Raw genomic sequence first — 144,179 nt, 5'->3', positions numbered from 1 at the left:
TTTCAGTGATTTTTAGTAATGCTCATGTAGTCATATACACCATGATATTACTTACCCTAGTGACACTTAAGTAATTGTTGAGTTTCATTTCTGTAGAGTTTGTGTCTGCTGGATCAAGAGTTACATCCTGTACCAGGCCCAGTAGCTATGCTAAGTAGGTAAAAATGGGAGGCAGTAGTGGTAAACTCTACAAATGTCTTCCTCTAGACACCACCATTAAGTTGAGTCTAGACGTAGCGTTTCATCCTGTACTAAATTCTTAGTTTGCATTGAGCTAACACATGGTGTTGGAGGCTTGGACAGGATCAGATTATCACAAGAACTAGAGAGGTGCTTACCTCAGAAGAAGGCTGAAGTGGGTACCTTAACTTTGGTTTTATTTCCGTATGGGTTACAAACAGCTTCATCAGGCTTGAGACAGTAGGAGAAATTTGGAACTAGGAGCAAGGACTTAGCTTTGGAACTTGAAATCTAAACATCTCTTCCTCACCTCATCAATATATTCTCAAAGCAAGATTAAGGCTTCCACATCTCTCAGTTATTCTCCAAACTGGGCAGATTTCCCCAAACTGTGAAAAATGTAAATAATAAGAACAATACAGTGTGTTTTCCCTAAATCTAACTTCTTCAATTTAAAATATTTTTTCCTGAATCTACTTTTTTTCTTTTATGTGTGCATGTTAAAATATATTTTCTTTAGAAAATGATCATGATAATAAATTGGAGGTAAGTTTTTGCTTTTGCTTTTAATTTATTTGGATAAATAAAGGGTTGGCATGGTGGATTAAAGATGGTCAGAAATTCTTTGACACCTTTCATATTGAGAAGTCAGATTTTTTTTACCTTCCTGTTAAATCTGGACTGGCCTGCAACTCCTTGACCAATGGAGTATCACAGAAGTGATGCTACGCCAGTTTGGGGCCTAGCCTTCTAAGAAGACTATAAGCTTCCATTCTGGTCTCTTGGAGACCTGAACCATCATGTAAGAAGTCCACCCATTCTTCTAGTTCATGTGGAAAGGCCCTGAGAATGCAGGGATAGGGAGAGACCCCAGCTGAGCCCAGCCTTCCAGCCATCCTTGTCAAGGTGACAAGCTTCATGGATCCTCAAAATGAGTCCATTTTTCAGGTGAAAAATGAAAATCACTGCATGGTGCTAGTCAACACCATGTCAACAATAGAGTTGGCCAACTGAGCCCTTCCCGAATTTCTGACCCACAAAATCACGAGATAAGATAGAATGGTACTTATTGTAAGCCACTACAATTTGGGATAATTTGCTACATAGTAATTTACTTGTGCATGAAATTGAAAATTCTTAGAAGTTCATAATGATGATGACCAACCTCTATAGGAAACAGATGCTATTCTAAGCATAGGAAGTTTGTCAAAAACTATATAATACTTAGATAAAAACTTAACAAAAAAAGCAGGAGACCTAAATGGAGAAAGTGATAAAATCTTATTGAAGGACATAAACAAGATCTGATCACTTGGAAAGAAATTCTGTGTTCTTGCATGGGATGGTTTAATAATTCTTAAAATAAATATTTTTATAAAATAAATGAATTAGATGAAATTTAATTAGAATACCTATGGATTTTTAGTTTGTTGGAATTAGATAACAGTACCTTGAAAATAATTTGGGAGGTTAAAAATGTCCAATTAGCCAAGAAATGTATGAAGAAGAATGGTAAGGCAATGCTTGCTTTATTTACTATCCAAATATTTGATTAAATATCAAATATTCAAACATTCTATAAATTCATGGAATCAAAACATTATGGTAATGGCATAGATATAGACGAGTAGATCATTAACACAGGATACAGAGCCTAGATATAGATCCTTGTATACTTGAGAATTGGATTCATAACAATATCTACTAAAATTAAAAACACAAACATTCAACAACACCAGTCTTGGGAATAAAAACAGGAATATATGTAAGGATATGTGTGCATTATTATTTAGTGTTGCATTTTTTTGTAATGGTCAACAAAATTGGAAACAGAATAAACATCCATCAGTAGGAGAAGAAGCAAAATTTGGTAATCCATATGGGGGAATATTATGCAACCACTAAAGGGAATGAAATAGATCTTTAACAGTCAACTTGAAGATATTTTCAAGATATATCATTAAATAAGAAAAATAAGGAAAGGAAAATATATGTATAATATGATCCGATTTTCATGAAACAACAAAAAAATGCCACTCCTCATTACCACCACATTATTTAATGATTTTAGGAGCAGGGAGAAATTTGTGGAAGAATATATACAGATTGTTGATCTTGTTGGTAGGGAACATGACAGTATGTTTGGAAGTGGGAACTTAAACAAATGGTAGCATTTCAGGAAATTTCCGTTGTCTGTACTATTTGACCTCTTTAAATTAAATTTTTTTTTTTAGTATCAGTATATGCATGTAATCTAAAAACAAAAAACCAGAAAAGTTATTTTAATTGTTGGAAACAAAAAGTAATTTGAGAAATAGACTAATTCACTCCAGAGGAATTAAGTGAATCATTTTTTTAAATTATTGAGATCGATATATCTTCTTAAATATCACTATTTGTCCCCAATGTAAACCAATCCCAAAAGTTCATCAGTTAAAACGTGAAATAGCGACTAAGATTTTTAAAAACTAGTTGTTTCACCTTAGTGTCAAATGGACAATTTTGTGAGTGGACATCCTCTAGGGTTGTGCAGTGCACAATCCACATATCCATCTATAGCAACCCTGACTACAGGAATCCACACATCATTACAAGTTTATAAATAATCTGATACTAGAACATCTCAAATGGAAATCCGTATCTGCATATTAAAAGTGAAAGAAATAAAAGGAAATACTTGAACAAGTTTTTATAAATGTATGGCAGGAAAAAAATACCAATATGAAATTAATTGGTGGGCTAATGAGTATATCCTAGCCCATAAGCCTCAGCCGCATATGAATCCCACCTTAAAGATTTGCTTGCTAACCTGTGATCCCAGAGCAGCCAAACAATTCACCTTTGGCTGGAAGGAAGAAGAGAAGGCTCAGGTGTACAAACTGTCACAAAGATGCTCTCGTTAAATGTGATTGATTGATAGACTGACCCACTCATTTCACAAACTTTAATTGAGGGACTCCTGGTACTAAGTGATGTACTGGACTTTGGGAGGATAGGGTAAAGATAAAGATGACATGGCTTCATCGCATTGAAAATGTGTATGAAGTTATACACAAGAATATTACAATTATAATAATTACTATAACCCAAATAAATAACATTTTTTTCTCTGAGAAGATGAATTCTGACATACTGCTAATATCCTATAGGATGACTTGAACATATCTCATCTTAACCATACACACTTGACCAATAATTAAATCAGTTTTATTTCCAGAGTGGGGTTTTATTAGAGTCCATCAATTTGCCAATTTCTATTACCTCCCAATAGGTGTTCAGTGATTTAAAGAAATGAATTGACAAGCTTCAGGCCATTTCTAAGAGCACCAACTGCCAAGCCTTACCAAGCTGCAGCAGGAGTTTCACAGAGGAAAGACAGTGAAAGGAGAATTATATCCTGGAACGTTCTATTCTTGCAACTCAGGGCATGTTTAGGAGTAGGAAGTTATCCACTTTTTTTCATTAAAGGCACAGGAAGAAGGAAGCCTTCCGATCCCCAGGCTTTCTGATCAATCTTTTATAAGAAGCCAAGTTCTTCAGAGCAGGGTCAAAACTGACCTTCAATTTATATCCATTTCTATTTATTGTAGCATATTCAGTAATTTTTAAAAATGCACTCTTATTTTTTTCCTGTCCTTGTTCATCATTTTTGGCCATCTGTGTTAGTCTGCTAGGGCTGCCATAACAAAACGCCACAAACTGGCTTAAACAACAGAAATTTATTTTCTCACAGTTCTGGAGGCTGGAAAGTCCAAGATCAAGGTGCCATCAGGGTTGGTTTCTTCTGATGCCTCTCATCGTGGCTTGTGGATGGCCAACTTGTTGCTGTGTTCTCATAGCCTTTCCTCGGTGTGAGCACATCACTGGTGTCTCTCTTCCTATAAGGACACTGGTCATATTGGATTAGGGCCCCACTCTTATGGCCTCATTTAACCTTATTACCTCCTTAAAAGCCCCATCTAAAATACAGTCACACTTGGGGTGAGGGCTTCAACACAAGAATTTGAGGGTGGGGGAGACACAATTCAATCCATAACACCGTCTGTCTCTGCTTCTCTTTTTCTGTCCTGCCCTACTTCACCTTTTAATTGTTGCTTCCGTTAATTCTAAATTCTTTGGGAGTAGATTCACAAATATTTCCTCAGAGCCAGAAATAAGTATGTCTATTGCCCGTACTTGAGTGCTTCAGATTAGTACTATGCGTTAAGAAGGAAAGTTAACTGAGCCCAAGGGACAGCATGCAGGTCCCAGCTGGGGGTGTTCAAAAGGTGCCTTTTCTTTTTAACCCTTCCTTTTATTGGTGAAGGGAAATTACGTTTTGACTTAAAGAGCTTTTGCAGACCATGTGATTTACAAACAAAAATTGCTGACAAAATGCCTCTTATTTGGCTTTTAGTTAGTGTTAATTCCTTTTGCTTTACTTTCATAGTATCTCCTAAGGCAGAAATGGGTGTCATAGTTGTCAGTGATGAGCCAAGTACATTTCTAAACATTCTCAGTTTTATCATGGATGCCACTGTCCTAACAATTTCTGAGACATAGACAGAGCAAACGGATCTCTTAGTATTGCAGAAAGCTAGTGTTTGCTTCCACCAGGATTATATGAACCTATGATGATTCCATGTGCTTTTTTTCCCACATTTCTCAAGGGTCACATAAATATTTGCTCAATTATATCTTATTAGACTCATTGACATCTTTCCTTTTTTCTTCTGATCTGCAGGTGTGTAGTTATATAGCAACCCAACATTTCTCCTTTTTTTACTCACTGTTCCTCTTCCATTATCACCAGCAGGAATTCAGAGATATAAAAAAACTGGATGTGTGCAGCTTTGTACCAACAGCGCCTTCCCCCTAGAGCCATCAGTTCAGCTGCCCATAGTTCCCTAGGAGTTTCATAGTTTTCAGAGTAAATTAGCTTGTTTGTATGTTTTGTTTTGTTTTAAACATAGAAATTTGGTTCACAGCTAGCTGGTTTTGCTAGACTGAGAAATTACCCTCAGGAAGACTGGAGGAGACATAGGAAATTTATCTATTGACTGAACTTTTTAAGTAGCTGTCCACGAGGGTAATTTACATTAAAGAAAAAGCAGCATGGAGCTGCCCTGGGATTTACAGGCACTTTTGTTAGGAGGGAAAATTTCATACATCCGACCAAAGTGGATTGCATGGTTCAGTGCACACAGTGTTCTTTTCATCAGTAAACAGTTTGAAAAATCCAGCAAGTGAGAAATGAAACTCTGATTTGGTTTAAAGTTGAAACCTCTCAGATAAATTTAATACTTATCTCAAGTATCAAAGATTTTTGTGTTCAAAATATACAGCTTTGAGCTAGAGTAACAGGGAGCGCACTGTAGCACAGACCTGGTTCGCTGACATATCTGTGCTTATGAAGTTTATAATTCAGTGGAAATGGGCAAAGAAATATTTGGAGTACAATAACTTAGCATTTATAAAGAACACATGTCTTTGTAGACACTTATTCCTCTTCAGGTAAGGCATGTTGGGGGTCACGTAGCAGAGTGGAGGCTGTGTTTCCTGGTACTTGATACTCACAAAACCCTAGGGATAAGTGTGTCTGTTGAGCTCTTGAAACTAAGAGTGAACATTAGGAGGGAAAGTTAAGTGGAACAGAGTGGGCAGTAGGTTGGTAATAGCGAGGTTGTGTTTAAAAGTTGCTTTAGGGCTGGCCCCATGGCTTAGCGGTTAAGTGCACGTGCTCCGCTACTGGCGGCCCGGGTTCAGATCCCAGGCGTGCACCAATGCACTGCTTCTCCGGCCATGCTGAGGCGGCGTCCCACATACAGCAACTAGAAAGCTGTGCAACTATGACATACAACTATCTACTGGGGCTTTGGGGGAAAAAAAAAAAAGGAGGAGGATTGGCAATAGATGTTAGCTCAGAGCTGGTCTTCCTCAGCAAAAAGAGGAGGATTAGCATGGATGTTAACCCAGGGCTGATCTTCCTCACAAAAAAAAAAAAAAAAGTTGCTTTAAAAAATTTTGATTTGTTTGTGGGGCAGTTAGTAGGCTTTATAACTCCAGAGCCTTTGTCAACTATGATGATTTACAAACAGCATTTGTTAGCAATTGCCTGACTCTTAGTAGGCTTTTATTTTAATACATGTTAATTTTCTTCCCCACTTCCCTTCACCTTAGAGGTCTTGATTTTAGAGAAGCCAGCAGAGAAGCAACATAAATTAACTGAGTTAACTTGCATTTTGACTAGTAGATCTTTTCTATTTCCCATATATTTTTAATATGTGTGTAATCACTTATTTTATACACAGTGTAATCACTTATTTTATACACACACACACATTGCATTGTATGTATGTGTATATGTGTGTATGTATGTGTTGATATGTTAATGTGGAGTTTTGGTAATCTATATTTTTAATTGAAATCAGAGAAATTAAGATTTTTAAATAATAAATTCTAAATTTTCTAGGTGTGGGACATAAAGTATAGGATTAGCACAAGGGATTATAGAATCACAGAATGTCATTCTGAAAGGAGACCTAGAGATCATCTGTCTATCTAATTCCTCCTCATCATTTTTCAGATGAAGGAACAAGGACTAATAAGGTGAATGGATTTTCCTTAACTTGTCCATGTCAGTGGTGGCGTAGGGGAGGAAGACAATTCCTCTACCCTCTAGGTCCTTCAGGCTGGTCTATGAATTAAATTGACATGCGACAGAATAACAGGAGAAAATCAAACAAAGCTTTAAAGTGTATACATGGGAGAAACCCGGGAAAACTGAGCAGCTCGCCAGAATGGCCAAAGCCTCCACCTTAAATATCATCTTTAGCTAAAGACAAAGGAGGATGTTGGGGGTAGTGGTTTGGGACTTCAAAGGGGAGGAAGGCAATTCACTTGGAAATAGAAAAGCAAATGTTTGGTAGACAGAGCTTTGATAAGAATGGGCTTAGAAAGGACCCTCAGGGTCTACTGATACTCAGAGTTATCTACAGTGATGGCAGGACAGGCATTTTATCTTAAATTCTTTTAGGCAGGAAGGGGGAAGGTCAAAGTTTCTTTCAGAGTCTCTTGTCCTTAACCAAAGAGACACGTTTTGGGGTGGCCAATTCTGATCCCCCACAGTGGCAGATGGTTACTGGAAACAATGAAGTCGTTTGGAGCAAGTTCTGCTGGAAGTATCATTGATCAAGTTAGATAATAGTCTTGAGGCAAAAATTTTCATGAAGCTCAAACCAGCCACTGAGATAATTCCCTGTCCTGCCTTTTCTCCCTGCCCCAACCATCCAATTCTAGAAGAAGAGAATAGCAAAAACCTTTAAAATAATAACTATATTGCTAGAAGAAAATGTTCGGCTTTCTAGGTTTATTTTGAAAGATGACTCTCATTTGCATGTGTAAGTTCCAGTGTGTATGTGTGTTTATTACTTGCTTGCTTCAGTTAGGGACATTATTTGAGTTTCATCTTGTGTAGCAGAATGGCCTTGGATGTTGGGCAAATACCCCTGTCATCACTGATTTCTGTAGCTTGGCGATTGTGCAACCAAGAACTCATAGCTTAAAACAAACAAAACCCTTTTCTTCTTTTGTAAAATAGTAAAGAAAAAAAATATTTTTCTCTTCGATAATTTCAAACAATTTTAACAATATTCTTAGTAAGCAATTCTGGGTTAGAGATCTAAAGAAATGTTCAAACAATTTGCTTGGCTTATTTACAATAATTAGCTTTGAGAGTCTTCTTTAGTATGCAATTTTCTAATTGTCTGCAAATCAAAACCTATTTATATATAATTCAGGGAATGTGTAATACTTTACTTCTATTCATCTGATAAGTCAGTTACATTTCTGCCTATAAAAATCAGTTCCATGGGTCTGTTATAGTAAATGCATTTTGTCATTTATTCAGCTAAATTTACCATTTCTAACTGAGAGATAGCTAATTGCTTACCCAATATCCATTTTCCCCTTCTTCCTGAGCACTGTGCCCAGCTGGGGAAAACAACAAGAACAGCAACGCTATTTCTTCACTTTGGCCAATGAAATATAAGCTCAAGATTTCTGGAAAAATGTCTTCAAAGGCTCCTGTCCTTTTGCTCTTACCCTTTTCTTCCTAGCAACTGCCTAGAATGTAGTCATGATAACTGGAGTTCCAGCAGTTGTCTTGAAACATGAGATAACTTAAGGATAGACACCAGTGCTAAGTATGGTAGATCAGAGAGAGAGATGGAACTTGGGTCGCTGGTGATAGCCCTGGAGTGCCCACCTTCATGTTCTTTCACATGAGAGAAAAATAAACTCATATGTCTCTAAGCCACCATTGCTTTGGACCTTCTGTTCTATGCAGTGGAATGTAATCTCTTCTTATATGCATGCTAAACTCAATTTCACCAGGTTTTTTTTGCCAGTTCAAGAAAATCTTACAGCTACCTGTTGCTTGTTATAAAAATATAATCATTTAACCACTATCTAACCCAATCTCTTCTACTATAATTTTGGCCTGTTGCTGCAGCTGTGCTAATCTGCTTACTCCTACCTCCTCCACAACTTGTTAGCAATCTATTTGCAATTTACTCTTACAAAAGATGTTTTAATTCTGTGTTCGACATATGAAAATTTAGGTATAAAGGTTGCAAAAACTTGATTTCAAAAGAGAGGAAATACAACGCCAGTTTCTTATTCCAAATTTTGCTCACTGCAGAGTATGTTGAAGCCAGTGCAGCTGTGCCTGTATTTTTGCATGTTCGTAGTTTGTTATTTGCGTATGTAAAAATATAGTTAAAATTTTAAAAATAAATGAATCTAAAATGGAAATAGGAATGGAAAGAGAAATTTAGGAAGATCTTAAAAATTCCACTGTTTAGGAGAGTTAAATCATTTTGATAAAAGAGGAGATAATGAGCATTGAAAAAACAATAGAGTGAATGAATCTCCGAGAGAACGATTCATGACAGTGGCAATTCAGTTTTCACGAGTGCTTAGTGCATTCCAATGAGTTACAAGAATTATGAAATATCACCATAAGGCTGTGGAGAACTTGGAAATGAGGACTTAAATAAAGGTAAATGGAGGGAGGGGACGACAGGGAGGAGGATGGTCTTCTCTCTAAGAGATGTTTCCACTACTTAAAAACATTTCCACTATTTAAAAAATAATTACATGTTACATACATTTCTTGTTTTATGCATTTTCAGTACATACAGCAATTGTCAGGAATGTAATTCATGCTTTCAATTAGAGTCATCTTTCCTATGTCTTTGTTTTTGATCAGAAATATACTCTTTCTTATAAGAGAAGTCCCCAAATCTTGGTCTCACCAGCCTGTGACTACAAAGAAGGCAATATTTCATTTAATACCCACATTATAATGATTCAGAGAACTTATGTGCCAATTTAGCTGAGAGTCCAGAATCTTTTTCCCAGTTTCCTTTCCATTTTCTAAGGACCCCTAGAGTAATTTTGTCACTGAACCACGTGGGTTTGCTTCCTGGTGAGTTAAATAAGACTCTATACCAGTGGAGTTGTCTCACAGAGTAAGTATATTTGCAGCAAATAGGAGGCCATGGAATCATTTCCAAAGTCATGGTATTCCTGAACAAAGGGAAGCAGGGACCTTGTTTTTCGAATGGGGGATGAATATTCCAAAGGGAGAGGTGAGTATTCGCTTGTGCAGGCTCCGTTGGAAAACATGCTTCCTCATACACTGCAGGTTACGGTAATGAGGCCTAAGCTCCTCCTGGAGTGATCTTCGCATTAAAAATAAGGCTAAGGTCATGGGTGTAGCTCTTGTGGTGAGGCTTGGTCTGTTTCATGGTGGTTGGTGGTGCATCTCCTTAACATAACAAAAGGGAAAAAAACAACTTGGAAAAACAGTTAAATGCTTCCAAAACCCCTCTTGAGTTCCTCAGGGCAACTAGTTGGTGACTATTTGTGTATCAATACTTGTTGCATGCTAAGGGTTCTGGTCACCAATTTTGATGTGAGGAGTGGTGGAGGTTGATGGGGTTCAGGGCACGCTGCCCCAAGATGTGCCACTCTGGTATGCGGATTATTTTGAGCTGAAGACGATAAAGCCTCAAAAGACTGAGAAAGAAACTTTGACCTTCCCCCCCACTAACTGCCTAAAAGGATTTAAGATAGAAGGCCTGTCCTGGGGACAGGCCATCACCATAGATAACTCTGGGTATTGATAGCCTGGGACAGTCCTTGGTAAACCCATTCTTATCAAAGTTCTGTCTCCCAAACTTTTACATTTGTAAGTGAAATCTCCATTTGTAAAGGTATCTCCCTCTCCATACCGGGAAGAAACTTATCAATACAGAAAGCGAGGCTGCATAATAATCTTACTGTGCTTTTCTGGTAATCTCCCATAACTGACTCCCCCCACCCCCAACATCCTCCTTTGTCTTTACCTAAATCCTCCGCCATTTTGTCGAGTTACCCAATGGGTCTCTCCCATTTATACTTGTTACAAAGCTTTGTTTGATTTTCTCTTGCTACTTGGTCTCATGTCAATTTAATTTGTAGCCCAGCCAGAAAGGACCCAGAGTGGGTAGAGGATAGTCTTCCTCCCATTCAAGGTTCCTACACCAAGCAATTCTCCAACACCAGCTGGATGTCCTACAGTTCAACTCAATTCTGACATTATCTACCTGGAGATAGCATCAGATCCCACAGTTTAAGAGCTCAATCCTACAAGACTACCCACCCCCACCACTTCAAATGCTAGTCACAAGCTCAGATTGTCACCTGTGCTTCTGACCAACTGGCTATAGATCAGAGGTTCCAAAGACCCCCCCTCCCTGAGTTCAATTACTTTGCTGGAGAGGCTCACAGAACTCAGAGAAACATTTTACTTGCTAGATTACTGATTTATTATAAAAGGATATAACTCAGGAACAAGCAGCTGGAAGAGATGCATAGAGCAAGGTATGGGAAAAGGGCATAGAGCTTCCATGCCCTCTCCAGGGCACTACTCTCCCCCAATCTGCATGTGTTCACCAACCCGGAAGCTCTCTCAATGATGTCCTTTTGGGTTTTTATGGAGGCTTCATTACAGAGGCATGATTGATTAAATCATTGGCCTTTGGTGATTGATTTGACCTCTACCCCCTCTCCCCTCCCTGGAGGTCAGCATGGTGGGACCGAAAGTTCCAACCCTCTAATCACATGGTTGGTGCTTCTGGCAACAAGCCCCCATCCTTAGGTGTGGTCCAAAAGTCACTTCATTAACATAGTAAGAGACACTTTATTGTTTTCATTACTTAGGAAATTCTGAGGGTTTTAGGAGCTCTGTGCCAGGAACAGTGGAAGAAGACCAAATATATATTTCTTATTATAAATCACAATACCACACATGCCTTCTGCCTTTGCTGGGTATGAGAACTCAGACCAGCCATTTGAGGTCAAACTCTGAAACCCTTGAAACTCTGGACAACATCCCTTTGCTGGTTAGTCCTTGTGGCAGAGGTTAGTGTTTCTGACAGCCACACTGAATTCAGGTGGGTCTCTGAAAGCCTGGCTGGGCTTCCCATCTTGCTGGCCAGTGGGGAAAAGCTGAGGCTTGATTATATCACTATCTCAAAGTCTGGCCTGCCCCCCACTTCTGCTGTGGCTGGTGATCTGCTGTCTTTCCACACAGCTGCAGGTATCTGACAGTGTGTTCAGCCTCAGGGACTTCTCAGATCTGAGAGTAGTTGCTGCTTCTTTAGGTGTTCTGCTCAATCAAGGTATCCTACAGCAAAACCATGTTGAATAATAATTCCAAGGGGTACAGTTTTCTGGAATACAGTGGGAATAGTGCTGACTGGAGGAATGCAAGAGAGTGTCTCAGTATGGGCCTCAAATCTTATAGCTATCAGTGTCATACTGATATTTAATTCACACACAGAGTATACCCAGAATGGTATATTATTATTTCTTGGATGTTAAATATAAAACTATCTATTGTGTAATTACATGTAAAGTAAGATGCTTAAAGAAAAGGTGAAAGAAAAGGAAGTAATGAGTGCTTAGATGAAGATACGGTAAACAAAAGAAAAAACCCAAGGCAAAACTCAATATGGAAGCCAAGGAGGAGCTCTGTAGCTTAACCAGTTTGGGCTGAGTCAAGAAATAGGTCCTAGGGACTCAGTCACTCTACCTGCCTTCTGGGAACCCTGCTTTATTAAGTTGAGGAGGAGAAATAGGGCAGAACCTAAAGTGATTACAAACTTTTGACAACCAGGTTGAGAAATGTCCAGACAAGAATGGGCCCAACTTCAATCACTGAGCAAAAGTTTCTAGAAATCAGAAAGTTTTGAGTAAGTCGTAACTCTGCAACGGCGTTAGTAGATTATTGCTTTATTTCTGATTGCCCATTCGACTGTATATTCTTTGAGCAAGTAGTTATCGAACGCTTCCAATTGTCGGTACTGCGAATACAATGGTAACCATTCACATGAGAGTCTTGCTCTCACGGAGTTGTCTATTCTGGTGCATGAGGAAAGAAAATAAACAAGTAAGCCAATAAATAATTTTAGATCGTGGTAAATTTTGAAATAAACAAAACTAGGAGCATGAGCTTGACTAGAAGGAGGTCTACTTTATGTGATGTGTTTAGGGAAAACCTCCCTGAGGGGAGGTGTTATTCAAGATGAGAGCTAAATGATGCGCATGAAGCAGCCATTCAGAGATTTAGCAGAGTAGCATTCCAGGTAGGAGGAGCAGCTAGTGCAAAGGCCCTGAGTCAGAATAAGCTTGGTATGTTTGAAGGACAGCAAGGAGAGCAGTGTGTGACTAGATTATCATGAAGGAGGGAGGGAGTTTTAGGAGAAGAAGTTGGGGAGGCAGGCAGGGGCCAGGGTTTCTAGGTCTTTGTAGGGAGGCCACGAGTTTGGATTTTATTCAAATAAGAAGCCACTTATGCAGGAAAGTGATTTATATTTCCAAATAATAACCCTTGCTACTATGTGAGGCATGAACTATAAGAGAGGAAGTATGGAAGCAAGGAGATGAGTTTGGAGGCTGTTGTGTTAGCCCAGGTGAGAGAACACGGTGATTTGGAGTAGTGCTGCATCCGTAGAAATGTAAATCCTACTGGAATATGCCCAGTGCGAGTAAAATAAAGCTATTCAAAAATGAACTTTAACCATGTGAAGGGGAGGAAAACTGTCCTCTACCCACTCTGTGTCCTTTCTGGCTGGGCTATCGATTAAATTGACATGAGACCTAATAGCATGAGAAAATCAAACAAAGCTTTATAACATGTATAAATGGGAGAGACCCACTGCATAACTGAGTATCTCAACAAAATGGCCAAGGCTTTCACCTTAAATAGCATATTCAGGTAGACAAAGGAGGATGTTGGGGGTGGGAGGAGTCAGCTGTAGGAGATTACCAGAAAAGCACAGTAAACAAGAGTAAGGTTATTAGACAGATTTAAGGCCTCGTCTTCCGCATTGACAAGTTTCTAGAGGTCATCCTCCCCTCTTCCTAGTACAGAGAGAGAGATACCTGTACAAATGGAGATTTCACTTACAAATGTCAATGTTTGGTAAACAGAACTTTGATAAGAATGGGCTTAGCGAGGACCCTCCCAGTCTATCAATACCCAGAGTTATCTGTGGTGATGGCCTGTCTTGGGGACAGGCCTCTTATCTTAAATTCTTTTAGGCAGTTTGGGGGAAGGTCAGATGTCCTTCATGATTCTTCTGAGCTTTTATTGTCTTCAGCTTGAAATAATCCATATACCAGAGTGGCACACCTTGGGGTGGCCTGCCCTGAACCTCATCACATGCTAAGTGTGGTTCTTAGGTGATGTTTACTACTGACACAGTATATGTAAAATATAAGGATATTAAAATAGAACTCCAGGGCTATAGCTTTCAAGGAGATACCAGACCTAGGAATAGTGACATGGATGTGGCAATGAAGACCGAGAGCCTAGCATTTTGTCACCCAATTAATGTTTATAGAAAAAAGCAAGTTTTTGTGTTTTTTTCTCAGTCATAACAGTCATAACAACTTGGTTAGAGCTAAAGGGGATTTCCCATTAATTTGCAAAGGACTGGAAAAGAAAAACAGCAAGTAATTAAGCTGATTTTCACTTAAGGTTGAGCTGGAAGAGTAATTTGGTGTAGAGGGATTATTAAAGACTCACACATCCAGAAGATATGATCTGTGTCAACCTGGTTATAAACTTTTGTCTGAGATTTTTTTCTGGCTGACTTTACAGATCCTGTGCCACTTGTCAAATGGAAGTGGATTTGTGCTGTATCTTCTAATCTGAGTTCAGATAAACTGGTGTATGTAAAGGGAATAACATTGTAAACTTTCCCCAGATTTCTGTAGGGAAAGGAAGGTTCCCTAACACATTTAGCAGCAGTCTCTTCCTGGTATTTCTCAGCGTGTAAAGAGAAAGCTGAATTCTAATGCAGACTGTGTATTAGAAATGCAGATTAAGTATTTTTTGGACTAAAGTCATGTGTTGTTCTAAAACAGCATTTAGTTCCACTGACCCATCAATCCATCAATCTGTACATTTTTTGAGTAATCCATTTATTCAGTCCATTTATTTAAGAAACCACATGTTCCTTATTATATTTCCTTCCAAAGATTTTTAGGCTGGTAGCTACCAAGGAAAAGAAGCCAATATAGGCATGGTTTATGCTCCAAATCCTCAAATATTTATATTCTTTTTTGGGGGGAAAAACTGGGATATCAAGTGTTTTGTTTTCCTTAACTTCTAAATGCAGAAAATCTTGATAGTTATTTTCTCTCCAGTACAGTTGCATTTTACAATTAATTCAATTAATCAAATTAATTAGACAGAAAACAAACTAACATTTGTTGAATTCCTCCTTTGTGCTAGGTATGCTTATATATATCTTTTTGAAAATATGTTTTAACTTTCCACTTTAAAATAATTTCAAGCCTAAAGAAAAGTTACAAGAATAGTATAAACTCATAAATACCCTTCACCCAGATTCACCTAATTTACCAAATTTGCTTTATAATTTTCTCTCTTTCACTCTCAAATTTTTTTAATGAACCAGTTGAAAGTGGGTCACATGCCTAATAGTCCTTTAGCCTTCAGTAGTTTAATCTTCAATAGTTAACTTTCAATGTGTCTTTCCTAAAAACAATGATATTCTCATATATCCACAGTATAGTTATCATATTCAGGGAATTTGACATTGATACAATATTTTAATGGAATCTACAGTCCATATTCCCGTTTTTATCAATGGTCCAAATAATGTCTTTTCTAGCATCTTTGTTCTGTCAGCCCAGGCTGTCTCTTCCATCTCCTTTATTAGGAACAGTTCTTTAGGATTGTTTTTTGTCTTTCATGACTTTGACATATTTTAAGAATATAGGTCAGTTATTTTATAGAATATTCCTCAGTTTGGGTTTTGGTTTTTGTTTATTTTTTAATATTTCCTCCTGATTAGGTTTAGCTCTATATCCCTGGTCAAAATACCACAAAAGTACATGTATCCTTATTAGGCTATCACATCTGAATGCATAGTATGTTCATCTGTCCCTCCTTGGAGATGCTCATTTTGATCACCCAGCTAAAATATTGCTTGTTTTTTTCCGTTGTAAAATTAATATTTTCCTCCTTGGAAATAATAAGCAATCTCTAGGGATATACTTAAGATTACGTAAATATGACAATCTTCATCAAACTCCACTTCCACCTCCCCCCAATAGATTTAGCTTCCATTGATGATTCTCACCTGAAGCAATCTTGACTCATATGGTTGGAAAATAGTGAGTTTCCAAATTGGGCCCTCTCTCCACACTTGTCTGTTGTCATTCTACTGCAAGGAAGAGCCCTGCCTTTGCCACAAGAATATTTATATATTATCAATATGGACTCATGGATTCCTATTTTATTCGATGGGCCATGATCCATTGCTAGCCTTAATTTTTATCCTCAAATTTTTCTATCTTTGGCCAGTGGGAGGCTCTTCAAGCTAGCTCCTGTGGTTTATGTGTTTTGTTTTTTTGAGGTATATTTTTTTAACTTTTACTTTTAGAATAATTTTACAGAAAAGACGCAAAGGTAACACAAAGAATTCCTGCATATACCTCACCCATTTTCCCCTGTTGTTAACATCTTATATTACTATGGTTTATTTGTAACAACTAAGGAACCAACATTGGTACATTACTATTAACCAAACTCCACACTTTATTCAAAGTTCATTAGTTTTTTCCTAATGTCCTTTTTCTGTTCCAGAATCCCATGCAGGATACCTTATACATTTAGTTGTGTTGTCTCCTTAGCCTCTTCTGCTCTGTGACAGTTTCTCAGACTTTGCTTGTTTTTGATAAACTTGACAGTTTGGAAGAATATTGTCCTGTGTCCTTTTGACATGCTCAATTGTTTATTTTATGGAGTATTTCCTTACTTTTTGCCACAAGATGTTTCAGGTTCATTTTGTTAATTCCCCACCCTCGTGCTGGAATTTGCCATTTCCCCAAAAAGCCCTTGTTCCTTTTAATAGAGATGGCATTTAGAACTAATGCGTGGGCACTAAATGTATTGATACTGGGGTGTCATTGATTCCAGGCCCTTTCCTCAGAGAGAGTTAGGAGATATAGATTACATATAGATTCATATAGCTACCTACAGCTTCAATCCAACCCCCCAGGGCTCTGCCTTGCCTTCCTCCATTCCATTTTGTATCCTCCTCCTTCTACAGATATAACCTGGCACTTTCAACATCAGCAACACTTTCTCAATTGTTTGTTCATCTTTTGCTCAATTCCACAATACACATAAATTAGTTTCAGAATTTCTGCACCAATATCACCACAAAACACAAACCTACATAAAGAGTTCAAGATCTGTTTGCAATGTTTTTTTCTCTCTAGGCTGCAGGTATACAGTCGTATTATTAAGTTCAATAGGTACTTTCATTGATTCTTTTTTCTTCTTTGCAGTGTGGATATGTTAGTCATTTGAAATACAGCTGGGTTCTTTTGGAGCTGTTTGCATTCAGTTTTAATGTTTTCCTCCCTATCTCTGTGGATTTAATTTAATTTATTTATTTGTACTTTTTTAGAACAGGGGTCAGCAAACTTTTTCTGTAAAAGGCCAGATAGTAAATATTTTAGGCTTTGTGGATCATACAGTCTGTTGCAACTACTCAAATCTGCTGGTTTAGCACAAAAGCACCATATATAAACAATGGGCATGGCTGAGTTCCAATAAAACTTTATTTACAAAAACAGGCAGCAGACTGGATATGGCCTGTGGGCTGTTGTTTGCCAACCCTGTTCTGTAACACTAAAATGCTTTCCAAAGTTAAACTATTTTAAAAAAGTCAGAGAAATGTCACTCCTTCTCCTATCTCTTCTACTCAGTGGCTTCTTGTATTTTCCGAAGATGGTCACAACAGTATCTTCCATCTCACGTGCTCTTCTGCAGTGTCACTTTGCTACTCATTCATCAAGAGGTTTAATATACTCTCTATCCCCTCAAATCTAGCTTGGCCCTGTGACTGCTTTGACCAAAATAGTATGGTGGAAGTGATGCTTCTACTTCCTGCTTCTTGGAATGCTCATTCTGGGGGAATCCAGCACATGAAATGTGTAGCTTGAGACACCCTCTTGTGAGGATGCTCAAGCTAGCCACACAAAGAGAAAACAATGCTTCCAATCCCCAGTTACCCAGTCATCCCCTCCTAGGTGCCAGATATGTAAGTGAAGAAGCCTTCTTGGATACTCCAACTTCAGCAGATGCCACTGGAAGAACAATCCAGATATATTGTCTCAGTTAAGTTGTCCCAGCCTTTCAGCTATTCAAGCCACCCCAGCTGAGGCCACAGATACCGTGGGCTCTTGCCCACTATTCCCTGTAGGAATTCTTGACTCGTCAAATCAAATAGTTGTTGCTTTACTCCACTAATTTGGGGATTGTTTGTTAGAAGTAATAACAAACACACCCTGTCCTCCCTACCACCACCACCACCATCACTGTACTACTTTTCTAGGGCTGCTGTGATAAAGTACCACAAACTGGGTGGCTTAAACCACAAACTTATTTTCTCACAGTTCTGGAGGCTAGAAATCCAAAATCAAGGTGTAGGCAGGGTTAGTTCCTTCTGAGGGCTGTGAAAGAAGGATCTGTTCCAGGCCTCTCTTCTCGGCTTGTACATGGTCATGTTCTCTGCATGTCTCTTCACACTGTCTTCCCTCTATCTGCGTCTCTGTGTCTAAATTCTCCTTCTTATAAGAATACCAGTTATACTGGATTAGGGCCCATCATAATGATCTCATTTCAACTTGATTACCTCTGTAAAGACCTTATCTGCAAGTAAAGTCACATTCTGAGGTAATGGGGTTTAGGACTCAAACATATGAATTTTGAGGGAACACAATTCAACTCATAACAATTACCCCTGTGGGTAACCAATTTTATGTATTTCTGTTTAATCTTCCTGTGTTGCTTTGTGCAAAAACCAAACATATTTCTAAACTTTTCCTCCTTTAAGATTTTTTTCCACTTTGATTTTTTCACGTAATAATATAGCCTGGAAAACACTCCATAACAATATGTAGATATTTTCCTCATTCTTTTTATACAGCTGCATAGTTTATCAATGTGTATATATATCATCATTTATTTAACCCATCTCCTGTTTGGAAATTTAGGTACTTGCCAGTATTTTGCAATTACAAATAATGTTGCAATGAATAATCACGTGCATATGTATTTTCATACTGTTTGAGGTATACCTTCAGAGTAAATTCCAAGAAGTACGATTTCTGGGCCAAAAGGTAAATGCATATGTAGTTTTGTAGATATTGAAATTCTGTCCATAGGAATTGTGCCGTTTGTCATTTCTACCAACAATGCATGAAAATGCTTGTTATCCACAGCCTCTCCAATATTTTTAATTTTTGCCAATCTGGTGGGTGAGAAATGGTATCTAAGTATAGTTTGAATTTGAATTTCTCTTATTATGAGTGGAAATGAATATCTTTTCATATGTTTAAAGCCATTTTATTGTCTGTATATGTCTTTTGTTCATATTTATATCATTTTTGGTCTTTTTCCCCTTAATTTTTATATATTTGTAGTATCATTTTTTATGATGTATATTTCAAACATTTTCTCTAAATTTGTCACTTTACTGTTGACTTTGCTTGTAGTTTTTTTTTTTTTTTTGCCACGTATTAAAAGAATTATGCAGTTGAATTTGTCAATCTTTTATTACACTTGCATTTTGAGTCATAGTTAGAAAGGCTTTTCCTGCACCAAAATTATAGAGAAATCTTCCTATGTTTTCTTCTATTATAAGAGTGGTTTTTTTGTTTGTTTTGTTTTTACATTTAGATCTTTTGTCGATTTGGATTCTGGTCTTGCGTGTGATGTGAGGAATGGATCTAATTTTAAATTTTATCTTTTTCAAATGGCTACCCTATTGTCCCAACACCATTTTTTAAAAGTCTATGTTTTCCTTAGTGATGTTAACTGTCACCTTTATCACACACTAGATTTTCATGCAATGTTGAGTCTATTTCTAGACTTTCTTTTCTATTCCATTAATCTGGTCATCTCTCCATGTACCATTACATTGTTTTAATTATAGTGGCTTTATAACATTTTAATATCTGGTAGGGCTAGTCCTCTCTCATAGCTCTTCTTTTTCAGAGTTTTCCTAGTTATATTCTTGCATGTTTATTTTTCTTTTTTTTTTAATTTCATATTTTAATTTTATAGATTAGTTAAGACATACTTTGATGGCCTCCCAATGCATTTCCTTCTCTCTTGGTAATTCTTTTTTTTATTGCAGTAATATTGGTTTATAACATTGTATAAATTTCAGGTGTACATCATTATACCTCTATTTCTGCGTAGATTTACATCATGTTCACCACCCAAAGACTAATTACAATCCATCATCACACACATGTGCCTAATCATGCCTTTCACCCTCCTCCCTCCCCACTTCCTGTCTGGTAACCACCAATCCAATCTCTGTCTCTATGTGTTTTGTTGTTGTTGTTTTTATCTTCTACTTATGAGTGAGACCATATGGTATTTGACTTTCTCCCTCTGACTTATTTTGCTTAGCATAATACCCTCAATGTGCATCCATATTGTCACAAATGGCTGGATTCCATAATTTCTTATACATTTTTATTTTTCAGTGTGAACTTAATTATCAAGTTGTTCAGTGCTGGAAAAATGCTTCTTGGTATTTTAACTCAGAGAGAACCGATATCTTGTTGATGTTGAGGTATCCAAAAGAGAACAAGGTGGGAAGAAGGATGTTTTATGGTTTGCCTTACATCAATATTGAACATTATTTGTTAGGTTTATTTGTAAGTTTTTTGTGGTTTATCTTTTAAGTTCATTTTGTTGCTACTGTAGATTGAGTGTCTCTTCTGTTAGTTCTTCTATCTAGATTTTATTTGTATGTGTGAGCTATTAATTTTTTCATGTTAATTTTATATATTGCTTTTATTGTTGGAATTCGTTTTATCATTGACTCTAGGGTTTTCCAGGTATATTATCATGCCATTTGCAAATATAGATAATTTATTTTCTGTCATAGCTCTAATTGTTTTCTCTTGTCTAGTTGCATTGACTAATAACTCTAATATCATGTTAAACAGTCATGGAGTTAGTGTGCATTCTTGCCTTATCTCTGACCTTACAGGAATGCTTCTGTTGTTTTCCTATCAAGTAACATCCTTGATTTAGGATATCTATGCATGTATGTAGTGGATGGATAGATAGATAGATATAGGTATATGTGTGTGTGTGTATATGTATATATAATTAATTATTTTAGATCTGAGTTTGTTGTTTGTCTTTAGGATGTTAGATTTTCTTCAGTTGCTTCTTGGAGCACTTACTTCTCTCTCAGGCCTCAGTGACTATATTTACTGCTTTAGCCTGTTGCTATGACTGCGTCATAGCAGTCTGTTGAATGTTTAATATAAATTGGCAAAGGTGTGAAGGGGGAAAATTGGTTAACTTTTTTGAGTGTACATCCCCAGGTATTTACCCTATTTATTGCGGATTTTCTCTACTTTCTTATCTCCATTTATTTCAGATTTGGATCATCCCCAAACCTCTCTTACCCTCACATGTTTTTTCCTTCTAAGCTATTGTAAAGCATTTTAAGCCATTTCTGTTTATCTTTATATCTAATCTTGGCTATCTTTCAGGAGTTCCTTACTCTTCCTCTTTTTTTGTTTTCCTGAGCAGTTATAGATTTATTCTGTCACTTTAAAATATACTTTTTTGTCATTTCATGGGATTTAGGTGAGGAGGAAGGATCCACCTGTCATCTTGATTTAATGTCCTGTTTAAACATTTGATGTGGGCTAATTAATTTATCCGTGTTTGCCCAGGACTTTTCTGGGTATAGCACTGAAAGTCCTTTGTCTCAGAAAACCCCTCCGTCCCTGGAAAATAGGAACAGTTGGCCCCCTATTTCCGTGAGACCATGGGAAAATTACTTTACTCTAACTTACTTTCTATAACTAACTGACAGCTTCAATAGTATCTTCTCCCATACACTCATGAAAGGACAGTTCAGATAACCAATGTGCTAAGAGTCGTAAAAAGGTTTTGGGTTTTGGTTGGGGGAAGAGAAATGGAAAAATTTAGAAAGAGTATAGATATCCAAGAAGGATAATATATTGTGAGTTTCAAAGCAGCTATGATAGAATTATTGATATTGGACAATCAAAGTAGAAGGACATCTTCTGTTTCCTTTCTCTTGAAACTACTGAGAAAAAACATACAGTTTACCATTGCCCCCACCCCACTCCCACATCTATCATACTCTCTACTTGAGTGTTTTACTAGTTGGCTCTGGGTCCACAATGTTGCCATACATATCTTTTACTGATATCATATCAAGAGTCGTAAAACATTTTTGCACATATGAAACCTATAGCACCCAGAGAAGACTCTCATACAGATAATCATTTTTGCATCTTTAACCCATTAAAACTATGGAAAAGTTGTACTTACTCTAGGCAACATAGAGTAATTCACATAATTGTGGATCAAAGTAGACAAAAGAAAGGAGAAGGTTGCCACCAACGTGCAAATCAGGAATTAATTCTTTCCCATCCAGTGTTTATTTTCTCTACAGAATTTCGTTAATGGTCTAAATGTATGGCCACCCAATCTTTCTAGACCAATCATGATTTAAATATTCTGTCCTACTGTCTACATGATTTCATTGGCCTGCTCCATGTTTTGGGTTTGAAAATATAGATACTGTGCCTAACTGAAATGCCAAAGTAGCACCTATGGGTCGTAAAATTGTGAAGCATACAAAGTGTGTTGGGAGCGGGTTCCTACTTTTTGGAACATGTTCTCCCTGTTGACTCTTATGTCTTCCTTCCCACTTGCCTAGCCTGTGTCACAGTCATCCCTTTTTTCCTTTCCTCTACGACTTCTTGTTGATGCAAGCTAATGTCACTGTCAGATGGTAAGATTTAAAACCACCCTGCAGTTCTTGCAGGTAATAATGGCTCTAAAAGTAAAAAACAAACAAACAAAACAAATATCAATATTTCTGGGTTCCACCAGAAAAGACAAGAATTGTGTGGCTGTTGCACTACAGACACTGCATTCAGGGCTGCCGTACAAGCTTGTAGCTTGTACACTATGAGGTAAATTTTGTCTTTGTAGGATCTGTAGTAGCTGGACCATTCTGATCAGCTGGATCAATTTGGAGTTGTTGGGGAAGTATTTCCAGGCTTAGGAACCTGAAATGTGGTCAAGAAGAAAGAGTACATCAAATCAGAGGGTGGTGCCAGGAGGCTCAAGAACTGGCCTGGGTAAGGTGCAAACACAGGTTGGAGGGTGGCTCAGAGTTTAGTATACGTAGGATGTGTGTGAGGGTGAAGTATGCTGAGCAATAATGCTGTGGAATGCAGGTAGTCAGATGGATACTTCTAGGCTAGGGTCACAGCTCAAATTACAATTTGTTAGCTTTTCTCATAATAGTGGTACTGAAATTAACGAGTTTATGTGCCTTTTTCCATGTGCCTCTTAATATAAAGGAAAGATTTGGTCCTGTGGAAATCTGAGCCTAATAATGAAAAGGTTACTTGGAATTCTTATTCCAGCTCCCTATTTTGATTCATCATGTACTTTGGGGTAAGCTGCATACGCTATTTTCAATTTCTCCAATTGATAATACTACCTTTTCTACTTTTCTCACCAAAATATAAAAGTGATCATTGAAATGATAAGTTATAATCAAAATTTTACAGTGACTACTATAACAATAAATGACAATGGAAACTGTTAAGTGCTTAGGGTACCAGCAAGTTAACAATTGAATTTATGTTTACAGATCAGTCCCTAAAGATATGATAAGGTTGATAAGAAGTGAAAATATATCCAAAAAGACATGTAAGATGAAATTATATTTATCAGTGAAAAGATAATAATAACAAACACATAAAGAACTTGCCATGTGCCAGGCACTGTTCTAAGCACTGTATATACATTGACAGGTTTTAAAAATTTCATTTAGTGCAAGATTAAACATTCTATTCAAATAATGATGGATAATGTAATCAAATTATTCAATAAAGCAAGGCTACATAACTAAGAAAGGAGAATCTTAGAGCACAACTACATGTTGTGAAACTGGATGTGTCCTGGAATATTTATGGAGCACCTTCTATGTAGAGAGTGAAATAGGCAAATAATTCAATACAATGTGATCAATGCTGTGACAGACTGTATCAGAGGACAAAACAGAGGAAGTGACTAATTCCACACATGGTGGAGGTAGGGAAAGCCTTACAGAGGAAATGACATCTGAGAGAACAGTGAATAAACGGGGCTTTTTTAGCCCCCTTGAATTTTGTATAAAGAGACTAAAGAAATGGAATCTCCTGGGGGCATTCCTTTGAAACAGAAGTATTTTGAAACCAATTTCCCCTGAACCACAATTTCCAATTCAATAACGTTCTCCATTATCTATTTACATAAGACCTGCTGACCAGTGTCCATTCAATGCTGAGGGTTCATAACTATTTAGGTAATCTCTGGGAACCTGCACTTCCACACCCACCAGTTAAGTCACATGCCTATCAAAGTCAGTTCACTTTGTTCTTAAACTTCCTATGGCTTTTGTACTTAGCAAATGATATAATTTGATTAAATATTTTTGCCAATTGTATTTATGTAATTAGGACTTTAATTAAATATTAAATAAATCAATGAAATGTAAGTTAAAAAAAAAGAAAAGTTATTATTCCTTTTAAAACACAGTTGAATGCTTTGGAAAAATTCCATAAAGACCAGTCACAAAATAAAAATATTCTGATGAATTATGTGTGGACAACAGCTATAAAAATTTGAGGAGGGGATTATAAAACTGGAAGGATTCTGAACTCAGACTGTGCCAAAATTGCATGTAAGCATCCTTAAGTATTTTCATTGATGTGACTTGCATCACTTTAAAGAAATTGATGCAAAAGAGTAAGTAGTAGATTGGAAATAGGAGATTATGCCTCATGGGTATGATTTATAGAAGAAAGATCTAGAACTCCAATCAGAGTTCCCATACTCAAAGGAAATACCATGACCCTATATCAAATGATTTCTAATGAATGTAGATTTATATACTTTAAGTTCAAAGTAAGAAGTTTGTAGTATTTATGTATTTTTTATCATTTCCAATTTAAAACTCTTCTTTATTACCCAACTAACAACTTCTCCCAACGGTACTTGAAAAGAGACCTCATGTGGTACCATGAAAACCGCTATTTCTCCTCTTTAGCCACAAATGGCACTTTTGAGTGAATCATGGTAGATGTGAATAACTGGGATGGGAAGTTATGTGTATGTTTGTGTCTGCAAGTGAAAATTTATGATTAAGAAATCTGCTGAAAATCATAATTCTGTTTCTGCTGTTATTGTATTCAAGTCTTACTCTTTTAACATCAACTTTTTAAAAGTTACTTTTGATTGACCAATAATGTTGCTAGAGTTCATGAGAGTAGGGCCAGCTTCATGGGTGGGTGGCCTGTGCAGTCTCACAAGGCTCCATACTCAGAAGGGCCCTGAATTTGGTTTAAAGCTTTGCTATCACCGTCTTGAAATTCTTAATAATTTCATTTTTGAACTTGTTTTCTGTGAGTGAAGTCTGATGGGTCAATGGAGCACACAGGTGAGGAGACAAGACATGTGCAACATGTAGTTCCACAGTTCCTAGCTGACCCATTCACGTATAATGTCTACAATGCCCCATGAGCACAGAATTGCAGTGGACCCATGATGCATGGGAGTTCAGCAAGACTAAAAGTGAGTACAAGGTAAATGTGTTACATCTATGGCTAAGTGGGAACGTGGACAGCCCCAAGAGGCCGCTCTTTGCTTTCCATTGGAACCAGAACTTGTTTTGAATGTAGAAAGAAGGCAATGGTATTCTAGAAACAAGAGCCACCAAGGAATCCTGTGGTAGGTAGAATGTTGCCTCTTGCACCCCAAAGATGTCCACATTCTAATTCCTGTAAACTTGAATATATTAGGTTACATGGCAAAGGGAGAATTAAGGTTGCAGATAGAATTAAGGATGCAAATCAGACCCTGGGCTGGCGGGTTTCAGGGAGAGCTCCAGTGGCGTCTGTGTCAGCGCGCTCACACCGGGCCACGGCAGTGGCCGCCGCCAGTGTCCCGGTCCCTGGAGGGGTCTCGCCCCTCACCGAGATGCACTCAGGGCCTATTAGGTTTAAGCAACATCTATCACACTAATGCTCATACAGAGGAAGAGCCCTGAGAACATCTACTCAACACTGCGATTGCCTCAGAAGTGTAGGAGTCAGGTTGTTGGATCTGATTTTGTTCTTACGGCACATCTTGCCTTTCAAAGGCTCCTCTGTCCCACCCCACACATGCACACAGACACACAATGAGGAGAGGAGTCACACTGTCATTGTGCCACCTTCTCTAGCTCATCGACTCTTTGCAAACAAATGTCAAGATTTTAAATAGCGTTCTACTTAACGTCATTTTAAATGGGGAAATGCCATTCTTAATCAATCCACTATCTGTTTAAATGTTTTATGTCATGATGATTTGGTACAGTTGGCAACATGTAACCAGATGGGGTCTGTTCTTTACCTCAAAACTAGTTTTCTTCAGGGGCCCAATATGATGGAGTGTTCTGTGCATAATATGCTTACTTGATGAGCACAGTTGTTTTTTGACTAAAACATATCTGCAAGCTTAGGCCATTTATCACATTGTTAAATAAGTAAATGCCTAATAAATAAATATTTAAAAATCTGAAAAAAAAAAAAAAAGGATGCAAATCAGCTGACCTTGAGATGGGGAGATTATCCTGGATTATCTGACTGCACCCAATGTAATCACAAGAGTTCTTATGAGTGAAAGAAGAAGAGAAAGAAGCTGATAGATAGCAGTATGAGAAGGACTTGGCCCAACCTTGCTGACTTTGAAAATGGAAGGAGCCACAAGCCAAGGAATGAGGGTGGCCTCTAAAAGCTAGAAAAGGCAAAGGAACAGATTCTTCCCTAGAGCCTCCAGAAGGAACACAAGCCTGCTGACATCTTGATTTTAACCTAATGAGACCCATTTCAAAATTCTGACCTCCAGAACTATAAGATAATAAGTTTGTGTTCTTTTAAGTCAATAAGTTACATTGTTACAGGAGACATAAAATATGAATAAAATCCTATAATAGCTTAACTTACTCATATTATTTTCCTGCATTAGTCAACTATTTGTGCTAAAAATGATGACACAGAAGGAAAGAGAAAGGTCAGACAACCCATAGTTCCTCTCATTTCAGTCCTTCCTTACTCATCAATGAGCTGAATGTGGAGAGTGGTGGTAGAATGTGAGCATATCAAGAAGTAAAATAAAAATAGTCAAATTACTTTTGTGAAGCATTTCCGCTGTTCTGGTAAGAATGAAATACATATGCATGTATGAGCTAAAGAATACAAATTGTGTAATTTCTGTGATTTTGCATATGAGTTAAATGCTCTTGTGTCTGCATTTAAAACAGGAATTGCAAAATACAAAGACAAATAGCAAAATTCATGCTAAAACTTGAAATTTTTAATATTTCTTTTCTTAGAACACATTAAATATCAAAATTAAAGACACCATAGAAGTTGAGAGACCATAAAGAAAGGAAAAGTGCCATGTTTTAGTACCATGGGCAGCACTTTTTCCTGCTTTTTGAATAAGGGTCTCCACATTCTCATTTTGAAGGGGCCCTCCAATGTATGTAACTGGCCTTGACCCCAGCACCAGGTGCAGTGCCTGGCACTCCATAGATACTCTACAAATAGTTTATAAAGAAAAAAACAATGAGAGGAATAATGTCAGCATCATGGCAGAGTGAGCTCTTCCCTTAGTGGCTCCCCTCTGAGATACAATGAAAAGGATATTCATAAACCAACAGAGGACATTCACAAAACACAGTAGACATCTGAGAGATCCATGCAGCCATACGTCTGAAGGTAGGGGTGCTGCACACCCCGGGAGGCAGTGGAAGGAGGTAAACAGATCTCCTCTCCCTTCCAAGCAACAGCGATTTAGGGTGTGGGACCTCACAAGGCAGCTGGCACGTGACTCTGAGAGGAGAAGGGGGAAAAGGCAGCCCTCTGCAGAAATGCTTTTGCTCTCGGAGTTGCCTCACAGCCCGTGGGAACGCTCCAAACCAAGGTGGCTAAGCAGTTACAGGGGTGCTCCAAGCGGAGCAGCCAAGGTGGGCAGACAGTGAGTGCAGAGCAGGAGCATGTGGGATCACGCACATGAAAGAACTGCCAAGGATCACAGCGGGCTCAGAATACACAGCTCCTGCCTCCCCAGGTGGGGGCAGGGGGAATCTGCCACCAGATAAATAAAAACTTTCTCAGACCAAAAAAAAAACCTGAGGAAATTTAGCAGCAGCAGACCTGCCCTGCAGTAAATGTTAAAAGAAGCTCTTCAGGGAGAAGGAAAATGATAACTTGGATCTACATGCAAGAAAGGCAGAGAAGGAATAAATGAAGATAAAATAAAACTTTTATTTTTCTTATTCTCAATTGACCTAATAATAATAATGATGATAATGTATTGGGTGATTGTAGTACATGGATAAGTGAAGTAAAAAACAGCAATGTTATACGGAATAGGAGGGAGGAATTGAGACTTTGTTGTAAGGTACCTACACGACCTAAAAAGTGGTATAGAGTTATATGAAAGTGGATTTAGCTTAGTTGTAAATGAATATTACAAACTCTAGGGTGACCATGAAAATATTTTTTAAAGACGAATAATTGATATCCTAAGAGAAGAGAGAAAATGGGATCATATAAAATACTTGTTTAAAACCAGAAAAGGCAGAGAAAGAGGGGAAGAAAAAAAGAATAGGTATATAAATAGTAAACAGTTACAGACATGGTAGGTATTAATTCAACTATATAAAAAAATCACTAAATGTAAATGGTCTAAATTCACCAATTAAAAGACAGAGACTATCACAGTGAGTTAAAAAAACAAGATCCAATTGTATGTTGTCTATAAAACACTCACTTTAAATTTAAAGATATAGATATATTAAAGGTAGAAGTTTGGAGAAAAATGTACCATGCTAACACTAACCAAAAGAAAACAGGAGTAACTATATTTAATTTCAAAGTAGACTTCAGGACAAGGAAAATTATCAGGGATAAAGAGGGGCATTACATAACAATAAAGGGTCAGTGCTCCAAGAAGAGACACAACTCTCAACATGTCTACATCTAACAACAGAGTATCAAAATATGTGAGGCAAAAACTGGTAAACTGCAAGGAGAAATAGATGAACCCATTGTTATTATTGGAGACTTCAACAATTTCCTCTGTCAGAAATGGACAGATTCACCAGGCAGGAAACCAGTATGGATATAGTTGACCTGAACAGCACCATCAGTCAACTTGATCTAATTGACATTTATAGAATACTTCATCCAACAACAGAATACACATTCTTCTCAAGCTCACATGGAAAATGCACCAAGATAGAGCACATTTTGGGCCATAAAACAAACCTTAACAAATATAAAATAGAAATCCTACCAAGTATGTTTTCAGACCATAATGGAGTTAATATGGAAATCAATCACAGAAAGATTACTGGAAATCTCAAGATGTTTGGAGATTAAACAACATAGTACTAACTCACGGGTCAAGGAAGAAGTCTCAAGAGAAATATTTTAAGCTAAATGAACATTAAAACACAACATCAAAATTTGTGAGATGCAGCAAAAGTAGTACTTAGAGGGAAATTAATAGCATTGAATGCATCTATATGAAAAGAAAGATCTAATATCTCTGAGGGACTTTGGTTTACTTACCTGATTGATGTCTCTCTGTTTCCAAAATATTGGGAAACATGGATTCTTCTTTAGGTAGCACAGTGACAGAAGAAGGAGCTCTATCCCACATGGGAAGGCAAGGATGGGAATAACTGGGAAATGGAGCTGGAGCTCAGCCATGGTGCAGTAAGGCTCCTCAGACAAAGAAGATGGTCCATGTCATCAGAAGTGCATTGCTGCCTCAGGCAGCTGGGCATTAAGAGTGTACATTCTAGAGTTCCAGGCCCACATCACAGAGCTTTAGCACAGACATCAAAGGTTCTTGTGGAGGGAGGTGGCCAACACAGGAGAGATGAACCTACAGCTCTTCCTTCACCATCTAGCCCAGCAGATCTCTCCATTCCTCCAGGGCCCTTTAGATACCTCCAACCTACCTTCCAACTCCACCTATTCACCATACCATATATTTATTTACTTTGGTGAAATTTTCTATTTATTCCACCTGTTGTCCAGATATTACCTGAGACCCTTTTACTGCTTGGTTATCTCCCTTTGGACCCCACATCATCTTTGAAAGTCTGCTCTGGCCATGGGTTTGCACCCCCAAGGTCTACTCTGCCCTCAACTACAGCTTCCCCTCATACATAATGTGTTTTTAAGTGTATGAAACCAGAAATATACTCAGCAGCAGCCCCACCCCCCATATCTCCTCAAAAGAATCCACTTTCACCAGAAAGCATGAGAGAGCAGAGTAGCCTGTACCAACAAACAGAAAGCATGAGAAAGAGGGAGACAAGGGCATGGCACGCCCATGGACCCATGGCAAATAACTTAAAAATCTTAAGTAATTCTTTTTTTCCCAGAATCCCTCTTAGGCTCTTCAGCCCCTAAGGGTTCTCAAATTAGTCCCCTCCACCCATACAGTGTCTCACCCTTCTGCTCCCTCTTTCTTCTCTCTGCCAAATCCCCTCTCTCCCCACAACATTTTTAATTTTTCCATTATTTTACAAAGCAGTTGTGCTGGACCACAACCCACAGGACCAAACTCATCTTGATTTAGGGAGTGGGCTTCTCTTTAGCATAACTTCTAATGAGCATAATTGTAATTATACTTAGCAATACCTTTTGTTGTTTTGGGTTTTTTTTAATCACACCTATGATTGCTGCCTCCATTAAAGGTTTTATGATTTTTTTTCCCTTCTACGTTCTATCTTTTCACCAAAATTCCCATTGGCATCTCTGTACCTTTTTAAACAATAATGCCATATTTGGTGATGGTGTCTATGTGTTTATTTCATCTCTCATGCTGGCAGTCATTTAATAGTTATAACCCTTACAGCTTCATTATTTAGTGATAAACTGCTGAAATGAAGCCCTGTGTCATTTCCTCCCTTTGCCTGCCTGCATTCCCTCACTGAGTCTGATGAAGCAGTCTGGGCCGCAGACACCCGGTCCTTTCCCTCCCATGTGAGAGGGTTTACTGGTAATGACAGCTCCTTTCTTTCCCTGTCTTCTCTTGCATCCACAGCTTCACCGTCATCTCCCCCCAAAAGGAAGGGACACTTCAAGCCCCCCCCCATGCCCTCCCTCAACCACAGGCAAATGGTCTCTGTTCAGAAAAATCCCTCCACAAATCTTTGCATCTCTGGCATTGATTTTTGTAGCAAGTCTGGTCCTGAATGTCCCTAAGGTCCCTATGACTCACAATTGTAAAAACATCCTTTAAAGTCTGAGCAAGATAAGCTCCACCAAAAAAATTTGCAGGTGAGGGGGTTATAAGAATGGCACATGGAACATATTCTTCAAAAATGGCTTTGTCATAAAAAAGAAAGACTGAGAAACTGATCCAGATTGAAGGAGACTAAAAACACATGACAACTAAATGCGGTATTGTGATTCTAGACTGAATCCTGTAAAGGAAGCTTAAGAAAAAGGCACAAAGGACATTAATCAATAAATTGACAAAAATAGAACATGAATGGGAGATGGGTTAAAAATTTTATGCCAATGTTAAGTTTACTGAAGGGGATAAGTGTACTGTATGTAAGAGAATATTCTTTTTCTCAGGAAACACAATGAAATATTCAAGGAGAAAATGCATGATGCATGAAATGTATTCTCAAATATTCAGGAATGTATGCATATTTTTCGTGTCTGTGTGTGTTCATGTAGAGAGAAAGGGGAGGGAGGGAGGGAAGGAGACAGAAACAGAGAGACAGAGGAGAGAGATCACAAATGGGTCAAAATATTAGCAGGTAAATCTGGATAGAGTATGTGATTTTTTACCATCCATACAACTTTTCTGCAAGTTTATTTTCAAATAAGTACTTTTTTTTTTAAATTTTTTGTTTATTGCAGTAACATCGGTTTATAACATTGTATAAATTTCAGGTGTCCATCATTATACTTCTATTTGTGCATAGATTACATCATGTTCACCACCCAAATACTAATTACAACCCATCACCACACACATGTGCTGAATTATCCCTTTCGCCCTCCTCCCTCCCCCCTTCCCCTCTGGTAACCACCAATCCAATCTCTGTCTCTATGTGTTTGTTTATTGTTGTTATCTACTACTTAATGAAGGAAATCATACGATATTTGACCTTCTCCCTCTGACTTATTTCACTTTGCATAATACCCTCAATGTCCATCCATGTTGTCACAAATGGCTGGATTTCATCGTTTCTTATGGCTGAGTAGTATTCCATTGTGTGTATATACCACATCTTCTTTATCCATTCGTCCCCTGATGGGCACTTAGGTTGCTTCCAAGTCTTGGCTATTGTGGATAATGCTGCAATGAACACAGGGGTGCACATATCTTGATGCATTGGTGTTTTCAAGTTCTTTGGATAAATACCCAGCAGTGGAATAGCTGGATCATATGGTAGTTCTATCCTTGACTTTTTGAGGAATCTCCATACTGTTTTCCATAGTGGCTACACCAGTTTGCACTCCCACCAGCAGTGTATGAGAGTTCCCTTCTCTCCACATCCTCTCCAACACATGTGGTTTCCTGTCTTGTTAATTATAGGCATTCTGACGGGCGTGAGGTGATATCTCATTGTAGTTTTGATTTGCGTTTCCCTGATAGTTAATGATGTTGAACATCTTTTCATGTTCCTGTTGGCAATCTGTATATCTTCTTTGGAGAAATGTCTGTTCAGGTGTTTTGCCCATTTTTTAATTGGGTTGTTAGTTTTTTTGTTGTTGAGATGCATCAGTTCTTTGTATATTTTGGAGATTAAGCCCTTATCAGATGTATGGTTTGCAAATATTTTCTCCCAATTGTTAGGTTGTCTTTTCATTTTGTTGATGGTTTCCTTTCCTGGGCAGAAGCTTTTTAGTTTGATGTAGTCCCATTTGTTTATTTTTTCTATTGTTTCTTTTGCTCAGGGGGCAAGGGAGTTAAATAGGAGTGGTGACAGTGGGCATCCTTGTCTGGTTCCTGTTCTTAGAGGGATAGCTTTCAGTTTTTCACCATTGAGGATGATATTAGCTGTGGGTTTCTCATATATGGTCTTTATTATGTTGAGGTACTTTCCTTCTATACCCATTTTATTCAGAGTTTTTATCATAAATGGATGCTGTATCTTGTCAAATGCTTTCTCTGCATCTATTGAGATGATCATGTGATTTTTATTCTTCATTTTATTAATGTGGTGTATCACGTTGATTGATTTGCGAATGTTAAACCATCCCTGCATACCTGGAATAAATCCCACTTGATCATGGTGTATAATCTTTTTAACGTATTGTTGTATGTGATTTGCTAGTATTTTGTTGAGGATTTTTGCATCGATGTTCATCAGTGATCTTGACCTGTAGTTTTCTTTTTTTGTGTTGTCCTTATCTGGTTTTGGTATCAGGGTAATGTTGGCTTCATAGAATGAGTTAGGGAGCATCCCCCCTCCTCAATTTTTTGGAAGAGTTGGAGAAGGATAGATATTAAGTCTTCTTTGAATGTTTGGTAGAATTCACCAGGGAAGCCATCTGGTCCTGGACTTTTATTTTTGGGGAGGTTTTTGATTACTGTTTCAATCTCCTTACTGGTGATTGGTCTATTCAAATTCTCTACTTCTTCTTGATCCAGTTTTGGAAGGTTGTATGATTCTAAGAATTTATCCATTTCTTTCAGGTTGTCGAATTGGTTGGCATATAGCTTTTCATAGTATTCTCTTATAATCTTTTGTATTTCTGAGGTGTCTGTTGTAATTTCTCCTCTTTCATTTCTGATTTTACTTATTTGTGCCTTCTCTCTTTTTTGCTGGGTGAGTCTAGCTAAAGGTTTGTCAATTTTGTTGATCTTTTCAAAGAACCAGCTCTTGGTTTTATTAATTTTTTCTATTTTTTTGGTCTCTATTTCATTTATTTTTGCTCTGATTTTTATGATTTCCCTTCTTCTACTGATTTTGGGCTTTGTTTGTTCTTCTTTTTCCATTTCCTTTAGGTGCATGTTAGATTGTTTATTTGAGATTTTTCTTGTTTGTTGAGATAGGCCTGTATTGCTATAAACTTCCCTCTTAGAACCGCTTTTGCTGTATCCCATAAATTCTGGCATGTCGTATTTTAATTTTCATTTGTCTCCAGGTATTTTTTGATTTCTTCATTGACCCAGTCGTTGTTCAGTAGCATTTTGTTTAATCTCCATGTATTTGTGGCTTTTCTGATTTTCTTCCTATAGTTGATTTCTAGTTTCATACTGTTGTGGTCAGAAAAGATGCTTGGTATTATTTTAATCTTCTTAAATTTATGGAGACTTGTTTTGTGGCCTAATATGTGATCAATCCTGGAGAATGTTCCATGTGCATTTGAAAAGAACGTGTATTCTTCTGTTTTTGGATGGAATGCTCTGTATATATCTACTAGGTCCATCTGTTCTAGTGTATCATTTAAGGCCAATGTTTCCGTATTGATCTTCTGTTTGGATGATCTATCCATTGGTGTAAGTGGAGTGTTAAAGTCCCCTACTATTATTGTGTTACTGTCTATTTCTGTTTTTATGTCTGTTAATAATTGCTTTATATATTTAGGTGCACCTACATTGGGTGCGTAGATATTTACAAGTGTTATATCCTCTTGTTGGATTGTTCCCTTGATCATTATGTAATGCCCTTGTCTCTTTTTACAGTTTTTGTTTTAAAGTCTATTTTGTCTGATATGAGTACTGCTACCCCAGCTTTCTTTTCATTGCCATTTGCATGGAGTATCTTTTTCCATCCCTTCACTTTCAGTTTGTGAGTGTCTTTAGGTCTGAAGTGTGTCTCTTGTATGCAGCATATATATGGGTCTTGTCTTTTTATCCAATCAGCCACCCTATGCCTTTTAATTGGAGCATTTAGTCCATTGATGTTTAAAGTAGCTATTGATAAGTATGTACTTACTGCCGTTTTTTAACTTTTTTTTTTCTCAGTGTTTTAGTAGTTCTTCTCTGTTCCTTCCTTCTTCTATACAGAATTGATGGTCTCTTTAGTTTGACCTCTGTCTGAAAGCTCTACTCTTTAACTCCCCTCCTCCCTCCTTTTATGTTTTTGATATCATATCTAACCTCTTTTTTGTGCATTTGTATCCATTACCCTCTTATCATGGAAATAGATAATTTTTCCTATTTGTGGTCTTCTCTTTTCCCCTTAAATCAGTCCCTTTAACATTTCTTGTAGCACTGGTTTCTCGGTGACAAACTCCTTTAATTTTTGCTTGTCTGGGAAATTTTTGATCTCTCCTTCCATTTTGAATGATAACCTTGCTGGGTAGAGTATTCTTGGCTGTAAATTTTTTCCTTTTAGCACTTTAAATATATAATGCCATTCTCTTCTAGCCTGTAAGGTTTCTGCTGAGAAGTCAGCTGATAGCCTTATGGGGTTTCCTTTGTATGTAACTTGACTTTCTCTTGCAGCTTTTAGGATTGTCTCTTTATCTTTAATTCTGGACATTTTGATTATGATGTGTCTTGGTGTGGGCCTCTTTGGGTTTATCTTGTTTGGGGCTCTCTGTGCTTCCTGTACCTGGATGTCTGTTTCCTTCCTTAGGTTAGGGAAGTTTTCATCTATTATTTCTTGAAATAGATTCTCTGCCCCTTTGTCTCACTCTTCTCCTTCCAGGACACCTATAACACAGATGTTAGTGTGCTTGATGTTGTCCCAGAGGTCCCTTAGACTGTCCTCACTCTTTTTAATTCTTTTCTCTTTTACCTGTTCAGCTTGGGTAGTTTCTTCTAGTCTTTCGTCCAGCTCACAGATCCGTTCTTCTGTATCCTCTACTCTGCTTTTGAGTCCCTCTAGTGAATTTTTCATTTCCAGTATTGTATTCTTCGTTTCTGATTGGTTCTTTTTTATATCTTCCATTTCTTTGTTGACATTCTCATTGAGTTCATCTTTTCTTCTCCCCAGATCAGTGAGCATCCTTAACACTGTTAGTTTGAACTCTCTGTCGGGTAGGTTGCTCATTTCTGTTTCACTTAGTTCCTTTTCTGGGGTTTTGTCCTGTTCCCTTACTTGGAATGTATTCCTTTGCCTCCTCATTTTGCCTCTTTCCCTGTGCTTGTGACTACGTATTAGGTAGGTCAGCTACGTCTTCTGCTCTTGGATAGGTGACCTTATGTAAGTGATGGCTTAGGAGGCCTGCCCTGTGCTTCCCTCAGTTCTCAATGTTCCAGGGGTGACCCCTATGTGGGCTACGTGTGTCCTTCTGTTGTGGCCTGTTTGCTCTCCCTCTAGGTGCCCAGGGATGCCGAGTTATACTCCTGGCCAGCTGTTGTAATGCTCAGCTGCTTGTAGTTGTTGTGGGCCCTTCAGTCTCTTTATCAGGTGTGGGGAGCCCCAGCACAGTTGGCTGCAAGTTCTAATACCACATTTGTGTTGCAGTATTTCTTTTAAGTGAGTAGGCCCCCAGCATGGCAGGTTGTTAGGCTCAGAGCCTTACAATTGCTATAAGCCTCCAGCCTTTAAGTCTCTTGTCAGCTCTCTCAGGATTGCAGGTGGGTGGGTCTGGCCTCAGGCACGGGAGCACCCAATTGTTTCAGGCTTTGGAAGGTGGAGCAAACCCCCTATGTGGGTCTTTGAGAAGCATAAGTCTTCTGCAGCTGACAAGCCCTGCCGCCCACAGGTCCACATACACAGTCAACACATTCCTGCCCCGTGTGCGCACCCTGACCTCCCGAAGCAGACCCAGTCTCTCCACGGCGGGAGCCCCACACTCTCCACCCGCTCCTTGTGCATGCCCTGCCCCACTGACGTGGGCTCAGTTGCCAGGCTGCAGAGAATCCAGTCACCAATCTATGCAGGCCCACAAGTTGCCTGAGGGCTTGTTGTTGGGTGGGGCCAGTCTCTAGGGTGGGCTGCCTGCCCTGGCTGAGCTGGATTAAATCGGTGCTCTAGTGGGTGGGGCAGACCTGGGCTAGCAGGCCCAGGGAGAACTCCAATGGTGTCTGTGTCAGCACGCCCACACCAGGCCACAACAATGGCCGCCGCCAATGTCCCAGTCCCTGGAGAGGTGTCACCTCTCACCGAGATGCACACAGGGCCTATTAGGTGAGTCTCTTTTCACCAAAGCACTGTGTACCTTTCTTTCTGGTGATTTTAGGTTGCTTTCTGAAACGGGTGAGTTTGCGCATGGGCTCTTTAAGAGCCGAGTTTAATGTCTTTGTGAACCGGGTTTTCTGGGGGTATTCCCCAATGTTTTAGTAGCAGGCAAAGTCAGATATTATGCCACTCGCCTCGATTGTGCTGGGTCCACAAAATGCCTACAGCGGGGGCGCTCCCCCGCTCAGGGCCCCGCGCCTCCAGGGAGGCTGCGTACCTGTGTGCTGCTCCCGGGCAGCCGTGAGGCACTGTGGCTTGTGAAGGCGGCGTTTTTCCTCTCCAGAAGGGAGTTTCTGCCTCTTCCACCTCAGTTAGGATTGTCCGTTGTTGTAGAAGTTCCTCTTATCCAGTTTTCAGTTCTGTCTCAGGGGTAATTTTTCCACGAGTAGTTGTAAATTGGCTGTGTCTGCGGGAGGAGGTGAGTTCCGAGTCTGCCTACGCCGCCATCTTGACTTCTCCCTCTAAGTACATTTTTAAAATGTACCATTGGCTGCTGTCCTGAATTCTACTTAACTTTTGAGATTTCTGGCTTTGATTCCTGCAGCTGCCACCACCACCATGCCCAGACCCCAGAACTGTGCAGTGCCAACTTTAAAACAGTTGTCGCAGGTTCTGTCCCAGGCAAGAAACCCGGGATCCTCTTTGCACATTTGAAGCATGCTAACATTTTAAGAGGGTCTTGCAAAATACTGGAAGAGAGCACTGCCCCCCCCATTTTTTTTTTAATTATACACAATATAAAACAAAAACCAAAGAAAAGAACAAAAAATTCAACATGTTTACAGCATGGAACCCTTGATTTCTTTCTTATCTAGTGCGGCCAGGTCGTGTGTCTTCTGGAGTTTTCAGGTGTGAATTGATTTGCCGGCACTTTGTCTGCTGTGCTAGTCAGTTACCAGTCCTCCACCAGATTTCCATCTTCCAAAAATGTGATAACATCCTTTGTCATATCCTTTCCCCTTCTTGTCATCCTCAAGTGCCTTATTCTTTTTAAATCCTTTACTTGTTTTAACAGCTTTATTGAAATATAGTTTGAATACCATACAATTCACCCATTTAAAGTGTATAATTCCATGATTTTTAGCATACTCACAGACATGTGTAACCGTCACCACAGTCAATTTTAAAACATTTTCATGACTTCACAAAGAAGCCCCAGGGGCTGGCCCCGTAGCTTAGCGGTTAAGTGCGCGCGCTCCACTACTGGCAGCCCGGGTTCAGATCCTGGGCACGCACTGACGCACCGCTCCTCCGGCCATGCTGAGGCCGAATCCCACATACAGCAACTAGAAGGATGTGCAACCATGACATACAACTATCTACTGGGGCTTTGGGGAAAAAAAGGAGGAGGATTGGCAATAGATGTTAGCTCAGAGCCGGTCTTCCTAAGCAAAAAGAGGAGGATTAGCATGGATGTTAGCTCAGGGCTGACCTTCCTCACAAAAAAATAAATAAAATAAAATAAAATAAAATAAAAAATTAAAAAAAAAAAGAAGCCCCATAACCTTTAGCTGTCATCCCCCCTCCCCCCATCCCCCCAGCCCTAAGCAACCACTAGTCTACTTTTTGTCTCTCCCTGTTCTGGATATTTCGTATGAATGGAATCATATGAGGTTATTTGTGACTGGCCTCTTTGACTTAGCATAATGTTCTCAAGGTTTATCCGTGTGGTAGCATGGATCAGTACTTTTTATTGCCAAAAATTATTACATTGTGTGGATATACCATATTTTAGGTACTCATCGATCAGTTGATGGACGTTTAGGTTGTTTCCACCCTTTGACTATTATAAATAATACTGCCGTGGACATTTGTGTACAAGTTTTTGTGTGGGCATATGTTTTCATTTCTCCTGAGTATATACCTAGAAGTGGAATTGCTAGGTCATATGGTAACTCTATGTTTAACTTTTGAGGAACTGCCAGACTGTTTTCCAAAACTGCTGCAGCGTTTTTCATTCCAACCAGCGGTGTATGAGGGTTCCAATTTCTCGACGTTCTCACCAACACTCTTTATTATCTGACTTTTTGATTCTAGCCCTCCCTGTGTGTGTGAAGCGCTATCTCATAGTGGTTTTGGTTTGCATTTCCTGATGACTAATGATGTTGAGCATCTTTTCATCTAATTTGTTGATGGCATTTGGGGAAGGAGAGGAAATAAAGTGTCTTTAATCTACTGTGTTGAACTCGAAACACAATAGCTCATTTTAAATGTATGACAGAAAAAAATTGTGTTCTAAATATTTGAAAACACATAATGATGTGAAGTCCGTATCAACATGTACAGTTTTCTACTTCTGTATTTGTTGCGTGCTGTAGTTAGTGTGTGATTAAGGGACTGCAACACTGTGCACTGAATTTGCTTAGTGGGATTACTTTCTGTGTGGGGTTGAGGGAGGAATCCACTCAGATGATTCCTCAGGCTTGACTACAGGGTAGAGCAGAACTGATGGCCAAAGCCTCTAAGGCTTTTCGTCGCCGATGCTGTGTCCATCTGCTGTGGATCAGTGTGCTCCACAGGTAGTAAATATCAAAGAAGTGTGAGAGCTGTGACATGGGCACAAAGCATACGTCTGAGAGACGGATGGCAGGATGTCACAATGGGCTTTTGCCCTTTAACTGTGGTGTAGGAGAGGGACGTATCACAGGTGCCAGATGATAACTGAAAGCTGGGTGAGGGGTACTGGGAAGTTACACGGTTCTTGTGCATGTTTAAACATTTCTGTAATAGAAAGCTTAAAAAAATGAAAAAGTTCCGTGCCTATAAGGAGAGGGAAGGGACGAGAGGATACCTGGCAAGGGGGCTTAGTCCATCAAGACGAGGGTTTAGCTCTCTCTCAATAAGGACACTTCAGGAAGTACAATTCCTTTGAGGTTAGGAGGAAACCTCTTTTCGTATAACAGGAAAGGAGGAGGAAAGGAGGAACGGGAAAGTGTTTTTGTGAAAGTTTTTTGATGGAAAGTTCCCGTCTCATGGCTTCTAGCTCCTCTGTGAATGGTGGTCCAGCACATGTGCTGAGCAGTGGGGACGACCTAAGTTTGAGGAAAGTGAAGGAGATTTGAAATAAATTTAGTAGCATTGGAGAGAGAATGGACTAAGAAAACAGTGACCTAAGCTCTGTGTGTTTTGTTGTTCACATGTTAGTAAGCATGGGGTAATTAATTGTCGAATAAGTGAATGATTTCCTTGTAGTGCTGGGGCCGAATTTCTCGTGGCACCAGTAGACTCGATGGTGAGATTTAGCCCAGTATTGATCAGTTACTTATAGGAAGTCATTCCTGGAAAAGGCAGAGAGATGGGATTTTGACAGACAGGAAGGATTAAAGGGGATTAGATGGGGCCCATTTGTGGTGAAGCTTTTAAAATGTTGTTTACCTAATAGACCATCAAGTCTGCCTTGGAGAGGGAGGAAATGAAGACAAGAGCTTGGTGGATAGACGAGGAGTAAGTGGGAAAATGAATGGCTTGGAGTTGAAAAATTAACAAGGGGCATATGAACTGGGGGATGAGGCCAAAGGGTGGAATGTCAGACCGTATTAATCCAGATGGCAGAAGCGATCCTGGTGATAAGCTCTGGAGTGTGGCAGTAACTGCACTGGAGTGGAAGTAGAGGACCCTAAGATGAGATGATGTAGAAACTGAGAGGCTGGGCTAGTGGCTGGTCCACCCACGTGGATGTTAGAGCCTCCACGGCCTCCTCACCTCCTCAGGTTCCCTGCCCTGGGCCCCATCCCACCTATTGTCCCTCCCAGGGCCTCCACAGCATCTGCATTCTTTCTTTGACCCCAAGCTTCAGACATTGTAGGGTCATTGGCATAACTCTGGACAAGAAGATATTGTAGGGTCAATGGCATAACTCTGGGCAAGAAGATAAAGTGTGGGAGTGAGAGAGGGCTGTGGGGGACATCGGTTTTGTTTTTGTTTTCTGTTTTAATACCCAGCATTCACAAGTCTTTCTAGAAAAACGACCTCAAGTGCTCTCTAGGATACTCACCCCATATGTGAGTCCCATTCTGTACATGTGGAGTTGCCTTCCCTCCAGACCCCTATTGTAAAGGTGGGTATGTGTGCAGTCCATGGGGAGCCCCCCAAATATCTGTAACTTGGTGCATAGTCTAGGACTCACCTCTGGTTCACGAGCTGCAGGTGTTCTGGGGGAGACCCACCGTGGCTCTGCTGAGGCCGTGAGTATCAAAGGTGGCACCTCCATCCTGATAGGTGAACTGTACACACTAAGGGCAAGATCTTGTATATTTACATCCAGCATGGATGGAAGGAAAGCACCAAGATCACCTTTCCCTAAGAGGGGGATGCCATGCCTGATGACATCCCTGCAGATATTGTTTTAGTACCCAAAGAACAGCCCTGTGCCTTTTGGTATAAGGCATCGATGTGCTGTGCGTGCTCAGATCAGCCTCAAGGAGTGGAGCCTGGATCAGATTGAGGAAGCCGGGGAGCAGGACAGGCTCACGATATGGATGACGTGGCATAAACCTTTGTTCCACCAGCAGGGTCATTCTTTCCCCTCTTCATTTTTTCTTCCCTCCCCACTCCCTCTAAGGCATCTTTTCCTTACTCTCAGCTTTATTTTCCCCTGGGAGGTAGGTGGCTGCCTAGTCAACATTGCTACCACTGGCAGCTGAGTGATGCTTTTGCTCTGCAACAAAATGTCATCAGTCGGCAGCCTGCAGAAATACCCAGGGAGGGGAACCACTTCCCCCAGCTGCCTTTCCAGCAGGGAAACCTCAGTGCCAAGTCTCAAGTGTGCTTCCCCAACACATTGCCATGACCCACGTGACAGATTCTTAAGCAGCATCTGTGCTGTTCCTAGCCCCTGCCCCACCAGCCCAGGATCCACTGCAGCAATACCCACCCTTGCCAAACACTCCCATCCAGGGTTCACCCACCTTTGGGGTCCTCTGGTCACCGACCTCTAAATCATGATGAAGCCACTGTTTCTTCTTTTTTTTTTTTTTAAAGATTTTATTTATTTACTTTTCCCCCCCAAAGCCCCAGTAGATAGTTGTGTGTCACAGCTGCACATCCTTCTAGTTGCTGTATGTGGGACGCGGCCTCAGCATGGCCGGAGAAGCAGCGCGTCGGTGCGAGCCCGGGATCCGAACCCGGGTCGCCAGCAGTGGAGCGCGCTCACCCAACCACCAAGCCACGGGGCCGGCCCCACTGTTTCTTCTTCATGTTATTTTCTGAAAAATCTACCTGTCCTTGACCCTCTTCAGATATAGAAGACCTGTCTTCCCTACTGCTCTGAGGATAGAAGACACTCAGTGAAGGGAAGGTGTGGGCTGCTCTACAATTTTTTTTTTTTTGAGGAAGATTGGCCCTGAGCTAACATCTGTTACCAATCTTCTTCCTTTTTTTTTTCCTCCCTGAAACCCCCAGTACATAGTTGTATATCCTAGTTGTAGGTCCTTCTAGTTCTTCTATGTGGGACACTGCCTCAGCATGGCTTGATGAGCTGTGAATAGGTCTGTGCCCAGGATCCAAACGGGCGATCCCTGGGCCACCGAAGCGAAATGCGCAGACTTAACCGCTGCGCCACTGGTTCGGGCCCTACATTTTTGTTAAGGCTAAGCTAAGATGCAGGAGACAGAGCCCATCTCAGACTTCCTCAGGGAGGAAATGGGCTTTTGGGGGCACATGATATCTATTTCTCCACAACAGCTCCAGGAGACTGGTCACCTTTTAGAAGCCAAAGGAAGCAATTAGTAAGAGCTGAACTAACTCTTTCCTTTCCCTAAGCGTGAGCCCTGAGCTACCCAAAACCCATGCCCCCAACACAATACTCAGAGAAGACTTAACTATTATTAGAGGATCATTTATTGGGGAGAATGAGTATTCTCCCCAAGGAAGGAATTATTTTGGGGTGGGAAATTTTCCTGTCTGGAAATGCTGGAGAAGCATTTTCTGTTGAAATAGCAGAGACAGATCTCTGAACACAGTGCCTTCATCAGAGGTGAGAGCGGCCCGAGTCCCCTGGCCAGCTTGATGCCTGCAGGTGGGGTTTGGGTGGGGCATAGGCTCCCCGGGGGGGCACGGATGAGGGAGGTTTCTGACCCCATTGCGGATCTTTCACAGCTTTCCGGGGGTGTCTGTCCTCGTCTCTGCTCCGTCTAACGCTTATAGGATAACTCTGGCTGCCAGTGAGAGCTTCCTGGTGGCAGGACTTGGTGTTTGTCGCTTTGCAGGAGGGAACCCTGTAATTGGAAGGATGCCCCTGGATGGGCTCTGCCCTGACCTGCCCTTCTGCCTTCTGCTGAGTTTTCCCAGACTTCCTCGGGGAGGGAAGGGGCCCTTGAGGGCTGGTGGTATCTATCACATGCCTACGCCCCAGTTTCTCCTCTGGGAACTTCCCAGCGTCTGTCATGGTCTTCTGAGCTGTGGTTGTCCCAGTAATAGCAGCTCTCCTTGTGACTAGGCCTCTGCTCTGTGCAGATGATATGGGGCTGCCCTTTCCCTGGGAATTTTCTTGCCTTTTGCCTTTTATCCCGGGATGAAGCCATTGCAACAAGTGGTTCATTTTTTTTCTGAAGAGGCTCTCAGGAGGAGACTGTCCCTTCTGTGATGCGCTCTGGGAAGACTTGCTCCCAAGCGTCTCCTCTAGTGGCATGTCCTGAGTAGGCAAACTCTTCCTTCTAGGTTGGGATGTCCCCAACCCTGCATCCCCTCCACCACGCTCTTCTGCTTTGGGGCCTGTAGGGCTCACTCTCTCTACAGCTGGTGGGAAATTCTCATCGTGGCACCTCCTTAAGACATATTTAGGGACCCAGCACTCCTGCCGCTGCTCCATGCTGATTCCTCTGTCCTCCAGATGGACATGCAGCACCTGGGAAGCGCACGTGTCCCCACTGGAGACACCCTGGGCATGAGTCAGTGAGGCCTTGTCAGTCAAGCTCTCTGAGGCAAGGGGCCTGTCAGTGGGTTGGCCTTGGGCCTGGCTCTGCTCCCTCTTCTCCAGTTTAGACTTTAATTCTCTCAACAGCTGTTCTTTAAGGTCTGATGATGTAGGATCTCGGGGAACTGATGTTTTTGGCAAGGGGCTTTCAGTGGTCACAGTAATTTCTACTTCCTTCTCATTTGCATTTATCATTTGGGAGCTTCCTGGCTTGCTGGTTGTCAGGACGTTACCAGTTTTCGATTGAAGAGCATTGAGCTCCTTGGCCCTGAATATCTCCCTGGACACGGTGGGCTCGGAGAGAGGTCCTGACTTCTTCTCCATCTTTTTGCCCTGTCGCATTTCTGCTCTATCACTGGAACTCACTCTGTTACCCTTTGGCACATGTCCAACCTTGGCTTGCCTTGCGGGCAGCTTTGGGGGGTGTCTGTCACACAGTCGAGTCTGTCTCTGACTTGCTTTGCCTGTGATGCCACGCGTGACAGGCAGAAGGGTCTGTCTGGCACCGTTACTTCTCCGAATGTCTTCTGTAAGCTCTTGGTTGATACCAGAAGGTGATTGTCCCAGGGTCCCCGGTCCTTCCCTGCCCACAGGTGAGGTGGCAGGGAGAGGACGACCCAGGACCGGGGCTGAAATTGTTGTTCCCACTTTTTCTCCACGAAGAGATTTAGAGCTTCCACTAAGGGGCTTGAAACCCCCAGATTTGGAGTCCACCTCAGAAATCAGGTTGGTTGAGGAGGGAAAGTGAGAACGGGACAGGGACTGGGATGCGGCATCTTTCAGTTTAAAGATCTCTATGGATTCAAGGACCCTGCGGGGAAGGCCCCACAGCATCCTCATACGAAACCTTTCAATATGGGCTTCCAGCATCTGTTGTACACCGGAATCAATGAAGGAAAGCTCCTGGAAGGTATTCAGGGAGTGGTCCCTACCCAATGATGGTGGCAGACTTCTCTGTTTTATTTGGGTATGGGATTTGTCAGAAAGCAGCAATGTCTGCTTGATAGCATGCCATGAACTATGCACAGTTCCAGGGAGCCGACCCTCACTGATTTCCTCAAACTTCTTACTCAAATGTACTTTCAGGACATTTTGAAGTTGTTTCTGATCTAGATTCCCCCCTGAGGCCCTTGAGTTTTTCCCTGACAGACTCTCCCTGTGACTACTTCGGTCTTTCTCAGAGGCGTAGCCCAGATCCTTACGGGAAGAGGTCTCTGGGTCGCTCAATAGATGATCTTTGGGGCCATTCTCTGGGCTGTGCTGCTGATCCTTCCCCACATCCTTCTCTAGCTGAGGCAGTTCTGAGCCCCTCTCATGGAAGCTTTCGGGTTGGCTCAATCCAACATTTAGCTTTTTGTTCACAGAGATCCGTGAGAGTCTGTGACTGCTCTCTGACTCAGATGTCTCTGCAAAATTGGTCGGAGGCATCATCAATGACAGAGACTGATGGATCCTGCGGGGTAGGCCCCACCGGTGTTGGATGAGCCTCTTTCGAAGGTGATGGTCTAGTTTCTTCCGCAGCTCATCACTGAGAGGAAACTCTGCAGGAAGGATGGAGATGGAGACGTGGGCCTGGGAGGCCTGACAGTTAGGAAAGTTGGGAGCTGAGGGACAAAAGTCTTCCTGAGATCTTTGGAGCACAGATGGTAAACCCCACAAACTTTCCTGTTGCTTCTGCAACACGTTCCATTCCAGGTGTTGAATTTCAGATGTGATGAGAGACTCTGGTTCATTCTGGGGTCTATGGAAACACACTCCACAGATCCTAATCTGGGATTGAGGACCAGATGGTAGGATTGGGAGTGGGCATTGAAGGTGGGCCTGGGGCTGGACCTGACTGAGAGGTAGGGGCTGGGATTGGGGCAGGGGTTGAGGCAAGGGTTGAGGCTGTATCTCAGGCAAGGACAGAGGTAGGGGATGGGGAGGTACTGGGGGTTCATGGTCTGTGGAGGCATTCGAGATGGTATTAAAACTGGAGATTGAGGCAGAGTCACCCAAAACATGGACAGCAGAGGGCAAGGACTCGCTGTGCAGAGATGGGAGACCCCAGAAGAGCTGGATACGTTTTTGCTCTAAGTCCTCCAAGGTTTTAGGGTATGATGGCTGCTGGTGCACGTGCAGCTCCTTTGGTTTGCCTTTGCCGCTCCAAAAAGGAAGGGAGACGGCTGAGTCATGCTTATCAGCAATTGACTCTAACATTTTCCCCGAAGAATTTAGCTGGTCGTCTGGCCTAAGTTCTTTTGGAAAAGAACCGTTTTCCTTGTCCCTTTCCTTCCACATCAGGAAGTCACTCCTCTTTTGGACTTGTCTCTCTAGGAGTGCCCGGATATCAGGGCTGAGAAACGAGAGGTTACCAGGCTCTATAAGGTTGGCTGCAGGGTCTCTCTCAAAAGAGGCCTCTGAAGAATGGAGGGCAAGAAACTCCTGATGAAAATCACATGGTGGCAAGGTGGAAGGGAACAGGTCTTTGGCATGAGCTTGCCACCGGGAGAATTCTGAAATTGACAGGCTTGAATGGTCAGTGCCTTTGATTGTTGGGCCACAAGTGGACAACCAACCAGGGCTATTTGGAGATGAGCTCTCTGGAATAGGCTTCAATAAGATGGAAACCGATTTAGATTGAGTCACGGTTAAAGCACAGTCTGGTGGTGGTGAGACAGACAGGGTCGGTGGTACGTGATGAGAAGCCAATGAATCAGTGGGATTCATTGTCTGGGACAAATTTGGTAAGGGGTTGATATCTTGGGAAAGGGTGGGGTCAAGAGAGAAGATGGTATGCAGAGACAAAGTGGCCTCTGGTTGGAGAACGGGATCTGTCATCTGAGTGTCTTGTGGTGGGAGAGAGGGAAAGGCAAGGGGTTGGGGTGGGGAATGGCTTGCTGGGAATTTGGAATCCAAGGGAGGAAAAGGCTCTGGTGGCAGATGGTGACCCGGTGGTGAGGGTGAAAGACAGTCAGCTAAGGAGGGGGGCCGTGGGGAAGGCTCAGGCGGAGGGGCTGGTATGAGGTCTCCTAGAGGGACTTCTGAGAAGGCAGAGGACACAGTGAACGATGACTCAGTCACAGAAGCTGTGGAAGCCATGGAGGACACAAAGGGAGTATCGTCTTCCAGGTCCTCCAGGAACAGCAGCCGATTGACCTCAGCAGTTGCGTTATTACACACCTCACAGAAGGGGTCTGGACATAAGAGTTGACGAACGCGGATGGTGTTGTGATGCTGGCCCAAGGGGCTGCAGGAGACAGGAGGTACAGAGCTGCAGCCAGGACCAGAACAAGGAAAGGAGGACCTGCTGGCCTGGCAGGGGAGGGGCCACCTGAAGCCTGCTGCCCCTTCACATCCCCCCACATCCGTGACTTCACAATACACTCAGTAGCCCTCACCCCAAGGCCTTCATTCCGAAAGCCGTTCCTATGGCTACCCGCTCCCATGACTACTGCAGGCTGCACCAAATCACTGGAGTTACATAGAACATGCTAAAGGGGCTCAGGAAGGAAGGGGAAAGACTAATCACCTTTTCAGAATAGAAATCAGCTTCCTTTTCTCTTCTATTTCCCTCTGGCAGTAGCTCCAACCTGGGAAATCAGCAGAGTGGGTTAAAAATGGAGTGAGTAGAAGTATAGGTGTTATACAGGAGTCCCTTTATGGGAGACCCTTGGGATATTAGACTCTGAAAGCCCCAGGAATCAGCAGATGGGGTCAAATGGTTAGTGGTAATAGTAACAAGGTTCACATGTGTATGTTGCTTCATTTATAAAGTACTTTCACATACAGTACCCTATGTGATGTTCCACACCACCCTGTGAGGAGTGTAGGTCAGTGGTTACCTCAAAGAGGAGTCTGATCATCCAGGAAGTCAAAGTACTTGCACAAGGTCAGGAGACAGAAGTTCTGACTCTCAACATCTCCCATGGCCACCTACTGGGCAACACGCATTGTCCAGGTCCATCACTGCTTCACGCCCAGGGGTGGGCCAAGCAGGGAATCTGAGAAGTGTCTCAGGTTCTGACTGCCTTCCTGTGAGCCTCTCCCCTGAGGGCTCTGTTTTCTGAGAGGGACTGGGTCTAGCGACTAACATCCTCAGAGATCATGGAGCTGAGAGCTCATGGAAAGGACAGGAACAGTCACCCTTGGAGAGCTCCCGTGGAGTAGGCAGAACCTTACCTCTCGATGTTCCCCCTTTCCTTCTCCTCTTGGCTCTGCCCTGACGCTGAGAACAAACAGAAAAGAATGAGGGGCTGGGCCTCATTTCTCTCGCTCCTCTCTCTAGGAAACTCAGGTATCCATTATTTGAGAATAATATGACTCTCTATTTTAATTACTAGAACTTTGTGTTCTTTCCTTTTATCAATTTTTAAAGGTGATAAAATACTTTCAATTTTTCCTTGTTTGAAAAACTTGAAGAAGGATTTTTGTCTATGAGGTCCACACTTGATATTCTTTTTTTTTTACTATTTTTTTTATTGTGGTAACATTGGTTTATAAAATTATATAAATTTCAGGTGTACACCATTATATTTCTGTTTCTGCATAGTGTACATCATGTTCACCACCCACAGACTAATTACAATCCATCCCCACACAGATGCATCTAATCATCCCTTTCACCCTCCTCCCTCCCCACTTCCCCTCTGGTAACCACCAATCCAATCTCTGTCTCTATGTGTTTGTTTTTTGTTGTTTTTATCTTCTACTACACACTTGATATTCTCAGTCAGAAGTTCTCTGCTCAAGGAGGGCGTAGAATCTGAGGCCAACAGTCACATCTATGCTTCCTCAGATAGAGCCCTGTATACTGGAAGAGAGCTCAGGCTCCGGTCTCTGCTCAGAGGTTCAGCCCTGCTCTCCTGATCTGCCCAATACAAAGGAAGCCTTGGTCGAGTGACGCCTGACACCGGGATATGACTCATGATCAAGTGCTGGGAACAGTGTTTCCCTGCACAGATCCCAAACTCTCTAAATAACCCAGTGCAGGGCCACAAAATCACTGTTTTGGGATTTTATCCAGGAATCCTCCACCACACCCAGATGGTCTGTGAGCTTCGAATAGAAACAGTCTCAGCTGAACCCCTAGCCCTGCCCAGCCTGTTTCTCTAGAAGGATAATGTTCTATCCTCTACTCAGACTTCCCATCTTGGGTGTCTCTCTGAGCCAACCAAACTCATTTTGTGGGACTAGAAATGGAAACAACAATAAGGGATCTCTGTTGGGGGCTTGCCCAGGGATCTTTACCTTTTGGAAGACTTTGGTTTCCCAGCAGGTTGGTGCAGATGGAATCCCCACCAGCAAGCACAGGAACAGAAGGAGCAACCACAACCCACACACAATGGTGAGGTTGGGGTCAGTATCTAAGAATGTTGAGCAGACGCTCGGACACACCTCAATAAGGCTATTCAGAAATGAGAGAACATTGCATTGACTGAACTCCATTGTCTGAATCGCAAGGCTGCCTGAGGCAACTGAGCTCTGAGTGTTCAGGGGCTGGACTATAGTCCCAGGCCTGCATCACAGAGCATTGAAGAGTCACAAAGGGTTTCAGAGGGTGGGGGAGGGGACAGCACGAAGAGGGTGTTCCCTGAGCCCCTCCCCCACCCACCAGACTAGCAGATCTCTCTACCTCTCCTGGGCCCTCTAGGTCCCTCTGCCCTGCTGTTACTGCACAAAATTGGGGTTCTCTTGCCTGATATACAAAAACAGCCAATTAATTACGGCATCAGCCTTTGGGAAAAGAGATCAGCTTTATTCTGCAAGATTGATCAGCAGGGAGAATAGGGGGCACGTGCCCTCAGATCTGTCTCCTCTGTTCAGGATTTGGGGTGAAATTTAAGAGTTCAGGGAGAATAGGCTGGCATGTGGAAATGCTGATGGGACAGGTTTTGATTTGTGGGCTTCAAGCATTTATGGTAAGGTTTTAAACATTTATGACAGGGTTTTAAACATTTATGATGAGGTTCTAAGCTTTTATGATAGGGTTCTAAACATTTTTGATGAGGTGAGGAAGGAATTTTAACACCTAATCTTCTTGAATGAGGGACCCCTTGCTTCTGATAAGAGTCGGACTTTCAAGTTCTGGCCGTGTCCCAGTCTTTGGGTTCTGTGGGAAGGAGGATCCTTCGTTCCAAATCATTTCAGGTCAAGATTTCTTCTTTTGTGCATGCTCTGGCTATGTGACTTTGCAGATTTTCTGAAAGACAGTTCTTATTCACTCTGTTGGTAAGGGATAGGGTCAGTTGAACTAGTCGTGGAGGGCACGCGGTTACACTGCCTGTCATCCTATTTTCCAACTCCACCTTTTCATCATATCATATATTTACTTAATGAAATTTTCTGCTTGTTCTATCTGTACCCTAGATATTACCTGGGTCCCCATTTACTCTTTGGAGAACTTGACTTGGGTCTCACCAATTCTGCTGCCTTGAAAATCTGAAATACTGCCTGGAATTTTTTGCTTGTACCCAGACATTTACACTCAGGATTGTATTCATGCTCAAATCCATCTTTTTTATAGAATGTTTTTGCCTTACATGAACCCAGATACAGAACTTAAAGATCATCTACATTTATTTAGTTTTGTGACTACTGAATAGCAAGTTTTAGTTTTTGTTTCAGTCAGCCTTTAGCATCTTCAGAGAGGCTAACTCAAATAATTAAATGAATAATTCATTATTCAACATTCACAAAACTAGATAAATAAAATATATTTAGAAAATAAATGTGAATAATTAAACCTTCAAATGATCTGGGAAGTGAGTCTGTAGCACTTACTTTTCTGAAGTTAGTGAGGCTCAAACTGTATAAAGACTTTCAGGACATGCTATACACACACACCCACTCACACATCCTTTGACAAACCAAATGACAGGCGATTTTCACATTGAGGTATATGGGATAACTATTTGGGTTCAAAATTGGTTTGAATTGAACTCAAGAAGCATGACTTATAGTCCCTAAAACATACATTGTACATCTGCTTTAACCATTAAAGAATGCACTCTCTTAAGATAAGAATGCACACTTCCCCTCCTATGCCCTATTGGTAACACCCGTATTAGTACTCCTAAAATAAATTCCCTTTCCTGACATCAGGAAAGGGTCATGTTGACCTGCTAATTTGCAAATGAATACCTCTTTGAAACTTGGATGAAAATGTATCCTGAGTGTGTTTAATGTATGTTCCTTGTTCTAAAAAGATATAAGACTGTACTGAAAACCATGCTTCTGCAGAACACTTTCTTCCTTTCTGGAGAAGGCCTTCCAGGGTTATAATCCTCACTCAGGCTCAAGTAAAACTCACCTTATTTCTCTTATTTATAGAATAGTTATTGGTTATTTTGCATCGAACAATCTAGTATTTTCAAATCCAAGAATAAAGTGTTTTCTCCTTTTATTTCAATCTTTCATTTCTTATTTTGACCCTGCTTTTTCTTACTTTACCTAAAATACGGACAGTCCCTGCCTGTTTAGGACCAACTTGTTTAGGACCAGAAGAAATAAAAACCAGGAACAAGCCTTGAGGCCAGTGGCCCACAACTTTCTAGAAATTGAAAGGAAAAAGTTAACTCTTCATCCTTCTGGAGTCCCCTCTGAGGGGAGTCGGGACAGCAATTAATAGCTTGGTAAATTATCCTGTGACAAATGTAAATTATCTAAAGCAGGTTGAGATAAATCAGAAATACCTACAGAGAGAAACAACTGCCGTCTATCACTGTCAGCCTAAACTCCATCCCACACTGAAGAATGGCCATGCCCCCTAAACTTCATGATAATCAGCACCACCCCAAGCCTCTCCAACAGAAGGAATGAACAGATCCTGATGCTCAGGGGAGGGGTGGGGAGGCAGCTGCCACAAGTCCCTCAACTTCCCTTGGCTTCCCTAAAGAAACCCAAACTCATTCCTGTGGTCTCAAGAAAATAACAGGCGTATTGTAGCTCAGGCTTCCAGGGCTAATGGAATTTATAGATGAAAATTCTCAAAGGTCACATTACCCGGTAGAAGTGAAGGGATCCTGGATTGTGATGGGTATGCAAAGCCCCTCTCACCCTCCCTCCACACACCTGGCCATGCTTTAGAAGTCAGAGCAGGCATTCAGGTAAAGTGGAAGCTGACCCTTCCTTCTCAAAGCCCAAGCTCCAGGGATAACCCAGACTTCAACCCAAATCAACACACAGACTGAAGACACCACTTTCCTATTAGGTGAAACAAATGTAACTGAGAAGGATAAACATCATTGATGACAAAAAGCAGAGACTATCCTCGTTAGAGAGTTAATGGACTTGCTAAAACTGGAGGGAAATATTTCTTTGAGCAAAATTTTCTTCTCAGAAGGGATTGGAGAACTTTCTGATTGACAATGAAACACACATCCCCAAAGATGAAGATGGCATCCTGAGGTTCCTGGCAAGGTTCCCTGGAGGCCAACATAGAGCGAGCAGCAAGCCACAACACGGCTCAGCACAGAGGCCTGTCACTGATGGATGTGCCCAACCTCTTGCCACATGGACTCTTGGGCATCATCCAGTTGCTTCTGATCTAGGTTCTACCTCTGCTCCTTGAGAATTCATTCCCTGAGTCTTCCTTGAGTGACTCACCCTGTCACTTGTTTCCCTCTCAGGGGCAGCCCCTGGGCCCTTCACTGGGTAATATTGAACCTCTTATTATGTTATTTTTGGGGCTCTTCTCTAGGCTGTGCCTGAGACCCTTCCCCATGTCTCTTCTTAGATGAAACTTTGCTGGGCCCCTCACAAGGAAGCTTCCTGAGTGACAATTCAATCTCCCCGAGATCTTTGCTGCTCTGGCCTTTAATCTTAGATGGCTGTGGGGGCCATGTGTGCCCTTTGGCTGGATGTCCCTGGTAATTCACGCTGAGGGTGCGCCAGGGCCAGAGATGCTCGAGTTCTGTGGTCCAGGCCCCACTGCTGTGGGATGAGCCTTTTTCAAAGGTGGTGCTCTAGGTGCTTCCCAACCCTACTAGTTGTAAAATGTCCAGTAGGATGGAAACTGGCAAACAGGTCTGGGAGGCAAGGTGGGAGTGGGGAAGCTTGGGAATGGGAGGACTCAAGAATCCTGAGATTTTTATAAAGAGAGTAAACTCTATGAACTTTGCATCTTCTTTTGCAACAAGAACCATTTAAGATGTTCAATTTTGGTGGGAGTGGTAGACATACCTCATTCAGTGCTCTAGAGAAGGGAACTCCACAGGCCCTAATCTGTGATGGAGAAGAAGTTAGGACAAGTGAGAATGAGGGTTGAAGCTGGGCCCAGGGCCATACCTCGGCCAGATGTGGGGTGGTAACTAGCAGGGTGCCACTGGAGCTGTGGTATGGCTTTGAGGTAGGGCAGGCTCTGGGCAGGGGAAGGAGTGGGGATCCCTTAGCCTGCATTAGGACTGAGGGGCCATGAGATGTCCCCCTGAGTAAGACTGAGGGGACTCTAGTGGGGAAGAATCACCAGAGATAAGGACAGTTGCCACCCAGGCTCGCTGTGCAGACAAAGATACCCTAGAAGAGCTGGCTGTGTGTCTGCTGCACCCAGTGCCCATGGGTGGGATGCGGGGCTGCCATGGCCTGTGCATCTGCTCTCGTTTGCCTTCCTTGCTCACAAAGGGTTTGACAACTGTGGTGTCTTGCTTGTCCACAAGTGACTATAAGGTATTCTCAGACTTGACCTGGTAGCCTGATCTCAGGAGTTTTAGAAATGGTCCCCCCCTTCTCATTCTCCCAAATTTGGAAGTCCTCTCCAAATTGATGACTGGTGTTTCCAGGTGCTCCTGGACATGAAGGAGGAGGAAAGAGTCTAGCAGCCTCCACGTGCTGCTTGCAGGGCCTCCCCTGAGAGAGGCCTCTGGTGAATGGAGAGAAATGAGCTCCCGCAGGAGGAGGCAGCAGGAGAAGGAGATGGACCACGTCCAAGGGAGATACCGCCTCCAGGGGAAGCCTGAGTGATCTGTGCCTGAGATTGCAGGGGCAGAAGAGGCCAGCCACCTGGGCCTATCTGCAGAGGAGCGCCCAGGACAGGGCTCAGTAGGATTGGAATCGAGTCCAAGTCAAAGTGGACTCTGTCTGAGCTAGAGCCTAGAGGGTGGGGGTGCCGGTGACAGCTGGGTGGATTGGTGATTCATGGGGTGGGTCAAGTTAGGTAAGAGATCGACATCCTGACAGAGTGGGGTCAGATACGGAGATCAGGTCAGGGACCAAGTGAGGTTTGGTTAGGTAGTAGTCTCAATGTGCTTTGGGTCTAGAAAGAGAATGTCGATTATTTCCTGGTCCATATTATGTACCGATCACAATGCAAACATACAAGAGACACTTAATAAGGAATGTCTGAACAAACCAGTGAAGGGATAAATCCTTGAACTCATAAAAATGATCTAGGACAGCAAATGAATAGTGGCTTAAGATACTTTTTGGGGGAACGTTACATTACTTGAGAATAAATACTAGTTCCGTATATACATTTGTTTTCTGAACAGTGCTATTAAAATTTTTTTTGAGAGGCTATCTTGATAGCGTAGTGGTTAAGCTCACATGCTCTGCTTTGGTGGCCTGGAGTTTGCGGATTCAGATCCCAGGCGCGGACCTACACACCACTCATCAAGCCATACTGTGGCAGCGTCCCACATACAAAGTAGAGGAAGATTGATGCGGACGTTAGCTCAGGGACAATCTTCCTCAAGCAAAAAAAGAAAGATTGGCAACAAATGTTAGCTCAGGGCCAATCTTCCTCACACACACACACACAAAATTTCTTTTGAACACTAATCCGTTTATATTGTTCTGCTTCCCACCTCTGTCCTTCATCTATTCAATTCTTCCCCCAGTAATAATTTTTTAATTTAGATTCTTAAGTATTTTCCAGAGTTTTTAATGCAAAGGTAAGCAAATTCAAGTATATTTTCTCATCCTCCTTTCCTTTTAGAGAAAGAATGTCATACATTTATTGTTTTGCATGCTGCTTTTTCCACTTGATAATAGGTATTAGAAATCTTTCCTTATTATTTGTGTCCTCATTCTTTTTTACCAAGCTGCGTAGTACTGATGGACATTTGTTTATATTTCCCCATCTTATGTATTATAAACAATGCCACAGTGAATAACTTTGCATATACTGTCCTGCGCTGCATAATGATATTTTGGTCAACAATGGACTGCTATATGACAGTGGTCCCATAAGATTAGTACCATATAGCCTAGGTGTGTAGTAGGCTATATCACCTAGGTTTGTGTGAGTACACTCTATGATGTTCACACAACTATGAAATCACCTAACAACAAATTTCTCAGAACATATCCCTGTTGTTAAGTGACACCTGACTATACATCATGTCATAAGGGTACACGTTTCTTTGTAGAATAAATTCCCATAAATGGAATTACTGACTGAATGGGTACATAAATTTATAATTTTTTTGGTTATTGCCAAAAATCCTCCATATGGGTTGTACAAATGTATACTCACACCAGAAATATATAAAGGCCTGCTTCCCCACAATCTTGCCCACACAGCCTGTCATCAAACATTTTAGATTTTTGCCAATCCAAGAGGTAAAAAATTATATATGGATTTATGTAATTGCTTATATATCAGTGTCATACTCCTCCTCTCCCCCGAATTCCATACCTTGGTCACTAAAGATTTCTGTTAAGTGAATAAGTGAACAAAGTTACCAGCCCAAGAGTGTAGTGTCTTGCTCCTTCAAGGGAAAAGAAAAATCTAATTGTCTGAAGCCTACTCTTTGGAGACAGGGGGATAAATGACTTGATCCACTTAGACCTAAGCATTTTGTCCTCAAATCCAGGAAGAAATAATACACCCATCTGGTGGTGGGACCTACTGGAAAGTACCAGGTTATAAATTGCTGAGAAAGAGCCATCTCCGGTACTCAATTCTGCAGCACCATCCAGCTGCTTTGATGATAAATGTCCGACGTGAATCTGTTTCTGTCAGCAAAGCCATATGTGATAAGGTGAGGTTAACCAATGTCATTGAGAAAGGCCACACATTATGGTGATTTGAGGAGAGAGACGCAGTGCAATAAGACAAACCAGAACGGATTGGTGCCTTTTTAGACTGTGAGCATAATTTGCATCTGTAATTTTATTCAGCAACTCCCAGATGGAGTATAAAGAGATTTCCATTTTTGTTTATCTTGTCATAGATCATGCTTTTGGTTAAATTAGCCTTGCAAAAAGTTTTCTTGACTATTTTGATCCATCAACACTTTCTTTGGTTTACAAATGTGTAAGAAACTAGTGACATTTTACAAATGACACCTCCATTTAGTTATCCTCCACTTCCTACTGCATCCCACCGCTCTAAATGAAGGAGCATTCATAATTTAAAATGAAATTAATCAGCTTCCTGCAGTACCTTAGTCCCAAGTTCCCAAAGATATTCAAGCTCTATTGAAATTATAATAATAATTAACCTGTATTGAGCAGTTACTGTCAGGCTATTTACTTGCATAACATTATTAATCCTCGTAGTAATTTTATGAGATAGGTATGGTTATCATTTCAATTTTAAGATAGGAAACTGAGGACCCAATAGGTCAAATTCCTCACCCAATATCTCTTCCTAGATGGGTAGAGTCTGGTTTGGAATGCAGATAGTCTTGCTCCAGAAGCTGGAAAGTTAAAAAGAGAGAGAGAGAGCATATTTCTTTAAGTCAAGTAACTGCTTGAGTTCATCCAGGGTTCATTTAACTAACTCAAATCTCTCCCCTCAACCCCCCAAAATTTAATAATTTAAAAGCACTAAAATAAATACAATGTTGAAAATTTTACCTTTAATCCAACCACCATAAAACATTTATCACTTTTCTATGTCTTCTTTTAGTCTTTGAACACATACATATTTTATGTAGTTTTAATTATAGCAATCATAGTAACTTTATATTCTACTTTATCAATTAATAGTATATCATAAATATTTTCCATGCTGTTACATAGTATTCATAATTATTTTTAATGACTTTACAATATTCTATGCAGTTAACCTACTAAATTGATTTAACTGTTCTCCTATTGTTGGATTCACAAGTTCATTTAAATTCTTCTATGGTCATAGGTAATATGACAATAAATATTTTAATGCTTATAGCTTTATGCCTCAATTTGAATTACTTCCATCGGATAAGTTTCTAGAAGTGGATAAAAAAGCATAAATGACCAGCCCAATTGCTGCTGCCATGGCAACAAATGAGCCTGCCATTTTCCTCACAACCTCACCAGCCATGGCAATGAACTATTTTGAAGTAGTTGGGTTAATTTAGCATATTACAATGCTGTCTGAGTGTGAGTTATTTATTTTTATTTCATTGCTAAGTTGAAGTATAATTCATTTTAGAAATAACGAGGAATACATTAAACAAAAAAACAAACTTGTCTTCTAGCTTACATCATTGAGGCTTTTTTTCCTGCTAACCTAAACACCTAAGCTAGGTCCTGTGAGTACTGAGTTGTATCAGGGAGAAAACAGACTCCTTAGCTTTCTGCTGTCGTTAAAAAGTGAGGCATTATGTTCTGACCTGGTTAACCTTGGCCTGGTGCCCTCGCAGGACCTGGACTATGTTTTCATTGCCAAGACCTCAGTGCACATTGAGTGGCATCCTCTGTTAAAAGGAATTGAGGAAGTGGGTAAGAACATGGTAGAAAGGTGAAACTAGAAACTCGTTCTAATAAGAAAAGATGGAAACACAACTCCAAATTGGTACCAAAGTGAAAACCTACACTTCTCTCCATGAAAAACCATCTACATTGATTTCTTTTTCCTTGTGCCATTAAAGGTCAGAATGAAAAATACCTCGCCCTTTAAGATTGTCCCATAAATAGGGTAGTTTTTGCTGAGAGTGAGGCTTTTTCCATACAGCTCTAATTCTTATTCATCTCCTCCCCTCTGCAAATACAAACAGCTTAGGCTTTATGAACAAGCCCACTACAAAGAGAAGACCACACGTGGGGCTTATAATTCACAGGGATGAAATGCCTTGATGTATGCTCCTCAGACAACAGGAATTATTGTATAAAGCTGATAGTTTTCTCGTTTTGTTCAACACACACATCACATTACCTGAATTCCCTTCTTCATAGGGCATAAATAAGATGTAAAATGACCCCACTGAACATTGCAGGACCCACTTAGGAATTGCATTACATGAAAGGAAATGGACAGATGAAACCCGTATCAAGAATCATTTTTCTTCTTCACACATCAAATAAAGACATCTCCAGAGCAGTTACTGTGGTGTGAAATGCCATAATTTTTGTAATTAATGAGTAAAGCGTAAGATCCAGAGAGATTCATGGGAATCTGAGTGCTTTGAGAACACTGTTGTGCCGTAACTCACTGCCTTCAATTTTCATAGACCTTTTACATTGCACAAGTAATATGTATGCTAGGGTCCAGAGTTTACTTTTTTCCCTATATGAATTCTTGTGTTTGTAGGTTGTAGTTTTTTAGGGTAGAGTTAACCCGGAATAGCTTTTGCAGCAATAAAAGGTGATTTTATTAAAGGCCTGCTTTATTGCTACTGAACATAATGCATTTATTATCTACTTTTATTTTCTCTGAGGAAAGTCTCAGAGCAAAAATGAAATCTTTGCAAATCTCTGCATTCCAAAATTTCCTTCGGTGCCATGATAGCACCATGGATGGCACGTTCATATCTATAAAGAATTTTGAACCCTACAACTGCCTAGTTGGGGTAAGTAATATTAATTTCCTTTTCCAGATGAAGAGTATTCCTCAGTGACGCAACAGGGTCATCCAGTTAATAAATAGTAGAAGGACTTGAGATTCACAGTTCCTTGTTCTTGTCACTACATCACCATGGCTCTACTGGGAATAAAAAGGCGTCTGAAAATACAGACCAAGTTTGGAATAGAGGGTTAAGACCCATCCCTCTTTACATTCCACACATCACTTGTTGCCTTGAAGCAGGGTCCAGGGTAAACTCCTGCAAACTTCAGTCTATTCCTTTGCAGACAGTTCCCAATCACTCTAAATCTTTCTAGTTTCTTCTTCTACCCACATTGGGATAGCAGGAGGCAGATAAAGGCTGCAGACTGAGTTCATGAGCAAGTTTTCAACACTGTATTTGTATAACTGAAGGCAGGTGGCCAAACAGGTAATATGATGGTCAGTGAAAACATGTAATTCCCAGGAAAAGTTCTGAAGACAAAAGGGGCAAGAAAGATTTGAATTTGCTCAGATCCTTGCTGGCTTAAGTCCATAGATTTGTGCAAAAAGAGCATACTTTGAAAGCTTATTCTAATACTCTACCCATTGAACAGAATTCACCATAATCCAGATTCTTTATGGATCTGAGTTAAGAGATTTATTTACTAAGTTGCCAAATGGACTCCATTATAAGAAGACTTCCTAGAAATTAGCCCTCTTTTGATCTTCCCCACCTTCTACCACCCCTAATGATATTATAATAAAATTTCTATGTATATAAAACAAGAAGTTCAGGAAATTTCTCTGAGATCTCTTTGTTCATTATTCTTTGCATAAAATGTACCACAAAGATCATGGGAGAATTGAAATGACAGTAATTTATTATATATTAACAAACTTTAGTGTACCATGTCTAACCTGTTTTCAGTGGGTCTCTTTATCTTCTTCACACTGTTGAGTAAGATGAAGGACAAAGGTGTGTCATTAGGAAAACCTATCTTGGCAATTAGTGGTAGGAAAGAAAATATCCCTGGGAGAAGGAAAGTGCAATAACACATAGCCACTAGCAGCAACTTCTGGCAATATGATACTAATTAAGCCTTTAAGGGCCTGTTTCATCCTTTAGTCTTACACAACTTGTTCTGCTCAGGCAAAATGAAGGGGGCAAGTTAGGTAATTACATGGATAATGTAAAAACTCTCTTCTGTCCCTGCTCTCTTCCCTTAGGAGACAAAGGAAAAGTTGGTCCCTAACTTTTCCTTTGCACAAAGATCCATATTGCTTGAGCATTATATATATGTTTGTGTGTGTGAGTGTGTGTATACATATTCTCATAAAGACAGAGCATGCCTAGTCCTGTTGCTGCTATGATCTTAGGTGTAGGGTGGATAGTCCATACATTTGTAATGGCCAAGCTGAGCATATCATATATAAGCCTCCCACTTATCTCACTCATTTCCCTACTAATATTGGAAGAAGGGAGTCAGTGGTGACATGTTCTGTCAGCAGTACTTTCTAGAGCTGTAGCTGGAGCAGTTTTAGTTTTTCTTTTTATCCCCACTATGACATTGTTTAAGACAACAGTGCCTCCTTCAAATATGGTGATTCTAAAGGATTGATAAGGTATGTGAGTAAAAGTCAGTTGCTTTTTCCAATTATTTTTAATAAATGAGTGTTTACAGAGTTCACAGCTCCCTTACTACTTAAGCTTTTAGAGGCTTAGCACTATAACTGACAACTCTGGAATAGTTTGATAAGGAGAAAAAATAATACCTTTACACTTCAACAAAATAGGGAAGAGGAATTCTTTCTTCAGGGCATATGGAAATACATATTGTATTTAGAGTAATGGGTTTACTTTCCGTGAGTGAGGATATTGTTTTCGTGTTCGTAGTTTCACCTATTTTTAAACTGCTGAGGTAAATGCATATTTAAGAATTGTCACTTAACATACCATAAATCACATTACATTATCATGAATGGTTGGAATTGTTGAATAATAATCAAAGTAGACACCTCCAGAATGCCAGGCAGATGCCTTCCAACCCAGCTTTCTATTTCCTGGAGCTTGTGTGGACTAGAACAGGCAGCAGAAATGGAGAAATAGTCAAGATAAGTAGGATCAGTGAAGAAGCATCAGTGGGGTAATGGCATAGTCAAGGATTCATGATTTGTATCCTTTATGAAATTTTCAGTATAACAAATTAACAAAGGGTGCTTTACCCTTGAAAAGGCATGACCTTAATCTATGGAAGATGTGGGAAAAGCCCCCTTAGCTTCTCTCTATGTATATGGACCATTCTAAGCTGCCACTAGACAAGATGGTTAACCTGAAGATTCAAGTTAAACATACATGAGAGATTTTCAATTACTAGAACTTTTGAGGGGCCACTCTAATTAGTGGAATCTAATCCTTGGCAGTTCGTTTACTCTGAATAACTCTGTGAATATGGAGCAATATAGTTTCACCTAGGTTTTGACCACACTATTAAGCATTTAAGATGGCTTTTCATGGTTAACTCCTAGCATACTCTCTCTGGTGTGTGTTAGATGTGTATTCGAAAGAAGCAACAGCCAAATGGGAAACCTAGGGTTGTTTTATTGATAGCTGGATAAGTGTTCAGTATCCTCTCATGGCATGGCTTTTCTGGCAAGTTGTGCTGCAGCATGTGGCCGATTCCAGAAAACTCAGAATCTACTCTTCCAACCAGTGGTGTAGACAAAGATGGACATTCTGTCAAAGAACAGGATCTTCCATGCTTACCTCATGAAAAAAGAAAGCATAATATTATTAAGCACCTATATTGTTCTAGGGACTGGGAATAAAGTGGAAAACACATCTTTTTCATCTGGGCAGGGCACATAGGATGGAAATTTCATCTACTAAAGAACAGGTTTGCTCCTGAATATGCAAGATATCAAAGTCTTACAGTAGTTTTCTTAATTTGGTCAATGAGACATTTCTGAGCCAAAATCGTGTGGAGTCTTCATACTAACTTCTTTTTCTGGAATCAGGTTCATGAGTATGATCTACACCTGTGATTCTCAAAACGGTCCCCAGACAAGCAGCATTAGCATCACCTGGGAACTTGTTAGGCATGCAAATTCTAGAACCCTACCCAGACTTATTGAATCAGAAACAATGGGGTCGGGCACAAGGCAATCTGTGTTTTAACAAGCCTTGCAGGTAGTTCTGAGGCATGCTAAAGTTTGAGGAATGCTATTCTAGAGGAGTGCTTCTCAGAATTAATGGGTGTACAAAACTCCTGGGGATCTGGTTAAAACACAGACAGAGTGAGTAAGAGGGGCCTGAGGCTAGAAGCATTTCTATCGTGCTCCTAGATGATGCCAGTACTGCTGGCCTGGGCACCACACTTTGAGTAGCAAAGCTTTGATTGTTCTTGTTGCAGCTGATGTGTATAGTTTAGAGAGTTTTAACTTGGTGGTGAATGTTTTCCTTAAGAAGGAAGCATTAACCTTCTTTCCTCTGGGCACTCATAGACATTGGAATCTGCTTTTATTACACCATTTGTCACATTCTACTGTAATCATTTGTTTACTTCTCTCTGTTCCCCATTGGTCTATCAACTTGTTGAGAGCAGGAAGAATGTCTGTATTTGCAGCAGCTTTAAGTGCCTGGCATACAGAAGATCCTTGATAATGGGTGATATAGCAAGATTCTAATATCTATATCTATAGCTATATCCATATAGCCTGTCAAGAAGAGATATATTAAAACTCCCTGCAAGTAACTTCTGTGTTATTTATTTGGCAACCTTCTGACAGTTGTTTCCTGCCAACTTATGATGGACTGGTTAAATCCACAAGGCTGAAATTTTTCAAGCACAGCCAAAGTAAGATGAACTTTTTGTCTTAAATGGTTGTGTGTCTAGTGGAGGATGGGAGTAAAATAAAGCTGATTTTGGTCTGGCTTCTGGTGAATTGTGGCTAAGGGATTGTTAGTAGCTTTCCTTTTCGAGTTAGAGATCGTCACTCCCCAGGAGAAAACCTGGTTCCGATATGGAGAGTTCAGCATTCTATCTGGAAAAGACTACTCTTATTTTATGCATGACAGAAAGTGGAATTCATTTCTCCCTCTGTTCAGAATAATATAGTCAATATTGTGGATTATCTCTTTTTTAGCCTGTTTCCCATCAGTTAGTAAATTCCTGATAAGGATAAAAATTTGTACCCAACCTGTGAAAATATCCAATATTATATTCTAAAGAACTCTCACTAGTGAGGTCACCTCTTCATTGTACCATCTCGCTCCTGTGCTCAGAGGAATTCCCTCTAATAGTGTGAAGTTTGACATCATTGAGCTAATGGCACTGGGACAAGGCTAGGGATATCTGGTAATATCCAACTGAAGCAATCTTATCTTCACCCAAAAGAAATCCTACTGGAGGAATTGGACTTCCTGTCTTTGTAGAAAGCAAGTCCCACATTAAAAGTGGCCAGTTGGTAAGAATTTGGTGAAGAATATACAGTATAATTAGTATTTTGGTGGTGAACATGATGTAATCTATGCAGAAATAGAAGTACAATGATGTACACCTGAAATTTTTACAATGTTATAAACCAATGTTACTGCAATAAAAAAAATTAAAAAAAATAAAATAAAATAAACATTAATAAAACACGTTGCATTAAAAAAAAAAAAAGAATATATAGTAAAATTAAGTGGTCTAAACTTACCCATCCTAAGTTAAATGCATGTTAAAAGCTTGAAAACACATCTTCGCAGATGCAGATTCTATTTATTGCAGTTATAGGTTTCAATGATGCCTGACAAAGATCTCCAAAATTAAGAGCAGTGCCCAAAGTACTATTTAGCAAAAGACCTAGATAAACACGTCTTTCTTCCACATACTACAGAAAACAGTAGGTCATACTGCATTTTCATTAGATGTTTAATTATTATAGTCCTTCACAAAACATTTTATCTACGATTTCTAAATTCATTTCACTTGGGATCACAGGAGTTAGTCTATTGGAATGATTTTCAGTAAAGTCTGGCTTTAAATTAAGACCTTCTGGCTTTCACAGATCAAGTAGCAAGTAGGAAATCTATTTGGCCATCCAGACCACCGGGACTATAAATTGATTTGAAGCTCTGGCCCCTTGGAATCTATTCCTCTCTGGGCAGCTGTCCAGAGACAGCAATAAAGAGGGCAATTACCTTGTTTTGTAGTCATTCTCTCTCATACCAAAACATTTCTTTTTCAAGTTTATATTTTAAAACAAAAATTTTCTATTAATGTGAAAGAATCATCTGACAAATCTTTCTTAGAGTCATCAAAGGATATTTTGCTCCTGGGGGAGTTATCAATCAGGATATGAACCTGAAAAAAAATAAAAAATCCCTATTATCACCATTTTCCTTTACCCTTAGAGCAGGCAACTGAGAACTGAAGAGGTAACCTTCCTTCTGGAGTTTCCCAGTAGGGTATGGAGGGAGGAAGATTTGTGATAGCATCATATGTCATCAGGAAAATGCAAATTAAAACAATGAGATACCACTACACACCTATTAAAATGGTCAAAATCTGGAACACTGACAACAACAAATGCTGGGAAGGATGTGCAGCAACAGGAATTCTCATTTATTGCTGGTGGGAATGCAAAATGTTACAGCCACTTTGGAAGATGGTTTGGTGGTTTCTTACAAAACTAAATATACTCTTACCATAAGATCTGGCAATCACACTCCTTGGTATTTGCCCAAAGGAGTTGAGAACTTATGTCTACACAAAAACCTGTGCACAGATATTTATAGCAGCTTTATTCATAATTGCCAAAATTTGAAAGCAACCAAGATGTCCTTTAGTAGGTGAATGGATAAATAAACTGTGATATATCCAGACAAGGGAATATATTCAGCATTAAGAAGAAATGAGCTATCAAGCCGTGAAGACATGGAGGAAACTTAAATGCCTGCTACTAAGTGAAAGAAGCCAATCTGAAAAGGCAACATAACGTACGAGTCCAACTACATGACATTTTGGAAAAGGCAAAACTAAGTGAAAAGATCAGTGTTCATCAGGGGTTGGATAGGGACAGGTGAATAGGGGGAGCACAGAGGGTTTTTAGGGCAGTGAAACTGCTCTATATGACACTATAATGACGGATACATATCATATATTTGTCCAAACCCCCAGAATGTGCAACGCCAGGAGTGAACCCTAATGTAAACTAAGGACTTTGAGTAATGATGATGTGTCGATATAGGTTCATCAGCTGTAACAAATGTACCAGTCTGGTGGGGGATGTTGATGATGAGGGAAGCTATACATGTGTGGGGGCAGGGGGTATATAGGAAATCTCCATAACTCTTCCTAATTTTTCTGTGACCCTCAAACTGCTCTAAAAAATAAAGTCTTAAAAAAATAAATAAAACCAGAAATTTACAAAAATAAAATCTATGATAATTTAATTTGTGGCCCAGAGAATGAAAAACTTGTCTGATTACGAAACAAAAGGATACTAGCTATAGATATTGCCTAGTCCTCTTAGGATCAAAGAAGAGGGTGATTATTAAGTTTTAGGTCTGAAAAATGGTGGATCATGAAGAAAGATTAATAGATATTTCATTCCACCTCTTCCAGAACAGGATACAACCCAGACTGCTAATTACTGGAGGGCCAAATAAACAGATGGCATTGAGTTCTAGAAGACTTCATTCATTCATTCATTCATTCTACAAGTTTTTGTTGAATAAATGAAGGAACCCCATTTAGATGGCATAACCACATTCTGCAGACATGTAAAACAGACTTGAAGAAGACTTTTTTATGTGAGCACCTTTGCAGAAAGCCTATCCAGCCAATAGGAAAAACGAGGAAAGCTAGCAGCTGCTTAAATTTGGGCAGACGCTGATGATTTATTCTGACGCAACAAGCAATGCAATCTAAATGACGTATGGGAGGCAAAGAAAAAAAGAAGGAAAGAAAGTTTGGCAACTCTGCCTATCCGGAAGCCTCCTCTCAGTGTTAATGTGAGAAAAGGAAATGGTATTTTTATTTTCATTAAAATGCAACAAGCATCAAAGGCAGAAAATAGATCATCTCTCCTCATGGCTGGAAGCATACAGAAGCAGATGAACGGGTGCATTCTGCTGGGTGTTGCTGGGGGCTTCTCTAACATAGATCCATCACCCTGCGTGTGAGCTCAGACTTGCAGGGAGGAGGAAAGGAGATTGAGAACTGGGTACTTCACTGTCCAAGCAGGACAGGCGAGCACTGGGCTAGTTCTGGAAGACACTTCCTTCCTTCCATCCTTCGTTCATCCCACAAGTCTGTATTGAATGCCTTCAATGTACAGGGGCATTTATTAGCCCTGGGGATAAGAAGGTGAGCAAGATGTGGTAGGGCTCTCAGGTTGCTCACAATCTAATAGAAAAGACAAGATAAGCAAGCAAATAACTGCAACACAGTGTTGAAGTATCACATATAAGAGCTTTGAGGGCATGTTTAGGAAGGGCATTTACTTCTGACTCAGTGGGTTCAGGGGAGGCTGTGTCGGGGACGTGACATGTAGGTTGGTACTAAAAGGATGGATAAGCCAGGTGACACCCCAGTAGTGTGGACAGGAGAGGGGGCAGGGAAGCAGAGAGGAGGCAGCAGATGATTGGATTGGAAGAGTTCACAGTGTGAGCAGAGGCCTGGAGGAGAAAGAGAACATAGCACATTAGGAACCAACGAATAGTGCAGTGTGGCTGATGCGTGTTCTGGTAGGAGGAGAAATGAGGCTGAAGAGATAAGAAGAAGAAGACCCTTGTAAATCACACTAAGGTGTTTGAATTGTATCAAAAAGTCTCAAGGCTCCACTCTGGACAGTTTTAGAACTTCTGCATAATGTGGATTCCATGGAGGAGAGGCCATGCGCCACACATGGCCCCTCTCAAATACTCAAGGCACTGAAGTGATTTGTTTACATTTCTGCTCCCCCCAAATCAATGATCAGTTTCTGAAGGGCAAACAACAGTTTTTGTAAATGTCTGTATTTCCCAATAGGAAATAACCTATTGGGAGCTGCTGTGTTGAAGCCAGAACACAGGCAAAAACACATAAGCAAAAGCCCTGGTCACTCCTAAACAAGACAACCACCAACCTTTCCAACATTCTGTTGTTCCCATGCCATTGGTGGATAATAATCATGGTAGATGAACACTGTGGTAATTGGTTCTTTGGACAAAAATGCTCATTTCAAGGCATTTCTCTGCCCTTTTAGTACATTAACAAAAATGATGCCAATTACCAAAGCAATGCCAGTACATCAATGCCAGGCTTTCTGTGACAGGGCAAACATTTTCTACCAAGTGGCCAAATTATGAATCAATCCCTTGCAAATTTTTTAAAAAGGTAACTATTTGGGCCAACTCACTGGCATAGTGGTTAAGTTCACGCACTCGGCTTTGGCAGCCCGGGGTTCGCAGGTTTGGATCCCTGGCGCGGACCCAGGCGCTGGTCATCAAGCCATGCTGTGGCAGGGTCCCATATAAAGTAGAGGAAGGTGGGCATGGATGTTAGCCCAGGGCCAATCTTCCTTAGTAAAAAAGAGGAGGATTGGCAACAGATGTTAGCTCAGGGCTAGTTTTCCTGAAAAGGGGTAACTATTTGAGAACAACTGTGATTTAGAGATCTTTGAGTAATCATATAACGACCACGTAGGGCAAGGAAGTAGGATACATAGCAACAGCCTTAAGAGTGCAAGATGCTGTTTAGAGGAAGGATTGTTCATTCAGGCATTTATGGAAACTCAGCTATGTACTAGGTGATGGAAATTCAAAGACAAATAAGACTTTGATGCTGCCCACCAGGCTCTCACAGGGTGGTATGGTGTGATGAGCAGTGGGGCATAGTCATTATAACACAGTAGAGTAAATGCTGTGATAAACACCTGCCAAAGGTACTGAGGAAGTGAAGGAGGGTAGTGAAGGGGCCTGAGCTCAGCCTGAGGGTGTGTAGTGGGTTGAATGGTGGCTCCCCCAAAGGTGTGACTACCTAGAACCTATAAATGAGAACTTATTTGGAAAAAGGATCTTCACAGATGTAATTAAGGATCTTGAAGTGAGATCACCCTGGATTAAAGTGGGTCTTAATCCAATGACAGTGTCCCTATAACAGACAGAAGAGGAGAAGACATAGACACAGGGGAGAAGGCCATATGAAGATGGAGGCAGAGATTGGAGTATTGTTGCCAAAAGCCAAGGAATGCCTACAGCTACCAGAAGCTGAAAGAGGCAAGGAAGGACTCTCCTCTGGAGCCTTCAGAGGCAGTGTGGCCCTACCAACACCTTGATTTCAGACTTCTGGTCTCCAAAACTGCGAGAGAATAACTTTCTGTTGTTATAAGCCACCCAGTTGGTGGTAACTTGTTAATAGTAGCCTAAGAAACTAATACAGGGTGGAAGCTGTGAGAAGTCAAGGAACACTTCTGGAAGAGATAATGCTTGAATGAAGTCTTGAAGACAGTGTTAGAGTGAGCCAGCTGAAATGATTCAGGTGTGGGAATAGGAGGAAGATGGAAAAGAGGTAGGAATGGAAGGGCAAGTGATACAGTGTTCAAGGAAGGGTCTGGAAAAATTAAAGAAGTGATCTTGAAAAACTACTTGTATCTAATTATCTCCTGGTTGAGTTGATGTGGCCAAAGAGAAAAGGGTTATACTAGACATATGCTTCAAAAAAATTTCTGTGGACAAATAGGTTTGGAAAATGATGTATATATACTATTCATATTTTAGAAACCCAGAGTTCACATAAGCATATTGACAGCTCAGTTCTGCATTGTCTTTCCCCTAGAGTTTCAAACTTTGTGTGTATGTGTGTGAAATACCTACTAACAGCTCAAGGAAAACAGCGCTTCCAGAGCATGTTTGGGAAACACTAACAGTGTTTGGAGGATGTTAGGAAAGACCCTCCACTCCTTACTCATATGAAACTAAACTGTCAGGGCTCTTTTCCTTTTTCTTTTTTTGTAATCTTTTGTAATTATGTGATATTTTTGGTACATAATTGTAAATAATTCTGTAATTTTTTGTAATTACAAAAATTTTTTTTGGTATTTTTTTGTAGTTGTTAGAAGACTGATACTTTGCTTCTAGGAATTTACCCTTTAGGCTGAGGTTCATCACTGACACCTTAGAAAGTGTGAAGAGCTGATCCTTTCTGCAAAATGGGTTTAAATCAGGACTAGTTTGAGAGGCCATGAAATGTCCTGAGGAGAGCGAAAGGGTCAACCTCAATGTGGTAATATTGTGGACAGGAGGGGAGGATGGAAGTAGAGAAAATCCTGACAAGAGCAACAGCCAATTCTGGTGTGTCCAGGGTCTAGCCTGGCCCCCAAACTTCCCTGTATTCACTCAGCTGGAAGCTCACTTTTGACAAAGTACAGTTTATTTTTGTGGCTGTTTCTCCTCTGCCCTTTTATTCTTCCTGTCCCTGAATTTCCAATTTCTGGCCAAGCAGGCAGCCACTTAGGAGATCTGAGAGAGTGATCTCCATGATCAAGTCCTAGGAGGGAGACACCTGCTGTGTCCTGGTCATTTGCCCTGGCTTTTCCTAGGATCCTGCATTTTTTCCTCAGGGTGGGCAGAGGAGGATGAATGACTTTCAAAGGATGGTATTTACAGATAAGTTCTGTGTGACCAAAGCAAATTGCCAGCATGCCTTAATTAAGCCAGAGATAATTGAAAAGAAAGTTTTATTTAAATAACAACAACAAAATCGCTGAAACCAATCAGTGCCTGAAACCTACATTTTAAGGTGGTATCTTAAATGGCAAATAAATGATGTCTCGCACCTCGGAGCCACTGATGAGCACTCCCAGATCAGGGTCCCCAACATAGTTCACATTAGGTCATTCAGAATCTTAACCAAAAGCAATTTACAGAAAGAATTTTCTTCTGTAACAAACATTCACAGCTATTACTATTTGTTCTGTTCTCTCTCTCTCTCTCTCAGCTTGGCTTTACCTTTGTGCTTGTTTGTTTTATATCTTAGGCCTGATTTTAAAGTATCTGTATATCTTTCCCTAAGTAAAGGACAGCTTGCTGATGTGTATGCAAATGATATGCTTGCCTGCCTTAAAAATTTGAGATTGACTTTGAATTGACCCTGTGCTTTATCCCTCAGTGGAGAAAAATGAAAGGATATTTATAATACCTGTGGACATTGTGTGTGATACCAGTGGGAGTTTTCTTCAACAGTAGATGAACAGCATAAACATGGGCAGAATAAAATGTGGCAGATATATGCAAAAGGCAGATTGAAACAGATTTACATAGTGGGGTATTACTTACTGTAGCGTTCTGTGTTTTCTCCCTCTCAGATACCTAAAATGCTGAAATTTTCTTTATAAATAAGGAATATAAAACTGAAAAAAGCACGCATATGATAATATGCCCATTGAGCTCCCAATAGTTTATAGTACAAAATCATTTTCTTCTTTATAAATATATCATAATTTTGAAGACAACTTAATGTTTACAGTGACCTTTTTCCCACCTGGGGGCAAGCCACAAAAATCTCGTTCATGTTAGATGTTCATATGCTTCAAAATACATACCCTACTGCACGTCGGTTTTCACCATTAGCAGAGACTCTCTTTGTGTTATTTTCTGAACTTCTTTTTTCACATTGCCTTAAAAATTAAAATAGACAGAGCAGAACATTGACCTGGGATGAAATATGGATTTTTTACGCTTCTCTCAAACTGAAATTTTATTAAAGTTATTGAAAATAAGATCACTTCGCTTAAAAATGCCAGAGAAACCCAAAAGATAAAATTGCATGAGATTAACATACCTATTCTTATCCTGCAACAAACATATTTCATTCCAAACCTCAGCGATTTCTTGGACCACACTGTCTCAGAGCCACATTTTTTAGGGTTTAGCTTTTATTTTCACAGTAGCACGTTAACTGTCCTGTACTCTCAAATGAGAATGTTGAAATTCTCCAAGTCACTGCTAAGTGGCTGGAGCCAGGGTCTTCATAGCCTAAGGATTGTGAATCAGATCTTCTCCCTAAAAGTTTTGCATTTATTAGCTTACAGTGGAGCAACCAGAGTGCTGGAACTGAGCATTCCAATAGGACCCTCACATGATGGGGAAAGGGATGAAAAATGATGTGTTCCGTTCTTTGCCCTTTGTCTCCCTCCATGAGACCCCTCTACCCATCCCCTCTCATGTCCAAGGCTCTTTTCTATTCCCTCTATTTATCAAGAAACTATTTGATATCAGTCTCATTCACTGAGTGCCTAGCTGATAGTAGGCTCTCAATAAATATTTGTTATTGAATGAATAAATGATTGAATGAATCATTTACATTTCAGTTTGGGTAAACTAATTAGAAAGAAAGATTAAAGAAGATGAAATAGGTCATACAGTATGAACAAATCTGGCAATAAAAGAAAATAAATGATGTGTGGGTCTTCCAACCCCAGTCTTTTCTTCATAGGGCAAGCAGGGAGAAATGTGGCTAAGAGGAGCTGACACCTGTTTCAGGAGCAGAAGAATACTGAGAAGTGACAGGAGAGGGATAGAACCTTCTGGGAGAAATCAAATTATTCCAGTACTTTCCCACCTGTTCTGGCCTGATGTCATTATTGAGGGCAAAAGACTATTCAGAAAGGAAATTTCTACGGCATGATGATGTGTTCTTTAGCGGGAAGGAAAGCAGTCAAGGTACCTAGTGGAAATTAAAACGGTACGTTTGTAGTGTGCACAGGAGTAGAATACAGGCCCCGAAAGTTTGTGGGAGAGAGAGAGTCTGGGATTGGCAAGCCTGTTGCATTTCCTGCCAGCTCTGCAGTGCAGGTAATGAAGCATGGAGCTACCTGTCCTTGAGGTGGGAGCTCAGTCTCCTGGATCCTGGGTGAGCTAATTTGGACCCAGAGTTGCCCTTTCTCTCTGTCTTTAACTTCCTGGTGGTAATTTCTGTGGTGGGTGGGAGAGAACAGAGAATCATCAAGGGGAACCAGGCCACCCCTGTGTGGGAAAGAAGAACTGAGGATTCCTCCATGACTGCTGTGCTGAGTCAGGGAATGAAATTCCTTTGTACTTCGTTTTGGAGGAATGATCAAAATACACTCTGTCTTGTGGGTCACCATTTCTTTATTGGGACAAGCGAAAGTTAAACGTGTTGCCTTTCCTGGAGGAATTTGAATTTTATGACATTTCTTTCATTAGGAAGTGAGAGACTTTGATCCTTGTTAATGGGATTTCTGGCATCATTATTCAGGTGCAGGAAAATTAAGGGGTTTTATCAAAGCCTTCTTAGCCCTCTCCAAACAAAATCAGGAGAGCAACTTCGTAGTCTGCCTGTGCTTGGAGTGGCTGCTGGGAACAGAAGTGCCAAGTTCAACCTAAAAGGGGTCTAGAGTCCCCTCAGTGTGATTCTGTATCTCTTAACCTCCAAGAAAGAGAAAAACAGCAGCCCCTGACATCCAGGAACGGGTCTGATGCTCACAGCCAGGCCTCGGTGTTGTTAGAAGCTGGCCTGATGCTCACAGCTGGACTGTGTTGTTCTCCTATTGGACATAATCTCACTGAACACCAACATCATGCAAGATCACTCTCAGCCCGTGATAAAATGAGAAAACTCAAGACCACTTCATAATTTTGTCAAGCACAGAGAAAAATAAAGTCACTGTGCCACCCACAAAATAGCAAATTTCCCCCTCTCTTGACTAATATGAGGGATTGCTATGTGTTTCCCAATTACAGCTTTATCCTCACTCTAGTCTGCCCTCCCTATAGATGAGATTTATTGAGATAGCCAATCGTAGAATTGATGCGTCTTTCAGACAGGCTTCAGTCCAGAGAGAGCTCCTGCTTCCTTTGTCCCTCCCTCAAATTACCATAAGTCCTTTCTACCACTCTTTTATTGAGACACCCACAATTCCTCATGGTGTGTGTTCTCCCTTGCTAATAAACCCCCACCTTGTTCAACCACAGGTGTGTTCCTGGTGGCCTTTGGCTAGAGTGAATTGACACCTCCCTGGTCCTGAAGTGTGATAATCCTGCTTTCTGTTGTATACTTCAGGATTTGGGGCAGTGCTCTTCACACAGCTGATGCTCAATACATTAATCAGATAGAAGATTGATATAGGTTCTATATAAATATAAATATAAAAGTTAGGACTCTGATTTGCAAATGAAAGAAAACTCAACCCAAAAACTCATTAAGAAAAAAAAAAGGTGGAGGGAGTCATTATCTCATTTAATGGAAAATTCCAGGGATATATCTGGCTTCAAGAAAGTTTGTATTAAGGAAGGACATCCTGCCATTTGTGACAACACGGGTGGACCTTGAGGACATTATGCTATGTGAGATGAGTCAGAGAAAGACAAATACTGTATGATATCAATTATGTGTGGAATCTAAAAAAGCCAAACTCGTAAAGCAGAGAGTAAAATGGTGGTTACCAGGAGATGGGAGGGAAGATAGGACAGATGATGTTTAAGGGTACAAACTTGCAACGAGTAGTAAATAAGTCCAAGAGATCTAATGCACAGTATAGTGAATATAGACAACAATACTGTATTATAATCAACAAACTTGCTAAGAGACTAGACCTTAATTATTCCCACCACTGAAAAGAACTGATACTCATGTGACATGATAAAGGTACTAATTATCACTACAATGGCAATCATATTGCAATATATAAATGTACCAGATCAACATGTTGTACATCTTAAATTTTCACAATGTTATAGGTCAAATATATTTCAATTAAAAAAACAGTCTGTAATGAGGATTGAAACAACATAATCAAAAATTGTTTCTCTCCATCACTTATTCTCTTTTCTACTATATTGAAAGAGTTCATTTTTTGGTTGGTTCTCATAAAAGCCTATCACAATGGATCAGGAAAGCGCATTGTTTAGCTGGCCGAGCCTAAACATGTGGTCCACCCCTGTATCTAGGAATGAGTCCCACCCAGGACCAATGGAGCAAGAGCTGGGGAGAGGGGAACTGCCGGGCTGAAGTTCATTGCACCTTATGAATCTTGTTGGACGGGATTTGAGAGGCAGCAACTGAACGCTGGGTAAAGAGGGTTTGTGGGAGCACAGGTTTAGGAGCTGCATAGGTTAAAGGAATATTCTAGTCATGCCCGTGCTTTGTATAGCACTGCTGGAAAATAGAATTTTAGAGCTCGATGGATGTTGATGGAGGAAATATAAAAAAAAGTTCAGGAGATATTATGTGGAATCCAAGAGCAAGATTTTAATGATTAAAGTATAACTATGTGGAGCCAGTGTTTTCTACTGAGAAGTGAATACATGCACAATAAAACAGTCTCTGGCAGCAAGATGAAGTGACCTAGTTTTCCTCTGCCTGGACTGCTCTCCCTGCTACTCTTCACCACTCTCCTAGTCATCCTCGGGTCCCAGCTAAAGAACGTCCTCTGGGCAAGTCTTTCCCAATCCTTTAAACTAGGTCAGATTCCCTCTGCTATAAATTTCATAGCATCGTTTCCCTTTCTTGCATAGCATTTATCACAGTTTTAATCTTAAATTTATTTATGTAATTGCTTGCTTAGTATTTGTCTTCTCTATTAGACTGCAAGCTCCGTGAGGGTAAAGTTTTCCCACCTAGTGGCACTTAAAAGATATGCCTTGGATATTGATTGATACATAAATTTATAAGAATAACTCCCCACTGGGGTGCTTTTGAACACTACTATAGGGCTGCCCCGGTGGCACAAGCGGTTAAGTGCGCGCACTCCGCTGTGGCGGTCCGGGGTTCACCGGTTTGGATCCCGGCTGCGCACCGGTGCACCGCTTGTTAGGCCATGCAGTGGCAGACGTCCCATATAAAGTGGAGGAAGATGGGCATGGATGTTAGCCCAGGGCCAGTCTTCCTCAGCAAAAAGAGGAGGATTGGCAGATATTAGTTCAGGGCCGATCTTCCCCACAAAAAAAAAGAAAAAAAACAAACACTAATATACTCTTCTAATAAAGATTGCGTTGTCTTCTTCTTAAAGGTAATAAAGGGCAGACAGATATTCAGCCACACCAAAGGAGAGATGTGAAGCCTACATCATGACCCAGGAACAGAACGATGCCGTCCAGCCTTATACTCCTGAGAATGGTTACTGAATGATTGTTTGGAATTTCTGTTCTTGGCAACACTATGATGCCTCGGCAGATTTGAGTGCAAAGTTTGCAAGTTCCATTTCAATCCAGTTGAGCAAGAACCGAGTGAGTATCATTGACCCAGTAACATACACCAATGGCTTCCCACACATACTAAAGGCTTTTTGGATTTGTTTATAATCTCTATTCCTAGTGACGTGGTTCTTTGTTACAAGTAAATTAAGACATTCATCTACGACAGTGATTTTCAAACCATCACTGGGGAAGTACCAGTTTTTTAATTTCCAAACTGCCAAGGAATACCTTTTAAAGAACAATAAAAATAAATTACTGGGGCTGGCACGGTGGCACAGGCGGTTAAGTGCACGCGCTTGCTGCAGCGGCCCGGGGTTCACCAGTTCGGATCCCGGGCGCACACTGACGCACTGCTTGGCAAGCCATGCTGTGGCCGCATCCCATATAAAGTGGAGGAAGATGGGCATGGATGTTAGCCCAGGGCCAGTCTTCCTCAGCAAAAAGAGGAGGATTGGCAGCTGTTAGCTCGGGGCCGATCTTCCTCACCAAAATAAATAAATAAATAAATAAAAAATAAAAATAAATTACTAGAGAGCCGGCCAGGTGGCGTAGCGGTTAAGTTTGTGTGCTCGGCTTCCGGTGGCTCAGGATTGACAGGTTCAGATCTCGGGTACAGACTGACGCACCGCTTGTCAGGCCACGCTGTGGCGGCGTCCCATATAAAGTAAAGGAAAATGAGCCTGGATGTTAGCCCAGGGCCAGTCTTCCTCAGCAAGAAAAAAGAGGATGATTGGCATCAGATGTGTGTGTGTGTGTTCCTCTCACACACACACAGAAATAAATAAATAAATTACTAATAAACAGAAATAAACAAAAATATACAAAATACAAGCCTAAGGTTTTTAGGGGAAACAAACATAAAGTTTGTCAAGTTGCTAAGAAAAGGTTTTAAATACTCTGAATTGTATACTTTTCTTGTTTTTCATGGCAACCTTATTTGGTCTACAACTGACATCTTACTATTTGCAGTGGCAGAAAAGTCTCAAGGACCAGTTCAATTCACACATATGTGTGTGAGACTGCCAGCCAGTTGTTGTCTCTCTTTCTTACCAAATGAGTCTGTAGAGGTAGAAAAGTCAATGTCAGCAGATAAGCTTTCTGTTCACACAGTGCAATTTGAGAAGGAACAGGATTGTTATAATTCAGGGTTCAACATGACTTTTTCTTAAAATTGTTCTATCAAATATTAAATATTCAAAAATTCAATGGAAAACACAGAAGAGGCCTAAAAAGGAGTGTGAAATGAGTGATGCATTTTATGTTTGATCAATGTTTTCAAACTCCATATCCACTTAAAAAAATAAAAGACATATTTCTTTTAAGTCTGGAGCTTCCATTTCCATTACCCTAGAGTTTAAGTAAAAAGAAACGGTTGACTAAAGCACTATAACATATTGCCCTCTTACCGCACATATCAGATCATAAGGATGGTAGACGTGATGGTGTTAAAATGATTTTGTAACCAGTGTGACAAGACACTTCACTTTACATCATTGGGTTTTATAGACAAATATACCACTGTGATGAAATCAGATTTCCTTTGACAATATGTAGGAGAAGGAAGGATCTGTGGGAGAACTACGTTATCATAATTGTGAGATTAAAAAAACACACACACAAACAACGTCCAAGTTATCCAGCACTGGGAGACTGTAAAACTTGATTATTGCAAAGGTGGATTGGCATATTAATTAAAAATAAGACTGAAATTTGAAGCATATTTAAGATTTCATGGCAAATTTCATCATTCTAAATATAGTTTCAGATAATTATGACACATTTGGTGCTAAGCTATTTTAGAATTCAAAACACTTCCCTCTTGGAATGGTTGCAGCAAATCAGGATGTTTGATCAAGGCTGCAGAGAAAAGAGAGTGGATTAATATTCCAGGTCTCATATTCTGCTTTTAGCTTTTATTTTTTGTGCAGGTTAAGTTGGTAGAGTTATGCAAGGTGATGGCATTTTGAGTGCAAATGGGATTTGACATTTTGAGTGTAAATAAGAATGGTTTGTCTTCTTGTAGTATAAGTCACTCTTCTCAGCAGTTAAAATAAAGTGAAAACTACAGAAATGTGGGGTTATTCATTTTCTTGCATACACACCAAGGAATTTTATATTCAGTTATGGCTATGAACATTATTTTACCCTTTTCCAATTTATTGCCTCATTACAGGGATTGATAATGATATTTCTTCAGAATGACTATTATAGACATACTTTTTTCAACTATGGCTGGGAGCTGAAAATATAACTTTTGTCTTTCCTTTAGGGGGCTTCTACAGTGGCAGTCTTGTTCTTCCTGAGGTACACAAAGATTGGGAAACTTTACAATTTTTTAAACTTTTTTTCTACTAATAGTTTTATTGGAGTGCAGAACAAAGCACATGTAATGCAACTAAATTTTCCCCCAATCTTAAAATAAGAGAGAAATGGTGAGGGGAGGAGGCAGGAGCAACCTGAGGAAGGAAGGGTCAGACGTTCTGAGCTGGAAGGAATGCTTAAATAATGCCATCGAGACCTTCTGACTCCTTTCACAGGTAAGGAAAATGAAGGACAGAGAAGGTAATTTAACTAAGTTTACCAGGTTAGCTAGTCACAGAGCTGGCCCTACAGTATGGACCAAAATAGATGAGTCGGTATGTCATTTCATCATCCTGAGCTTCATTTTCTTCGTTTGTAAAATTAGATAAGAGAATCTCCAAAGCCCCTTTCAACACTAATATTTCAAGAATTGAGTTGTCAAATATGAAAGTTTAAGTGGTGGCTCTGCCTCTTTACTGCCTGCATGATCAAGGGGAAATTGCTAAACCTCAGTTTTCTCAGCTGTAAGATAGGGGTTAAATCATTAATTCAGCACACATTTATTGAGTTTCACTCTTATGCCAGGTAATGAGGACACTGGAGTAGACAAGCAAAAATGGTCCCTGCTCTCCTGGAGTTTATATTCATCCATTAATTCACTCATTTATTCAAAAAGTATTATTGAGTGCCTACCATTTGTCAGGCAATGTGGTAGGTGCTGGGGATACTTGAGAAAATATTCCTAGAGTGGAGGCAAGTGACCAAAAAGCCCCAGCAAACAACAGCAAGGATTATGAGTGAAATAAACATAAAAATGAGGGAATAATAAAGTAGGAGCTATGTCCTTTATAAGGAGCTCAGGGAAGACTTCCTCATAAAAGTGACATTTAAGCTGAATCTTAAAGGACAAAAAGAAACTAACTGTGGAATTTAAGAGAAGAACCTAAGTGCATCTGAGTAACAGAAAGAAAGTCAACGTAGCTGGTAGTAGTAGGATGAGATGACCTTTTGAGAAATAGTCAAAGGCCAGACAGGCAAGGGCCTTAAGAGTTTGGTTATTCCAAGTTCAATTAAAAGCTACTGAAGACTTCTTGGTAGGAATGGTGGGATATGAACAGTAACGTGACCTGGTTTATGTTTAGAACATCTCTCAGGCTATTTGGTGGAGCATTTTCACCACTGTGGATTGAGGGGCAGGAGTGAAAGAGGGAAGATCTGTGAATAGCATATTGCAGTAATTCAGCCAAAAGATCATGGTCCATGGCCTACAGTAGAGGCAGGGGAAATGAGGAAACATTTTTAAGATAGAACAATCAGAATTTGCTAATGAGTTGGATGTGGGAATTTAAGAAAATGGCAAAATTAGGAATGCCCCCTAGTGTTGGGGACATATGTTTACGGAGGGGAATCAGGAGTTCCATTTTGGACGTGCTATGTTGATTGAGATGTTGGTAAAGTGACAAAGTGGAGCTGTCAGGTCATCAGTAAGATATGTGAGTCTGAAGCTCAGGAAAGAGGGCTGGGCTGGAGAAAAGTACATATGGGCATCATCAGAAAAGGCCACCAGAATAGATGAGATCGCTGGAGAGAGGAGAAACAATAAAATGGTTTGGTTCTGACTCCTAAGGAACTACACTATTTGGAAGTCATAAGAGCAGGTCCCATAGGAAAAACAGTCAAAGAGGGAAGAAGGAATAAAGACATGATATTAGAAGCTACCGAAGAACAGTTTAAGCATGAGGGGGGTCAGCAGTGTTGAAAGTTGCCGAAGGGTAATGGAGATGAGAGAAGAACAACCACTGGAATAGGCAACATAGTTTGCTGGTCATTTTAACCAAGAGTAGATTGAAATATTGGAGGAGAAAGACATTCTGTAATGGATTGAGTTAGGCAATGGGAGATGAGGAGATGGAGATAACACTTCTGAAAAATTGGGCTAAGAAGGGAGCAAAAAATAGGCAGTAACTTGAGACAGATGAGGGCTCAAGGAGGGTTCGTTTTCCCTTTTTGGGATGGAAGGTATTATACAATGTTGGTATGCTGATGGTAAATAGCCGGGGGCCTGGGCAGGTGTTGAAAGTGATGTTATAGAACATAGAGGAAGGAACTGAGAGAAAGTCCTTGAGAAGGTGAGAAAGGTTGGAGTCTGGAGCACAAACAGTAGCTTAGCACGGTGTGTAGCACATAGTAACTGGCCAGTAAATGTAGGTGGTGTTGATGGCAATGGCTCTAAAGGGCTCTTCCTCATCTCTGTATTGGCCTAGCCAGGGAAGAGGCTGCAGTTGGAGAGAAGAATCCTGGGAGTGTGGAACAGACATGGAGTCATCAATTTTTTAGGTCTAGTTATCAGTGTCTTCCTGAATTAAAACTGCAAATTTAAACATTTATTTTAAACATTTATTTACAGGGGAAAACATTCTTGACAATAGAGACTTAATCACAGAGCAAGCCTGGACAGGGCAAAGAGGTTTGTAGGGACATTAGAAAAGAGCTCTCCTCCCCTGCCTCCCCACCACACTCTGCCACCCAAAACCATCTCCTCTCTTGAGTGCAAAGTGGTACAACCCAATGGAGAAAAATCTGGCAATACCTAATACAACTTCATATGCATTTGCCCTTTTACAGAGCACTTTCTCCTCTGGGAATTTTACCCAGAAAATGCACTCCACAAACATGAAAAACAAAAACACGTGCAGAAGATTCAGCACTGTGGCATTTGTATAAACAAAATATTGGAAACAATATAAATATCCATTCCTAAGAGACTAATTGAATAAACTGCAGTACATTCCCACAATGTAGTACTATGAAATTGTGAAAAAGAATGAGGAAGATCTCTGTGAACTGATAAAGAGTGCTTTCCAGGATATATTGATAAGTGAAATAGAAATATAAATTACACATATATATATGGGTTTTTTTTGTAAGAAGTTACACAAGAAGTATAAACCAGAAACAAATGAAAATGATTGTGAGAGGTGGATGAGCATAGAGAGATGGAATTGGGATAAAAGTGAGATCTCTTTGGGAATAACTTTTTATTTAGTTTTGACTTTTTAATTATGTAAATGTTTAAAATTTTCTAAATAGATAGATTGATAGAAATGTTGGGCATGGGGTGGTATGTTTGTTAGAGTGTGATACAATTCCAATTTTTGTCAATTCTGATTGTGGATTCTTTTTCTTATAAATCCTTTCCTTTTCATTCCTGTAGCCAGTGCCCCAGCTCTGTCCCTAACTTTCTCAATTTAAAAATACTGGGTCAGTATTGTCCTGACCCAATGAACAATTTGGTTATGTCCAAATTGCAGGCTGTCATTTATTGCCATATTTTACTATACATTAGTAGCGTCATTGTCTTAAAACACACTAAGTAGCTCTCAACACTTTCTGTTAAGTGACACTTGGCCTTGTGGGCCCAAAGCCAAGCAATGACATGGTCCTCTGCCTCTGGTTTTCAGAGCAGCCCGTAAGAGTGACCCTTGGAAAGATTTCCAGCTATTAGAGGGACATGTAGTCCTCTTAATCTGGAAGACCAAACCGTCTTCTTTTCCTGAGCACTGGAAACATTGGTCAATATGACAGCCTCCTTGCTCATCCCAGAAGTAATTGTATCAACTTGACATTGTGGCCTGGGGGATGGGGCTATGAGAGAGTAATAGGATATAAACTCCAATTCTTTTCAGCTGCTGGCTAGGATTAGCGAATAGAGATAAATCGAATCCCTTTGCTATTTTTATAAATCACAGCTTTGATTTAGATTTAGATTTGAAACATCTGAAATTTCTCCAGAAATGACATATAAAAACTACTAGTGGAAAGATACAGAAAACCTACCTTTGGTTAAGGAATCTGGCTCAGTTCCTCTCCCAGACAGCATTTGGGGAAGTGATCTCCATAAGGTTTTATTATTACTGATCACTCTGTACTCCTTCTTGGGCATTTGTCAACAAATTGCTCCAATAAAAGTACTTGCGATAAATCCCGTGTGTCCTGTGGATTCATCGCCTTGTAGGCACAATCCTTCCTGGAGATATTGCAGTTGGTGGTTCAATGACTTTGTAATTTAAACTGTAACCGGTAGAAGGAAGGAAACAGCCAGCCTCATCTTCTCAAAGTAATGACTTAGAGCTACTGTTCTGAAGATGTGAGGGCTTCATGGCTCTGTTGTTTCTATCTTGTTTCTGTGTTCATTACAGTGTGCTGAACCTGGGGAGGGCATAGTTAAGTCTGAGAACTATCTCAAATCAAGAACTGTTGAAACAAATGTGTTTATTTATGTTGGAGGAGAAAAGACTTAGGGGACACATGCTAAAAGTATTCAGATATTGGAAGGGAATATCATTAAGAGGAAACAGACTGATCATGCTTCCAGCAAGGCTAAACTGTAAGCATTGGTGGGAAGTTACAAGGCGGCAGGTTTGAATTTAACAGAAAAATTAATTTTCTAATGCTATCCAACAATGGAACAGATTGCCCAACACTAAAATATATCCAAGCAGAGAATAGATAACTCTCTGTCAAGTTTATAATTTATTCATCTCCAATATCTCCTGTCAACTTTAAGGGCCAACTCATTAATTCATTCCACATTCATTCATTCAACTATTAATTATTATTGAGGAATTGTTATGTACCAGGTTACTGCCTAGATATTGTAGAAACAATGATGAATGACAGCAGATATGGCACCTAACATCATAGTCTCGTAGGGTGAGAGACAATGACCAAATAATCACACCATGAGAGTGTGATATTAAACTGGGATGAGTGTCATGAAGGGAAGGAATGTGGTCCTATGAGAGCATATGACAAAGGAAACTTCCTAAACTTGGTGGGAGTGGGGGGAGGGGGGCTTGTGAACAAAGGCTTTCCTGCTGATGTGATGCTTGAGTAGAAAGTTGGAAGATGAGTAAGAGTAAATCTGGTCTGGTGGGAAGAGGGAAAGAGGGAGAAAGGAAGGAAGAGGTTTCCAAGGAGAGTGAATAGCATTTGAAAAGCCCTGTGGAAGGAGAGATCATGGTGTGTTTTTCCCAATCTTTACTGATAGTAAGAATGACCTGAGGCTCTTGTTAAGTATACCACTTTCTAGGCCTTTCCCCTTAAAGTATTATCTAATGGGCTTGGAAATTTTAATTTATCAAATAACTTGAATGATTCTTATCATCAAGGAAGTTTCAGACACGACATTAGAGGACCTAAAAGAAGACCAGTGTGGCTGAAGCATAAAGGTTGTGGGGTTGTGGCATGAGAGGCAACCTGTGTCAGTGTGTTGGTCATTATTCTGAGAACAATATGTAGGTTCGTAGAATTGTTAACTTAAAATTGAGGGAATTTTTTCTTATAGCTTCAATTTTCTCTGTGAAGAAGAAAAATGGTTAGCCATACATAGGAGGGGCAGGTTGCACAGGCATCATCACAGTTTTGAAGAAAATGGGGAAGTGAGAGGGTCAGTTGGCGAGGAAAAATTGGTAGGATTGGTCGTCAGTGTTGAGGGCTCACTGAGGTTAGTAATTGTAGATTTATAGTGATAACAATTTGCTCTACTATGTTTTTCTCCAGCAATTATCAGATGCTTAAGTGTTACCAGAGAGAAAGCCCAAAAGCGGGGTTGATCTCAGGTTGGATGTGACAAAATACAAAGGCATAAAGGAGTTTGGGGTATCAATGAGAGGGGTTTTGAAATGAAGGATTATGGCATATAAACTGGAAAAGAAGGGAAACGAAGAAGTTAACAGGCTGAAGTATTACTTAGCATAGAGGGGTCAATAGACCAGAGGTTCCCATAAGCCCAAAGTGGGAATGGTTGGAACTACAATATCGTGGTCGAAGGTAATGTGCCTAGATTCATGATTTGGAGATAGAGCAATCTTGCATAACATTGATGTCTACAGTATTACGACGTGGAGATGGGTTTCTTGGGGTTGTGAAGGAAAAGGTTATTGGAAAAGAGGCAGCCAAATAAGTGAGCAATAAAATCCTCTCATTCCTACTACTGTGATATCGGAGAATTAAGACTGGAGGAGGGGATTTCGCTTCACGGCATGACCTTTGTTTGCTTCCACTCTACTAGTCAATATGTGGGTGGCTGTAGGTCAGGGAACTGGGTAGGATGATGATACTGGTTTAGATCATCACAAACCACAAGAAACTTAGGGGTCAAGACAGCAATGCCTCAGGCATGGGAGCCAACGGAGGCCAGGAGGACATAAATACTAAAGAACAAAGCATGGCAAATGGCCATGAGTTGATGGAGATGATGAGCAACTGGAAGATCTGTAGACAAAGAGAGAAGAATAAAAAGAGAGATTGAAAAATACGCAGAAAGCCAAGCAAAACCAGGCATTGAAGTGAAGACAACATAGGCAGATGGGGCACACCTGTAGTGAAGGAATCACCTTGCTTTGGCTCAGCCTGAGCTGTGTTATGTCCTGTGACCCTGATGAAAACCAATCCAGGACAAGCCTGGCCTGCAGATAGTAGTAAATGAAAACAGCCAGTTGATAGGAAAATGTCTGGTTGAAAGAAATACTTGAAAACACAGTCTTTTGTCTTTGAAGATGGCCCTGTTATACTTAGACTCTAAATTGGGATTTGCAGCCAAAAAGAATTTCTTCCTATTTTCCCTTCCCTGGAGATAGCTTATTTGCCTATATAGCCTTTGGAAAACAGGATTGTAATGCTTCATGAGTCCAGAAATAACATTTCTTCAAGGATCCATCAGGTGGGGACTGAACATCAAATAAACACACCTGTCCTCCCCTTGCACAAAACCTGTGCATCCAAAGCTGAAATGCTGCATGCATTATAGGATGATTCATCTTGAGAAAAATATGATGAAATAGCTTAAGAAATATTGCATTTTGACCCAGGCAAGAGGGTGACCGTCCTTCAGAAAGCCTCCCGGTAACCCTTGTCTAGCTGTGCCTTATACTACAGGCTAGAGTCCCTGGAGCCAATGGGGTGGGCCCATCCAAAGATGCACTTCCCTTCTAGACCATACTCTGATATCTAGGTTTCTAGAATTCCTGTCTAAATGGCCTTGACCCTACTTTAGTGCCTGGGTGGGTCTGTTCCCTTGGTCTTTGCTCCTAAGGAAAAAATAGCACCCCTGGGGTACGCTGTAGATTAAGTGGTGACCAACGGACAGGTGTTTGTGGAGGCTGTGGCTGGAACTTAGGCACATGGCCTGGGTGTTCACATGCATGTGAGCAAATACGGAAAGGAATCGTGGGAGGAAAGGAACCTGCACTGCCATGCTCTCAGGACTCTGAGAATTCCAAACTCAGACCTGGCCTTGCAGGTTGTATGAAGTTCTATTTGTTACAGTAGAAGAGTAGAACACATTTTATTTAGCAGTCTGTTAGCTCGATTTGTATCTTTTAAATATTTACACATAGCATATGTGGGCCTCCATTTGTACTCTTCGTAAGCCCCAAATATTTGGGACAGGCCTGGGCTTATGTGTACAAAACACTCCAACTTTATGTAGTCCTCCATTGTAGCACTGTCTTCTGCTTATCTATTTTTGTATCTCTCTCTCCTCTTGGGCATTTTGCTCCTCAAACCATGTCCTATTTATCTTTAAATTTCCCACCAGGTAGCTGCCTCTTGGCACATAGTCAGCACCCAATAAATATTTGTTGAATCATTCAATGAAGGATTATTCAGTCATGGAAGTTCTCTGGCTAAGGCAATTCTCTGGTAGATCCTTTCTCTGTTCTTAAAATCCCAGGGTCTCTTCCTCTTGCTTAGTCCCTGTGGATGCCATATATATTTCCTTCATAAAGCTTAGTTTCCTGCTCTATGTTACATATGAATTTGAGAGGTGGAGAAAATTTATTCCTACCAGGTGGTACCAGAATTCATCTTAGCAAGAGGAACTGTCTTCTTGTGGAAAAACACCGTGAAAATCTACTTTGCTCTGTACAAGAAAGTGTATGGGATCCAGTGCTGACTAGAGCAAAAACTCATAGGGAAAGAAAATTACTTTGTACAAGAGAAGATGAAACATTTGGAGTTGTGGAGGGCAATCTGGCAAGGGGAGAGAAGAAAGGAGCCAGCAACATGGTGGATGCAAGATGATGTGACCCATTTTTGCACCCACCTTCAACCATCTGAGTAAAGATTGCTGTTTCCAAAAGCATGTTTAATATGATTCCCCACCCCTACCCCCAACACACACACCCAGAAACTGAAGAAAGGACTGCATTCTTACCTTGGAATTATATGGTATAGAACAGAAGCAACATGCAAAAATGCAGAATCCCAGAGATAAGGATTACTCTGAGAAGGAAATGTTAGCTTTCTTGAAAATTTATAGAACTCCCAGGGAGGGTTTTGAACTTCCATGGATTGTGGAAGGGGCAGGAGTTCAAGAGTGTTATCTAGATTGTGACGTGTATTAACCATGTCTTATTTTCTTAATTCCGATGCTTTGACATCTGGGGCCTTGCCAACGCTGAAGGGACTGCCCCTCCCAGGGTTGGCCAATTCCTAGAGATAGTAAACAACTCACCCATAAGTATGCCTTTCCAATGCAAACCACAGTAAGGGCTCTTACCCACAGTGTCCCCCTCTTCCTCTGCCTCCTGATCACCCCAGTTCTTCCTCATGTGGCCCCCATGGTGTGGTGTGCCCTCTCCTTTTGGGATCTGTGAGTATAACAGCTATCTTTTCAATGGCAGTTGTCTCTTGATCTGTTGGCCTTATCAGACCTAAATAATAATAAAACATTGAGTTGCTAATACCTGCAAACCTCCCCATTGCGGTACGTTCTCCCCTCTCAGTACTGCTCCCCACTTCCCTCACGTGACTTGTGACAGTTTGCTCTAAATGCCGCCCCCACTTCCCAGTGAAAACTGCTCCTAGCTTGCAAAGAGGATTCAAGTGGTTTATTTCCATCTCAGAGGACACTCTGGTTATCTAGATTTCTTTTTAACCTATTAGTGGTTTTTACTTACAAAAATAAAACACATTATAAGAACATTTTAGTACAAAAATTTACAAAGTAAATGAATTAAAAATATACATATGAAAACAAACACAATGTTTATTACTTTATCAGTATATTTTAGGGGGTTTTTGTGTGAAAGCAACAGAAGTCTACTCTGGCTAACTTAAAAGGAAAATAATTTATTAGAAAGAAATTTTTTTTCAGCAGCAGCAGAAGATTCGCCCTAAGCTAACATCTGTTGCCAATCTTTCTCCTTTTTTCTTCCTTCCCCCCCAGTCACCAGAGCCCCAGTACATAGTTGTGTATAGTTGTAAGTTCTGCTGCTTCTGTGTAAGCTGCCACCACAGCATGGCTACTGACAGACGAGTGGTGTGGTTCTGCATCCAGGAACTGAACCCAGGCCGCTGAAGCAGAGCGTGCCGAACTTTAATCACTAGGCCATCAGGGCTGGCTCTAGAAAAAATTTTAAGAGATTAGATCTGTATGTAGGGGACACGAAAGAATGCCCATTGATGTAATAAAGCATATTTCTTCCTTAGGGAAGAATTGAAGGAAAGATTGAAGAGCTAGGTAAAGATCTTTGAAAAGGACAGGAATCAGAGTAGTTCTGGGCATTGTGGTAACAGAAACCCATGCAGTCTCTTCAGGGCTCTGTGGAAGCATGCATCAGCTCTGTCCCTTTGCATGCTTGTGTAAATATCCTTTGAGATTCAAACTCCCAGGAAAGTGTCAGTTTGCTTAGCTTGAGTTACAAGCCTTCCTCTTGGCCAAGGCACCTTGATTGACAAAGCGGGGGATGGTCTCCAGACAAAGTATATTTCTATTACCAGAAGCTGAGGGAATGGATTTGTAAAACAAAAACTTCAGGTGCTCATTGTAATTTTTCACACATCAGTATGTCACGGACATTCGCTTATGGCAGCACCTACATATCTATCCTTTAAAAAGGCTCAATGTTTTCTGAGTGTGGATGAAGTATCTAGATGTTAAAACCTTTCTGAACAAGGAACGTCCTGAAGCTTCTTCTCATCTGATTGGACTAGCTGATTTTAAACTATAGGGTTTTTAGTTGCTTTTCAGCATGCTTGTTGTCACACTCTTTGCTGACCTCAAAGTCTCTACTGTGGCCCACACTGCTTAAGCAGCATTGAAAGTTGACCCCTGCCCTAAAAACAAATTCTGATTTGGAGCCAACTTCTTGAAATAGAAATTGGTTTGCATCTGGGTGCAGAGACTGTTGATTTTGCATTCCAGGTACAGTTGCAGAGAGCTCAGTTTGCAAACGCGCAGCTGCTGGCTCTTTCAAATAATAATAACTCCTATTTATTAAGCCCCTAGCCTGCACCAGGCACATTACCTACTTTATCTCTACTCCTTATAGCTACCCCAGAAGCTAGGTGCTGCTATCCTCTAGAGAAATAGAAACTGAGGATCAGCAAATGTTAACCACTTCCCCAAGGTCACAGAAGAGCTGAGCTGGGATTTGAAATCAGCTCCATTGGCCCCTAAACCCTTGGCTCTTTCCATGCTGCTGTGCGTGGAAACCTACACTCAGCAGTTCTGCTCAAGCCACCTTCTCCAGCTTCCTCTTAGTGTTTGTGAACGTATCTGCCTCCAAAGTTATATTGGAAACACCTCTGAAAGTACATATTGTTTTTTAATTATCATTGTGTATCCCATGGCAGTCATCCTGATGCTTTACACAAAGTAGATGTTCTTTCTGTCTCTTACTATTATCCCTCTCTTCTCTCTGTTTACAAAGACGTGTGCTTGCACACACACACACGCACACACTCACACACACACACACATACACATACAGATTTGGGGGGAAAATGAGTTGTTTTAGATGATACAGATAGCCATTGAGTCCTTCCACTTTCTGATGAGCCAAGTTCTAAAGTTAATTACTCAGCTATCTCTTCCAGTAGCAACAGTCTAAATAAAAAGATTGAAAAGCTGAATGGCTCCTCTCTAAAAAGCATAGGAAACCAAACTTAAAAATCTCTAAAGCAACTGCAAATGCTCCCTCAATAGATGATCCACTTTGCTCAGGCTCGGAGGGACAACAAATGAGGCTAAAAAGTCTTGAAAGACAAATACTTATGAGTACTGAAAGTGGATTTCAAGGAGCTGGCAAAATTCTAATCTATGCTAGTAGAATAGGTTTGTGTAAATTAAAAATGAGGTGAGTGACCCTGGGCAGGAAGATAAGTGCTAGTAAAAGCCAAAACTTGAGAAAAAGCTGACATACTCATGACTTCACTGGGTCAGGTACAGAGGCTGGGGAGAGGAAAGGAAGACACTGCAATGGGGAAGCTGAGGAGACAGGAGATAAAGAGGATGGTTTGAGCAGAAGTATCTAGAAGAAAAAAAATGCCCTTAAATGTACTTGAATTCTAACTTACAATGCAACCTTCTACCTCTCACCGAGAATAGTTTTTCTTTTTCTTTAACATCTGAAGTTTGCATAGAGAAATGGAAAATCAGAATCAAGGAAATTTTTTTGGATGATTCAGACCCAAAATTTCTGAGAGTAAGAAGAATGGGATCGGATGTGTAGAACAGAGAAAGGGAGAGAAGGAGATTGAATTGTCCAATTTTTCTCCACTCCCCATTTGAATTTGTCTATAAAGGTAGGTCACTGATAAATCCTATAGAAATAAGCCCATTTCATTACTTCAGTGGACAATTGGTTGAATAGCCTTTGTTTATCTCATTTTGAGTTCATGTGTGTGCTTAAATATATATACTTTAAAAAATCCTGCAATTTAAATGCCTGGTTTTCATGATTTATTAGGATGAAGATACTTAACTTGATTTCTAAAGATGGCTCTCAAATTGTTCTGTGTGTAAAGACTATCTGGGGAATTTCTTCAAATTACAAATTCTTAGGCCTCCCCGCCAGAGAGTCTAAATCACTTGGGTTGTGGTTTGATCCTGCACTCTGCACTTTGAAAATAATTCCAGGTGATTCAGATGTAGGATCCTAAAACTATACTTTAAAAAATATTGGTTTGTGTAATACTGCCAATAATGCATTAATGAAATATCCAGATATTAAGTATCTTTATAACAAATTGATATGTTTTCAAATTCATTTTTAGTCTTTATAATTTACGATTGTTGGATGGCCTATATTCATGGATATGGTAGAATAAAGCAGAGGGTGTTCTGGTACTATATGGCTATTACTAACAGGGAAGGGTGTGTGAATCTTAAAACATAGTATTCATGCTTGAATGGGTGTGAAAAACCAATCAGAGTTGAGATGATCAGAGAGCCATGGCCCTCCTCCTCTGAAAGGGAGGAAAAGAAGACTCAGACTATATCCCTTTCAATCTCTTTCCCATGCTCACTTAACATTGACATGTTAAATGATTCTCAAAGAGTTGATGGAAATATATTTTCATTGGTAGACAAGGCTTCAATCTATTTACAAATAAGTTTATCTAGTTATAAAGAGGACTTTTTTTGTCTATGTGAAGGTAGTCACAAATTTATAGGCTATGATGGTGAAACAGTAGCATCAAATGGACAAAATGAGTACTCAGAAATGAGATTTAAGGTTTATAAGATAAAAAGTCTGAGTAAAGAGGGTATCCCCTACTAACAAAAGTGGTCAAACCTTGCAGAGGTAAATTCAAAGCACAAGACAATTTTCATATTTTGAAAGAGAAGAAAGCACTATGGATTCCTATAATTTTTATTATCCTTATAATGAGTTGATCCACTTGGTAAAACCTTTTTGTGTCTTCTTCAAAAACATTCTCTAATTGGTAGGAATATTCCTTAACTTTAGCGTGGTTTTTCTAAATAAAGTCAATGTAAATATAAGTCACTATGAATCTAATCTAACCTTCTAAGATACTAATAAAAGTAATATACTGCATAATTTAATGTAACTAATTTTAAATTAGGTAAAACACATTTAGATTTAGTTCATGGTGGATAAAACCAATGATGTATTCATTTAGGGTTTTCTTTATATAGAATCATGTCATCTGCAAACAGTGAGAGTTTCACCTCTTCCTTTCCCACTTGGATCTCTTTTATTTCTTCTTCTTGCCTAATTGCGCTGGCTAAAATTTTCAGTACTATGTTAAATAAGAGTGGCAAGAGTGGGCATCCTTGTCTTGTTCCTGTTCTCAGAGGAATGGCTTTCAGTTTTTTTCCGTTGAGTATGATGTTGGCTGTGGGATTGTCTTATATGGCTTTTATTATGTTGAGGCTTTCCTTGTGTATCCATTTTATTGCGAGTTTTTATCATAAATGGATGTTGGATCTTGTTGAATGCTTTCTCTGTATCTCTTGAGATGATCATGTGATTTTTATTCTTCCTTTTGCTAATGTGGTATATCACGTTGATTGATTTGCAGATGTTGAACCATCCCTGCATCCCTGGAATAAATCATGCTTGATCGTGGTATATGATCCTTTTAATGTGTTGTTGTATTCGATTTGTTATTATTTTGTTGAGGATTTTTACACCTATGTTCATCAGTGACATTGGCCTGTAATTTCCTTTTTTTATGTTGTCCATGTCTGGTTTTGGTGTCAGGATAATGTTGGCCTCATAGAATGAGGTATACATTTAGAAACTGATAGATCTATTGGTTCAGCATGGATCAAATTGGTTTAAACTGAAAAACTGGTCCAACTCTTTTAAAGTTAAAACTAACTCAAACCAGTTCTAACCAGTCCACAAAATTACAGTTTTTAACCTGCTCAGTTACTTAACTGCCTTACTTTCCACAACATTTTTGTCGAACTAACCTCACCCTAAATCTTGCCCATCATCAGAAGCTGCATCGCCTCTGAAGTTTCCATTTCAAGTAAATCATTCTTGGACCACCACAACTTTTTCTTCCAGTTACGTCCTGTAGTTTCCTAACTGTAACAGTTCTTGCCTTGTCGATGTCTCTGCTCCATACTCCACCCCCTTTTCACCATCCATCCCCCTGCTGTCTCTATTTTCCTCCTCACTCAGCTTGGATTCCATTCACAATCCCTCACTGTAGTCACTTCCTTGAAAATATCCTCAGCTCACTTCTTTTCACTACCTTCCTATGTGTTCGTATACCAAATCCCAACCTTCATTAAACCCAACCGTTTACTTCTTCTGTGCTTATGCTGGAGAAGCAGAATATTTTGGGGGAAAGCCACAGTGCAGCTGAATGGCATCACTTGAAATCCATAACTAGAAACCCAAAATGGGTACTGTCTGACAATCCTGTTACAGTGCTTTCCCCAAGTATAGCAAGTTTAATGAATGGGCCCCCCCTCCATAGGGACAAAGCAGGAAACTTCTTTACTTTTCTCCAGCCAGTGCTTTCCAACCTAGTGAGTAGGTGTTTTCTTCCCCACTCAGAGATGGCATCTCAGGCATATTCATGCTTTCTGACCACTTTCAGCCATAAACGGACACATTCTTAGATCAAAGAAAAAAGTGTAAATCAGTCTAAATTACAACTCAAGCTTATCACTCAATTCAAATTTCCTCCTGTTCTCCAGCTCAGGTCTGACCCATGGTTTGAGGATATTCAGTGGGGAAGAAGAGCATGGTCTGTATTTTCAATGTTTCTTCACTTTTCTCTTCCATTCCCCTCCCCCGTCCCACTCCCACTGGCTTGTTCTGTGTCTTCTGGCTCCTGGAGGGTCAAGATCGAGAAAAGATGAATGAAATGAAAATGGGGAAAGACCTTTTCACTTAGCTGAGACTAATGGAAGTTCTCTCTTGTCTGTCAGTTGACCTCTGTCAGGTCAGGTATTCAAATGCTGGCTCTTCTGTTGGCTTTAGTGACCCCCTCCCCAGCAGAGGGAATCTTTGCTCTATTAGAGTTAGCAAACTCTTCTGACCCACCACCTCTGTTTCTGCACCCCACTACCTCCACCATCACCATGACAAGAGGTACATCATTGGCCCTTTAAACCTGGAGTCCCCTCAGCCTTAAAGGCAAAGAATTCTTTAAACAAAGATTCTATAAGAATGTTCATATCTGATTGCCCTCTCGAGCCACCACTTGTATCGTACAATTTACAGTACATGTTCTTGGTCTGCTGGATCAACACATTTCAGGATGATTCCACTCCTGAGCTCATTTCTTTTTTTTTTTTTTTTTTGGTGGGGAACATCAGCCCCGAGTTAACTTGCAATCCTCCTCTTTTTGCTGAGGAAGACTGGTCCTGAGCTAACATCTGTGCCCAATTTATGTGGGATGCCACCACAGCATGGCCTGACAAGCAGTGCATGGGCGTGCACCCAGGATCCGAACCTGGGCCGCCAGCAGCGAAGTGCGTGCTCTTAACCGCTATGCCACAGGGCCGGCCCCTCCTGAGCTCTTTTCTTGCCCTCTCACCATGAGCAGGTGAAAGCAGGAAGTAAGCATCTGTAGCTCTATGTATTTTTTTTTCTTGAGGCTCCCATAATGGCTCCCTTGCGGCTCTACCTACTGTCTATGAGGAAGGCAGTGAAATTAATCATTCAAAACTCCATCTTTCCTCTAAATCCCCTTCCAAACAATTCGCCATGAATTCTTAAACCTTGGTTATGTAGGCTATAGGAAGTGATACTTACTAGGCCATTTGCTATCTTTTTGTGGATCCTTCATACAAGTGTCTAGAAGACCTCTCAATTTCTCTCAGCTTTTGAACTCTAACTGAAATTCTGGAATAATGGGAAATATCCCATTCAAAATCCTTTTACATCTGTAATTTATGTCCTTTTGTCCTTGAGATGACTGTTTTATTCCTTTTCCTTTCACTTCACATTGTTTGCACTCATTTTCTTCTATTCACTCTCAGCTGTTGACTTTGTCTCACACTTTGTTGAAGGAATAAATATCATGATAAGGAAACTAAGTAGACAAATGTAACCATATTTTCTACTTTCCTTTTTGGTTCCAAGAAGAATTGTTCCCTTTCAACTAGAGTTTATTGTGGTAAAATTTCTGAGGTTATCAGATGGGAGAGGAAGAGCTTCTGCAAAATTTGTCTTGGAAGACAAGAATCAGAGCAGAAATAGAGGATAACTGGGCTTAAAACCTGGCCACCAAAATTTAGAGGACACAACAATTTCAACAAAGATTTTAAAAAATACTTTTCTATTATAATAGGATGAAATTATGTACAGTTTTATTTTACTTTTATTTTCATAAACATTAACACAGCATATATTTATTGATATCAAAAAAATACAGAAAGACCTTTACCTGTTGTTATGCTTTGAGAACAAATAACAGTAGTCCCCAACTCAACTACTTGGAATAAAACAGAAAATTTATTACCTCACCTACAAGACATGTTGAGATAGGGTTGTTCAACTAAGAGTTCAATGACATCATCAAGGACTCAGGTTCTTTCTATGCCCAGACCATTCTGTGATATTGGTTTTTTTCTCAGTCTAGCTTCTTCTTGGTGGTGAGATGGTTATACCAGTCCAGGCATCAAATTCAGACATGTCAATTTTTGGGGGTGGGAGGGGTGGGGGAGAGAAAGATTGGCCCTGAGCCAACATCTGTTGCCAGTCTTCCTCTATTTTGTATGTGGGATGCCGCCATAGTGTGGCTTGATCAGCGATGTGTAGGTCTGTGCCAGGATCCAAACCCATGAACCCCAGGCTGCCGAAGTGGAGCACATGAACTTAACCACTACACCACCAGGCCAGTCCCAGACATGTTAATTTTGAGAGAAAGAAGAGTAAAGCAGTCTCCCAGGAGTCTTCCCTTCATATCTCATTGGACAGAACTGGCCAGGTGACATCCTCTAATCCAGTCACTGGTTACAGGTGTAGGATTACTATGATTCATTAGACTAATCAGGATTTATCCCTTGGTTAGAGATGGGATCACATTCCCCGTGGAGTAGAAATTGGAATTCTGTTTGCAATGAAAGAGGGGCAAATGGAACTACTGCAGGTTTATAATGAATGTAAGCAACAGTGTCCAGTTCCCTCATCGCCTTCCCCATTCCTGCACATTATTCAGCAAATTCATTCTTTCAGCAGATGTTTATTGAGCATATACAATCAGCCAGTCACTGTTCTAGGTACTGGGGACACAATGGGAAACATCTTCAATTTTGACTTCTTCTGGTGGCTGCTCCCTATGTCTAAATTGTATGTTTATATGCTTATGGGGCAGTTTCTTGATATATCAAATTTAGACATTGTCTATTGACTTTCTGCCATGTATCATGAGGATTTAGCTATTTTATATCACTACCCATCTCCCCTACCTCTCTCCTTATGCATAGTCCCTTCCTACATCTTCAAATAGGATTTTTAAACCTCTGTTTCTTGTTTCTTATTTAATAAACCACAGACAATCTCTCTCTCCCTCTCCCACGTCTCAGCATTTAGCATTTGTTGAATTCCTAATAGCAATTTATTTGGCAACAGAAATATGAAATCTTTCTTATGTCTTTTCCTTTCTCGGTAGTTTTCTAATGCCATTTTCACTTGCTTTTAATTTTCACCCTTTGGTGCCTTGGAGGTGGTGCTTCTTTTCACATTGCTTCTCTCTCAATCAAGGACATCCAAAGAGTGAAAAACTTGATACTGCATTTCCTTGGGAACTCAGTGTCTGAGGGCAGATAGCAGAAATCTGAGGGAAGGCTCTCACTTTATAGACAGTTTCTCTTGGCTCCCAAATTCTTAAGATAAAGTCATTAGTCTTCCCTCCACAATCCTCATCCTCCTTTTACCTCTCAACCTCTAGCTATATCTTTCTTTTAATGTTGTCAATATTAAGAATATTTACGTTTCACACTGTTTCCCTTGATTTGCCCTTGTTGATTCTAAAAGGTGAAAATCAATAAATAATAATATCATTTATGACAATAAATAATATCATATTATTAAATAAAATCATATTTTCTGCTACAGAGTCAAATAGTGTGCCTAGATTACATTTTTTTCCCTCCATGTCCCTCCAAAGAAATTATTTCTGTCAAGAGTTTGATTGGATTCTCTCTCTCTCTTTCTCTTTTTTGAATAAGCCACCAATTATCTTATCATAGTATCAAGTTATGCCAAGCTTTTAACCATGCTTTGTAATTAAGAGCTTCCCAACAACTGATTTCATGAATGAGTTCCAGGTCAGCTAGGTTCTTGATCCCTCAGCCCTCAGGTCAACCAGGGGGACCCAGGCTCTCAGAGCATACAGCGAGTTTGGCTTCCAGGGGCATGCAGCCTCCTCCATTTACTTTAGTGTGCCTGATATGTATATTACCATTTTTTATTTATGCAATGATATGAGAAACATTGAGAGGTACTGGAAACCTTTCAACTTTCTCTCCTTTTTTTCCCGCAGAGATCTCCCAGAATCTGAAGTTTCCTCTTGCAAAGTTACAATCTCAGGACTTCCCTTCCCTGCTTCCCTGGATTAGATTTATCATTTTCCTGGATCCCGTCTTTCTGGGTTTACTGTCTCATTTTCCTAGAGCGGAAAAGTGTTCTGAGACATTTTCCAATGTGTGTGTGTGTGTGTGGATTTCCCCACACATCACCAACAAACAATTCTCTGACACCAGCTGGATGTCCTACAATTCAACTCAATTCTGAGGAGATAGCTTCAGATCTCACAGGTTAAGGGCTCAGTTCCAACAAGACGCCCCCCATCCCCCACCCCACCTCCCACTTCAGACACCATTCATTACCTTTGCTTCTAACCACTTGGCTATAGATCAGAGGTTCCAATGACCTCCTCCTCGGGTTCAATTAATTTGCTAGAGTGGCTCACAGAACTCAGAGAAACATTCTGTTTACTAGATTATCAGATTATTATAAAAGGATACAATTCAGAAACCAGCCAGATGGAAGAGATGCATAGGACAAAGTATGGGGAAAGGTCAGAGAGCCTCCGTGCCCTCTCCAGGCATGCCACTCTCCCCAAAGCTCCACATGTTCACCAACCTGGAAGCTCTCTGAACTCTCTCCTTTGGGGATTTTATGAAGGCTTCATTACATGGGCATAATTGATTAAATCATTGGCCATTGGCGATTGATTCAACTTCCAGCCCCTCTCCCTCCCTGAAGGTTGGTGGAAGGTCGGGGGCAGGACTGAAAATTCCAACCCTCTAATCACATGGTTGATTCTCCCAGCAAAGAGCCCCCATCCTTAAGTGCTTTCTAAAAGTCATCTCATTCTAACAAAAGATACTTTTATGCTCTCATCACTTAGGAAATTCCAAGGGTCTTAGGAGCTCTGTGCCAGGAATGAGACAAAGACCAAATAAATATCTCTTATTACAAATCTTGATCTTTTGAAATACCATGATGGTGTATCTGTGGCGCCATTTCCATTTATTCACCTTGGCATTCTAGAGGCCTCTTCACTATAGATATCCATGTTCTTGTTTAGCTCTAGAAAATTGACTTCTGTTTGTTTTGACATTTTCCACTTTCTCTATTCTGTCTTTCTAGAATTTACATCAGATAGGTAGTGGGCCTCCTCGATAAATCCTTATTGTCATTTTTCTTTACTCTCATATTTTTCTGTCTCTTTATCTCTTTGATCTGTATTCTTAGAGGTTTCCCCAGATTTACCTTTCAAACATGGCTATGAAGACCCTAGAGCAAAGTCCTCCTTACTTTGAAATTTGGGGATATCCAAGCTGGTTTCTTATCTGTTCAGCCTAAAGAAAAATCTTCCAGTTGGCAAACCCCATTCACATACACAGAGCTTCTATTCAGCCCTTCTGTTGCCTCATTCTTAAATGAGAACGGATAACCAACCATCATTAGGCATTTGTAGAAAGCTTGCAACATGAAATGTAAATAAGCTAAATAAAGTTTAACTAGGGTAAACCATCAGAAAATTGGGCTTCAATGGAAAGAGATAATTCCAAGATCAAAAGAGAACAAAAATAAAAACTAGAAAGTTAGTCAATTTCTTTCGTAAAGAACTATCATTTATCAATATCGTTTTACCTGGAGAAAGGTAATAAGTTAGCAGTTCTTTGCATAGATTTTCAATGTAGGCCCCCTTTTTTGCCCCATATTTTGCTTTTGAATCCATAACCTCTTTAGGGTTTAGCCTGGCTCCCTCTTTGGCTGACTTACCCTCTGAACATATAAATTCCTCTATTTGTTTCCATTGGTTTTTGTTTCTTAGAAAGTTTTGAAAAATCGCATCCACTGGTGTTCTCACATCCATTTCCTTTGTTATTAGGAAAAATACCTTTCTGTATTTCTTTGCCATCATTTTAAGGGATCTCTGAGAGAGGACAATAAATACATGTGTTCAGTGCAAGATCCTGAACAGTGGACAAATTCTGATTTTTAGTTTTTCTGAAATATTTTTCATTTCATTAACCAGTTGATGGTGCATATATTCCCCCCCAAAAGACTGCCTAATTACCAAGAATTATTAATTAAAGTATTATAACACCACATGTCCCATACTGTTAATAATCTCCATCTGTGAACTGCGTCCTGAATTATGAAATTGAGGTAGAGCTTATTCTGGTCAATGTTGCTAGTTAGTACTCCAACTAGTATAAAGCATTCCAACTAAGACTAGTCTGGGTGATGAGAGGCTGCACTTACTCCTCAGAAAATTATAGAGAAAATTCATAAAAAGACTTTGCAGAAGAAATAAATATTCTTATAACGGGATGGCTTCGCAGATTTCTGACAATGATAGGGTATGAGAGGGCTAGATGTTTGTGTACCTCCTAAAAAATTTTGAGAACTTATTTTCAATAAATATCCCTTTTATATTTTAAGTCTGTAATTTTATTTGTCAAGATTAAATTGTGCAAAAGACAGAAATATTGATATGTAAAATTAAACTATTACAACACATTTTTAAACTTTATCCAGTGGAATCTAAATATCATATGAAGTTCTATCTATCATTATCCATTAAAAAAATACATGAGCAAACTATTTTTAGTAGTGCAGTTTTGTTGCATTTCCCCTTCTGAATTTTATCCTAATATTATATGTATTTAGGCTGGAAAGTCTTTAATTAATTGCCTTTATTGGTTAATTCTATGTAAAAAAATGTATGAAAGTAAGTTGAAATGGAAATATCAATATATTTCCTGTAACTATAAGATTCTAAGGGTTAAATTCTTTAAATTGATTTATCATTACAACATTAGTAGCTGCCAATTATTCAAAACATTATAAATGTATCATAAATTTTGAGAAGTATTACATACAAAATGTGAAATTCTATTGAAAATGAATCTTTTAATGAGATAAAAATAGCTTTTTTTTTTTTGGCTGTAGAAGACTGGCCCTGAGCTAACATCTGTTGCCAATCTTTCTCTCTTTTTTATTTATTTATTTTTGGTGAGGAAGATTAGCCCTCAGCTAACATCTGTTGCCAATTCTCCTCTTTTTTGTGAGGAAGATTGGCCTTGAGCTAACATCTGTGCCCATCTTCCCCTGTTTTATATGTGGGACACCTGCCACGCATGGCTCGATAAGCAGTGCATAGGTCTGTGCCCGAGATCAGAACCCACAAACCCCGGGCCGCTGAAGCGGAGTGTGTGAACTTAACCACTATGCCACCAGGCCAGCCCTTCTTCTCTTTTTTTTTCTTGAGGAAGATTAGCTCTGAGTTAATATCCGTGCAAATCTTCTGTTTTGTACGTGGGTCGCTGCTAGCATGGCTGACAAGGGCTGTAGGTCTGCACCCAGGATCTGAACCTGCGAGCCCGGGTCACTGAGGCGGAGCATGAAACTTTAACCACTACACTACCAGGCCAGCCCAATATAGCCATTTTTCCTGATTAATGCACATTACTATGAATAAGTATTACTTGTTTTCAGAATGAGGAATTGCTCAGCAACTTTTCTATTCTAATTTTTTACTTTTATAGATGTCATCGATGAGGGCTTACCTAGTAAGTAGATGAAAATGCACAGAGTTTTGTTACAATAATGTCACTCATTTTTTGAAACTCCTTTTGAGCTATTTGTCAAAAACATATATTTTGAAAAATTATATTTAATGATCTAGAATTTGACAACACAAGTTTGTTCTTTCAGTTTTTTGAAAGCATGACTTAGAAACTACCTGACGTACACACAGATTTGTTACTCGGTCATTAAGGTCATTAATTTCCTCAAACCTCCACCAATGTTTTGAATTCATTTGGTGTCTTATGGGTTTTTACGCCCTGGAGCAGTGCACCATCTTAAGATGCAGCGGAACATATAGCACTCTTTTGAAAAGTGGAAGAGGGCAATTGTGAAAAGGATTGCTTGACTGTAATATGTTCCCAGTCCAATCAATTTTAGGAAAGAAAATATCTGAAAGATGAGGATCCAGTTTGATTCCCTTCAAACCATTCTATCCCTTGGGAAGCCTTTGCGAACTCCCAGAGGTAGCAGCATTCCAGAACACTATGGAACTATAGGATTTCAGTTCCTTTCAAGCCTTTGATTTTAAGAACCATTGACGTTTCTTTTCTCCTAAAAAGGAAACAACAGTTTCAAAAAACTTTAAAGAGGGTCTCAAAGTGATTGGGGAAAAAATAAATGTAAACTGTGGAGGAAAAAAAGATCTGTGGTCAGGAAGCCCAGTAGGCAATGAGGAGACTGCAGAAAAGTGAACCAAATATAATCCAATGTTCCGATCGGATGAAAAATGGAAACTTAGAGTTTTAATCTATGAGAGGGGTCATGAAATATATGTAAATGCAGATTATCTTTTTGGGCCAAAACAGCCAGCTGATTTCTTATCTGAAGATCTTAAAATCATAAATTATCGTTGAATTATAATAGTTTTTGGAAGATTCTGAGTAAAGGTAGGCTGACAGATGATTGGTTTGGGACAGTGGCTTTCAATCTTTTTAAACACAACTCACAGTTAAAATACAATTTACATCTATATAACTGAAATGGGAGTTCTGTCAAAAAAAAAAGATTATACTTACCCTGACACTGTGAGATATTCTCTAATATTTTGTCTTCTCTCCTCCATTCTCATCTATTAAAAACAATGCTGGTCAAGAATCACCAAATTTGTTTCACAACCCACTAATGAGTAATGATCTGTAGTCTGAAAAATATTGCCAAAAGATCTGCTGAGAAACAACCTTATAACTTTGTATTAAATATTTATTTTAAAAAATCTTGCAAAGAAAAGCACACCTACGTTTAACTCACCCCTGTTTAGCTGAAACCAAGCTGTTCACACCCCAAGGACAAAACCAAGATTCCTTTGGTGGCAGCCCACCCCAATTGTAGGTGTACTGCCTAAAATGAAATAGCCTCTAGAATGCTACAGAACGACGGTAAATAAGAAACAAATCAGCCTAATAGAGGATCAAAGGCCTCATAAGCCAACCTTTTAATTGATGTAAACCTTCTGTTCTGGGATGATAGAAAGTAGGGTTGGAATGGGGGTGGAGGAGGCAGGGAGGTTGGGAAGGAGCAGATTTAAGAGGATGGATGATGTAAGCGGAAAGTTACTGGATCTTCTTCACACAAATGATCTTCCCAATCGAGGGCTAGATTATCTATGTGTTGCACGCATCTTGCAACTGATAGCTGTCCTCATTTGCCCTCTCTCTCTAGGAGGAGAAATATGCGAATTAAACAAAGGCATCAACTTCCTAAGAATGTGCTATTGGAGTTGGCTCCAGCCTACAAGGGTGATGAGAGAACAAACACATCATTAGGGCGCGATCCAAGCAACCCGAGTAAATGAACACAATAGAAGGGGGCTGTGGGAAGACCGCTGAAGACAAGAAATGGGTTTTAAAAGAAAGGAAAAATATAAATTTCCAATCTACCTATTACTCTAAGGAATATTTTGAGTGATTCTTCTTACAATAGGTAAAAAAAAAAATTAAAGGCAAATGAAACAAAAAATTTCTGAGTTACACCACGTTATCACTTCCAAATCAAATTACAAAACAAAAAATTAAACAAGATTTATTACCCTGAAATGTTTCATGATTGAAAAAAATATCCAGAGTGCCTAGCACTCTGAACACTTACAACACCCAGAACTATCAATAGAGAACTTATTGGCGGGATTAAAAATAAAAGAAATAGGGGCCGGCCTGGTGGCGCAAGCGGTTAAGTGCGCGCGCTCCGCTGAGGCGGCCCAGGGTTCAACGGGTCCGATCCCAGGCGCGCACCGACACACTGCTTGTCAAGCCATGCTGTGGCGGCGTCCCATATAAAGTGGAGGAAGATGGGCACGGATGTTAGCCCAGGGCCAGTCTTCCTCAGCAAAAAAAGAAGAGGATTGGCAGATGTTAGCACAGGGCTGATCTCCTCACAAAATAAATAAATAAATAAAATAAAATAAAGAAAGAAAAACATTGTCCTAAAATCCAGTGGAGAGCCAATTGAAGTGGTCCTAAATGGAATTACCTGGAGGAGCTTTTAGACCACTAGAAAACAAAGCTTCATCCTGACCAATTAAATCAGAGTTTCCAGGAATGGGACCCAGGCATCAGCATTGTTTAAAGCCAAAGTTGAGAACCGTTGCTCTAGACCCTTCGTACTCACAGCGTGGTTTGTGGACCAGCAGCAACAGTATCCCCTTGGAACTTCTTAGAAATACAGAATCCCCAAGCCCTCTCCTAGACCCCACTCAATCAGAATCTGCAATTTAACAAGATCCTGAGATGATTCTTGTACATATTAAATTTTGAGAATCACTGATTTAAAAGACGCACACTATTAAATTCTGATGTCTACTGCTTCCTTAATATTTAACTATTTCTTGTTCACTGTTGATGAACATCACAGTACTTGGAATGAGCCAAGGGGCAGCACCTGTCTTGTTTCACTGACTTCTTTAATTGCTCGGAGTTGGTGCCCTGATGCCTAAGACCTGTAGGGCCAAATCTTGGCTTGATCCTAATTATGAATAGCCCTGACCCTGTGCAAGTGAGATCTGAATGTTGCTAGGATACTACGTAGAATCCAGTGTCCTTTGCTAACAACCGTATCCTGACAAATTTTGGTATGCTAATCCTATTTATTTATTCTTTGGATTAGGCATCAATATTAATACTAAGACCTTGCTCCTGCCTTCTCCCTCTCATAGTTTTCTCTTTTCGTTTCTATTGGTAATTCTAATTAGAACCCTACTCTGAATCCAAAAGGGTGGCTATGGGGGCAGTTGGCCTTCCTTGCTTATGCCATTTCTCCCTCAAAAAGGTGGCTGGAGTTCTGAATCCATACGCAGAACTGGATGATGATGCTACCCAACGGATTCTGCTGGTACTGGCTTTTCAATATATCTGAGCTTCATATGTCTTTTTGATTTTGTTTGTCCACCACGCTACTGGAATGGACTTAGAGCCGTTAAAATAACTTCTAGAATAGAATTCCTCCTATATTCTATTGCAGATGACCCCTACAGCAAAAACTCTTCAGTCCCTGGCTCTGGAACTGGACTTTTTTATAAAGTCCCTGCTCTAGTCTTACTTTCTTTCTAGCCATATTTGGTTGTATTTGACCCACAAAACTTCATGTCTCATGCCTAGCTGAGCTCTAACATTATTCATATGGTAGATAGTCGATGTATAATCATCTCAGGTTCATAAGACTTGTAAGGAAATCTCAGAAGGCTTCTGTGTATAGAGACAAAGAAGCAAAAAGTAAAAGAAGAAATGCAAAAATAACTTTTACTAAACCAGAAAAGTTTTTTTCGTTATGTTTCTGGTGAACCTCACCTTATTCTTGGACATGTTGTTGGATTGTCCTTATGTAGACATACTCTGAGATCCTGGGGAAAATGTCTCTCCAGGCACTGGAAGTGGAAGCCTTAAAGGATTCTCCGATGACTTACTCCTGTAATCATAGGCTGAATTTGGTGAGATGTGCAACTCTGGCTCACTGAAGAAGAATCAACTTCTGGAAGGTAAGATATGAAATTCCTCCAAAAAGGAACATAAAGGTTCGTATGGTATTCAAATCATAAGAACAAGATATGTAGTTGGTTCAGAATCAGGAGCTTTTAAACGGAACAGCTGTAACCCATTTGGGCAGTCATGCAAAACAGAAAGTTGGCAGACCAGATAGTCTTTTCAAACATTAAACACACGATGCTTGGGGCCAAATCTTGTGATTAAGAAATCAAATGTTTTCTTTTTCCCCTTCCAACCTGTTCTCGGAGTGTGGAAAGTTATATGATTTTTCTTCCCTGACTCTCTGGTTGTGGTTATTGGGAACTGCCCGTCTCTTCACCACTGGAGGTCAACTCAATTCAGTTCAATCCAGTCTAGTCCAATCCATTCCAATCCAATCCAATCTAATCTAATCTAATCCAATTGGGCCTCATCCACTTTTCATTGAGAGAGACGTATATGAACATAAAGAATTTACGTGCCTTAGGGGCTGATATACCAGGTTGTCTACAACTCAGCTCATAAATATCTTGACTCTGGTGCAATATCTTTACCTATTTGTTTCCACTGAGGACCTAGAAATCTGGTTTCTAGACACTTTTTTGCATCCTGGATTGTGCTTCCTCTGTAATTCCCAGATTCTTTATATTATTGATTTTTCTAATCCATTTGGGCATGACCTGTTGATTTTGTGACCAGCTTTAACTGATACCTGCATCTCAACTCTCTCCCAATGCTTGTCCTCTTTCTCCTGGTACTTGTCTGTACCTCTGTCCTTCATTTCAACCTTTCAGGTTTCATTTTCTCCTCCCACAGCTTGGCCAGGTAGGAACTGATTCCTTTGAAAGAGTTTCCTTTCAAGTACACGTGCAGAGATATGCATGAGCATCTGGTGTGAGCCTTTTGTTCAACTTCAGCCCCTAGTGAAATATTGAGACAGATATTCTGAACATAAGAGAAAAATGGAAGATTAATGAGAACAAACATCAGAGAAATGCCTTCATATCTAGAAAACATTAAGAACGTGCTTTGGCCACATTTAAACAATTGTGTGTCTGGATTCCAGCCTCTTTCTTTCTGGTCTACCTGAGGTACATCAGACTCCCAAGAGGCCCAGCGGCAGGAAATAGGGGGTTATAGTTAAAAGTAGCTGCTGGCTCTTGGCTCTCATGAGGAAAGGGGTGAAACCAAAGCTTCTAGTCAAGAGGCAAACACCCAAGATGGTCTTATTGGCTGTTGAAATATGGGAATACTACCCCACTAATTGGTAAACAGACGTTGCCCCACCTTCCCACACACTCCTCCTCTTTGGTGGCCCAACTGCCTTCACAGGTTCTTCTCATGCCTCCAGCAACTAAGAGTTTAAGATTTGATTTGTGGATCCTGGGCTCAGTTCCTGGTTAAATATTGTGAAAATCATTCCTGGATGATCACTCTTGATTCTGGTAGGAACTGAGTGCTTAGAACCTCTTTCGGAACCAATAGGCAAGAAAATAATCTTTCAGATCATCTTAGGAAGCATTATGCTTGTAACTTGCCCCTGAGTTAAATTCCTTAGGGGCTGCCCAGATTCATCCTATTCCTTTTGCTTCACTAATTTGGTATTTGACTATCTATCTGATGACCTAATTTTTCTGACTCTCTGTCCCTCCATGGAGCATGAGGCACCACTTTAAACTCTTTCTCTTCATGTTGGGACCTCAGTCACTTTCCTGGACAGGAACTGGTTGGTTCCAAATCTAATGAGAAGATTCCTCCTGAATGTTCATTCCACACTCCCATGCAGTCATGTGCCAACCTCTCTGCTGCAGCCACCAGAGGCAATCAGATACCAGTGAAGCCCAGCACCTCCTGCCATTGCCCTCCCAGACAGTATCATGGGTGAAAAGAGAGGGTGCTTCGATCAGATAGACGTGGGTTTGAAATCCAACTTCTCTTTAGTACCCAAGATACTTGAGCAAATGTAACTTTTCTTTACTACCAAGTTACTTGAGTCACTTGTAACCTAGAGTTTTGGTATGCATATAAAGCCCCAACTCTACATATATATTTCATATCTATACATGATTTAGAGCACTAAATTAGTTCTTGATAAATGGTAGCTATATTAGTTCATCCTTAAATTAGTTTAAGAAAAAATGGAATTTATAATTTTATGTGTCCTGGGGCTAAGGTGGGATATTGAGGTGAACAACTGGCCTTAGAGACTCCAGGAAGTCTGAGAATATCATCTCTGCTTCCCTAATGTCCATTGGCTTTATGATCCCTACTGCAAATGAGTTATTAAATGGGGACAGGGACATGACCAGAGACAACTTTAGGTCTTCATAATCCCGGTTTAGTAACTCCAGAGGAAACAGACAACATCTTTTTCTCTCAGTGTCTATGAAGAGTCTTGCAGTGTCTTTGAAGACAAATTCACAAAAGCGTAAGTTCCTAAAACTCAGGTTGGTCTGGCTTGAGTCACTTGATCATTGCTGAGCCAATCTTTGATACGTGTGTGTATATGCGTGTGTGTGAGTGTGTTGCACAGTGTAATTGACACATTCACTAAAACCATATGGAGAGGGAGACAGAAGTTCCCAAAGGAAAGGGGGTACAATTACCAAAACAATGGTGGGAAGGGATGCGTGAGTAGACCAAAAACAGTTAAGTATCTGCTATTGATATCATCATCATCACCTTCATCCTCATATTATTATTATTATTAATCACCACCATCATCACTGTTGTTACTCTTGCAGGACTAGTACACTTAACAGTGATTGGCTGTCAGTCTGATTTTCAGGACATGGGACACTTGAAAGCAAAGGGAGATAGGCTTGGTGAAAAGTAGTGACATTTGGCCCTTTTGACAGTAAAAATTGACCTGCCATCTCTGGCAAAGGCATATATAGGTGGTATTTCCTTCTTAAGAGGAAAAAGCCATCATTTCTAACTTATGTTGAGTGTTATCATCCATTGAAAAATATTAGTGTTAGTTGGCGTTGAAGCTTCATGAAAAAAACGTTTTAGATATGCAGAAATTTCAGGGACCAAGTGCTCCTAGAAACAGTGTCCTCACCTGAAAGACTCTCTCACATCCCATATAACACAGCCTGGTGCAATTGGTGGCTACTTAATGAATATGAATTCAATATGATTCTTGACCATGGGAGCAAAGGCAATATCTTTTAATAATTCGTTTTCTATATGTCACATCTTTGGTAATAAGATGCCAAAAGGGATATTTCTGGCTGTGGTTGGTTAGTATTCATCCATGTACGTTAGAAGACATACAAAATATCTTTATTTCTCTATCTTCTGCACCAATATTTATTTAGCTTTATTATATAATTGGTTTTATTAAAAAATAATAAAAAATAAAATAGTCTCTCAGTATAGCACATGAAAGTTGACATGACAACCAATCCTCCTAGTATATTGTGGGTTTGGAAATTCAGTAAATGCAGATGTACACTTAGGCAAATTCACAAAGGCACCTCATAGAATTTTTACTTTATATAAATTAGCAAGTCATTTGGAGCTTTTATGGCTCTTGGTGATAAACTGTATTAAATTAGCTTTTGAAGAAATAGATTTTTATTCTAAATTGTATGCATTCGGGCCTTCATCATTTCATATTAACATGCTATTCTTCTTAGTAGACGTCTAGTACTTAGTAACATTCATATTCCTACTAAAAAAAAATCTAATTTTTTCAAACTGGAGGGAGCTGGTAACACTGCCAGAATTAGAGAGAAGTAGAGAAGATAGAGATTGCTCATTAGATACCCCTCTTGCCTATCTTTTTTTTTTTAATTCTTTTTTTTTTTTTAATTTTATTTATTTGTTTTTCTCCCAAAGCCCCAGTAGATAGTTGTATGTCACAGTTGCACATCCTTCTAGTTGCTGTATGTGGGACACAGCCCCAGCACGGCTGGAGAAGCGGTGCGTCCGTGTGGGCCCCGGGATCCGAACCCAGGCCGCCAGCAGCGGAGCGCGCGCACTTAACCGCTAAGCCACGGGGCCGGCCCCCCTCTTGCCTATCTTTGACTCCAGCCTGTGGTAGGATCACCAGATTTACCAAATAAAAATATAAGATGTCCAATTAAATTTGAATTTAAGATAAATAAATAATTTTTAGCATAAGTATGTCCTAAATATTGCACGGGACATACTTATACTAAAATTTTTTTGTTTATCTGAAATTCAAATTTAACCGGATATCCTGTATTTTTATTTGCTAAATCTGGGAACCCCTACCCTAAAGGGCATTAACCTGACTCTTCTCTCCAAAACTGTGTGCCCTCATATTCTTTTTTAATGTGTCTTCTTGCTAAAACATGCACAAGGCAAAGGATCCCAAACTCATTCATTCTACGATATAAACCTGTATGCAACCCTTATGGCCCATCTTAGCTTGCTGCTGTACCCAGTAGAAACATAAATCTGACTCAAAACCAGCCTTTAAGGGAGGAAAATCTTTCCTCGTAGTCCCTTGAGGTTACATAGCACATCACACTGTAAATCTTAGATGTCTTCTCTCCCTGTCTCTCTTTAAAGTCTTACTCTGTTAGTTTCTTCCCAATCTTGCTTTCTTTTCTTTCAACTTCTCCCCAAACTCCTCCCTCCACTCCCACGGCCTATTATGTTTAATGATCTTACCTTTTCCAGGCTGCTGCCATTTGCATCCTCACACATATCCCAGCAGATCTGAAGGAAGGTGGAGGTAAAAGGAGGAGACACTGTGGATGCAGGTTTATATTGACTTATTCTCTCACCCTTTACCACATACACCAAACACTACTACAAGTGAAACACTTGTAATTATTTTATTGACTGAGAAATTGGATTAAATTTAGCTTTCTTCTAATTTTTCTTCCAAAACTAAGATGGTCTAAATTTCTTAAAATGTACCCCCCTCAGTACGTTTGCTTCAACATCTAAGTAATGACTTCTAACATAAAATATAAAATAAGAAAGCTCTTTTCCTTCTTTTTAGCTAACAAGGTCATACCAGAAGCCCAGAAATTATTCCATGCAGGCAGAATTTCATATTCTGCCCTCCCTCTGGATAAATTGAGCTTGTCTACAGTAATTTCTCTGCATTTCCATACCCACACACTTATTACAGCTGCCATCGTCCAGCAATATTTTCCCCCACTCATCATCATAACAGCTTATAAGTATTTGATGGGATTAAACAGAGCCAACCCAATTCTGTCATTTAAGCAGCCAAATTCATGAGACCAGGCATCAATATATAGTGATATAATGTTCAGAAGCCCATTCTTGCTGGCTGTCATCTGTATGGTGTGTGGGTGTGTCAGCCTGATTTTAAGTTTCAGAGTCAGGTACACACCCTATATCACAAAGCAGATGAACTGTGGTATTAATAGTTGAATTCCTTTGCTAAATCCGCCCCTGAAATTTATTTTTTTAAAAGTTTTGTACAATCTATGTCTGGTGACAGTAAAGTGCAGGCTTGAAAATAGCTGTTTACCTTTTCATTTGCCCAGAATAAATAATGATTATTTCTGGGTGTGGAGAAAAAAATGTTTGCTTACTTCATGTTCCTAACATTAAGACACCCACACCCCAACAACAACCAAGGAAAAGCAAGCTGGAAAAGCATTTGTTGGAATGGATACCAACAACAATAATAATAGCAACAATAGTGATGATAATTTAATATTAGCAATAATATATCCCATATTTCAAATTATCAGCCTGATGTATTTTAAAACAATTGTACACAAATTTGAAAATGTGATTTTTAAAAATAATGTACTGCTAAAGGCTAGACTATGTCCATCTGGAGAATAAAAAGATTATTGACTGTAATTGAAGGCAGAAAGAAAGCTACCCTGCCTCTTTATATGCATTTTCTTATGTTATAAATGATGTGGCTCTAACTTTGTAAATTAAATAGGTAGCATCTACAGAGTAGAAAAACACCCAGTTGAAAAATTGTTAATTTAGCCAAATGATATTTAAAAACACAATATAGTGCCAAAAAATTAATGGATTCATTTTATTTCATGGACCTGTTCCACAGTCTTGATCAACTATTTCCCTGATGATTTATCACAATTGGCTCTTCTTATGGCTAAAAATTATCTTTTAGACTGGAATATATACTTGCATGATACAAAGATATTATTTGACTCTGATGATTTTATCTTTCTGAAGTATTCTAGAAGATTAATCTGATAGATTACTGAGCCGTATGTGGACTATATCCATGAGGCTCATGTACATAACAAAAAATGTTAAGCCAAAAATTTAAAAAGCTGGACCCAAAAGAAAATGTGCACATTGATTACAACTATGTAAAAGTGTTGTACATGTTAGCAAAAAATAAAAATGGATTTGGAGGGTAATAATCTAATATCCATTAAGAGTATGTGTGTGTGTGTATAAAGTTTGGTTTATAATAATTAAAACAATAAAAAGCATTCTAGAAGGAAAAGTACCAAGACAGAACTTGTTTTAAAATAAAGTTTTGTGTATAAAAACATGCATATGTCGCCAAAACAATTTATTACTAGGGATGGATTAGGGATCTAGTGGTTTTATTCTTTAAAAAAAAAAAAAAGCAACAGCACAAGATTAATATTTTTAAAATTTACTTAGAAACAAAACACTAGTGGCCTCCAGGATACCATGTGCCAATTTTCCCCTTTGAACCATTTTTACAGACAATTTACAATCTTCCTAAATTACAGGTTTACATGGAAAAATAAGGGATTGTTGGATAATAAGGAAGCTGACAAATCTTTAACTATAACAGTACTAGTTATTGCTACTGTAATTTATGTGTAGATACTGATTCTAATTAAGGAATAGCAGAGGTTGCCTTTGAATTTATGAGGCTATAATCAGCTCCCTTGTGCTCCATAAATGCCACAGCTACAGTCTGTGGTGTTAATTTCACACTACAGTGGGAACTAGTGGTTGTTGCCAAATATACTCATAAGTCACAGGCAATTTGTATTATTACTGTAGTGTGCGCTGCATTGAGAAATGAACTAATTCATAATCACTTTTTAAAGTCATTATTGAGTGTTTGTGTATGATAAGTCCTCTGACGATGAGGCATAGTGTGGTAGCTTGTCTTTTCTCTGAAATCATTTGCAGACAAAATAAATGTGCCGAATCCTCTGGAAAAATAATAATATAAAAAGCTCCCACTTCCTCAGCTCTCTAGCTATTTCTGGTATGGTGAGAGCTGGAAACTTAGGATTTTTCCTATAAACTACCCCATGTGTGATGTTCCCCAAAGGAAAGCATCTGATACGGGGTCGTTTCCCTGTGGGGATTTCATGAATTAATGTGATGGAATTTTATAAATGCCGTGAGCTTGCTGGCAAAACTGTGTTCTGTTCTTCTCCCATTTCCTGAAGCTGGGTGTGAACTAGAGCACTCTCACTGTGAGGTTTAATGCTAGAATTATTTTCCTCAAAATGTCACAAAAAAGAAGAGAAGTGAGCAAACCGCTGACATAAACACAGTGTCTCTCTCTCTTCCTTTTACCTTCTCCCTTCCATTTCAGAGGAGTTACTCTTGGCAGTTGGGTTTTAAGAAATTCCACCCAGAACTGCATCATATTCCATATCTTACTCTTAAATCTACAACACTGGAATGGGTCCTTATGGTCCAACAGTGAGCGGATCCAAACACCAGCTGTTGACAATAAGGATCTTCTTTGCGACTGAGAGTGCAGATTGCATTAATCCCAGGGACAACATATGCTTGACTGGTTGTGGGAACCACAGATTGCAGTTTTGAGTATGTTCACATCATTTCCTAAGGAACCCACAAGGCTCCTGTACAATCAATAACATAATAGGAGAACCATGTTTTCTTCTTAAGGGGCAAGCACACAAGGCAGATGGCTCCCCTTGTGATGTTGTCTTAGACCTGCCAAATCAAGATGCCAAGAGAGACTGAAACTAGTCAAGGAGTTTCACTGCCTCATTGTATTCTTCCAAGTAAAACGACACAAAGTATCATTGTGCTATATTGCTTTCCATTATTTGCCAAGAGAATATTCTTCAAGCATCTGAAAGATCCTGGATCCTGGAGTTGAAGTTGCTCCTTTGGTGATGGGCTGTACACAGAAAGGTAGTTTCAGCAACGTATAGCCAATGCCCTGTGGAGATAATAGTTAATTGTTATAGAAGAATGTGTGTGTGTGTGTTCTTATCCCTGTTATTAACATTTCAGAGGCAGAAGTTATGTGGCACGTAATCACAACTTTTTTTCACTTAATTTGTGACACAAAAGGACAAGTCTCTCTTCTAGTATTGTATAGACACGCATAACAAAAGATCAAGCCAGCAACTTTATAAACTAAAAGTCTTTAGGAATAAAATTTGCAGTTGTACCTTCTCTTCATTCAGTGCAGATGTGCAGCCTAGCTTTTTGGAAGGAAGACGGAGACCTTTAATAAATCTTGCTTTACAACATAGACGGAGTCACAGTCTATTTGTGGTGCCCAGGGAGGTTCATCACTCAGTCCCCTCTAGGGAGAACCTCCTGAGAGGAGCAGTGTTAGCTGACAGCTTCTGCTGCCACACCTCTGGATTCTCTATGGCATTTGTGCCAAGGCTGTCATCTTCTCAGACAGCTCTCAGCCAATGAGCATGGTGGGGATACTAGAGAAGGACCATTCCTGCCTGATACAGGACTCCTCTGGTGGACAATATGTGCTCAGGGATTCCTCGTCAGCCTGACCACGACTTTTACAGAGCTGCACTGCAGTCTGAGGCTCATCCTACTCAATCTGCCTTCCTTCCCTCTCTCCTTTCACAGTTGTGAGACCCAAATCACCATCTGAAGGCTCTCTTTCTACTACTGCTGTCCTGTTCTTTCACCATGCATGTCTCCAGATATTGCCAAATGTCCACTGGGAGGCAGATCTCCTCTAGGTGAGAACACTGGTATAAGGTTAGACAGCTTCTCTAGGGAGAGCAGGACACTTGCTCGTCTGGGCTCCTGTGGCACTTAGTTTTATTAAAGCACTTTTTATGCTTAATTGTGATTGTTTAGCTATCAGGCTCTCCCACTAGATTACAAGCTCCTCCAAAGGAACTGTGTCTTTCGTACTCATTGTATTTCTCCAATGCCCTTTTGGATCTGTGTAAAAGATGCTCATTTAAATGTTGAATCAGAGAAGAGAGGGAGGGAGGCAGGGAGAGAGGAACAAACGGAGAGGGAAAGAGGAGAGAAGCAGGCAGTGAGGCAGCAAAGGAGACAGGAGACAATCACTCTATGGTCCATTTTTCCCCTGCTGACCAAAGAGGCCTGTGATATGTTTATACGTTTGAGCCTGGTCATGCCTAGTTCATTGCTTCCCATTTTGGCCTTCCTGCATTCTTTCTTTTTATATTATTTGTTTATTGAGGAACCATTCATTTATTATACTTCAAGTGTTGAAATCCTCTTTGGTTTTTGGATCCTCTCATGGCCTCCTCTGCCCACTTTGAGGCCGTTTCCAGGCAACAGCTGGCAGCTTGTGGTCCCTCCCCGGTAGTTGACAGCAGTTAGCCATCAATAATGTGATCTCACACACCAGGGCACTGCTCCAGAGGGTGAGCACTTTTTGTTTTGGATTAACAAGAAAATATTCTGAATAATGCATGGTCCCAAATGGTAAGGTAGATAGGAATGCCATCAATTAACTTGAATGATGTCACAATCCAGATGAGCAGCAGAAGAGCTAGAATTCCAGCCCTTTCCTTGCTCAGCTCTTCTGAGGGTGATTAGCAGTGTTCCAAGGCCTTCAGCAAGCCATTGTGTTTTTTCTCTAACAATAAAATAGGCCTTGGAGATTTGGAAAAGAATTCATTTGCTTATTAAAATTACTTAAAACTCAGACTAACAGGAATGAGAACGATGCTGGTAGGTGTAGCAAAATTATACTAGTTTCTGTTTTGGCTCATCTTGCTCTCAAAGTCTGCATTCTTCTGAATTGCAAAAGTGAGCAGTTGTAGCCAGAGGCAAAGGAACTGTCTGCCCAGGCATGGGCCAGGTGTTAACAAACAGCCCTAGAAGTCCTTCTAACCCATATGCTAACTCCTTCTAAATCTGTTCCCTAGACAGAGGTTTGCCAAGCTTAAAAATAATTTTTTTAACTTCTAGAGTTCTTAGTCTTCCATATTTTTCATAGTCTGCATAACAGCTAAAAATATCCTTTGCCATCTATCTTTGACATTAAGGAACACTTTGCCACTGTCACCCAAATTAGAGCTTTATAGAATCCTAAATTCGTAAGGGACAAATAAATTATTAAACTCAGTAGTTCCCAAATTTTAGTGAATAAAACATCCACCGAGGGAGCTTGTTAAAAATTCAGATTCTGTTAAGGCCCAGGAATTTGAAAATTTTTGGAGGAGGTATAACTTACATGCAGTGAAATTCACTCACTCTCCATGTAAAATTTGGTGAATTTTGGTAATTGTATACAGTCTTGCAGCCTCCACTGCAATCACAATATAAAACAGTTGCATCACCCCACAAAATCTTTTTGTGCTCCTTTGCAATCCGTCTCCTTTCCTCTCCCTCACCTATAGCCCCCAGGCAACTACCAGTCTGTTTCCTTTCCTGTAATTTTGCATGTCTGGAATTTCATATAAGTGTAATCATGCATCATGTAGCCTTTTATGTTTGCCTTTTCTCCCTTAGAGAGATAATAATGTTTTTAAGATTCATCTGGGAAGTTTGCAATTTAAATAGAAACTCTAGATGGTTCTGTGCAGGGAGTTTCATGACCATACTTTGAGAAGCACTAATCTGGCCCAAACTTCTTGTTTCATAGATGAGGAAACTGAGGTGTAAATGTAAGTGCCTTGTCTGAAGTGAAATATTACCGAGAAGTCATTGGAATTTACGTCCTTGGAGAGGCTTTCATCAATCATTAAATTTTCCTCTACCTTCTTGTGATGAAAGGTTGGGTCCCTGAGGAAGCACATTAACAATTATATCTTAAAATACTCTCCTTATTTTGAATTCACTTGACCAATGACATGAGATCCAATGCATGAATATCCTTTGGATTTTCTTCTGGATTACAGAAAATTATCATCAGGTCTTTCCTTAAATTAAGAAATATTTAATGAGAGACAGATTATGATTTAGTAACAAAACACCTCTTCAACATTCTTTCATACATGTGCTTTTGTACATGATGAAATGCAATGGACAAGACTCCTAACTTCTCATAATTGAGAATGCTTAGTTTCTAACTTGACCTCAAGCCTCCTCGAGTTCCTCCAAAGGAACTGTGTCTGACTGATTAAACAGACCTATTTCTCACCTGCCCGTTTCCATGCTTCTAGTTGGAAACTGGTTGCGTTGATCTTGAAGAGCTAGCACAACATGTTTTTTCCCCTCACGTTTTTATGGATCACAGGCCCTTTGAGAATTTTATGAAAGCTATGGAGCCTCTTGGGGGAAGGGGATGGAGGGACGCAAAGACAGGTGATGTGGCAAAACAAAGGATCCAGGATCAGGCAAACCATAGTCAGAGAACAGGCTGGGAAGGTCCTTGCAGGACTGGTTACAGCTCCAGAGGGCACTCTAAGAGTGTCAAAGCTCTGTAAGGATGCCCCTGCTGACGGAGTCCTTTGATCTTGGGGAGTACAGATCTACCCCATCAGAACTATTCCCAGGCCTAACTTTATAGAAAAAGAAACCAAATTTCTCGGAAGACAAAAATCTGCCAGTAGCCAGTACCTAGCTTAGTCATGTAGCTTAGTCATACAGCTGGTAAGAAGCTCATGAGTTTAACCCAGGTCTGTTGTACTCTATCACCCATCCCATGCTGTCTCCACTATTCGCTCTAAAATTGAGTATAAGAGAATGATGTTGGGTAGCACATCAGCTAGTGACCATTTATAGGCAGAGGAAAAGTCTTCAAGGCCCTCACCGTTTGATCATTTATCCACAGGATGATCTTAAAAGGCTAATGATAGTTTACAAGGCTATTTCCCTTTTTTGTTGCTTCTCTAAATATTGGAAGCTCAACCAATGCCATAAAAATAAAATGAGTTAATCTTCCTTCAAAAGTAGTAAAAGAAGGGGGGAAGCAACCAGAATATATCCTTTACAGTAAGCAGACAATTCTAAAGATAATACTCTTGATTTTCATTTATGACTTTGTTTTCTAGTCTTCAGCACTCTAATATGGACATTTGTAATTTATTGATCCTGGACCAGAGTGCTCAGTCCTTGTCTTAAAGAGACCTATGATCTCTTATCACACCCACATGTTTGAAGCAAGATGTATGATGCTGTAATGACTTAGTTCTGTAGTCCTTCTTCAGAGCTCCTGGGAGCTAAAGAATGTGAATGCCAAGAAAATGAACAAGGTGTGAATTATTTTTATAATTAAATTACACATTCATATGTAAATTTGTACATTACAACAAAAACAAAAGCTTGGAAGAATTTCTAAACAACACACAACACATACTAAATCTATTTTAAAAGTCTTCAAACTAATCAAGTTCATTCATAGTTCTTAGTCTTTCTGCTGAATCTCTTTCTTAGTGAGTGGCTATGACTATGTTTTTCCTTCTACTTAGAATTCCTTTCCTTGTCTTTTCACCTGCAAAACTCTAAATCAGTTTTCAAGATTTAAGATCAGCATGGCTTCTTGAGCATAGTGTATAAACTTCATTAAAACTCATACCTTATTGTGTTATAATATTGGTTTTCCTGTTTGTGTCCCTATTAGATTGTGGGACTATCTTGCTCATCTTTGTGTTCCCAGCACCTAGTGCAGTGCCTGGCAAGCAGTTGATACTCAGTACTGCTAGACAATAGAATTAAGAATGCCACCTCCTATTCCTTCTTGTCACTGGGTCTACTAACCTCCAGTTCACTTTCTGACATTGATAACTTTGGTTTCTTGCATCTCTTCTTCACTTCACTTCCTGATCTCTTCCTATCATCCTGAGAGACTTCCATGTGTTCGATACATTCCACATCCTTGACATGAACTCAAATGGAATTTTCATCCTGATTCTGCTTCTGAATTCCCTCCCATGACTCAAGAATGTTTCTTCATTTCACCAAAATCTTTCCCTTCCAAAATATACTGTTCTATGATTTCAATTTCATATCCTTCCAATTTTATTCTTTCATTCCCACTAAACCAGATTTCAAATATGTTAGGACTTCCAGTCCCTTTCTCTGACTATTTTGGCCCGCCTTTGAATATGATTCCTTCTTTACCATGTCCAAATTTTATGATTGGTCTCTTGAATTCATTCCTCACCTACAACCTCACCTCCTTTCACCTTCCACTAATCCTATCCCAGAAATCTTCAGCAAAACTCTGCAATGTAATTACATCCCTCTTACATTGGGGCCATTGAATGTTGTTGGAGAAAATAACATAGCCTTGCAAATTATTGCCAAAATGATTGTTTGGTATCCAATGTACCTTCAGTGCTACTCAAAATTTCTTCTTATTCTTAGGAAGCAATTGACTTTTGAAATCTTACTGTTATTTTCAAGTTAATTTCTTGGTTTAGACGCCTCTTAGGCATAATGCCAGAACCTCTTGGCCTTACCTTTCTCATGGGCCTTCCACTATTAGTTTTGTCACAGATGCCACCGCAAAGATCTGCTCTATTTGTACTCTTTCCTAGTAGTGTTTCACCCACCATCTTCACATGGGCACAGTAACTCATCTCCCACCCTGGGGCTTCCCTGGAAACCTGCCAGGAATTCAAGTATTAAACTACTGGTGCAGAGGAGTTGACATTCTCTGGGGCAAAACTTTGACCAGTGGAGATAGGCACTACTGGAAAAATTCTTCTCTCTTTATTCTCATCCCCTCCCTGGACTGTCCTACAATATTTCACACGGCCTTCTGCAGATGGAGCTCTGGTGTTGCATAATCAGTTGCCCTCGATAGCAAGCAGCAGTCGTCTCAGTAATGTCCCTTCTCATACCTGTTCTTCCTCTGTCTCTGTCTCATTTCCCTTTTCCCTCCCTCTTACTTCCTTGGAATTGTGCCACACACTGCTCCCATAAAGTGTTAGAAAATAAGCTTTTGCCCTAGGTTCTGTTTTCTGGGTAATCTGGCTAGAATACTTCCTATGGCCCATTACTTTCACTCTCAAAAGAAAACTTGATTTCTGTTTTATAGAGAGAATAGAGGCCACCAGATGTGAAAATTTTCAACTTTCTTGCTCCACAGATATAAATTTACTTATCTGTCCCCATGGTTGTTTCCAGTCTCAGAGAAAAGGTATCGTTTCTCTAATCTAAGTCTAATTTCTTTTATTATGCTTTGCAACCTATCCCCTCCCTTCCTCCAAGAGTGGGATGTGACCCATTCATTATAATTTCTTCCTTTCTCTAATTTTACCATCTCCTTTTTTATGGATCCTTCCCTATGGGTTACAAATGTGCACATATCTTACATTTTAAAAATTCCTTCTCTAAAACTGCATTCCTCTTCTACTTTCACATTTTCTTTATAGACAGGTTTCTTAAATGAGTCATTAACAGTCTTTCCCCCTTTTATCCTCCTTGCACATACCCTTAACTTTATGTAATGTGGTTTCTGCCCTCACCACTTACATGAAAGTGTCCAAGCAAAGGCCACCACACATTTCATTGTTACCAACTCTAATGGACAGTTTCCAATATTGATTTCCCTGAGGTTCTTGATACTTTGGGACACTCTCTTATTTCGTAAACTCTTTCCTCCTTTAATTCCAGGATTCTACTCTCTCCTAAATCCCAAACCTGCTTTGTGACTGTTCTTTCTCAGATTCCTTTGCTGGCATCGTTTCCTCTGACCACCTTTAAAGCAGATTCGTGAAAGATTCCATCGTCCTCTCCTCCACCCACCCTATTGTCATGCTACACACTTTTCCTATCAGATCGAATTCACTGCCGTGATTCTAACTAATACCAATATTTTGATGATTCTCAAATCTCTCTAACCTAAATGTATGTCTTAAGTACCAGGCCTACATGTCCAACAGCATAATGGGTGTCTTCATCTGTCAAGTCAACTCAACACGACAAAGTTCTCATGCCCCTGTTGTTTGCCTTCTACCCACAATGCTCTTCTCTGCAAGATCCACATGTGGAACTCCTTTTCCCCCTTCAAAACCCACTTTAATGTCATCTTCTTCAAACCTTGCCCAGTTCCTTCAGGTAAACTTGATCACTCTGTCTTTTGGGTTCCACTCTGGTGAATTTTTTCCAACAAATAATCATTGATAATTTACTTTATGTCAAGCCCCAGAAAAAGAGAAATGAAAGCAGCTCACACACCAGCAGAGAAGTCACTGCAGAGGTACAAGTTCCTCTAGTAAAGGAGACATGCAAGAGAAATTGGTAAGGCCATGGTTTTCAAAGTGTGGTTTGTGGACCCCTGAGGGTCCCTGAGACTATCTCAGGGAGTTCACAAGAGCAAAACTACTTTCATAATAATATTAAGACATAATTTGTTTTTCCACCATATTGGTATTTGCACTGATGATGCAAAAGCAATGGTGGATAACTTCTTGGTGCCTCATAATGAGTCAAGACAGTAGCACTAAACTAGTAGTTGTTGGATTCTTCACTCGCCCTCACCCACGGTAAAAGAACATGCCAGCTTCATTTGAGAATGTCCTTTTTTTGAAGCAGTAAAAATTATTAATTTTCAATCTTGACCCTTGAGTATAAGTCTTTTTAATAGTCTGTGTGAGAAAATGAGAAGTACACATAAAGTACTTCTGCTGCATACTGAAATACAATGATTATCTTGAGGAAACGCACTTGTATAATCGTTTGAGTTATAAGCTGGACTAGCTGCTTTTTGTGAAATGCCATTTTTGCTTGAAAGAATGACTGATGAGCAAACTATGGTTATTTAGACTTGAGTATTTGGCAAATATTTCTTAAATGAGTGAGTGAGCCTGTCACTTATGGGAAACAACTGACTGTATTTGTTGCTCATGAGAAAATTCAAGCTTGCAAGTGAAAATTAGAATTTTGAAAAACATATCCACCTGTAAGTTTGACAGTTTTCTAATATTTAAGGCTTTTTTTTAAAATTGGCAGTGATATTAACAATGTCATTTTTTAAATATTATATAATGAGATGTGTCAACATTTGGAAGATCTGCATAACTCAGTGAACCAATGTTTCCCCAATGACCAATGCATTATGTTAGAAAATCATGCATGGATAAAAGATCCTCTCAAAGTGAAAGATAGAACAATTAATTTTTAGTTTAACAGAGTATGAAAAGTTCGTTGAAATGGTTTCAGATTCCGTATTACAACTAACCTTTAAGAAACTACAACTTGGCAAGTTTTGATATGGTATTAACAAGAATATCCACAATTATCTGAAAAGGATATTAAAATACCCTTCCCTCTTCCAACTACATATCTGTGTGAGGCCAGATTTTCTCCATATACTTCAACTAAAACAACATATCTACAGCAGATTGAATGCAGAAGCAGATACGGGAAACCAGCTGTCTTCTATTATGCCCGACATTAAAAAGATTTCTAAAAGTGTAAAACAACTCCACTCTTCTCACTAATTTTTTTTGTTTTAGAAAATGCACTTTGTTGAAAGATAGTTTTTTTAAAAACTCAAGTAAAATCATGAATTTCATACAGATGTAAAAATGAACATAGGTTGAAGATCTTATTCTACTTATTAATGAATAAGGGAACCAGACAGATATTACAAACAGTTCAAAAAACAACTTAAATTCAAATGTATGTGGAGTAAAGGTATGTCGAAATGAATTGTAATTGGAGGCAAAATGGGTTTTCCCAATTTAACCTTTATCAGACAGGACATAATTTGCATGTCTCTCAGACACTACAATTATAGAGTTAGAAAATAGCTCTAAGAAAAGGGAAGTTTACAGTTTAGTAACCCAGAGGGGTGCCCTCTATACAATGCATAGTTTCTCATTGAAACAAATTTTTGTCAACAAATTAATTTTCACTTGAAAATGATAGTTGTGTGAACAAGGAATAGGTTTGTTATTGTTATTTTTAAATAACATAATAGATCAATAATTTAAAATTTTCTCAATTTACATTTCTAATATGTTAAATATAGATAGATATATCCCATGCAAACAAAAACTCTTTGAGGGCCTCAACAATTTTTATTTAATTTAATTAATTAATTTATTTATTTTATTTTTTATTTTTTTATCAATGCCAATATATTTTTAATATTGCTTTATAACATTATACATGTTTCGGGTGTACATCATTATGTTTTAATTTCTTTGTAGATTACATCATGTTTACCACCCAAAGACTAATTACCATCCATCACCATACACGTGTAGCCAGTCACCCTTTTCACCCTCCACCCTCCCTCCTTCCCTGTTGGTAACCATCAATCTAATCTCTGTGTTTGTTTGTTGTTGTTGTTGTTTTATCTTCTATTTATGAGTGAGATCATACAGTATTTGACTTACTCCCTCTGACTTATTTCACTTAGCATAATACCCTCAAGGTCCATCCATGTTGTAGCAAATGGCAACATTTTATCTTTTTTTATGGCTGAGTAGTATTCCATCGTGTATACATACCGCATCTTCTTTATCCATTCGTCCCTTGATGAGGAAGGTTGTTTCCAAATCTTGGCTATTGTTAATAATGCTGCAATGAATATAGGGGTACATATATCTTTACGCATTTGTGTTTTCATGTTCTTTGGATAAATATCGAGCAGTGGAATAGCTGGATTGTATGGTAGTTCTATTCTTAATTTTTTGAGGAATATCCATAGTGTTTTCCATAGTGGCTGCACCAGTTTGCATTCCCACCAGCAGTGTCTGAGGGTTCCCTTTTCTCCACATCATCTCCAACACTTGTTATTTCTTGTCTCGTTAGTTATAGCCATTCTGACAGGTGTGAGGTGACCTCCCATTGTAGTTTTGATTTGAATTTCCCTGATAATTAGTGATGTTGAACATCTTTTCATGTGCCTGTTGGCCATCTGTATATCTTTTTTGGAAAAGTGTCTGTTCAAATCTTTTGCCCATTTTTTAATTGGGTTCTTTGTTTTTTTGTTGTTGAGATGTATGAGTTCTTTATAGATTTTGGATATTAACCCCTTATCAGATGTATGGTTTGCAATTATCTTCTCCCAATTGTTAGGTTGTCTTTTCATTTTGTTGATGGTTTCCCTTGCTGTGCAGAAGCTTTTTAGTTTGATGTAGTCCCATTTGTTTATTTTTTCTACTGTTTCCCTTGCCTGGTCAGACATGGTATTTGAAAATATGCTGCTAAGACCGATGTTGAAGAGCGTGCTGCCTATGTTTTCTTCTAGAAGTTTCATGGTTTCAGGTCTTACATTCAAGTCTTTAATCCATTTTGAGTTAATTTTTGGGTGTGGTGTATGATAGTGGTCTACTTTCATTCTTTTGCATGTGGCTGTCCAGTTTTCCCAACACCATTTATTGAAGAGACTTTCCTTTCTCCATTGTATGTTCTTGGCTCCCTTGTCGAAAATTAGCTGTCCATAGCTGTGTGGGTTTATTTCTGGGTTCTCAATTCTGTTTCATTGATCTGTGTGTCTGTTTTTGTGCCAGTACCATGCTGTTTTGGTTACTATTGCTTTGTAGTATATTTTGAAATCAGGCACTGTGACACCTCCAGCTTCGTTCTTTTTTCTTAGGATTCCTTTGGGTATTTGGGATCTTTTGTTGTTCTATATAAATTTTAGGATGTTCTATTTCTCTGAAAAATGTTGTTGGAACTTTGGTAGAGATTGCATTGAATCTGTAGATTGCTTTAGGAAGTATGGACATTTTAACGATGGTAATAGTACAGAATGTCTTTCCATTTCTTTGTGTCTTCTTCAGTTTGTTTCAACAGTGTTTTATAGTTTGCAGCATACAGGTCTTTCACCTCTTCGGTTAAATTTATTTATTCCTAGGTATTTTATTCTTTTTGTTGAAATTGTAAATGTGATTGTGTTCTTAATTTCTTTCTGCTACTTCATTGTTAGTGTATAGAAATGCAACTGATTTTTGTATGTTGATTTTGTATGCTAAAACTTTATGGTATTCATTTATTATTTCTAAAAGGTTTTTGATGGATTCTTTGGGGTTTTCTATATATAAAATCATGTCTTCTGCAAATAATGACAGTTTCACTTCTTCCTTTCCAATTTGGATCCCTTTTTACTTCTTTTTTTTGCCTGATTGCTCTGGCTAGGACTTCCGATGGGCCTCAACAATTTTAAAGAGTGTAAAGGGGACCTAGGACCAAAACATTTGAGAACCACTGTGGTAAGGATTCGAGAAATTAATTAATCCCCGTGCCTGCCTGCTCACAGGGATTAGGAATTCTTCAAAGGTCCACCAATCCTGCATCTGCTCTAACTTCTTCCAGAGCAGGTTGGTCATTTTCCTTCCACCTTATTGCTTTCCCAGTACATGGGTATTGCTACAAGTAGGTCATTTGGACCACTTACGACTAACAAAACCCATCATGCCTTGCACCTCTACAAAGGCTAAAATATATGTCGCTCTGGTCATCTCTCTTTCAATTCAACTTCTCCCTAATTCCCCCCATCCTAATCCCTTGCACTGTCCCCCAGATCCGTAATAAATGGAGTTTTCTCTTTCCTTGACCTCATCATTAAATATTTTTTTCGTCTCCTGTCTATGCTGAAATCTGGGCCTCCCCTGAAAGTGCTGCTTCCCTGGCAGCTTTATCAAGTGGTAGCTGATAATTTTCTACATACCTAAGAGTCAGGAGACAGAGTGGATATCCTCCTGGTCCCCAGTATTGCTTTTAGACCATTAATCCAACCTTTCATGCACAAATATGGGTTCACTTGAAGCTAATATCATCTGCCTTCTCTTCTCACTGCCATCAGCTTCCTACCCCTCATTTGTTCAAAGCTACTGGAGACTTAGTCATGGGTTGACAGTCTTCCTCTCTAATCTGTTGTCATTCTGGATGAAAAACACTTCTCATTTCTTGACGTTTTGAACTTTAATGACCTCCAGCTCATTTCAATGATCATATCCTAAAACTTATCATCACCAGGGATTACTTCCCTCCACCCAAATCTCACACTTCCTAATCACAGTCATGTAATCTTCTAATTCTCTCATTCTGTTATTCTCATCTGTCATCCCCACATCATCTTTAGTTCCATCATGACCACAAGGCACATTTCTTCAGTCACTCTCTTGCCAAAGTCTTCAATTCTCAATATCCTCCTTTTATTTCCTATGCCTGGTAAACTCCTAATTTTACAGATCTCCAACTGACTGCCTTTTCTGCTTGCACTCACAGGGTTCTGAGCACTCAACATGAAGCTTCGTGCCACTACAAGTTCATGTTCTCTAATTTCACTCAGTCTTCAAAGATGCCTTAAGTTTATACATTTTCTGAGTCAAATCTCTCCAACTTTTTCCACACCCCTCAAGCCCTCTCCTCTATTGCTCTCTCCTCCTGGTGCATCAGGAATGCATTTGCCTCATTCCTTCACACGCATGCAATGAAAGGATGCTACCACGTGAGAACGCTCAGTTTCCTACCACTCCTACCCACAACTGCATCCACACATATCTTTGCTTCCTCTTCTCTGGTGGAAGAGTCAGAAAGTGTCCTTTCTAAGGCTAATCTCTATCCCTGCAAGATGGATCAGACAGGAGCTGTGCCATTTGTTGAAGGATGTAGGCAAACTGCAGTGACTCCACAGAGAAGGACTCAGGGAATAAGTACTTCAATCTCACTTATTTGCTGTCTTTCTCTTCCTGTTGCTTCCCATTGGTTGAACCCAATTGGAAGCCAGAGGGCAAGGGCGCCCACTGATGCAATCCATAAAATATCAATCTCCAGGACACAGGGCAGAGGGGAGAAGGTGGAGAGTAGATCTAGAAGGCCAAAAGAAAATATGCAGCAAATCTTCCTTTTTCAGAGCCAGGAGCTGAGAAGGTCTTCTAGCATTTTGCCCTGCAGTGGGATTCAATCCCTATGGCATGCCCAGAGTTCCAACCAATTAATATGTAGGGGACAGGAAGAACAGGGAGGACTGAACTAGGACCGTTGTTCCATATTCTTCTGTACATCAGGTCCTCCAGCTGGCAAAGAGTGCAGCATTTCCTCAACAGTTCCCCTAAAAGGGAGGACAACACCCTCACACCTTTCCCTTTGTCTGCCGGCCCAAATAGCACCCTGTGGTAGATATTCTGTGGCTATGTCACATGTCCCTTTTCCTTTATCCATTCTCATTGTATGGAGACACTTTCACTCCTCCACATGAAGGGGTACCCCAGAGGACTTCACTCGTGATTCAGCAGACTCAAGTGGCAGTTAAGTCAAAGATTACTTACCTAAGGGGCCCTTTTGAGACCACCTGCTCCCATTACCTACAGTGGAGAGCTGGACTGAATGCATAATGGATGAGCTCAGAGAGAGGTAAGATGGCGACATTTGCCACTTCTTTCTATGTAGCCATCTTCACTCCTCCTAGCTCGTCCTTGCTCCGGATCACATTTAAGCAGCCCCACCTAGTGCAGCAAGAGATCGCTTTTGATGTTAAGCGTATACGTTCCTATTAGTCATAAAAATTAATCTGTATTCAGTCAGTGTGTAGAAGAAATTAAACCAGAAGGTATTCCAAGGTCTGAGCCTTGTCACAAATAAATGTACAGGCTTGTTAATGCTATATTTAAACATACCATAATGTGGTGGGGAAGATGAATATCTGCACTTCTGATTTAGATTTGAGGTTATATTAGGTAAGTCTGTGCCAGAGCCGGCCAGATCTGGACTGCACGCAAATCACCTTCGCTGAGATCAGACCTGATAATGGGAAATGAAGTCACCGGGTTAAAATGGGCTGAGCCTTACAAAAGACTTCCTCGGTGCTCCTGTTTATGGAAGCAAATTACTCACCCCAGCGGCTCCTAGGCTGCTGCACTCGCCGAGCCTCCGCCTGCTGTTTTTGAGCCAGCGATTTCTCACAACTAGAGCTTTATTAAAAATGTGCCCTCCGCTCTTCAGAGAACAAATATGAAAATCTGGTTTCTGAAGACATCAGAACCATTTATTTTTGAAGTTGGCAGCGCTGGCTGTGAGCACTGCTCCAGGATGGATCTCTTCTGTGGAAGAGGGTGTTATATATTTTTCAGAACAAGCTTTTCTCTTTTCATCCAGAAGAAACAATAAAATATTAAATATAGTGTGAAAAAATGAAAACATTTTGAAAGGGAAAGAGCAAGCAAATCATACACCCTGACTGGCAACCACTGCAGGGAGCCTCTCTGATAACAGGGAGGAGAAAGTAGTCGGGACCAGGGCCCTCTGATCATTGCATCAGTCCCTCGGTTTCCCTGCAGAGCTGCTGCCCCATGCTGGGTGACTACACTGCCTGCTCCCTGGCTGTTATGGGACAGGAGCAGATGGAGCATCTTTGCAGTAGCTGTCCAAGTCTGGCCAGGCCCTCCTTAAAGAACACTAGGACAACTAATTGAAAAGTGAGAAATTCAGCCAACTGGCTAGTTAGCTGCCTTCTCTTCACAAGTGGGAAGAGGTGGATTGGAATTAGAAAGACTTGGGTATGAATTGCAGCTCAACCACTTAGCCACTGTGTAGTCTTGGAAAAATTACTTATCTCCTCTGAAATCCATTTTCTCATCAAGGAAAATAGAGATAATAATATCCACTATCCACCTGGAGGGATTGACTGTGATCATTATGGTAAAGCACCTGGCCTAGAGTAGGTATTTATCATAATCACAGTAGCAAACACTTCCATAGTACTGTTGCTGTGCCATGCTCTCTCCCAAGCACTTTATGTCTTAACTCAATTAATCCTAATATGGCCATGTGACACAGGTACTATTTTTATCTCCATTTTACAGATAAAGAAACTGAGTCGCAGCAAGGTTAAGTAGTTTGCCCTAAAACACACACCTGCTTATAAGACAAAGAGTCAGGATTCAAACCCAGGAAGTCTGGTCCTGGCTCTTGATCTCTAGACCTGTGCTCTTCACTTTAGAAAAGTCCTTTATGGATTAATGGTAATATTCCCCTACCCATAGTTACAGTGATTTTTCTTCCCACAGAAATGAAAGCGAGTTTTGTTATTGTTATTTTTGTTTGGACGTGGCTCCCATGAATTTGAGGAAGCACCTTAAGCCTCTGGATTTCTTTTTTTTGCAGTGAATGGCCTTTCTTTTGACTGTCTAAGAAATCCAGTACACTTCAGGTTGAGACAATTTAGTCTAAGTTCATCATGTTCCAGCGGAAACCAGCTAATTTTGTGACATTGATCAACAATGGACAAACAACTGGTTGTTTAGGTATTTTCAATTTTCATCAGGTTGTCAGGGAATTGTGGAGATATTCTAAAGCTGGAGAATCACAGACCATTAAGATGCAATCTCAGAGTTATGGTGCCGTTGATAAACTTAGATATCAGTTGTCACTCAGCACTCTCTATTGAGCAAAAATGAATCACTGTCACCTTTGTAGTGAAAACAAAAGGACGCCATGTTAAGTCAAGATCTTGGCCTGTCCTGATTTAAATGTCAATCTTCTTCTACATTAAGTGCTGTATTTTTGAAAATGTGAATATGGCAGTCATTAATAAATATTTATGAGTGATTGAATGAATGAACCAAAAGCTGCATGGAAAATTAATTTTGTAAATAAATCAAATTTTAAATTCACAGGGAAATTTACTATTTTGTAAAAATCATTTCATGAAATGAAGGCTTCTTCTGTGATAGAAATTTGTTCTGGTTAATGTACCTCTTCAATACATTCAAGTTTTGATATGATGAGGTTTCTTAAAATGAGTTACAGATATATATATATAATCACCAACAGTGACAGAGGGCGTAATCCTGAGCACTTGAAGGGCATTGAGGCTTGAGAATGAGGTTCCCATGGGTGCCACATTTGGTTTTTCCTGCAGTATGTACCTGTGAGTTGTTGGCAGTAATCCAACTGTAATCAGACACCATCTGTGATTGCCTTTCTGTTTCATATCAAAACCTCACTGAATATAAATACTCCCCTTCCTCCCATCACCACCCCTCTCTGTGCTTCTCCCCACCTCCACCAAGCCCTCCCAACAGACCTCAGGGTTGTGCTCTAATCAATTTATTTCTACCCAAGAGGCACACAAATAACAACTTAATGGCAAGTTGAATTTTCCAAGTGTCAAAGTGTAAACTCTACAATCATATTTCTGTAGAGATGTGAGTATGAGCCAAAGCAGAAAACCTTAAATTCCTGAACTAGGTTTATCAATGGTTCAGCCCAATAACAATTTTATATGTTTACAATCACAGATGATGATGCAAACATCAGACCAGCACTAACATTATACAAGTACAATGGTGTGGGAAGGAGTATGAGGGTGATTTCTACCCACATATACTTCAGTTTGCAGAAGATCCTGTCTTTTTCTAATGTGATGATTCAGATACTATATGCACTTGTAGTGTCTTATTTACATAAAGAGAGGAAAGAAATGAGATGGTTTTGGGACCTTATCAAAATGGCTGCAGAGGGACTGGCCCCGTGGCATAGTGGTTAAGTTCAGTGCATTCCTCTTTGGCAGCCCAGATTTGCGGGTTTGGATCCCAGGCACAGACCTACACCGCTCGTCAGCCACACTCTGGCAGTGACCCACATACAAAGCAGAGGAAGATTGGCAACATGTTAGCTCAGGGCTAATCTTCCTCAGCCAAAGAAATAAAAAAAAAAAAAATTGGCTGCAGAGTAGGAGAGACTGGAATTGGTTTACTGGACTTGAAACTAATTTTAGGTCTAAGAATATGTAAGGCATTCAACCCTTAAAAAGATATTTTTAAATTCTTCTCAGTGACAAATACAATTTATTTTCTTTAAATGTTTAATCAGCACAACTTTCCTGTTTGGCTAAGGTATGAACTGTGCACATATGTGTAAAGGGAAAAGATACCACTGGGTGTCAAGTGGCAATTCCTTTTCCCTTCTGTTGGCAGTATGTAGCCGACATACCCATTACTACTTTTAGTCCCCTTTATTTTCAGGACATGGGTGAGCTAAAGGAGATAATTCACTCCACACACAGAATAAAATAAAAAGGAAGAACTGAGAGGATTTGGGCCCTCGTTGACTATAAAGCAACAGAGCAAAGTCAAGTCAAAGACTTGTGTGAAGTGTTCAGCCTGCATGGATGTAGGTGGAACCTGCAGAAAGACTGAGGGGGCCAGTTGTGACAGAGAAGGGGATCTTCATGAGGAGGGAGGCAATGAGAATGGGCTTGAGTTGGTGTAAATGAGGTAAAAGTAGGACAGAGAAGTAGAAATGATCAACAGGTACATGCAAATATGGAAAAATGGTGACAGTATAGATCTGGGAATCATCTGCACTATAGGGTGAGTTGATGCCTTAATAAATGAGTTTTGTTTGGTAATATCTGTAATCTTATTATATTTAACATCTTAACAGGTTTTTCTAAATAAATTAATTTACTTTTGGAAAAAAAGGAGGGAAAGAATGTACATTCCAATTCAAGATATAGTGAACATACATGTTCACCTCCCTCCCTCTAGAGGCTACAATGAAGTGATCTTAAAAGTTTTTAAAAGAGAATGGGGAGGAGGACACTAGTAGATGAGAGACTTCATGAAATTTCTAGAAGATGAGATGTGGTTGGAAGCATGTAGCAGGTGAAAAGAGTAGAAAATCACAGCCTAGAATGTGCTATGAGTGTCTGCAGTGGAGGAGGGCACCCACCTGCCTGGAGGGGCTAAAGGCCTGGAGTCACAGGAACATGAGAAAGAAAGAGTGAGCAGAAGATGTAAAACAGGGGAAGATTGTATGAAGGTCGTGCCTGGCAGCCCTGCTTGCTCCCTGACTCTGGCAGAGCTGCAGGCAGCCTGGCCGTTGCCTCCAGGATCCTTCTCTAAGGATACTAAATAAACCAGGGAAAGCCACGACCTCTAAGAGTTTTGACTCCCTCAGCAGAAGGTGTTCCTCATTCTGGCATTTCAGCTGTCTGGGAGCTCTATGCCCACTTACCATAAAGCTGGTCTTTCAACCTACACTGCCCTTATACACTGATCTTCCAGGAAGACCCCCAGGCAAGGAAACAAATCTTTTTTTTTTTTTTTGTGAGGAAGATCAGCCCTGAGCTAACATCCATGCTAATCCTCCTCTTTTTGTTGAGGAAGACGGGCTCTGCGCTAACCTCTATTGCCAATCCTCCTCCTTTTTTTCCCCCAAAGCCCCAGTAGATAGTTGTATGTCATAGTTGCACATCCTTCTAGTTGCTGTATGTGGGACACGGCCTTAGCATGGCCAGAGAAGCGGTGCGTCGGTGTGCGCCCGGGATCCGAACCCGGGCCGCCAGTAGCGGAGCACGTGCACTTAACCACTAAGCCACGGGTCTGGCCCAAAACAAATCTTTTTTGAGGAAACAAATCTTCCTACTGAACAGAGGAGGAAACACACACCTTCATTATTAATATGTATCCTCCAAGGAGGATCAAACACATAAGGAAAACAAGTAGCATGTAAGAGAAAGACCATAATTATCAGAGAAAATAGACACAATTGAGAAAACAGAGGAGGACTTTTACAAAATCCTCTAGTACCCTCAAAAGATTTGAAGAGTTACTGTATCCTAAAATAAAATCAAATTGCTATAAAACAGGAACATAGAACAAGTAAGGCGCTCAGAAATTAAGTAAAATCGCTATAAGATAAAGAAGAAATCTACGAAGCATAGAACAAAAACACAAAGAGAAGATAACAATGAAAGAAAGTAAGCGACATAGAGGCTTCTCTTAAGAAGTCCATCTTCTGAGGCTGGCCCGGTGGCATAGTGGTGAAGTTTGTGCACTACGCATCACTGGCCGGGGTTTGCAGGTTTGGATCCCAGGCGTGGAACTATGTACTGTTTATCAAGCCATGCTGTGGCAGGCGTCTCACTTATAAAGTAGAGGAAGATGGGTATGGATGTTAGCCCAGGGCCAATCTTCCTCAGCAAAAAGAGGAGGATTGGCAACAGATGTTAGCTCAGGGCTAATCTTCCTCACCAAAACAAAAAAAAAAAGAAAAAGAAGTCCATCTTCTGACTCATGGAGGTTCAAGAACAGTAGATCTTAATAAAAAGAAGGGGTGAAAATTATTTTAAAAATTAATAGAAAAATATGTCCCAGAGATAAAGATAGACACAAGTATTCAAATTGAAAAGGCATACTGAAGGGCAAATGGGATAAAGGGAAAAAAAGATTCCTACCTAGAGACACCCTCATGGATTTTCAGAACAAGAAGGTTAAAGAAAATTTCTTAAGCTTCCAAAGAGAATAAACTTGGTCTTTAAAGGAATGAAAATCAGACTGGCACAAGACCTGTGGATGTTAGAACACAATGAAGAAAAGCTTTCAAAGTACTGAAGGAAGATAGTTTTCAACCTAGATATCTTTCTTTAAAAAAAAAATTGAGGTGTAATACCCATAGTGAGACGCACAAATCTTAAGTATAGAGCTTGATGAGTATGTGTGTTACCACCATCCAGATCAAGACACAAACTATTTCCATCACCCCAGAACGTTCCTTCATGCCCCTTCCCAGTCAATACACATCACCTCGTCCCTCAAATAATCAGTATTTGACCTCTATCACTATAGATTTGTTATCCCTGTTCTTGAACTTTATATATATTTAATCATATAGTGTATACTTTTAATATCTAGCTTCTTTTGAGCAATATAATTATTTTAATATTCATCCAAGTTGTTGGGTGTAGCAGTAGTTCATTCTTTTCTGTTGCTGAGAAGTACTCCATTCTATTATTATAGCATGTTTGGTTTATCCATTCTCCTTTTGGTGAGCATTGGGGTGTTTCTAGTTTGAAGCTATTATGAATACAGCTACTACAAACATTCTTACACAGTTTTTGTGAATTGTTCGACCCCTTCTTTTGGGTATATACCCAGGATTGGAATTGCTGGGTTGGTCATAGGTAGGTGTGTGTTTAAATTTATTAGAAACTGCTATCCAGTATTTCAGAGAGTTTACCCTCAGCATTGTAGTCTGAAGTTTTTGTTGCTCTACATCATTGCCAATACTTGGTATTATCAATCTTTTTAATTTAAGCCATTTTGATCAATGTGCAGTGATATCTCACTGTGAGTTTAATTTGATTTTCCCTGACGAGCATTGATACTGAGCAATTTCTCACATACTTCTTAGCTATTTGGTTATCTTCTTTGTGAAGTTCCTATTCAAGTAATGGCCCATTTTAAAAAATTGGGTTGTTCATCTTTTTCTTATTGATTTTAGAAGTTCTTTATAAGTTCTAGATCCTGACTTTTTTCAGATACATGTATTGCAAATATTTTCTCCTAGTCTGTAGCTTGCCTTTTCACTTCTTTATTTAACCTAGAATTCTATACTTGGTCAAACTGTCCAGTGAGTATGAGAGCAAAAATAAAGACATTTTTTCAGATGTACATGTCTCAGGATCTCCTAAATCATTTCTTAGGAAGTTATTTTGGGATGTCCTCTAAGAAGACAAGGGTGAAAAATTAAGAAAGAGGAACAAGTAAGATCCAAGCAACAGGAGACCCCAGGAAGACAGTGAAGAGATGAGGATAAAAGCTATATAATAGGTTTAAGCAGCAACTACTCCTGATTGAAGTAGGAGAATGCAGAGTTCAGGGAGAGATATCTCTGGGGACAAAGGTGAACTCCATGCATTGGACAACATGATTGATAGTCTACGTAAGTCTGAGGATAAGGGGAAGGAGCATCATTCTTCTACCAACACGGAAAAAGAAAGCAATTACAAACTTCACAAAAAACAAAAAACTTATATAAGAAATTATGGTTCAGATATTATGAAATAAAGTAAAATGTGTCACAAACTTTTTTGATGTGGCATGTCATGATTTTAAGCATTTAATTGATTTGGTATAAGAACAGGGAATTCATTTGACCCGAATGATTAGGATATAAATATTTTCCTTTAAGTGGCTCAGGGGTTATGTCATTACATCTTCTAGAGAAAAAAATATAATTCTAGCATATTACTTGGCTCTGCAGTCATTGGCATATACATAGTTAGGACAACATAAATCTGTTTATAGATTTTTGACTTTTAGAATCAATCTATTTAGACAAAGATTGGAAGACCTATCTGTATTTGATGAACAGAATGGAAACATTAAAAATCCTGATGATGTACAAAATACAAGTACAGCTGTAAAAGAATAGGACACCAATATCCTTATGTTAAACATAAAGGAGTTAGTTGAGACACTAACCGGATTGAAGGAGCAGAAGTGAGAGAATATAATGTTAGAATGTGAGCTCTATGTGGGCAGGGATGTTTTTTGGTAGGGAGATCTCTTCACTGCTCTATTACTGGCACCTAGACAATGCTTAGCACGTAATTTGTCCTTAGTACAGATTTGTTGAGTAAAGCACATAGTAAAAGTTACAAATCTTAACAATTAGAAGAACAATATATATGCTGCTTCATACTTGATTTCCACATCTTATTCCACTCCTTAAAAAGGCTATGTTTGTTGTTCCTGACCTTGGCCTAACCCCTGGAAAGAATTTTTCATATGTCTGTTTCAGTCTCTGCAGCCCACTGTCCCTTCTTGTCTTAAGTCCACACACACAGCTTGGCTCAATTCAGTCACCCAGAATTCAGGCTGGTTGGTGTGGTGAATCTGGGCAGATGTCACTGCCCTACTCCAATTCTTAATTTTCAGTGATTTCAGTGGCAGGACTCAGGAGCTGGAAATGTGCCTACTGACCTGCATCTGTACCAAGAATAGGGCCTGCCCCATATGCAGGATGAAACATGCACTTCTGAGGCACTAATGCTGAAAGAGTCTGTCTGATTGAGTGAAAAAAAGATGACTTGGCATCAGTTAAAACCATATCTTTGAGTTGCTAAACTATTTGCTGTGAAGAAATGAGGAAATGCCTAATGTCTTGACATAAAATACCATAGAGTGTTTGGGATGGCTTAAACAACAGAAATATATTTTTCACAGTTCTGGATGCTGGGAAATTCAGGATCAGCGTGCCAGCATTATCAGGTTCTGGTGAGGGCCCGCTTCCTGATTTGCAGATGGCCACCTTCTCACTGTGTCCTCACGTGGCAGCGAGAGTGAGCACTGGTCTCTTCCTCTTCTTATAAGGGTACTAACCCCACCTTGGAGGCCCCATCCTCATGACCTCAGCTAAACCTAATTACCTCTCAAAGGCCTCACCTTCAAATACCATCATATAGGAGGTTAGGGCTTCAACCTATGACTTTTGGGGGGCCACAAATATTTAGTCCATAACATCTAGCAAATTTCAGTAATTGTGCTGACCTTTTTCGTTTTAACTTGAGAAAAAGAAGCTTGTTGCCCTGAATAATTTGAGACTTCAGGAACTAGATACATATGGGCAAAACACTGGAAAGTGTCAGACAAGAAACAGAATGTTTAAGCAGGAAATCTCTAGTTGTGATTTCCCCTCAATTTCAAAAAAAGGAAATAGAAGTCTGGAGAGATTTGAAGACTTGGTTGAGATCCGGATGCTAAGACGGTTAGAATGAATAGATCAGATGCACTTAAATCCCAGGAGAGTGCTCTTTCTACAGTGTAATACCTCGCCTCTCATTCTTGCCAGTGATCAGCCAGGGGTGGCCAGAGGTAAGTGATTTGATTTCTATCGGCCAATTTTAAAAAATCATGATTTTTGCCATCTCCGTCTAGAAAACTTTGAACAATTACTTTAAGAATTTCAAAGAAAGGCTGAAACGATGAACATCAGTGAAACTATGTAAAGATCATAGTGAAGTGGGGTAAAAGAGAAAGCTCCGCTGACGGAAGACACAATCCCGAGAAGAGTAAGAGGAGCGAGAGACGTTCTCACATCGGAATTCATCTGTGTGGATATTGTGGATGCGTCTATACGTGAAAAAAAGAGCATTTTTAACTTGAAGAGTCATTTAATAACATGCTAATACTTTAAAAATATCTGCTTGAATGTAATAAATAATTCATTTCATCAGATTGTTTTAAAAATTATACATTTCACCAAATTCATTACATGTTTTTATTAAACCTCTTGGACTGAACCAAAAAAAAAAGCCCATTTAAGAAACAACAAAAAAAGGTTATTTGTCAGGTTTGCTTGCATCTGCCGTAGAACTCGGGAAAGATCTGCAAGAAAAGGTAACAAGGGTTGCCTCCAGGAAGGGGAGTGGCATCACTAGGGAGGAGTTTGGGGAGACCTACATTTCAGCGTATACTATTTATACCTTTGAATTTCATACCATGTGCATGAATTACTTATTCAAAAATGTTAAACATAAAATTTAATTTTAAAATTAAAAAATAAACCCCGTTGAGTTTTGAAAAGTTAAATTTTGGGAACACGGTAAGCTGTCTTGCTGCTGCCGGGAGTACAATGTCCTGAAATATCTTGGTGAAATTTCTAGAGTCATTTTGTCAGAGCGGTTCAGAAGGAGAGCCACGGCCTCTGCGGCACCACTGCTTTGCTTCTTCATTTGCTGTAGCTGCGAGGAGGTGGTATGCAGAGCCCCAGAAGAGAAGGCTGCATCTTAGTCACTGGCAAAGTGCTGACTTGAGAAGTTTTGTTGCTGGTCATGTTGTTTCAATAAAAACTGGCTTCATGCCTCACTATCTTTTTTTTTTTTTTCACTAAGTCCATACAAATGTCAAAATTGCATTCACATATCCATCTATAAAGTTAACATGACCAGCAAAAGGGGAAACTGCTTCCCAAGACTTGCCTTTACTATGGAGTTTTCAAGCATGAAGCTTTTCATAAGCCCTCTGCATGCAGTATTTTATTTCCTTCAGACGAGACGCTACCTCACGGCCTCCACAGGCCCCCCCCTTGGCTCACGGCAGCTGCTTGCCGTGTGTAACCTGCCCAGGGTGCTGTCCAACCTCCCCCCAGGGAAGCCGGTTTGTTTTTAGAGAAGAGATATAGTGATTAAAAATTTTTCAAGTGGCATGTGTAGCTGCTGCTGTCTGATACAACGAAGTTGCGTGTTTATGCAATTCTGGAGAGGAGCTGTGTCCCTGAGCAAAGGCCGCCGATGCTACAGGGACTACAGGTACTGCTAGAGAGAATTTTGAAGCTTTGAGACTTGGCACTCCTGGAATATCAAATATTTTCTTTTCTGTTTCCCACTTTTTTTTTTTTGGACCCCCAAAACAACAAATACTATTTTTTTCTCCTTGGAACAAATATGGAATTTAGAGATGAACCTATAACCCTTTTGGACACCAGTTTTTTATTAAGCCTCGGGTGGAGTAGGGTGAGCATTTCCAGAGACAACTCACCAAGAAAGGTGGTAAATCAGCATTTTTACAATCTACCGTGCGAGTCTGAAAAGGCAAGAACATAAATGATACTGCTGAGAATTACAGACTTGGCTGTAATTGCACACTGGGGCACATCCATATGCGAGGGGGCCTTTTACTTGTTCTTCTAGTCATAACTTTGCTCTGTTTGGACGGGCTGGAACTGGGCTGTGTGCTGGCTGCATTACCTCCAGGACCTAATGCTGTTAAATGCACCATCCAGGGAACGTGGTCAAAGGCTATCATTTACACCTCTGCAGAGACTGCTTCCCACTGCTTGTTTTGGAGGAGAAGCAGAGGAAGAGAAGAATTGGAAAGCCATTGAGTGGATGGGCCCACCTGGGTGGGGAGCAAAGAAGAAAATGTAAGGCTGGTAGACCTAGTACGGACACCTTTATGTGTAAAATGTCAGGGTTAGTGTCCACTTGGGTGAGGTCTAATTTTGGTTCTTTAAAATAAGCAGTGCAGTGGAAAGTTCAGGACACAAAGAACTTGGCAGACACTTCATGACTGTCCAAAGAGTTCCCTACTTCTCTCTAACGGTATAGCTCTCTACACACAAGAAGCTTTCCCCTGCTACTGTTATTTTCCTTTCATTTTTGATCACCTAAGATGTGGACTAACCATCTTCTTTTGAAGGAAGAGAGGGTTTGGCAACAAACTCGGGTCTGTCTCAAAATTAGGGTGGGTGAGGACAGGGGGATTATAGTCCCTTTTTGGGAGTGTGGAGGGTGGAATTGATTGGCAGTGCTGTCAAAAACATATTGACTCTTTTTAATGTGGCTTCCCTGGGGAGGTCCCTCTCTTTTCTTCAGTAACAACATTAAACAATAACAAAACTTCAGTTTGAGAGAGAAACTACTCCCCAGAATTTGCAAGTATCATATGTTCTGTTTACTGCAACAGAGTGAAATTTATCTTTCTGAGAAAGGTACAGGCAGATCTCCATGTGCCTTTACTTCAGTAAAAGAGATAACAGATACAATTTACTCATCCCATTTGTTTCCCCAAAGAGGAAAAAAATAACTAATTTTACAGCAAGTACCCCATATTTCATGGAATATAATGTCATTGACTATAAGAACCACCATTATTTTATAGATTGCTAAGAAAGAAAAGATGCTATCAATTAAATTTACATAACGTTTTTCTCAGTTTTTATTTTCTTCTTATTGAAAGAGCTATTTTAGAGTTATTTAGACATAGATTATTATGATACAGCACTCTTGTGCATTCCTTAAAAAGGAAAACATAAGCAAATTAAATTGGTTAAAGTATTCTTAAAACTCTTTACATTCAGATGCTGTCTCTTCTGAAAACTTTTCAACTCAAAGCAGTAGATATTGTAATTTTCCACATTCTGTTGTCTTCTGTGGTGTCAGGAGTGTTGGTGATGTCACATTTGTTTAAAATCATTCTCTATCCTTTCCATGAATTCCTTCCAAACTACTGATACCCATCCTACTACTTTGGATGCACGAGCTCACCATGGCAACCATATCCCAACTGCCACCTGGCAGACAGGGATTGAGAGATGCCTTACCATTTCAGAAATGGAAAACATGGGGACAAAAATTGGTGTCTTAGAACTGACACCTTGCCCTGTAAATTGGGATTTGTCCAAGGTCTCCCAAAGTATTGTGATACTTTGGGATGGACATGTAACGATCTTTTATGTTTATATGCCATGATACCCCAATCCAACTGTACAATTTATTCATCCCTTCATGCCTTCATGCATTCATCCGTCTATGTACCCAATCATGCAACACATTTAGTGAAGGCCTACTCTGTCCCTGGCATAATGATAGGTACTGACAGTACAAAGATAGTTAACATAGGGTCCTGGCCTTTATGAAACTTGCAACAAAATTGAGAAATAGACTTAAGCCCAATAGTTACAATATGGTATGATCAGTGAAACAATAGAGATATGTAATAGATACTTGTTACAAAGAAAAATACAAACATCTTTTCTTGAGAGGGCTGAACAAAAAGAAGACCTAGACCTGCTGTTAAGATAGGGCAAGGATATTTCTGGTGGAGGAAACAGCTTGCCTTCTTTAAAAGCAAGCCTTACACATCTCTTAGCTATACTGCACTCAAATAGAGAGCACTGCCTAATTTAAAGCACTGCCATCCATCTCTGGCTGGTGCTGTTGGGTTGTTTACAATGTAAAGGCCCATCACTTTTGTGGACCTCTTGGGATTGGACAACTGTAGCCTTAAACAGGAGGCATGCTGTAACTTCAGTAGCAGACCAGTAGAAATCAGAGAGGAAGCTGGAAATGTGGGCCAGAGCCAACAGGGCTAACCCAGGTGGGCAGCTGGGGCCAAAAGAAGCTAACAGGTGGTGCACATGACACTAAACTAGGGGTGTGATGAACTTGGGGCTGACACTCAAGAGATGATAATAACATTTCCCGGCAGACACACTGTTATGACTCGCAAGCCGGCAGCATTGTCTTTGCAGTGAGATCCAGTCAACAATTGCAAGGAAAAAACTGGTCCTTCCTTTGAGCCAGGGGAAAGGTCACGCTGCAGTTATAGCAGTTACAATCTGGGAAAACTGGAACACACTTAAGGGATCAGGTGGAAGCCAGTCCTGGGAAATCCCAGGAGGACTTGGAGAGAAATGTTGTTCAATGGGCCCCTGGAGTCAATAGCTTACTCCAGGCACACAGACTTTGCGCTGCAAGACTAATTCTAGACCTTTTCCTCTGCATCCCACCTCTTCCTTCAGGGGATAGGAGACCCCTAAGAGACTCCCAGGCCTACCAGGATTGGCCCAGAGAATTTTGGGGGTAAACCTACAGGGAGGACACGTTTATGACTCATAGCTAGTGGGGAGTGACATTCACATTTTTCAGAGAGAATTGAGATTTCTAGGTGATAACTGCCGACATTCATCCAGCTAAGTGGTGGTGGTGTGATGGTGGTGGTGGTGGTATGGTGGTGGTGGTGGTGGTGGTGGTGGTGGTGGTGGTGGTGGTGATGGTGGTGGTGGTGGTGGTGGTGGTGATAGTGCTGGTGGTGGTGGTGGTGGTGATGGAGGTGATGGTGGTGGTGGTGGTGGTGATGGAGGTGATGGTGGTGGTGGTGGTGGTGGTGGTGGTGATAGTGCTGGTGGTGGTGGTGGTGGTGATGGTGGTGATGGTGGTAGTGGTGATGGTAAAGGCCTTTAGCCTGAACCCAAGCTTTCTGATCCCAAATTCCTTAAGAGGCACATTGATACCTGACAAGAAAGGAGACTCCTTCTCCCTTGGACTTAGCCTCTGCCCAAAGGAAAACAGAATTTCTGCCCAAGCTTCTTTTCCCCAGGCAGAGGAACATAGAGGGAAATATCGGTGATTGCAACTCAACTTCCTCATCAGAGAGAAGAATTTTTTCTTTGTCTGAGCCTGACTTTCATTGGGTCACAGTTCACTAGTGGGTGGAGTCATTGCTTTGAGAACAGATGAGCATCACTGATGTCTTCTTCTGCATCTGATGCCGTTTTCTCGGGGCAGGCCCCTTGCTCTCACTTTTACTTCCTGCCTTCTTCCCTGGGGCTTTCTGTTCTCCAACAGTAGGGCTAGCTGGCCAGGGCCCTTGACCTACCTTACAGAGGCAGGCTGCACCAGGGCCTTCCCCCCACAGGAGGAAACCGAGCCCTTTCTTCTTTGCTCTCTTTCATTCACAGGACAACCTCCCATCAGTTTAACAGCCCACAGTGATGGGGGCTGGGTAGCCTTGGCAGCTAAACAGCAGGCATTGGTGATAACTACATGATTTTTTTACTTCTTGCTTGTTTCCTAGTCACTGGCACTGGTGGGTGTGTTTTGAATCGGCTTTCCAGTGGTGTGGAGGCTGGTGGGTATTGATATAGGCTGAGACTTATTTAAGCCTCTTAGCCTTAGTCATGCTACAAAGCCTTTTCTAGAGGAGCCCTGATTAGCAAGTTTTTTCTAGGATATTTGGCCATTTTTTCTTCTGTGTTCTGTGTTTAATACATTTAGCATAAAACCTGGAGGATAGAAGAGGTGAGTAATAAAATCCGAACCCTAAAACCCCAACTCAACCTCAAACTCCTAATAACAGCACCATCCATGATCAATGGTAGGTAGTCGGAGTAATCAGTGATAGGTGCTCAGTACCTGTTTGATTTTATAAAGAAATTCAGGTGCCTGTGTATCATTACTGTGTTTCTTCATATACAGAGCCCATTAATTTTCACATTTCTAATCAATTAGTCCAAGGACTTCTTCCACCTTGTCCTGGCAACTAAGAGTTGCCATTTAGCATATGCTAATTCAGTTCCGCGTGAGGCAGTGACATTTCTAAACCAAACCATAGACTATTATGAGTTGTTTTCACTTACTAGAACCCAAGAGAAACAGTGCATCTTTTGCCTTTTGACAACAATTGTTTGTTTGGAAGAATGTTTTCTAGGGTAATGTGGCATGAAAATAAAATTACGACAATCAGACAGTTTTGCACACTAAAGAGGAGCAAACAATGCAGAGTTGAAAAGAGGCAATGAGTCACACTGCAGTTTGGAAAACAATTCCTAAAACACACTTGTAAAATGCCAACTAAAGAAACATTCAGCTAAAGGATAACAGTTTCAACCGATCAGAATTTGGGGCACAATGTGAAATTATGTTCTATGATTAGTGCTTGCTACATATTCAAAATTATATTAAAAATCAGAGCCTTTTTCAAAGGAAAAAGAAACAGAAGTATTTTGTTCTGTAGCAATGTCTTCCTAAGAGTGCCAAAATGTTTCTTTAATTCAAAACAATACCTTGAGTTAAAGTTTTGGAGTTAGAAAGATTTCATCTAGTGATTTGCATTGTCTTCTCAATGCAAAGTTGTTTGACCAAATTTATGTTTCTAAAAATTGCTAATAGTTGAAGTCTACCAAGCAGTCACTTTTGTTATTGGTCTAGGTGATAATAAGTAACTGATGCAACTCAACTTTGTACATGTGATCTGTTGTTTGATGTTGTATAAATACAAAATTAATTAAAAGAAAAGAAGTCAGTGTTGAAATCACCTCTGCATGTGTAACTGGTTATGGTTAATCTACTGTGTAGTTTTGGATAAGTCAGTTAAACTTGCTGGGCCTTAGTTTCCTCATTTGTAAAATCAGAAGACCCTGTTGGAGGTCCATCTCTGTTTTATTCTTCTTTCCTTAGCTTCCTTTCACAACTTATTTTACCTGGGAAAAGAAGTCTGTGTTTTCTAATGCTACCAACCAGTTACGATTATGGGATTTCTTCCTTTAACTCAGACATGTATTCCCATCCCTCCTATTTTGTTAGCTCTTATTTGTAGTAACAATGAAATGTAGATGAAGTGCTCCATGTGTATGAAGTAGCTTCAGCCAGAGCCTTGTTCCTCTCTAAGACACTGTGTGACTTTTAGCAAGGAATCTGTGCTTGAGCATTACGTAAGGGCTGGTAGACTGGCATTCGCATTACACTGTGGCATGGAAAAAAGGAGCTATGTACCACGAAAAATTCTGTTGTTTTTATCAGATGATGTTGTGCCAACAGGAAAACAATACAAAACTGAGTTCTCAGACTGTTTGGCTGGGTGTGCTGATCTGAACATATATTCTTTGAAATATCATTTCCATGTTTATAGTTACTGCTGAGATGCCTTCTAAGTAATATGTAGTTCTAGTTTGCAAATTGTGCTAGCTGTCCTCTAAGGGGCCCCTCAATGATCCTCTCCTCCCTCGTTAAATAGAGTTGACCAGTTCTAACGCATAAGATATTGTGGAAATGATGGTATGTGACTTCTGAGGCCAGGAGATAAAAGACATGTGGCTTCCATTTGTGCTCTCTTGAATTATTCCCTCGGGAAGAAGTCAGCCACCACGTCGTGAAGACACTCCAGCAGCTTTGTGATAAGCCACATGTGGTGAGGAGCTGAGGCCTCCTGCCAACAGCCAGCACTGACTTGCCAGTGATTAAGTGAGCCATCTTGGAATCAGATCCTCCAGCTCCAGCCAATCATTTAGATGGCTGCTGTCCCCGCATCATCGTATTTGCAGCAGCCTCATGAGAGACCCTGATATAGAACCACCCAGCACCCAGCTGAGCCACTCTGAAATTCCTGAACCACAGAAACTATGTGAAATAAATGTTTATAGTTATTTTAAGCTGCTACTTTTGGGGGTAATTTGTTATGCAGCAATAGATAACTAATACACAAGTCAAAAGAAAATGTAGTAGATGTTAATTTTTTTGGCCACTTACTCATGTGGGGAAAAAAATAATGTTTTTTATTTTTCTATAATTCAACTTAATTTCTACTTTAAACTTCATTATGTCAAATTACAGAAAAAAAAAATAACCTTAATCAATTCTAGGATAATTCAGTAACTTCAGATATTAACTCAATTAATTCAGGATTTTTCCTCACTCTCCCGTCTGCCTAGAAGTGGCACCTATAATCAGGGGATAATGGCTTACATAGTGTCACAGTATCTGCAGTGTGTATGGGTGTCTTATCCCTAGTCTTTGTAATATGTCTTCAGTGGCATCCACTAAAATATTCATGAAAAACATAGGTGACTATGGGTGTAGTACCAATGAGATATAAAGATGGACTTTTCAATATTCTTTCTAGGTCAAATGCTTTTCACTGTTTTATCAGCTCTAATATTTCATTAAAATCCAAGGGAATTGTACAGGGCACAGAACAAACTGATAAAGTCCCACTTAAAATTCTATGGCTTCTTATGGCATTAGAAGGCCAGCGTTAATTTAAATATGTGGACTCCCACGGGCCGGCCCCGTGGCTTAACGGTTAAGTGCACGCGCTCCACTGCTGGCGGCCTGGGTTCGGATCCCAGGCGCGCACCGACGCGCCGCTTCTCTGGCCATGCTGAGGCTGCATCCCACATACAGCAGCTGGAAGGATGTGCAGCTATGACATACAACTATCTACTGGGGCTTTGGGGGGAAAAATAAATAAATAAAATCTTTAAATATGTGGACTCCTTTGAATGTCCTTCCTTTGCTATGTGTATTGGGTTATCCATGAAGGTCTATTAATACCCCAAAGCTATTCTAGAAGGGCAGAAAGTAAAAGAAGCTACTTCAGTATCAGTTGATTCTTTAAAGTGAATGATTATTTGGGGAGCTTTATGCTGGATGCCTCAAGCTGCCTTCAATATTTTAAAACTATTTTATTTTTTTTTTTTACTAGCAACTCCCTGGAATAACTGTCATTATTCTTCCCTACAGTCAGATAGAAGTGAGTGTGTTGGATAAATGACTAATAAAACATATCAGTGACAGAAATGTGGATTATTAGCATCCAGAACTGGAGTTGCCATATAGTGAATCACATACTTAGATAGACACAATGCAAGACCCTTAAAAATAAATTACCTATGACAGTCGATAAAGACAAACACTGCAGTGTGGCATGTCCCCCTTCACATGGTATACCTCAGAAATGAACAAAATCGACCCTTACATTACAGCTCATTTGAAGACTTTCTTTTTGTTTCTTAGCCTTTGTTTCAATACTAGAATTTAAATGACGTTCATCATGTTCCGTGTTCAGTGATATCTCCAGGTTTGGCCATTTCATCAAAGTAACAGCCTAAGACGCATTCCTGCTGCACTGCTCCTCTTCTATTTTTGTCATGGCAAAAGCAATTCACTTGTTAGCCTCTATAATTCTCATATAAGCAGAAGGATAAAAATAATATATTGAGAGGACACTAATGTGAGAAATTCTCTCCTTTTGTAAGAGAGAAAATTTCATGGCCCATTTGTTCTTTTGATTTTTCTTGCTATTTCTTAATTTCAGGGTCATTGTTACTTGTAAAAAAAGTCTGAATCCTCAAGCTGTATTACCATGAAACCTGTAGATGTGTATTTATTTCTCTGCCTTATATATTTTCTTTGTTTTTTTTTTTTGTTTGTTTATCTATTTTGGAGTTGCTTTATCATTTTATGGTATTGATTTTTGATTCATCACATATCTTTTGGCATGTGAAAGCAAGTCATAAAGAAATATTATAACATAGTACAAAAAGTGATGACAGATAGAACAATAATATAAAGTTCTGCAATGATTAAATGAAAGAAAAATGAAGAAAGACAAGTGTTATAGTAAGCACTATAACTAAGGCCTTAAAATGAGATGATTCCTATTGTAGTTCATATATAAAATCAGTTTGAAAAACAAATATGAATTCTGATGTTTGAGGCAAGGTAAAAGGCAAGGAATATGAGGAGGACAGTGAGTGTAATTATTGTAGTAACAAGTGACACATTGAATTGAGGGAACCATCAATTGTCTTGTCCCTTTGAATTTCCAACGCAGCATTAAGGACTCTCATTGAAATATATTCTTGGAGACACAGGATATTCTATTTAAAGTTGGGAAGTTCTGCTCTGTGAACAAGGACATCCCATTCCCCAAAATAATTTTCACTGTGATATTTCAGGAACTTAGAAATATTATCCTGCTGTGAAAATATTTTTATTCTCTGTTGGCTATATAGATATTCTTTGGAGACATGAAGACTTGCTATAATATCTTGCTGTAGAGAGACACTTACAGTGTCTATGATGGACTTTCTGATCAGAGAAGACTTTCCCTTATCTTCTAAACCATAGTCTTAAAGTGGCATTTTTATAATATAGAAAGACACTGTGTCAACTCTATTACTTTCATCATCAATATCAAAAGTATCTAAGTGTCTATTAAGTATTTTTCACCCTACAAATCCTGGAGTCAACCAACAATACATATTAACTGTAAAACACAGACTCATATGTTGTTTATAACATGTATTACTTTTTTTGTGAACGTAGGTGTAAAAAGCCTAAACTAAATATTGTCAAGCTAAAATCAGCAGCATATAAAGATGCTATTATATCACAGATATAACTGAGTTTACCT

At 40.0% G+C, this 144,179-nt stretch overlaps 1 protein-coding gene and 1 long non-coding RNA gene across 2 annotated transcripts; one reads left to right on the top strand and one right to left on the bottom strand.

Annotated features, from left to right (window-relative positions):
- The first annotated feature begins 36,792 nt into the window (after positions 1-36,792).
- LOC147914368 (uncharacterized) lies at positions 36,793-102,959 on the top strand. The gene is made up of 3 exons (XR_015555305.1): positions 36,793-36,998; positions 74,633-74,849; positions 102,807-102,959. It is a non-coding gene; the product is annotated as an uncharacterized LOC147914368 (long non-coding RNA).
- Positions 42,844-49,406, bottom strand: LOC101391686 (spermatogenesis-associated protein 31D3-like). Its single transcript, XM_087444469.1, is given in 5 exon segments — positions 42,844-43,091; positions 43,093-47,191; positions 47,474-47,534; positions 48,124-48,169; positions 49,192-49,406. Coding segments are annotated over 5 exon segments (4,572 nt in total). The 5' UTR covers positions 49,390-49,406; the 3' UTR covers positions 42,844-42,923.
- Positions 102,960-144,179: the final 41,220 nt, after the last annotated feature.

The sequence above is a fragment of the Ceratotherium simum genome, chromosome 20, assembly GCF_057802395.1.
Source record: "Ceratotherium simum simum isolate JZ-2026a chromosome 20, ASM5780239v1, whole genome shotgun sequence".
Taxonomy (NCBI): domain Eukaryota; kingdom Metazoa; phylum Chordata; class Mammalia; order Perissodactyla; family Rhinocerotidae; genus Ceratotherium; species Ceratotherium simum.
Note: the sequence above shows the minus strand (reverse complement) of the source record. Positions and strands in the feature narration are given on the sequence as shown.